Source organism: Hermetia illucens, chromosome 2 (genome assembly GCF_905115235.1).
Source record: "Hermetia illucens chromosome 2, iHerIll2.2.curated.20191125, whole genome shotgun sequence".
Classification (NCBI taxonomy): Eukaryota; Metazoa; Arthropoda; class Insecta; order Diptera; family Stratiomyidae; genus Hermetia; species Hermetia illucens.
This window is the reverse complement of record NC_051850.1, coordinates 187,086,564-187,208,667: the sequence shown is the minus strand read 5'-3', so window position 1 is coordinate 187,208,667 and position 122,104 is coordinate 187,086,564. Positions and strand designations below refer to the sequence as shown.

General features: G+C 43.5%; 3 protein-coding genes across 5 annotated transcripts; 1 reads left to right on the top strand and 2 right to left on the bottom strand.

Annotated features, from left to right (window-relative positions):
• Positions 1-22,144: 22,144 nt before the first annotated feature.
• Positions 22,145-106,402, top strand: LOC119648626. The gene is made up of 10 exons (XM_038050396.1): positions 22,145-22,377; positions 22,449-22,676; positions 22,748-22,921; positions 22,980-23,134; positions 23,193-23,322; positions 81,394-81,563; positions 105,188-105,491; positions 105,550-105,777; positions 105,830-106,003; positions 106,067-106,402. The coding sequence occupies exons 1-10, from the start codon at positions 22,285-22,287 to the stop codon at positions 106,385-106,387; spliced, it is 1,977 nt and encodes a 658-aa protein (XP_037906324.1). The 5' UTR covers positions 22,145-22,284; the 3' UTR covers positions 106,388-106,402.
• On the bottom strand, positions 29,224-66,690 carry LOC119647810 (tubulin polymerization-promoting protein homolog). Of its 3 annotated transcripts, none has more exons than XM_038049027.1 (3): positions 66,337-66,690; positions 34,903-35,278; positions 29,224-30,152 (listed from the first exon to the last, which is right to left on the bottom strand). In XM_038049027.1, exons 2-3 carry the CDS (start codon positions 35,266-35,268, stop codon positions 29,970-29,972), a joined length of 549 nt encoding a protein of 182 aa, XP_037904955.1. In that variant the 5' UTR covers positions 35,269-35,278; positions 66,337-66,690; the 3' UTR covers positions 29,224-29,969. The 3 variants fall into 3 exon arrangements, with proteins under 3 accessions (XP_037904955.1, XP_037904956.1, XP_037904954.1); XM_038049028.1 differs by lacking the exon at positions 66,337-66,690 and adding an exon at positions 47,618-47,750; XM_038049026.1 differs by lacking the exon at positions 66,337-66,690 and adding an exon at positions 35,398-35,579.
• On the bottom strand, positions 90,020-90,971 carry LOC119647809 (cuticle protein 21-like). The gene has a single exon (XM_038049024.1). The coding sequence runs from the start codon at positions 90,861-90,863 to the stop codon at positions 90,096-90,098; it is 768 nt and encodes a 255-aa protein (XP_037904952.1). The 5' UTR covers positions 90,864-90,971; the 3' UTR covers positions 90,020-90,095.
• Positions 106,403-122,104: the final 15,702 nt, after the last annotated feature.

The window sequence follows — 122,104 nt, the reverse complement described above, 5'->3', positions numbered from 1 at the left end:
AATAAAAGGCGTGGCCCCACGCAATGTAGAAGATGTCAAATGTATGGGCATGGTTCCTCTCATTGTCATCTCTCTATGAAATGTATGATTTGTAGTGGCGATCATCACTTTTCCTAATGCGAAGTTAAGGATCGAGAACCTGATCGCATCAAATGCGCCAACTGCGGGGAACGTCACTTAGTCAGCGACACAAATGGTAAACGTCGAATCGAATATATTGACTTAAAACAAAAGCTGTCGCGGAAGAGTGGAAAGCAGGTGAATGCCGCTTCAAAGAAACAATTCAAAGTTTCCGAAGCTTTTTAGTGGGTACAAACTCCATTGCTAAAATTAGTGGAATATCCAAACCTATTTACAGCCAGCTTACACATAATATTCCTCAACGTACGGAAAATTCTCAATTCAATGTTCAGTCAGCGAGTTTAAGTGATAATCTTTTCTCTGCACAGGAGCTTCTGCTTCTATTACGGGAACTACTGCAACAACAAGAACTGCGAGTTGTAAAAATATGATAAAAATGAACAATTCGATGTTTTAGTTAAATTGACTATCAAATTCCTATACAATTAACAAATTTTTGAAATGTTTGATATGGAACGCTAGAAGTCTAGCAAATAAGATAACAGAATTTTTTGAGTTTTTATCGTCGAGCAATATTGATATTGCATTAGTTTCGGAAACTTGGTTAAAGAGTGACAGTGCTTTTACGGGTTCGACATTTTTTCGTATATAGAAAAGATAGAAAGCAATCCAAGGATGGTGGTGTTGCAATTTTTATACGAAGAGATATTAAACATGAATTATTGCCTAACCTAGGAATAATAGCTATTGAATCTATTGGAGTAAAGGTTAAACTTCAGTGGGGCACAGATTTGAATATAATTGCAGCTTATTTTCCAGGTGGGAATTCTAACGACATTAGCGAAAAATTATTTATCAGCGATATACGGAAATTATGTAACCTAAATGAAATGTTTCTAATTGGCGATGATCTTAATTGCAGAAATACTATTTGGGGTTGCAAGAGACAACAAATGGGGGAATATTCTATATAAATACATTCAAACTCACCCCGTCACAATGCTTTTCGCGGATGAACCATCGTACGTCCCATTTAACAAAAAAGTTTCGGCATCAAATCTAGATGTGTTAATAATATGTTGAGCAAACTTAAAAAAGAAGACAAACCATTTTGGAACATTGTTCGAATTTTAAAAAACAAAAATAAGCATATTCCGATTTTAGAAGATTGTGGCCAAATTTATATAACTAAGAAAGAGAAGGCGAATCATTTAGCAAGTACATTTGCTAAAAACTGGCGAAAATAAAGAACTGCATGAAGCAACAACAGAAATCGAGGTTGAACAGACAAAGAGTGGAACACACTTTCCACGTCCGAAAGCTTCCCAACGATTAAACCGAAGATTATATGGGATGTAATCAAATCATCTAAGCCGAAGTTATCCACGGGCTTTGATAATATCCCCAACATTTGCCTCGTATTTCTTATGCGCATCTTCAATGCATGCATCAAATGTGGCTATTATCCAACTGTTTGAAAATCCGCAAAAATCATCCCGATTTTGAAGCCACAAAAACCTGCTTATGTAGCTAGTAGTTATAGGCCTATAAGTCTTCTGAGCAATCTTGCAAAAGTGTTTGAAAAGATCATCAAACAACATCTTTCTATCCACGTGGAATGTCAAAAAATGATACTGGACGAACAATTTGGATTTAGGAAAAGGCATTCAATAAACCATCAGTTAATGCGTGTAAAAAATGCTGTTGAATTAGCTTTCAGTTCAAAACAATCTATGGCCTTAGTGTCCCTAGATATAGAAACAGCTTTTGATAGAGTTTGGCAAAATGGTTTACTCTAGAAGCTCATAAAGGCGAACTTTTCGGCTTACCTTATTAATCTGGTAGTTTCCTTAGTGGCAGATCATTTCAGGTGCACATTTATAATAATATTTCGGAGCCCCAGAATATTAGGGCAGGAGTTCCACAAGGCTCGGTGCTGGCCCCACTATTGTACCTTATATACACATGATTTTCCTCAGGCCGACGGTGTACAAATTGCAAAATTTGCGGACGATACTGCAATTTATACAGCAGACACTCTCTATTCTAAAATCCAAACAACAGTGGAACATGCAATAGGTGTTATATTAGAATATTTTCAAAAATGGAAAATTAAAATTAACGAACAAAAAACTCAAGCCATATTTTTTACTAAATGTAGATCTATTCCTTACATACCTACTTCAGATTTATCCATAAATGAATGTAAAGTAAAGTGGACTAAGCAGCTTAAGTATTTGGGGTTTACGTTTGACAAATGTTTAATTTATAAAGATCACATTACTCAGACGATAAATAGGGTTAATAGTCTGATTAAAGTTCTGTACCCACAAATTAATAGAAAGTCTCAAATAAGCATAGAAAGCTGTTAATTTTTAAAATGATTTTCCAGCCTGTAATGTCCTATGCAGTTCCAATTTTCGCTACTTGTGCTAAATCGCATACCACAAAACTTCAAATTGCACAAAATAAAGTGCTAAAAATAATCTTAAATCGTTCGAAATTCTTCAGCACGAAAGCACTCTTTAACTAAAGTTGACTTAATTGATTCAGTAATTAGTGTATTGAAAAAGAAATTTTATGATGGGAGTTCTCTTGTAGATAATCCGTTAATAAATTCTTTAATTTATAAAAATTAGCTTATAAAGTTTAATTAGGTTATGTTAGAATAAGTTTTAGTTTTAGTTCAAGAGGTTTTTAATTGCCATTTTCCTCTAAATTAGAGGAGAAGGTCTAAATTTGGCCCCTGCTGGTATTTTGGCCCCCTACGATTCTACGCGACACAAAACAGCCACAGATAAAAACGCCACTGTGCAACAACCACAATCTTAACAGCTGTTTTTTCATGTATCCATATGTCATTTAAATGACAAATGGTAGAGACAAATTCTAGTTTCTGTTCTTTGTGTTCTTCTAACTTTCTTCCAAGAAGATATTTGTTGTCGGTATTCCTGTAAATGTGGCATGTTTAAATGGTGTTTTGTGCTAAAAAGTTTTTACAGGTTCAGCAGTATTACATATCAAGGTAATGCTGAAGCACGGCTTACTTTTCGTTTTATTTTTTGCTTTTTTTTTTCTGTGATTGCATAAGTCTAATATGGCCCCCCGTTCGGTTTCGATTATGGCCTCCGGGGGCCATAATCGATGTTTGAAACACAAAAGTATTCAAGATTGCTGTATTGTTTTCTATAGATGCCCCGGAACAGCATTATGTTAACCGTAGCCAAAAAGAGGAAAACATGGGACCCGGAACAAATGAAAAAAGCTATAGATGCAGTCAGGAGTAAGACGATGGGTTACAAAAAAGCCGTAAAAATGTTTGGCGTACCGAGGACTACATTAAGAAGGTTGGTGCACGATCTAGGAGAATCTGAAAAAAATTGTTGAAAAACCGCTAGGCAGGAAAACTGTACTTCCACCTAATATAGAAAAGAAACTCGTGGAGTATATTCTTCTAATGGAAGCGAAATACTATGGTCTAACACGAATAGATGTTCGGCGAATGGCCTATCAGTTAGCTTTGAAAAATAACATACCCAACAATTTTACAAAGGAAATAGCAGGGCGTTCGTGGTTAGACCTTTTTCTACGAAGACACAAACACGAACTTTCTTTAAGGAAACCATCTTTTGCCCGTGTTCAAGGCTTTAACCGTGAGGCAGTAAAGGAATTTTTTGAGATTTTGAAGGCGGAAATGGAAAAAATTCGATACCCTCCTGATCGCATTTTCAACGTTGACGAGACCGAGCTGACAATCGTTCAATCTAAAGTTCCTCAAATAATTGGGAAGAAAGGCAAAAAACAAATAGGTGCTTTAACTGCTGCGGAACGAGGATCATTGATGACCGTGGTTTGCTGTATGAATGTTTCCGGGTTTTTTATACCACCCATGATGATTTTCCCCAGAAAAAATTATTCCGATATACTTATGAAAGGAGCTCCGCATGGTGCTATCGGCAAAGTCCACCCATCCGGCTGGATTCAAACGAATTTATTCACCGATTGGTTTCGTCATTTTCTTTCTAAAACAAATCCAGCTAAGGAGTCGCCTGTACTGTTAATACTCGACGGGCATTACAGCCACACTCGTAACATTGAACTTCTGGAGTTAGCTCATGAGAACTATGTAACAATAGTTACTCTTCCACCTCACACCACGCATAAATTGCAGCCCCTGGATAAAACCTTTATGGGGGCACTAAAAACCTATTATAGTGAAGAAATCCGAAATTTCTTGTTGCATTCCGATCGGTTGCTTAAACCCTACGATATCGCCGAATTGTTTGGTCGAGCCTATCTACGAAGCTCAACAGGAGAAATCGCTGCAAATGGATTTCGCGTCACCGGAATCTACCCCTTTAATCCGCAGATTTTTTCTGACGCAGATTTTTTAGCAGAAGCTCAAGTTTATAACGATGAAAACACTTCCGAAAACCGCCCAGGGAGCAACACACAGGAAAATTTGACTGCATCGCAAAGAGATGAGTTGTTGCATCATCAGTTAAACATCATAGTTTCACCAGAAATTATTCAACCAATACCAAAACCTAAAAATAAAACTTCGAATCGAGGGCGAAAACGTACACACCAAAAGTACTCACTTCTTCTGCATATAGAACACACCTGGCAGGTACATCAAGTGCTTCATGGGAAATCAGAATCCTGACAATATCCAAAGTCGTAGCCGTGGAGGGAAAACCACTGTCTCAGATGAAAATCATTTAGACACACAATCCGACAGCTTCGACGAAGGACTTTCAAATGATAAAATACCAACGAGCTTAGATGCAGAATGCTTATTTTGTGATGCAAGGTATTCAAATGACCAACAAGGGGAGGAGTGGATTCAATGCCAGGGATGCAATTTATGGGCTCATTGCGTTTGTGCGGGAAACGAAGGAGATTATTATATTTGCGATTTTTGCCGATAACTTTATTTTATATGTATTTTATCTTGATTTCGTTTTTATTATGTTCATTATTATTTTTTTATTAATGGATTTACTTAATTTTAAGAAAAGAAGGTAATTTATTGTTTATTTTTTACTTAAACTTAACAAAGTTTTGGAGAATATTTTTTAAAGAATTTTTCATACTTCCAATATGGCCCCCTGGGTGCCATATTACCCACACTTTACATCAAAACCAAAATTTTGAATACGTCGAAATATACGATTTTGTTAAAAATATATGGAATTTTATCATGTTTTTTCCTTACGAATCAATGACCAGGAGAATATTGAAATGCATAGCACATGAAACTTGACATGCCGATCTTCATTTTTCTTTTCATGCTCGAAAAACAAAAGGGGGGGCCACATTTAGACCTTCTCCTCTACGCATAATGATATAAAGTTTAAATTGCGCGCATGCAACACTTGCAATCGTAAGATGTAAAGTTAGTTTAACTGGACTCTGAATTTCAAATTTTGTTATAAAAAAAACAACATTGTAACACATTATTGGCAATAAATTATATATATATATATATAAAAGAGTGAAACGGACCTGAATAATATAGAACTGCAAGGACGTATGGAGCCCAGAAAGCCAAGTTCGAGTTAGTCCTGAAGCAGAACCAGTTTTACGCTAGAAACTCAAATAATAGTCAAATCGCTGGCCATCTCGTTGTTTGTGTGCCCTTATCTATTTTGTGGTAGAAGTTATCATTCCAAGGGGATGGTCCTGACTACGGAAAAGTAAAAAGCTGTTCCGCTGATAGCTGCGAACGGGTGTAAGCGTCTGAGCTTCGTTAGCTTCATAAAGTACAAAAAATGCATTGTGACGTAAACCGTGACAAACGTCTTATAATTCGGCGATTGTGCAGGTGAAGAAATCAGAATATGATGAAATCATCTTTATCATTAATAATAATAATTTTTGGCGCAACACTTCATATTGGATCAGGGCCTTGAAGTGTGTTAGAGCACTTCTTTCGAGACCACAATGGTACACTACAGTACAATGTAGGAGGCAATGTGGTCAGCATTACATTCGTCCGAGATTGTTACCCTGATTTGACTCAGGTACTCATTTACAGCTGAGTCGATTGACATCCGACATTCGATTATGATAACACATCCCTCTGCCATCAATGAGATTTGAATGAGATTTGAACCGCGACCTTCTGCCACGATAGCTCAAAAGGAACAAACTCACCGGCCATCACGGTCTCTCTGTGGAATTTTTTTGCGTAGCCTCTGCAGCCTCTCCAGAATGATTACTTTTACTCAATTTGTAAATCGGACTGAAAACAGCCATCGCCAGGTTCCTATTCGCATTAATGGACAGAAAAGCGAAGCGGTCCAACAATTTGCGTATTTAGGCAGCGTTGTTTCTGCTGACAGCTTAACAAACTTCATGTCACTTGACGTGTTGAAATTCACTTTCGCTTGTTTTACCGAAAATTTAGGAATGCAACTATCTCAATACGAATATCAAGTTGAAATTTTTCCGCGCCCATGTTTTCTTTGTGCTATTACATGAGAGGACATAGAAAGTGACCACTACTGTTACTGTTACTTAGAAGTTTCAAACTTCCAACAATCCATGTCTGAGTCGCACTGTATTATGGCTTGATGCAATGATAAATTAAGAACCTCCCCCGGGCAGGGACTAGATTCCCATTGGCATGTTACTAAGAAGGCGAAAGTGAGCTCACACATAGAAACCTGGAGGAAGAGTGCAAGCTCCACGGAAAATCGTGACATGAGTTTGAGTACGTTGTCAGGAACCGACAGTGATGGTGTGTCTGTGTGGTTGACGTACTATGTCTCATATAGGGGTTATTGGTAACTAAATATGTATGTATCCCGGAGAAACAGGAAAACCTGAAATCTCTCCGTGGCAATTGTGCTGAGGGATTGAGGGACAAACTATGTCATTTGATACCCCTTCCTGCAGATTGGTGTATGGCTGATAACCCTACCCAGAAAACCTACTTGTTACGAAACCACGGAAAGATCCTCGGACGGGACTGAACGCATAAAGATGGACCCGAAAAGAAAAAAAGAACAAAGGAGGACATCCTGTTGAGGCTAAAGAAATCATTGGCTAGAAATAAGGAGAACATTAAATTTTTTCAGAGATGTAGAATTCACCAAATAATACCAAAATGCCATCAAATCCATATAAAATCTAATCGTAGTATAACCGGGGAGGTCAAGAAACGCATGGAATTACAGGCCCTGTATATCACGATTTCCGGTCTCTACGCGCAATAAGCAAAACAAAACTTAAAGGCATATAGCACCCATTTAAAATTGGCCAAAGAAGCAACATCAATTGGAGCCCCGCTAGATCAAATGTTGGTAAAAATCCAGAGAGCATTCGAATGTGAGTTAGCTAAGAAGCGGAAAACGCATAAAATTAAATGGACTCGGCTGACACAAAACAGAATACATAAGGAAAATCCCTTGCCTATACTAGCAAATTAGGTGATTAATAAATCATCGATAGAATCTACCCCCAGAGAATTGATAGTTTTGAACAATGGACTAGGGTACGCGTTATCAGCCACAACTAGATTAGATGAAACCATCGTAAACATCGAAGCAGGAATAAAATGGCTTAGCAGCGAGGCTAAAGAAGAGATTCGAAGTGGGATATCAAAAATTAGTTTAAAGACAGAAAAGAAAAAACTAAATGAGCATTAGGACGATCTCAAAATGGTCCGCCAACTAAGATATAAGCCTATTACCTGAAAGCGGACAAAGGTAACAATGTCGTTATAATGGAGAAAACCGACTACGACGACGCGGTATCATTGAAACTCAGAAATGGAAATTTTTTTGAACTGCGTAAGGACCCGATGCCCGAGTCCATCAAACGCGTAGATCGAGCCCTCAAAGAAACCAGTACAATATTTAAAGATATAACTAAATTAAGAATGCCAAATCCATCATTACCGCGCATCAGATGCCAGCCCAAGATACATAAGGGAGGACACGAAATGCGACTCCAATTCACCAACTTTCAAAATTGCGAAATGGTTAGTCCACGAATTTTCAGCCCTGGGAAACACATTGAGCAAATACGCAATAAGGAACACGAGTGAACTCACTAGCAAGCTACAAGAAGCAGGGCACATAAACACAAACGAAATAATGGTATTTTGGCGCGGCAAATGGATGGCGCGGAACTATCCACTTTGTAGAGCTCGCCACGGGAGTGGAGGACTAGCGAGAAAAGTGTGCCATGGGTTAGGGGCAGAAAAGAAACACATGAAGCGAGTTAATTCTCTTCTGCCTCTAACGTGTAAATAGTCGTTTGCTCTTACTAATTCATTAAAATTAATAAATTCTAATTATTACATCTATCGAGTATTGATTGTAAAAACCTAGTCTATGTTCCGGTGTACCTAAAAATTGTGGTTTGCAAAGAAATGGACTATTTTAGTTAAAGTATCATTCGAAGTTAAATCCTTGTTCCTAAACACTCCGATCAAACCAGCTATTCACCAACTAGAAGTTTGGCTGAATAAATTAAACAACACAATTGATTGGAGGGCCAAAGTGAGACAATACACTAAATTGGCATCACTATGCATGGGTGAAAATTATTTCACATTTCGTGAAAAATTTTATAAAACCACAGCGGGAGTCTCCATGGGCAACCCAATGTCACCACTGGTGACGGAAATGTTTATGGCATACGTGGAAACAATCATCGAAGAAAAGGGGATAATGCCGAGGATTTGGTTCAGATATTTCGATGATATATTTGCCATAGTTGAAAAGGACAGGGTCGACAACACATTAACAGAAATCAATAGGATACACCCGAAGATTCAATTCACCATAGAAAAAAAAGAACATGGATCGTTACCATTTTTGGACCTACGAGTAACAAACAATAGCGGAAAACTCGAATTCGAGATATACAGGAAGCCAATGGCAACCCAAAGAACGATACCAGCAACTTCGACTCATACCGCAACACAAAAAATGGCTGCCTACAATTCAATGGTACACCGTCTCTGCACATACCCCCTAAACAAAGATGGCTTCCACAAAGAAAGAATATTCATACTTGATACAGCAATCAAGAATGGTTACACTGTCGAAATAATCGAAAAATTGATTAAGAGAAAGCAAGACCAGATATGGAAGAACCAACATTTAACATTGTTCGAGCAAGAAAGCACTCTAGCTGATACAAAATGGGTGAGCATACCATTATCCAAAGACTTTTATAGAATAAAATCCTTCCTAGGGAAATACAATATAAAAGTGGTCGGATCAAGCCGAGACGCAACCCTTAAAAGGCAATTAGGGAGCGAAAAGGACCCATTAACGGAAGAGGAAAAAAGTAGGATTTACAAGATCAGCTGCAATGATTGCGAGATGGTCTACATTGGCCAGACAAAACGCCTCATCACGACTAGGTTCCAAGAACACCTAAAGGAAGTAGAGAAGGGAGAAAGACGAGGAGCCAACACGGTGCTTTCTTCGGTTGCGATGCACGTCATCGAGGAGAGTCATTCTGTGACGAGGCCAAATCTCGAGCTGGTACGACAAGTGAATAAGTCACACACCTTGGACGCATGGGAGAGCTTGGAAATATTGCAATAGGATGCGGCAAAATTGATAAACATAGATGGAGGGAATTGTGCATCGAGGCTAATTAAAAAACTCGCTGACAAACATAGGTACCGCACCACCCACTAACTATTGACAATTGATGGCCATCAACCCAAAAGTTATAATATTATCCCTACCTGCATGTGGACCTTTTTACGTTTTCCTCTTTATTATTATTTACTAACTATTAAAATATATTGTAGTAGGAGCAAGCTACCTAGTTTTATTTTTATATAAAGGATTTGTCCATTTTTTCAGAAAACGTGCGCTGTCTGTACAGACCCTGTTCAAATATAAGGCTGATTTCACTGCGTTACAAGAAATGTGGTAGATGTGCTGCTGCCTTACAAAAAAGACCGAAACAGAAAAGGACATCAAGCATAAATGTTCAGAGGTAACCAATGCCCGGGTAAATATCCCCTATGCGAATTTTCGAGGCCAAAAACTCAATGTGGTGGAAGTGAGGGAACTTCTTAACAGCAGTAATATGTATAGTACGAATTTAGGTATCCCAAAGCAACTGTTATAGATGCTTAAACTATGGGCACACGTCTATAATCCTCCGGGAATCTGACCAGGGGGGCAGTATGTTACGTACGCAACAACTGTGGCCCCACTGCGGCAGATAATATATGAAACCGGACGGCATGTACTGGAGCTAACCCAAATACTAGCAATTCGTCGAGATATGGGCCGGGGTTCTTGGTTCTCACATATTACATCCCTGTCAGGACACAGAGATTTAATCACGTGCCTTGACTCAGGAGTCAGCAAAACTAAACCCACCCGGGATAAACTACTCTATTACAGACGTGAAGTTTTGAGGCGGAGTGATACCACCGAAGAAGAAGAAATGACATAAGAAGAGAAGTTGACTCTGGCATTTACGCGACCAGTGGCCTCCGTCTTCCTTTCCCTTCCCTTTTTCCAAAATTATTTGTTTCGTAACAATAACCGCGTCCGGACGAGACTGCTAGAGAAATACTGAGAAGATTGAACTCAACTAGTGGAGGGACCGGATGGCAGAGGGTTCCTTGAAGTAACACTTTGATCCTTCCTCTACTCCGATTTGTGAAAGGAATTCCCTGATTGTGTATATGTGTGTTGGAGTTGGGGGAAAGGTAAGGGGTCTGAGCACTCAGACCCTAGTGGTACATTGTAATCGATTCCTTTCAACCTTCCAACTTTACTGTATGTTTGTTCAATTTGTTTAGTTTAGCAGCATTGATGTGTGTTTAGCAGCATTAGGGCTCAGCCATCTGTCATAATGCGGGGCCTGTTCCCAGTTTTTCATAGCAGCATTAGCCAATGCTGCTGACATCCCAACCGCTGGTTGCGGTCCAGGCATGGGGAAATTGAACCCTCTTATGCTAAAGCAAGACCAGATACCCAGAATAATTCCACCGTATTGAATCTAGCAACAGAGTTCAGTCGATTCCTACATTCCTGAACTGTTGAAGGGATCAAAGTACTACTCAACGCCCTCAATGCAGCTTGACTATCGCTACAGTTTGCGAAGTGCCTGCCCTTCAACCGCTCGTCAATCATCCAGGTTGTCGCCCTTAGAATCGCATACACTTCAGCCTGAAAGACCGTTGTATTTTGCCTCAAGGGAAAAATCCACACCTGTTACGCCGATATAATTTTCCTGGGTGCTTTTGAGGTCTAATATTCCAATTTGAAATTAAAATTCAAAATTTCAAATTTACATCTTGTTCCCGGATTATTGGTGATAAGTTGTGCGTTACGAACAGTGAAGTCCTCGGTGTTTAACGTAGGTACCTGTCTTGAGACTTAATCCTACGGCCCTCTTCAGGCACGGATTGATTTTGTGACCACAATCAGAGCCCCGCTGCGACAAGCAACAACGGTACCAGTCTATACCAAGTGCATGGCTTAACATTCATACTGGTGGATGCAAGCATCACCTAAATCTCTACCGAACTATGGAGTACGGCACCCGTGTTGATACGCAACACCACGTCGAGGCCCGAAGGTCTCTTCTCGCTTGAGCATCAACCACAACCCCGATGAAACTCCAACTAGGGGGCCAACCGCAACAACCGAGCTGTACTCAGATACGACAGGAATTTTCCTGAAGTATAGGAGTCCAGGGGCTACCCCGGTTCCCATCGTACCAGTATACCCCTGGTAAGGTTTCGTGACCGAAGCCACTTCAGATGAGTCCCCGTGCAGACTCGGGTCTGATCGCCCTTGCTAGGCCTTGGAGCATTCGCCTACTGCATCACGGCCGGCAAGCCAGTGTGATACAGCGTTTCCCGGTGCCACCACGAGGAGGTTCTCCCTGGCCACTTGGTTTTGGTTCAGCCGACAGGGTTGCCGCCCTATCTTCCTCCCCGCCACCTCTGAGCACCTGCGTTACGAACAAATAAATGCGTCTGGTGCGGGAGGGCGCTCTAACCACCAAACTCAAAAAAAAAATCGGGAAATTCAACCCCCACCCTTTTAGTGGCTGTGTCTAGCGCAGGCGTCGATGTGTCCCTTGATCGCTTGTTGTGAACAGTAAGGAGGCGGTACCTATGCAAGATGAGGATGCCGTCATTTCCGCAGTGACAACATCATCCATCCAAACCACCGCGACTCTGAGCGCTGTCAAGAGTGAAGACACCATATCGACGCTAAGGTCAACCATATGAAGGATCACGACTAGATTATTGTGTGTAATTTTGCACTTAATGTAAGGTACTACTTACAGAATAAATGCGCCATGGTGTGTAGACTTAGAGACTACTTTAATCCAAAAGAGATCCCTATGTTCAGCTTTCAATGGAGTGATCTGTGATGCGTTAGTTGCAAGGACACATTTGGTCCACCCTGATGGGCATGCGGAATTTAGGTATAAGTTTACTACTAATTAATTTTGTTGTGTAGATTATTAGTACTATTAGTCTTGTATATCTTAGAACTTAAGATTAATTTCCGTGAGAAAATGGGACTACGTTCCTTGTCCCTTTGCTTTTCCTTTGCCGCGAAAGAGCTGCTCGCGTTGATCTCTATTGATTAGATCAGTTGAATTGGAAGAAAGATATTGGAATTTTAAGTATAGCAGATTTCTTTTTTCTATTGATAATAATTCGTATTTATGAAGAATACAAGATTCGTAAATAAGTAATATATATCACAAAAATAATAGGAAAAAATACGCCTTCAGAGGAGAGATATTTAAACAAAAATGAAGAGAGGATTAAAAAAAATAACAAAAAAATTATATAAGTAAGAAATGAGGAATATTATAATTTAACGAAGCTATATCTGAGATAGTCAAAGGGTAGTATAAGTCCCAGGGAGAAACGTGTATTGGTACTCACGATAGAGCATAAAACCCGGAGAACGCCTTCTGAACCAACACCGAAAGCTCTACTACCAAACCCTACCTCCACCTCCACGTGGGAGCTCTTTCTCACCGAAAGCTGCAGACTGAGAAAGATGAAGGCGAGTCTCCCACGCCTAAAAAGGGGACAAATTGTACCAACTGGTCCTCCAGGTTGGGTGTTGGGTAGGGCTGACAACCCTACACGGAAATCCAAAGTTACGAAGCCACAACAGGAACCTCGGACTGGATGGATTTTATGATACAACGACGAACCCAGCAATGAAAACGGAATAACGATTTGCGCATTTTCTTATGGAAGATGCGCTCCCTATACAGAGATGGAGCTGCCAAGTAGCCAGCCGATACCCTGTCACAATATAGGGCTGATGTAACAGCGTTTCCCGGAGAAGAGTCGCAACACCATATATTATGGCGGTCATTTAGTAAACCATGTGCTCGGAATAGGTTTCTTAGCCAGGCAAAAAATGAAACCTGATGTTATTGGCTTTGAAAACATAAGCGAACGGCTATGCACTCTGCGGTTGCGATGCAAATTTCGATACATAAGCCTCATTAAAGTTCACACGCCTACAAAGGAGACTGCAGAGTGGGAGAAGGATACCTTCTACGCAGCAATAGAACGAACCTTCGAAGCCTGTCCCAGATATGATATTAAAATCATACTTGGGGATTTTAACAGCCAAGTAGGGACGGAGCCCGTATTCAGGCGATACGTTGGCTCCCTTAGCTTACACGAAAAAACAAATGATAACGGACCGCGGACTATTCAATTAGCAGGGTCACACGAAATGGTTATTGGAAGTACCTGGTTTGCGCGGAAAGCGGTCCACAAACATACATGGGCCTCTCCAGACGGGACCACTTTCAACCAAATTGACCACGTGTTGATCGAACGCCGCCACCTCTCATCTTTGATGAATATCAGAACATATAGAAGGGCCATTATAGATTCGGATCACTATCTCGTTGGCATGGTGTTCCGAGCTCGAATAACAACACCACCCAGAATCCCCTCTGACAATCAGGTGAGAGTTAACATTGAAGCCATCCACAACACAGCTTTTCGCAACACCTATAAGAGGGAAATGGATGCCGCAATAGCCGCAGTCAATAGAGATCCTGGAGATGAAGCATCAACAAATGATCGTTACAATCACCTAAAGAATGTTATCTTAATTACAGCCACAAACATACTTGCCTCCAGCCACAAAAAGAGTCGGAACAGCTGGTTTGACGATGAATGTAAACTAGTAATGGAACGGAAGAATGTTGCATACCGCGGAGACTTATCAAGAACTGCGGCGAGCGGAGAAGCCATTTCACAGACGGAAAAAGGAAGCCTGGGAGAATCAACTGGTCTGTGAACTCGAAACTTACAGAGAGCAACCGCACCAGGCGCGGAAGTTTTATCAACAAATCAGCAGGATGAAGGCTTATACACCTCGATGCTCATCCTGCCGAAACAAAGAGGGAAATCTGATTTCCGACAAAATGGGCATATTGGAGCGATGGGTTGAGTGCTTTGATGATATTGATATTGATACTGAACAACCAGAATATCGGCGAGTTGGTAGTCCCGCCAACTGAAGAAAACGGACAAATACTGCCACCACCAAGTATAGAAGAAACAGTCCGTGCAATTCATAGGCTTAAAAATCATAAGCCGCCAGGAGCCGATAGAATTACGGCCGAATTGGTTAATTATGGAGGCGACCAATTACACCAAGTGGTTCATCAACTTGTGCTCAAGGTGTGGGGCAGCGAATCAATGCCTGACGACTGGCAAAGAGGCATTATCTATCCCATACATAAAAAGGGAGATATCACACAGTGCAGCAATATAGAGGTATCACGTTGCTAAGTACCGTCTGTAAGATATTCTGCGCTATCTTGCTAGGCCGGATAGCCCCATACGCGCAGAACATCACTGGCCCATACCAGAGAGGCTTCACTCCAGGCAAATCAGCAACAGATCAGATTTTCTCTCTGCAGCAAGCGGTGGAAAAACTGGTCGGATATGGACATCAGTTGCACCATCCCTTCATCGACTTTAAAGCCGCCTATGATAGCATAGCCAGGGTAAAACTATACACGGCCATGAGAGAATTCGGTATCACGACGAAATTAATAAGACTGACTAGGCTGACCCTGACCAGTGTGCGAGGCCAGATAAAAGCAGCAGAATCACTCTCAAGACCATTCGACATCAACAAAGGTCTACGACAAGGGGATGCCCTACCATGCGTCCTCTTTAACCTGGCCCTCGAGAAAGTGATCCGTGATGCTGAGGTAAATGCGGGGGGTACGATCCTCTTTAAGTCTACCCAACTACTGGTTTATGCTGACGATTTCGACATCATGGGAAGAACCACCCGAGCCATACAAACTGCCTTCATCCAGATCGAGCAGAAGCCACGAGATCTTGGGCTGCACGTCAATGAAGGCAAGACAAAATATATGGTGGCAACGTCAGCACCGAAAACCAACCAATCAACAATATCAAACCGCACTGATCAAACGAAAAGAATAAAAATAGGAGACTACAACTTGGAGACCCTTGATAATTTGTCGGAATAACAACTACGACGATGAAATCCGTACATGGTTGTTGGCAGCCAACAGAGCCTATTTCAGCTTCCAAAAACTTTTCCGTTCGAAACGTCTCACCATATGGTCAAAGCTCTTACTGTGTATTCCTCGGAGATTTGGGTTCTTAGCAAGAAAAATTGCGAACTATTGGCCGCGTTCGAGAGAAGAATTCTCCGAAGAATTTTTGGCCCCCTACATGAGGATGGACGATTCTGTAGCCCACATAACGACGAAATCTATGAGCGATACCATGACCGTCAGGTTGTGGATAAAATCCGGCTTAATAGGTTACGGTGGGAGGATCACTTAATCCGTATGGATGAGGATGATCCCACCCGGAAAGTCTATAAGGGCAATATGTATGGTAGAAAAAGAAGACGAGGCAGACCCTGCGTGAGATGGAACGAGGGTGTAGGTCAGGATGCCAGACAGCTTTTGGGGATATTGAATTGTTGGACCTCAGCGCAAAACCAGGATATCTGGAGTTCCTTATTAAGGAAGGCCTAGACCGGATACCGGATGTTGGGCCGTTGATGATGATGATGATGACTGAGAAATTCTGGCAGATGGAGTCGCATGGCGCATTATGTTTGGGTTCTTTTTGTTGCGAAGAAGATATAACTCGATCTGTGGAAGAACCGGATGGCGGAGGGCTCTTTGAAGTAGCAATTTCTCTCTTCCTCTCTCCCCCTATTGGTGAAAGGAATTCCCTGATTTGAATGACCCCTAAGGCGTGTGTCAAACGATTCCTGGCTAGTTCCCTGACAATAGGGAGGTGTTTAGTTGGTAGTTGACACAAAAAAAATCAATCCGAGGGGGGCGGGGGAAGTTTACTATATTTTGTTTAGTTCTCTTCCATTGGGGTTCAATTTCCAACGATATTGTTATGCAAACGCTGATCACGATTGACAGCATCAAGACGGGAATGCTAGAGTACAATGAAGAGAAAAGTGAAATGTTTCATTTCTATAGATTCGGTGTCAAGTTGTACATCATCTTCATATGTAGGTCGTCAGATGCCCACTGGACCCTATGGATTTACGAAAAGATGGTTGCTCTCTAAAGTCCCTCCTATTGGGGAATTACATAATGATCAATACCACTTGTTTCATTATCCAAAAATTACCACCACCAATTCCTTCAGGACAATCATATTCTGGGAAAGACCTAAAAATTAAATTAATTAACCCAACACACCCAATTGAACTTTTATCGTTATTCAACCATAAGAAAGACCTTGAGAGTGATTAAATGATAGTATTAATAGCAAACGTGTACATCTCACCAAGCTGTGTACGTTGTAACATCAGAAGATGGAGATTTTCTCATTTAAGACAAAGTACTGGCATCACAGCGCAGCCGCCAGTAACGATATTCGATTCTTGTTAGTGTTGTGCAACATTATCGTGGCATAATGGTATTCAAAACCACTTTGTATAATATTTTTTGAGGGCATGTACTTGTAAACCATATGTGGTTGATCCATCGCTTCATTACAATTACCCCTAAAGCTTGAACAGATTCTCTGCAACACCATCCCCATCATTAGATTTGAAAACGATATCTGAAAATTACTCAATCCCGCAGATGAACTCACAGGAAATGTGATATTTACAATGGTGTATCTGGTGCTTGTCTCTAATTAACACCTGAAATATATTGGGTTGGGGAAAAAGAAATGTCGTATTTGTAATCGAAATTAGACGCTTTATTTAACATACTTAGAATTATCCGATTTAAGTCGTTTTGTTCGCAAACTTGTTGCCATTTAGAGGGCAACTTCATTATCCCTCTTTATAAAACCCCCTCTCCTTATCCACAAAAAGCTCAGACAGCCAGATTTTCCAGCCCTCTTTTGAGGCCAAGTTAGTAGCACAAAGACCGTTTTGCATGGACCGGAAGAGATGGTAATCACTTAGTGCCAGGTCTAGACTATACGTTGGGTGCGATAGGACATCCCATCTCAACTCCCGTAGCTTCTAGCGGGTCATCAAAGATGTGTGAGGCCGAGCGTTGTCCTGGTGGAACACAACGCCATTCCCATTGACCAATTCTGGCCGCTTCTGGTCAATCGCTTGCTTTAAACGGTCGAGTTGCTCACAGTAGAGGAGCGAATTGAGGGTCTGGCCATAGTTGAGCAGCTCATAGTGGATGATTCCCTTCCAATCCCACCAAACACACAGCAAAACCTTCCTGGTTGTCAATCCGCATTTAGCGATGGTTTGGGTCGGCTCGCCGCGCTTCGACCACGATCTTTTTCGATTATCCTACGTAATTCACTTTTTATCACCAGTCACAATCCGCTTCAAAAAAGGGTCGAATTCGTTCCGTTTCAATAGTGCATTGCAGGCATTGATTCCGTCCAAGAGATTTTTTTCCGTCAACTCGTGTGGCACCCAAATATCCACCTTTTTTTGGAATTCAATCTTCTGCAAATGGTTCCAAACGGTTTTGTGGTCTATACCCAGTTCCTGGGTCAATCGAGCGAATGCTCACATGCCGCTCTACTTGGATGATTTCGACGATTTTATCGGTTTCTAGGACGATTGGCGTACCAGTACGGGGTGTATTTTCGACATCCACTACGCCAGAACGAAATCAATCAAATCAACGCTGTGCTATGCGAATCGTTACCGTATCGGACCCATAAACTTCACAAAATTTTTTGGCCGCCTTAGTTGCATTTTTACCTCTCAGGTAGTAAAAATGTAAAATATGACGAATTTCTTGCTTGGTGGTCTCCATCTTTGACGCGCTATAACTTGAGCTGAAACGTACGATCACAACACAGTCAAAGAGACACTTCTTCTTCTTTTTCTTTAGCCTTTGTCCCGTTCACAGGCGGGGTCGGCTCGTCATGATTGGCTTCGCCATTTGGCTCTATCGAATGCCTGATCTGGGTGCAATCTCGAGGCTTTCAAATCCCCATCTAGCGTATCAAGCTACCGTTATTTAGGTCTGCCTTTTGGTCGTTTACCATCGACTTCGATGTACAGACCAATCTTGGCAAGTGAATTCTCGTTTGCACGAATTGCGTGACCATACCATCGAAGACGCCTCTCTCGCAACTTTTCCACGATCGGTGCAACCCCATAACGATCGCGGATATCCTCATTTCGAATGTGATCTAAACGTGTGACGCCACTAGTCCAACGCAACATCTTCGTCTCCATTACCGCAAGACGCCGTTCATTGTCTTTTATAGTCGGCTAACACTCAGAACCATAGAGAACGACTGGACGGACAACATTGTGGTAAATTTTAGATTTAAGACGTTCGTTGATACGTCGGTCACAAAGAACACCACTTGTGGAACGCCACTTCAGCCAGGTTGCGTTAATGCGTGAAACAATTTCATAACGCAGTTCTCCGTTGGCTGATAACGTTGACCCGAGGTATTTAAATCGCTCAGTTCTGGGCAGATCACTGCCGCTGACAGTGATTGTGCCTGTTGCATGGGGATCGGTCGTCAAAAATTCAGTTTTGTTTAGATTCAATCTGAGACCGTGTTGCATCAGGCGATTATTCCATTTTTGAACAAGTTGCTCGAGATCATTTGCTAGGAAAACATCATCTGCATAAAGCAGTGTGTAGGGTGCAGGGCGTTGGATATCCCGTGTGACGGTGTCCATAACAAGAACAAAAAGGAGTGGTGAGAGGGCGCTTCCTTGATGAACACCAACAGAGACACGAAGCGGTTTTGATACACCCGCCATACTTCGAATTTTACTTTTCGAATCATGGTAGAGCAATTGGACCCAGTGCACGAGTTCTTCTGGCACGAAGTGTTGTCGTAAAGCATACCAGATGAGTTCGTATGGTACACGGTCAAACGCTTTCTCTAGATCTAGAAAGGCAATGTAAAGAGTGCGATGCTTCTCACGGTGTTTCTCCATGAGTAACCAGCGCAGCGTGTCTTGCGTCAGTAGTTCCGCAATTCTTGATAAATCCGGCTTGATTCACGGTTATTTCAACGATTTCGCGAATACGGTTGTCAAGAATGCATTGAAAAATCTTCATGGTATAGGAAAGTAACCGGATCGGACGGTAATTTGAACATTCTGCTGGGCTACCTTTCTTTTTCCATATTGGAACAGTGGTACTTTCTTGCCAGTCAGATGGTGTTCTTCCTTCCTGAATAACCCGGTTAAAGAATTCACTGAGCCACAGTGTTGGGTCCCAGCTCTTCGCTTTCCAGAGCTCAGATGCGATGTCGTCAGGTCCTGTTGCTTTCCCCGATTTCATTTGTTTTATTGCCTCCTCGACTTCAGTTGCGCTGACTGGTGGAACTGCTCCAAATGTCGGCAATCATTGTGGAAGTGGAGGATGAGCAAATTCTTCAGTTGAAATCTGCTCGAAGTATTCTCGCCATCTATCCGTTGCGGCTCGACGGTTGGTAAGCAAAGTACCGTTCTTGTCATTAACACAACAGAAGTGTTCGATATCCTGTGTGCGTTCATCACGGCTTTTAGCAAGTCGATACAGGTCTCTCTCGCCATCCCGAGTGTCCAGTTTATCGTAAAGATTTTTGAAATGGTTCGCTCGGGTGACAGCGACCGCTTTCTTTGCTTCCCGGTTGGCATTCTTATAAATTTGCCAATTAGCAAGCGTTTTATCGTCGAGAAATTTGTGGTAGAGGCGTTTCTTTTCACGGACCTTCATTTCAACATCATCATTCCAAAGCCAAATATCTCGGTTGATGTACCGCTTACCCGGCTTGGTGACCCCGAGGGTTGCAGAGGCCGCTTTGTGGATCGTGTCTTTCATGTGGTTCCATGATTCCTCCACATTCGTAATGGTTGGCAATCGTATGAGTGAGACCGTTTCTTCTTTCTTCTCACCAAATCGCCACTATTTAATGCGCGGTGGGCCAGTGCGTTCCTCACGCTGTTTTATCGGTGGCTTAATTCGCAGGAAGGCAATCAACGGCCGATGTTTAGGTGCGATGGTCTCATAGGGAACGACTTTGCAATCAGTGACAGTGGTAAAATGTTGGCGTCTTATGAGAATATAGTCGATTTGCGTTTTACTGTTCCCACTATAAAATGTAGGAAGATGACGTATTCATAAGTACAAGGTCATGGGTGTCCGCAAAATTGATTATACACTCGCCAGCCTCATTGCGCGCTCCGAACCCCTTTCCCCCATGGCACCTGTTACCGTCTGCCTTTTCACCCACATGACCATTAAGGTCGCCGGCAATGATTATATAATCGTCAGCAGGCACGTGACAAGTCTTTTCATCGAGAAGTTGCCAGAAGGCATCTTTCTCGACATCAGGTCGACCTGTCTGTGGTGCGTACGCGGTGAAGAAGTGAATAGTGCGATCAGCTGATATAATGGCGAGCTTCATCAGCCGATCATCAAATCGTTCGACTTATTTAATGGCATCACGGAAACTCTCTGAGATGGCAATACCAACACCATATTGAGTGTGTGGGTTACCAAAATAGAGAAGTTTGTAGCCATTTTTACCGCGCTCGCGTTCAATGTCGCAGCTTTTGGCACCAGACCATCGAGTTTATTGCAGAGCGCAGGTATCAATGCGCCTTTTCCGAAGGGCTCTTGCGAGTTCCTCGGTCTTTCCAGTTAGGGTACCAACAGTTAGCGTGCAGACACGTATTTGTTTTGTTCGTTGTGTACGGACTAACTTGCTTACGTCCTGACGCCGTCCATGCGTCAAGAACCCTTGCCCATTTCTCGACAGGACCGGGGCCCGTCCTGCCGCGTCGACTGCGCTGGACGCCTTAGCATTTCTCCGGGGCTTGTAACTCATCCATCCTTTACCTGGGCTTGGGACCAGCATACTATGTTAATAGCATCGCGGAGTTCTGTCAAAGAGACACTTGTTGTACAGATTGTCGTTATCACCGTATAGTATGACTCGATGCAATAAGTACAACACAAGATATGTTTAAGTGTCGCCATCTATTGACAAAATACGACATTTCTTTTCCCCCAACCCAATATATAATATTGGTGGACTCAAAAGGGAGTTAACAAACACGAAAAAATCAATATTTTTTAGGTGTGGGAATTTTAAAAATTTTTGATTATTCGTGTATGTTAACTTTCCCAAGTAATGAGTAAAAGACCAACATTTAGGGTAGGTTTGATATGAACTCATCCTAGTAGTATATTGCTTAAGGAACCATATCTGAGCGTTATTTTAAATCTTTAGCTGGCTTCTTTTGGCAAGGTTTTCTAAGGTGTCCTACTAGGAAGCCATTGAGCTATTCTGAAAAACATACTTGACAAAAACACCGCAAATCAAGTAACCCTCGTTGCCTCTACCCTACCCATAGTTTAATATAAGTTGTACCTACCATTCATGGAGAGAGATCTTTATTTGTAAAACAATCCCCAAACCCAATTGGTTTGCACTATATTGCATTCTGAGGTACCACAGACCACCTAACAATCTATCAGCTTTTCGTTGCATTGATTGCAACTGCAAGTAAGAGGTGTCTATCCAGATGGGAAAATGAACAGCTCACATGTATAGTCGCAGTGATCCATCTGAGTATAAAAGAAACAATCGCGGTAGGAAGAAGACAGTCCGTGCAGTCTTGTGTTCCTATTTGTAGTACATCCAGCAGCTTAGCAAAAGTGTGTCCCATCAACCTTCGTCATATTTTCAGTGGTGTTTATCGCAAAGTGTTTCGCAAATTCACCGAAATGAGCCTAAATGATAAGAGCGTGGTCGTCACAGGAGGTGCTAGTGGTATTGGTCTTGAAGTTTGCAAACGGTTGCTCGAAAGTGACGCTAAGGTATGTTCGCATCAGTATCCTTACGCTCCCTGAAGTCCCTTGAGACTAATTGATCCCCACCCCAACTGCAGGGAGTAGCTATCATCGATATCCTGGAAAACGTCGACGGGATTGGTCAATTGAGAAGTACGTATCCAGAAAAAAATATCCTGTTCATAAAAGCCGATGTTGCTGATAAGACAGCTATTGATGAAGCCTATGAGGAGATCACGAAATCGTTCGAGTATTTAGACATTGTGGTAAATGTCGCGGGTATCTTCAACGATTTGGATGTTAGTCGAACGATCGGGGTTAACATTGTAAGTAACCTGAATCAGCACGGTCTACATTTCGGATACAAATCGGTCTCACTTACCTTCTTCACTTTAAGGGCGGTATCATCAATTCTACATTTGCAGCCATGAATTATATGAGCAAGGAGAAAGGAGGTCGGGGCGGTATAATTGCCAACATGTCATCTGTCGTAGGCCTGGATCCACTATTCCTCATGCCTGTATACACTTCCACTAAACAAGCCATAGTTGGTTTCACTCGAAGTCTTGCAGTAAGTCAAGGATTACGAAAATGTCCTCCTAATCCTTTATGACCCTTATTCTATCTAGAATGAAATCTACTTCGAAAAGGCTGGAATCAAATTCATAATCCTGTGCCCTGGTGCAACTATAACTCAACTCTTCACTAACTTTACGGAAAAAATAATCTTCCCAGACATGGGAGACGTAGCATATCGAGTTTTGGATCGACTGCACAAGCAAAGGTAAAACTTCAACAAAAAATTTAAAAAAAAAACCTTAATATTCGCCTTTGATTCACAGCCCAGCAGACGTATCAAAATGCATCCTGTCAGCAATAGAACAGTGTGAAAACGGTTCGATTTGGATTATTGAAAATAAGCAATTACACCCAATAAAAATGACTCGTTATTGGACCAGTATCGAAGAAAAGGTTTAGGAGTAATTCTTTCGAAAGTGGACCACCGCCTTTCAGTGCCTAGAATTCACGGAGTTGTAAAATTCTAAAGTTAAAAGTTAGGAATGTGATCTTTGCTTTTACAAAATCGATCGATTGTTATTCCTAGTCCTTAATAAAATCATGAATACTCATATGAGTGATATTTTTATGAGTTATGACCAACGCCTTTCCGTATAAAACATTTACAGATAATCCATTTCACTAGTCCTTGGTTAAAGCCTAAATCTTCCTAGGAAAGCCCCACCCCCACCCAAAATTCATAACCACGCCTTACTCACCATTTCCACTTTATGCAGTTTGCTCTGGATTGATGCAATCATTGATTTTATCGCATCCCAATCCTCCTGCGATGTTACCATTCTCCTCATCACATTTTCCGGTATAAAAGCTTCACCTAAAGTTTCCTCTAGGTATCTCCTCTCGTCCTGAATCTCGTACAGTGGAAGAATATGTGTTCTGAGTCCTACTTGGACTCCCTTGCAGTTTGAACAATTGGGCGAATTATCCAATTATATTTAAAAGGTACTCTCGATACCCTCACGTCCCGTCAAAAACTGGGTGAAATTATAAATAATCTCCCATGTTGTCGCCACAGCCACTCTTGATGGTAGAAATCAGCCTGTGTGCCACCGCCCTTTTCCGAGTGGTCTCAACGTTCCTGTAATCTATTCACAGATCTCTCCCTTTCAGTGTTCTTCATTTGCGACAAAGGGGAAATTAACATCAAATTCTATAGGCTCGTAATCTCATTTGCTAAGATGTCAATTGGCATCATTCGAAAGATGACGAATACAGCCTCATCTGAGACGGTTCTGAAGGCAGAACACACCCTTAGGGCCAACCTACTATAGACGGTACTCAGTTTATGAGCATTATAATGATATGCGAAATGCCTCTCCTCAAATAGGGGTGGCATAAAGCAAGATCGAGCTCACCATCTTGGCAACAAGTACCCTACAAGTATTATATATCGTGGCCTTCCCATGTTTTACATTATCCCTGCCAGGGAGCCCTACATCCCTTGTCACAAGTATACTGCTCGTTTTGTTTTAAATTTAACTTCGTATCTATCATCACTCCCAAGTATTTGATGATCTTCTTGAAAGTGCTCCGTTTTTTCCTCCACAAGTGCCAGTCCAGTGTTCCTTAATCAGGCCTTAACAACACTGATTGCTTCGCAAGAGTATAACTCAGCAAATGCTCTAAATGCTATGCGATTTCAACTAAGGAACCGGAAGGTTAAGTACATCATTGTGCATGATGCTCCACAGCAGTGGTCCCAGTACAGAGCCCTGTGAGACATGCGCGAAGCAAACGTACTTCTTGGGTCCATTATCGATGTCATACCAGAGCGTCCGTTCTTGCGGGTAGCTATCCTCAATAGCTGTGTGATAGGCGAGAACATCAATCTTCACCAGGCACTTTCGTATAAGGTTCCAATTGGCCGAATTAAATGCATTGCTTGGCCAGGGTCACCGCCACGCAATTTTTTTTTTGGTATAACTCCTTCCGTGAATTGCATTTTCGGACAAGCCAATAACCATTTTGATAGCATCGATGGTTGATTGACGTTACGGAACTAAAACTTCCGATCTAAAAGACCTCCTTGGCTTTCGACGATTGGGAGTAATCTGTTGTAAAGTACCCCCTCCAACATTTTGCCATGACGTCTAGAAAACATATAGGTCTATAGGAGGATGGTTCACCTGGAGGTTTACCAGCGTTAGGCAGCCGTACCAGCTTCTGCTGCTTCCATACTGTAGGAAATATCCCCTCGAAAAATTCAGCGAACATGTCCGGTCTGGATTTTACGCCAACCTTAAGGACTCTGTTTGGTATGCCGTCCAGGCCCGGAGCTTTGTTGTCACCTATTCAGCTGAAGATCTCCAACAGCTCGTCCGTGGCTAGTGCAGGAATTGCTATCACATGCAGAGATCTCTGAAATGTGTCAGTGCCCGTCTCTTGCTGAGGGATTTTCAAAAAGATCGCCGCTCGACCAGTCAGTTTCTATAGGATTCACTTATGATGGCAATTTCTATCTGAGATTTATAAGTGGTCTGCTCAAATAAGTCCTGAACGATGCTCCAATGATTCAGGTTTATTTGTATAAACCTCATTTTTCCATTGCCTCAGCACCTTTCCTGAATTTTGGCTATTTACCACTTCCGGCAATATGCCGGTTATTCCTTCGTACAATAGGCATTTGGGGACCCTATTGCACTCCTTGGCAAGATGTCCTTTCTCCCCACACCTTCTGCATCAATCAATGCCGCTGGTGCATGTCTTCGTGAAGTGCCCGTCTGTCTATCTGTCACTTCCGATTTACTCGGAAACGGCTGAACCTATCGTCAAGCAATTTGGTGAGAACATGTAGTCTGTGTGCGGCTTTACATGCAGCTAATAGTGCTAGTTTGTGTGTGGTGTAAATTTTTTTTTCACAGAATGTAGCCATATGGTGTAGCAAATGAGAAGTGTAGAAGTGTGTAAGATTGTTACCCACTAAAACCACCCCATTTTTTCCTTTTTGCTTTACCGCCGACTCCCAGCAAAGCATGTCTTGATAGGAATTGGTTCAGGCGGTAATTAACCTAGCCGTGTTACTGAATCCACTCCTCAATACGGGGAATCAGTGTGCGGGTCATTTCACCGTCGCTGCCAGTTTTTTAGCAGCTTCGGCCTTGCCGCCTATCGGTATTCTGCATCCTATTCAAATAGAGTCTTTCTCCCCTTCTCGTACAGACTTTCTATGATAGAACGTCCATTAGGACCATTTCCGTAATAACACATGCTGTCTTCCCTGTAGTGTGACTTCGAGGCCTCATCCATGCTAACGATAGGCTGATATTTCTCATTTTCTCATAGACATAGTCCAGGGGTATTTAATAGCCGGGTTTGAAGGGCTGATATGGCCACTAATACGAACATCAATCGTATTTCTTTTCATACGGCTGGTAATTAAGACCGCGTCTGTGCTTTGTTCCCCAAGATCAAAGTCAACCATTTTCAGCCATGCTTATATGGCGCGTTGGTGTATACTTCAACATCGTCAGGTTATTTCGCGACGACAAGCATGGCCAGCTGATGCCCGAAATCGATTATCGTGGCCTCCTTTGGCACTGGAAGGGCAAGGACCTCATTGTACACCACCCCACAGGAGGGAACCCAGTACTGCGCCCTGTATTGTTCCCATTGGGACGATGCAATATTTAGGTCTCTCGTTCATAACATACAAGAGTGTCCTTTCCGTGGGGACCTCTAGAATAGCTAAGTCAAGTAATTAGGGACACTCGTGTTACCCAATGTGTTTTTTGTCCTTTCCCAATTGGCTAAAGTAAACGCATTTTTCACGGTCAATACTACCACGGCACAGCATTTATTGGAGGACATCTCGTCTCGAGCCAGCTTTAAAATCACGTCTATGGCGTCAATCCCAAAATAAGCTTGATGAAAGCTAAATTGCCACTCCGATTCTATGCTAGGGAGAAACATATTTTAGACGACCCTTTCTTTCATCGTTGCTAACTTGTCTATAATGCAAATCGAATGGGATGGTGATGGGTATGCTGGTTTCTTATTGACCTTCGGTAGCATGTCAGACGTATATGGGTCCCGAATCAAATAAATAAATGGACCGTCAATTATCTACCGATGGCCGACACTCAATAAGGAGTTTATAATATTTTTGGATTTATCAGAACTTCCTAAACCGCGTGAGCTGCGTTGAGGGCGACCTGTCTAGCTCCAATATACCACTTTTCCCAGCTTGTTGAGGTTCTTGAGCCAATTAGGGAGCTTAAGGTGCTAGTCTTCATTATAATTTTATACTTGATTTTGCTATACAAATGACCCAAAAACTTAAAATAAAATGTTTCTTCGTGACCCCCCATTCATGTGAGCTCACTTTGTTATGGTTTTGACGAATTGATATGGGATAATGGCGTCATACACGTTGTAAAAAGCACGAAATTCACAACAAATGGCAAAGTTTCACCCTCTATAACTTTGTTAATAATGGTTCGATTTTCTTCAAACTTGACCAAATTGTGTCTTATGCAGTCCTTTATACAAATGCAATTTTGTAGTTCTAACGTGAACTTAAGGGGGGTTTCCAGCTAAATTTCTAAAATATGCTAATATACTATTTGTGCAAATATCGGAACCGTTTAGATACACTGATTTTTTTCAGATTTTTCGGTTGGATTGGTTCTGAGAACGAGACCTATTACATCTTTTGGTGCTCACATTGTGAGCCCTCACTCCCCTACGTTGCACCCGATATAAAATGTGGGGCCAGTTTCGAAAAGCACTAATTAAGCCCTTTCATTTGATACCCCACATGACTACATTCTGTAAAATAAATTGCACCCTCCATTTACATGTATGGGGAGTCTATCCTTAAACTTAACACAAAATGGTGCCACTTGCTCTATGTAAAGGGACCATCAGACCACACACTCTCACAAATTTTCGTGACAATCGGTCTGGCCGTTCCCGAACAAATCGGGTGTGACAGATAGACAGACAGACATCGAATCGATTCTAATAAGCCAAAAATGTACTTCGGCCTAGTTTATGTCTGAACTTACGACGGATTACACTTCAATATAAGTCGCACTCATGGCATGTTTGCGATTATATATAAATGGAGTGATTACCACCTGTCGCCACTTTCGGTCACGCTGCTCCCAGGGCAAAGGTGAGGCAACGTTTAATGAGTTGCCTCTGCCCTGGACGAAACCGTCAGTCAACTTTTTTTTCAAAAATCAGCTTTTAAAATATTTTGGGAAAATTCGAAAGTCGAAAATATTGTAAAACAATTTAAATAATGAGCGTGTTTTCGACTCTTCGTAGCTACTCTCGCAGTCTCAATTGTGTATCCTCTTTTTCTAAAATACGGATTTCTCCTTTTCATGTAAACCAACCATTCTTGACAACCGTATTCGCGAAATCGTTGAAATAACGTGAATCAAGCCGGATTTGTCAAAAACTGCGGAACTACTGACGCAATACACGCTGCGCGGTTACTCATGGAGAAACACCGTGAGAAGCATCGCCCTCTTTACATTGCATTTCTGGATCTAGAGAAAGCGTTTTTTGACGACCGATCCCCATGATACAGGCACAATCACTATCAGCGGCAGTGATCTGCCCAGAACTGAGCGATTTAAATACCTCGGGTCAACGCTATCAGCCAATGGAGAACTGCGTTATGAAATTGCTTCAAGCATTAACGCAACCTGGATGAAGTGGCGTGCCACAACTGGTGTTCTTTGTGATCGACGTATCAACGAACATCTCAAATCGAAAATTTACCACAATGTTGTCCGTCCTGTCGCTCTCTATGGTTCTGAGTGTTGGCCAACTATAAAAGATAATGAACGGCGTCTTGCGGTAATGAAGACGAAGATGTTACGTTGGACTAGTGGCGTGACACATTTTGATCACATCCTTTCGGATGAGGATGAGGATATTCGCGATCGTTATGGGGTTGCACCGATCGTGGAAAAGTTGCGAGAGAGGTGTCTTCAATGGTATGGTCACGCAATTCGTGCAAACGAGAATTCACTTGCCAAGATTGGTCTGAACATCGAAATCGATGGTAATGGCAGGCCTAAACAACGATGGCTTTATACGCTGGATGGGGATTTAAAAGCCTCGAAATTGAACCCAGATCAGGAATTCGATAGAGCCAAATGGCGAAGCCGATCACGACGAGCCCACCCCGCTTGTGAACGGGACAAAGGCTGAAGAAGAAGAAGAAATCGTTCGAAAAATTAAACTGACAAAATAGGTAATCCTTAGAAACATTTTTTATTCAAAAGATACATAAATGTTCTTTCTACTTACATAGAATCGGAAAAATATTACTGAAGATACTTATTAGAAAAAGTTTATTGTGTATAACATGAAAAGTCTGTTACCAAGGAGGGAATAATGGCTAAACTTACTACAATATATGTTTTTTTTTTCCACCAAAAGTACGTATTTCATAATGACAAAACGATCACTTATATCTTTAATAATTTACATGTACAAATGATTAATCAAACATAATATCTCAATTGAAGTACTATAGGTAACAAAATATTCATCCAAAATACTCGTATATGCACATATACTTTTCTCATTTGATATTAATAATAATAATCATGAAACTCTTAAGTGGTACATATTGAACGGATTGGACTCTATAAAATTCAAGTAAAAATATAATATCAGAAAACAGTTTCGTTTCATTTTGAAAATCTATATTTATGAATGCCCCGTTATAATTATTGTACTTTTAATAAGATGGAGGTAATATTATGGTCGTTAAATTATGCTCGCACTATTCTATTTTTTGCTATTAGATAGCGTTTTTCCTTGTCCAATTTGTAATGCGAGTCGGTAAGGCCGAAACATGGTTTTTTTTTTAAATATGAACTGTTTGTATGTATATTCCGGTGTGTAAATATCTTTTTAGCAAACAAGAAAGTTTAACTTAAATTGAATGCATACGCTTTTATAGTACATAGAATCCTTTACTTTGTGTTCATTTTGATTTATGGGTTATTATAATATTATTATCACAAAAATAATAATCATTTATGACATTCTTATAGAAGTGTCGAATCTATCGATTAGTGAGTCTTATCGTAGGTGTCCTTGTGGTTGTAGCCCGAGACATAGCCAGAATCATCAACCAGATTCTTGCGTCCAGCGATACCTTTGCCTTTGCCAGTCTCATCGAAACGCTCCTTATGCGAGCCGGTGTATTTGGAAGTGTCAGTTAAACGACCTACAGTTGCAGCTGCTTTGCCAGGCTGAAAAGAGGGTTAAAAAACATGCAATTTAGTTAGATCTATCTTTGATGGTTAGACTTGTGTGTGTGTGTGTGTATGGTGGGGGAGAAGCTACAGCTTCTGAGCAGTCAGGCCGTGTTGGCCCATTCTACTCACCTCCCCCGCCTAACGGAATATTCCGGATTCATTAACGTATCGCAGGATTTCCCTTAGTGGATGTGATGATACACCAAAGATCTGATGCCTGATGCGTCCATGGGCGGGGCATTCACATAGGAAATGTTCCGTGGATTCCGCTTCCTCATTACAGGAGGGACACGTATCATCTTCAGTAATTCCTATTCTGAACATATACCCAGCTAGTGAATTATGGCCTGTCAGAATGCCCACAATACACTTGCAAGTCCTCCTGTTTTTCGACAGGATAAACTTTGCGGTACGTATGTTGGGTTCTGGCAAGAAAAGTTTGGTGTGTCCAACGGCATTTCGGCTCTGCCACCTGTCATTATGGGAAACTTGTTCCCAGTTTTTGAAAACAGATTTAGCCAATGCTACTGATACCCCAATTGCTGGCTCCGGTCCCGGCATAGGGGAGATTGCCCCTCTTTCGCTAAAGCGTTCGAGATTTCATTTCCCTCTATGCCACAGTGACCAGGTACCCAGAGTAGTTCCACCGTATTGAATCTAGACATAGAGTTCAAACGGTTTCTGCATTCCTGAACGATTTTCGAGGTGATCAAAGGACTGCTCAATGCCCTCAATGTAGCTTGACTGTCACTGCAGATTGCGATGCGCCTCCCCTTCAACCACTCGTCAATCACCAAGGTTGCTACCCTTAGGATGACATAAACTTCGGCTTGAAAAACCGTTGCATATTGTCCCAAAAGAAAAGCCCACTTCTCGTTTTTATTCAAGAGGTAGACTCCGGCTCCAGAACCCTCTTCTGTTTTTGAGCCATCCGTGTAGAAGACTTCCGTATATCCCGCCACGCATTCCTCTGGGTTTTCCCAGTCCTCTTTACGCTTCAGTGTAACTTCATATCTTTTACTAAACAGATGTATGGGGACACGAGAATCGGAAGGCATTGTAAGAACTGGATTCAGTCCTCCCAGTAACTCTTCCAATGCTCTGTGCCCCCCACATCGGTTGTTTTCCCATAGATCTAATCGAAGTAGCCTATGAGCTGCTCTCATTGCAGTGCTTTGAATAAATATATCCAGGGACTGCAAATTGAGTAGTGCATTCAGAGCTGCCCTGGATGTCGTGCTCATGGCACCAGTGATACCCAGACACACAGTTCTTTGCAGTGCGTCTAGTTTACGGTGAAAACCTTTTTGTCTCACCTTAACCCACCACACTACGGATGCATATACGAACATCGGCCTAATTATGGCCTGAGTCCCCATGTCGAGGCAAAAGTCCGTCTGCACAGCCCATAAGCTGAGAGCTCGTTTCATCTTTACCTCTACATATTTGTTCCAAAGAAGTTTTTTTATCTAGAGTAACCCCCAGATAGTTCACTTCTTCGGAGAGTTGAAGGGTAGTACCCCTCATCTCAGGAAGACAAAGTCCATCCAGTTTTCTCCTTTTTGTGAATAAAACCATTGTGGTTTTATTTGGATTAACTGACAAACCATGTCTAAGGCACCAGCTGTCTATCAAATCAACGGCACGCTGTATATTCCTACACACCGTTCCAAGATCCCGCTCAACAGCAAGTACAGCCACGTCATCAGCATAAGCTTGAGCGTGTATTGGCAAATTTTGCAGTTCGCATAGCAGTGAGTCGATCAGCATACTCCACAGAAGCGACGAAAGCACACCTCCTTGGGGGCAGCCCTTCGTTGCCTCCGTAGTCAGGTAGCGATTGACCCCTACCTCAGCGCACAGCAATCTTTGCGTTAGCATAGCATGGATCCACTTAATTAAAGCATCATCAACACCATACTCTCTGGGGGCATCACAAAGTTTTTGAAAAGGCGCACAATCAAAAGCCCCTTCAATGTCCACGAACACCCCCATCGCGTACTCACCATTCAAAGTTGCATCCTCTATCTTTGTGACCAAAGAATGAAGAGCAGACTCACAGGACTTTCTACGTTGTTAAGCATGTTGGTTTTCACTAAGTGGGTGTGACCTAAGTGCCTTTCCACGAATGTGACGCTCCACCAGTCTCTCCAAACCTTTCAGCAAGAATGAAGTCAAGCTGATCTGTCTGAAGTTCTTTGGATTAGAATAGTCATCTTTCCTAGGTTTCGGTATGAAAACTACCTTAACCTGTTGCCAAGAAGAAGGCACGTAGCCCAGAGCAAGACATTCTCGAAAAATATTTCTTAGAGGTCGCTCTAAATGCTCCATACCCTCCTTTAGCATTGCCGGATAGATGCCATCCATGCCAGGTGCTTTGAAATGTTCAAAGGACAGTATGGCAGCTCTCACCTTTTCATGGGTAACAACCGCTTTCGCAGTGTTCCAGTTCCCCTTGCAACACTTGGGTGGTGTACTTCCAGGACGATCTGTACTGAATCCAGTCTGGAGTTAGTGAAAGTACCGTCGGGTTTTCTAAGAGAATCCAACTTGGCCGACTCATCCCTTTTGAGGACTCTGCACAGCCTTGAAGTCTCTCTTTCGTCTTCCAGTTCCTCACAGTACGCTCTAAATGAGTCTCGTTTCGAACACCTAACGAGCCTCTTATATTCACATTGTGAGTTCCTGAAATTTAACCAGTCTTCGTTCTTGTTACTTTTACAAGCACGGTTTAGAAGTCGCCTGGTTGATTTCCTGAGTTTTTGCAGTTCTCGGTTCCACCAAGGAACCGTTTTACCGCTTTGGCTTCGGGAAATAGCACAAGCCTCTTCATAGCACTCTAAAAGTGTGCAGTTCAGAGTTTTCAATTGATCTTCCAGCACCAAAGGAGTTCTTAGTCGCCTAGGGAACTGTAGTTTATTGCCAAGAAGTTCATGGAACTTTGCCCAATCCGTTTTCCTAGGGTTCGGTCTTTGTACTGCAGACTTTTCGCCCGCAATAGTCAGATTGAATTCTAGATATCGGTGATCTGACAGTGAGACCTCGTCTAGCACTCGCCAGTGTGTAATCAACTCTAACAATTTTGGGGTACAGATTGTTAGGTCAATTACTTCGCTTCTTCTCGGTCCCACGAACGTAGGGGCGCACCCTACGTTTGCAGTCATAAGACCAGCTGAAGTGATGAAATCAAATAGCTTCTTCCCTCTTGGATTGCATTTGCTACTGCCCCAACAAATATGTTGAGCATTCGCATCGCAACCTATTAAGAGTTCGAGACCAATTGATTCTGCATACGCCACCAGATCCCTAAGCTCTTGCGTCGGTGGAGGATACAAAGAATCATAGGGTAAATAAGCGGAGGCAACTATGATGTTGTTCCTCTCGCCATTTATCTGGTATTGTATGATGACCGTAGCTAAGTCCTGGGAACAATATTGTCTCAGCATAGTTGCCTCTAACCGTCTTGACATCAGGACTCAAGCTCCCGGTCTTATTGATCTTTCGTCGTAGAAGATCCTAGCCCCCTTTACTGATCCAATGCCACAGATTCTGTTAAATCGAACTCACGGTTCTTACACCAGAAAGATATAGGAGAAATCCTGTAGAGGTAGGAGGTAGCTAGGAGGGAGCTTTGGCATGCTGCAGGTTGATTTGACCAATCTTTATGTTTTTCGACATAAACTTAGTCTTATGGAAAACAGCTAGAAGCGTATGCGGCAGTCCGCATATGACGGGGTTTCCCCCACACCGTACGGCCAGAGACTCGATCCCCTCGTGATTAATTTCTCTGAGAAAAGCCGTACTTTGAAGTACCGCAGTTCCCATATTCTCATCCACGAAAGATCTCATCTCATCCCGCAGAGCATTCGTCTGTTTTCCACTTAGCACCTTAATTGGTTTGCGGTGTTCGGGTTCCATAGATTTGATTACTCGAACTGGCATCAAGTCAGTTCCGTTCACGTCTCTGTCTTCCCTTCCTTCCGCCTGTTCCTTGGAAGGTGTAGGAGAAGTTACTAACAGGTAGGATTCACTCTGTAGTCCCTTCCCCAGTGCGAGCCCCCATAGGGGGGTTCCGCGCCTGTATGCACTAGCCTCCACCCGCGGCTCCATTGTGGAAGAGTGCACCGAAGGTGCTGCAATTTGCTCTATGTTGTGTGAGTCGAAGACCATCATTGTTTTTCGCTCTCAAAATGAAGATGATGCCCTGCAGTTTCCTGATATGACTGAATTTCAGTCTATATAGGAAAAAGTGGAGCACCATATGGTGACTTCCCTTGAGCACATTCTGACTCTGTTGGTCCAGTTCGAATACCAAGTTGAAACCTTCCAGGTTTGTAGATTTGTTCTTTCTGGCAATCATGAACTTTACCCTCCAGTGTCCAAACTCCATGCCCGGGTTCTATTCACCCAGCAAGCGGATGATGTCCTCTGCCTTCCTTCGAGGGCCCGGTAGCCAACATCCGACATGTTCTGTCCTGCGTAGCTCAGTGTTTACAATAGTGAATTTGAGCCGACCGCCGGAACTCAAAGTTGGGATTACCTGCTGGAGCCACTTTAAGGCAGCCTCGTCAGTGCACTCCAAATGGAGAAGCCCATCACGAAAACCTTGATTGTTAAATCGTGGCTTCGTTCCAGTCTCCAGCATGGTTAGACTTATGTAATACAGATAAGGAAAAATAGAAAAGTCTTTGTACTCAAAAATATATCTTTAGTTACTCGTAGTTAACTGAAAGTGATATCTTACTGTAATTTGCTGCACCCCTGGAGCTCCACAATTGGCCAATTTATTTTTGATTTCTGACAACTCCACTTTTTTCGCTTTTGCCAAATCTTCCAAAAATTTCAAATAATCTTCATAGGAAACCTTAACAGATTTCAGTTTCTTGAAATATATTCCGGTGTCGGTGGTGGTTATTTTCTTGTCGATTACTTTTGCTTGCTTCATCCATTTATCACTCTGTGACAAGGTGATGTGTTTTCCATCTGACTTGATGTCTCCAAATTTAGCAAAGGCTTTGAAACTTTCCTTCAGATTTCCAGATTGATCGTCTGCTAGGGCCATTTGTGCCATCTCGGCAACTGGCGCTGAACCGTTTTGCTGTTCAGACATGATTACTGATCTGAAAAAAAAAGATGAAATTGGTTTGAGAAAGTTTGACAAAACAAGTGAATTGATCGAGATCTTTTTTAGAGTAGGGAAAGGCTTTAGGTAAACATTATAATTAAAAGTTGTGTATACCTATGAACTGCAACATGTGAATACATAGTTGGTTTCAACACTAGATAATCTTTAAAAAAAAAGTCCGTTAAAGTTCTTGTGCTGCCGATTGTTCAAATTTCCTCAAAGCATATTCAAAGCGTAAAAAGCCGGAACCGAGGAATATTCCACTCTTGCCAGTGTTTTATTTTAAACCACCTGTTTTAGTAAACTTTATAAAATTGGAAATTTATGTGAGGGTTATAAGAGTTTCTGTGAGTCTTAGAGGAAACTGAAATGCCAGAGTTACTGAGACTTTTCATTTTCGTTGCCGATAGCGTCCTTCGTGCTGTCTTGACTAAAGGTCAATGGATTAAGTCATCCTGTTCTGTCCTTAGGCAGCTCGACTACACTGATGATGTGCATGTTCTCCCGCCAATAGCCTACTGCCTGCGACGTTCGCAGACTTACCAATCTGAGCACATCTTCCAAAGGCAAAGACTGCGCAAATTCTTTGTTAAAGAGGTACCTTGCCTGAGGTATGAGGACGCCGCTGTATATAAAGTGCATGGCGGTCTCTTCCAATTCCTCACATTGACTAACACCAAAATTATTCCCATGCAATAGTTTAGGGAGCAAGCTCTCGCTAAAAGTCCTATCAGGGTCCTACTTCTTAATGGACAATAAAAATGCCACTCCAGAAACCCCGGGTTCTTTTACAAAGATGTTCGCCTGCCGGCAGAAATACAAATTTTTCTATTCGGTTGCGTGAGTCCTTACGATTTCATCTTTCAAACTTGATTTGTTAATGGATGACCCCACGACTGTGGATTCAGATCCTTGGTGACCCAATCAGTCAGCCCCTACATTACCAGCGATATTTGAGTGCCCTGATAGCCATTTCAATAGTGTTTCGTCCAATTAGCCTAAGATAAACGAAAAACTTCGTCAAGGTATGGGCCAGCCACTTATAAACGTGTGTGGCTTGCCTGTCATTTCCCGACAGTGGGTAAGGTCCTTTCTTGTGTCTTAAGCTAGTCTTGTCCGAAGTTGTAACGGGAAAAATAACAACCGAAATCATAAGATATGCTATAGTTCGACCTAAAAACGAACATCCGAACAAAAATAACAAAAAGGATTTGAATTGGAATGGGACGGCTCGGATTTTGAAATCCTCGTTGTTTCTCAAAATATCACGCAACAAATTTTGTTTGAGATACTTCTATACCAAGTCCTTCAAGGGGAAAAAGAAGGAGGGAAAATTAAAGAAGGTGTTTCACGATGTAAAGGAATTCAATACGGAGAAAAAGAAACACAACTAGCAGATAAAGAACAAAACAAGTCGGGAAACCGGAAGCTGGACGCTTCAGGTACGAAAGGTTTTGTGTATTTCTTAGTACGTAGCACGTAATATATGCATATGTCCACTTTCGGGTGATATTGACATTGATAGTCTTCAATTTTCAAAGAAGCAACAACTTCTACGTATTATAAATTTGTTAGTAATCCATCAAACTTGGTATGATCATGCTCTACATTATAGCCTACATCACTACAGAATTTCGTGCCGCTAGGATGAATTTAAGGGGGGTTTCCAGCCAATTACAAAAAAATTATAGTAATATACTATTATTAACTTTCTTTGAAGAGATATCGATATGAAAGGTATTTCGGAGTCAAGGCACCATATAGTGGCAGCCTCCTGATTTTTTTCAGAGTTTTCGGTTTGGTAGTTTCTGAGAATGGCCCCCTTAAAGAAATGATCAGTTTCAACCCCCCGCACTCCCCACGTTTCCAAGAAATATCAAAACTAAGACCGGCTTCGAAAAGTACTAATCGAGACCTTTAATTTGATACTCCACATGACTATATTTGATGAAAAAAAATTGTACACCCCCCTTTTGCATGTATGGGAACCCCCCCTTAAATTCAACGTAAAAGGATGTAACTCACTGTATGTGTGATCGTTTACAGTTCCCACCTTTCTACCAAATTTCGTGTCAATCGCTATAACCGTCTCCGAGAAAAATGCGTGTGACGGACAGACAGACAGACAGTCACCAGAGACGAGCTGCTGGATATCTGTGGTAGAATAGGAGACAATAAAGCGCCGGGCCTGGACGGAGTACCGAATAAGGCCCTTAAGCTTGCCGTGAAATCCAGACCGGACATGTTCGCTGAGTTATTCGAAGAGTGCATGTCCGAAGGGGTATTTCCAGTGGCATGGAAGCGGCAGAAATTGGTACTTCTGCCTAAACCAGGTAAACCTCCAGGTGAACCATCCTCATATCGACCCATATGTCCCCTGGACACGGTGGGGAAAATGCTAGAGCGGGTAATCTATAATAGATTACTCCCGGTTGTTGAGAGCCAAGGCGGCCTTTCGGATCGGCAGTATGGGTTCCGTAAAGCCAGATCAACCATTGATGCCATCAAAATGGTTACTGGCTTGGCCGAAGATGCAATTCACGGAAAGGGTAGTACCAGCAAATGTTGCGTGGTAGTAACCCTGGATGTGAAAAATGCATTCAATTCGGCCAATTGGAATCTAATACGGAAATCTTTAGCGAAGGTTGGTATTCCCGCCTATCTCGCTGCTATTGTCGATAGTTATTTAGCTGAAAGGAGGCTCTGGTATGATACCGGTGACGGACCCCAGGAGTACGTTGTTTCCGCGGGTGTCCCGCAGGGCTCCGTATTGTGCCCACTACTGTGGAACATCATGTACAACGATGTATTTAATCTTCCCCTTCCGGGGGACGCCACAGTGGTGGGTTACGCTGACGACATAGCGCTGGTTGTTGTCACAAAGCATCTCGAAGATGCTGAGTTATACTCAAGTGAGGCAATCGGTGCTGTTAAAAGTTGGTTAAAGAGCTCTGGTCTGACACTTGCGGAGGAAAAAACGGAAGCAGTCCTCATCACTAAGCGCCGTAAGAGAAATTACGCCTGTATTAGAATCGGGAATCATATCATCACTTCCAAGCCGACGATCAATTACTTGGGAGTGGTGATAGACAGGAAGCTTAGCTATAAGCAACATGTGCGGTATGTTTGCGACAAATCATCCACTGCAAGTATGGCGTTGGCAAGGATGATGCCGAACATTGGACAGACGGTAAACCCTACAATTCGAATCAGACTTTAAGGTCTCAATAAGAATTCTAAGTAACGAACCGTTACTTGAGCTTTAAATATTTGTATCAAATGTATGAAAACAGAAAAAGAAAGTGTGAAGACCTGTCAAGACTTCGTGGCAATATATGTATACGAAATAAGAAACAAATCTGGAAACTGGAAGCTGAACGCTTTAAATATGAAAGGTTTTGTTGATTTTTTATGTAAGAATAGTGGGCTATACGATAAGTTCCACTTATCTAGGAGTACAGGATAAGTCGACCTAGATCCGTTAAGGACGTGTAGTATCCATAATTTCGGACTGATTTCACTTTGAAACACCCTACCCCAAGATGGTCGAGTAAAGGAATGTGTGGGTGAGCATCATTTCTTATCATTTGATTGGGCCTTACTTTATCCCTGATAATTTAAATGGCGAAGACTAGGAAAATTTCCTGAGAGGTGACCTAGGCGACATACTGGATGATCTCCCACTCAATCAGCTTCGCGACATGTGGTTTCAGCATAATAGCTGAATGCCCATTTCAGAAGAAGTGTTAGAGAATGGCTGGATACAAATTATCCCAACAAGTGGATTGGACGAAGAAAGAATACTTAATGCGGCGAATGAAATAAGAAGGACTTTGACAACTGGTGTAGTAAAAAGTGGACTTTGCAAAAGAGTCCGAAAATGTGTGTAAAACAGAGGTGGACATGTTGAACATGAAATTTTGAGGTATTTTATTCGAACCTTAAAGTTAAATAAATGTTATTTTGGACTCATCTATTGTTTTATTTAATTATCTAAGTTCAAAGAATAAATTAGATTAAATAAGCGGCATTATTTTTAAATCCCATGTAGCATAAAAGGCTAAGTTGTTTCTGTGAGTTTAAATAAAACCCTAGATTGTTATACCTCGTTAGATAGCTGATAAAACGTAAATATTTTGGGGCACAACAAAGCAGTTGTCATTTTTTTTTGAGATATAATGTAAAGAAAATTAAACTTTTTAAATTTGTACTACTTTTTTAACTTTCAATCTTCTACAACGACCTATATAGTTAAATTACGTACAATTATGGTTATTGAGGTCATAAAACATCTTACTTTACATGTTTAAATTAAATAATTAAATAAAAATAATTATAAGAGTCACATATTTCAAAAAATCTAACTCAATAGCCGAAAAATCGGCCATTTTTATAAAAAAAATAATAAAACTCGAGTATCTCGAAAACCCTTAACGGATCTAGGTCGACTTATCTTGTACCCCTGTATATAGCTCGCAATTAATATACTCGACATTCAATTCAGTGGGGCACCGATATTTTATCTCGTGAAGGGTAGTTATTTGACGTGAAAGGGGCAACTTTGACCTACTATAACTTTATTAATAATAGTAGGATTCCCACCAAACTTTTCATTATGATCCTTCCTATTAAAGTTAGATTGAAGATGATTTTTTTTTCAATTTTTTTTAGTTAATCTTTCTTGGCTCTTGGTTTGGTCTTTCGGACCCCCGCACTCCTCCTCTTGGCAACCGATCTCAAAACTAATATCTGCGAAAAGTGCTAATGGAGATCTTTCATTTGATACCCCACATGACTATATTCGCTGGTGAATCCGTTTCTGAGGAGATGGGTGTGTACGAATAGGGCAAAGTGACCTTTTCTGAGTGGGCAGAGCATCTTTTAAAAACTATCAACGTAGGGGAAGAGAATCATTGTGTGGAGATCAATTTGCATGTAGTTGAACACACAGCAGTAACGTCATCAGTGCATTAGTAAAGTATCGTGTCGATTGATTTGATTTTGTGGAAAACAAAACCTCATTACAATCGGTTTACTATAGTCCGTTTGCCTCTCTGTCTGTCTTAAAATTCAGCAGGGAGGCTGGAACTGAGAATCTCTGCGCATACAGGCAATGGTATCGCTCTACGGATTTTTATTAGTACATTTCGAAGCAGATTTTAGCTGCGGCATCAGTCTCAAATTGGGCAGGAGGGTTACACTTTCACCAATTAAGGGGCTAATCTGAGAAACTACCCTCTCTCGGAGGACTCGAAATACACCTTATACATATATTTCCCTATAAATTTAACAAAAGTGTATTGGGACCGGCAAGTTCTAACTGTTTGCCATATTTCACACAATAAGTCTGACGTGCTGTTAGTTGACAAGACAGGTCGCTCCGCGTATATTATTGATGGTCTATCCCCCATAACAGCAAAATTGAATGGAAATACGGGGAGATGAAGGTGAACTATGAGCCACTGGCTCGGCAAATAAAAAAAAAATGCCATCTCGAGCGGGTGGTTGTAGTTCCCATAATATTGTCAGCTACAGGTATTGTACCTAAATCCCTCACGGCTTGCTTTGATATCCTGGGACTCTCACACAGTCTGGTTCAAACCATACAGAAATATACCATTCTGCATTGCGGGGAATTCTCGACGGATTCTCCCATTGACCTAGTATCGGTCACCACCATCAGCGCCCCTCTATAATGTAAGTAGGTAGGATTGTCCGATCCTAAATGCTTGGCACTTAGTGCTAGTATTTGGTAAAATCTGGAATCTGCCGAGGTTGTGACAACTCGGAAATAAAAATTGATGTCACAGGCTACGTTCTGACAAATTTTTAGCAGGAAAGTTTTAAAATGGTGACACTCTTACATGCATTTAGGACTGGAAATTTGTATGAACCTAGAAAATTAGGTAATGGTTAAGGTTTTTTAGTCCGCTGCACTTCATTATATAGAATGTGCGTGTTACAAGCGCGGCACAAACGCGCGGCTTTAAAACGCAAATAGCTACAAAATATATGTAGGTACATGTCTGTCTTCATAGAAATAATAAGTCGGGAAACTGGAAGCTTATGCTCCAGGTATTTAAGGATTTGCATTTGCTACAATTTTAAAATATTGTTTACTATGTGCGTACATATATACATATATTTTCTCCGAAATTTTCAGTCTTATGCCCAACATTCCCTTTTATACTAACGCCAATTTTTAACTTTTAGGCTGGACTTTCTAATAAATCTCTCAAATATAGTAATATATCAATATAAACTTCAATTTAGTAGATGTTGGAATGGGATATACAGTGAGGCCTAGATTTCGTACAGGTTTGTTAGGTTCTAAGAGCAAAATGTATTATAATTTATGGTGCCCACATTTCAGATCAACTCATTTATCCCCGATATTGAAAGTTGGGCCCGCCAATTACTAATTGCGCTCCCCAACTTCTTGGAAATGCCGGAGAATATTAGATACGACAGACAGATAGACGTTGAATTGATTTTAATGTTTTATTTTACACCTTAAAATATGCCTTTAGCGGGCGGGGCGTAGAAAGTATAATTTCGGAAGAGAGAAAAGGAGATGATGGGGAAAACAGCGTATACGAAATATTGTTGAACTAAAGAGGAAAGCATACTACAAAGTATAGGCCACGTAGTTGTGAATGAAATGAAATGAAGTCAACATTACAGTTTCGTTTGGAAGTTAACAATGGCGTCCCCTTAATATTAATTTCAACAATACTATTTTTCGTACGCCTAGGGCATCATGCAGAAAATGAAATAAGGATTTTTAAAAAAGTCACGGTGCTTCAAAGGCATTGAAGGAAATTTAATCAGTCTCGAATATCAAAGTGAAAGTAGAAGATCATCATTATCATGAACGGCGCAACAACCAGTATCCGGTCTAAGTCTGCCTTAATAAGGAACTGCAGACATCCCGGTTTTGCGGCGAGGTCCAACAATTCGATATCCCTAAAAGCTGTCTGGCGTCCTGACCTACGCCATCGCTCCATCTTAGGCAGGGTCTGCCTCGTCTTCTTTTTCTACCATAGATATTGCCCTTATAGATTTTCCGGGCTGGATCATCCTCATCCAGTAAAAGATACATACATATATTACATCAGAAGAGTGAATGGACTGACATATTAGGGGGTTTTGCGCTTAAGGATCACATAAACAAGTCGGGAAACCGGAAGCTTGACGCTTCAGGTATAAAAGGTTTTGTGTATCCCTATGTGAGGAGCATAACGTAGTTCCCCATTGGCTTATAGCATTGACCCGAAACATTGAAATCGTTCAGTTCTGGGCAGGTTACTGCCATTGCCAGAACTGAGCGATTTAAGTATCTCGAAGGGCAGGTTACTGCCATTGCCAGAACTCAGCGATTTAAATATCTCGAGTCAACGCTATCAGCCAATAGAGAACTGCGTAATGAAATTGTTTCGCACATTAATGCAACCTGGATGAAGTGGCATTCCCCAGCTGGCGTTCTTTGTGATCGACGTATCAGCGCACGTCCCAAATCTAAAATTTACTGCAATGTCGTCCGTTTGCCACTCTCTATGGTTCTGAGTGTTGGCCGACTATAAAGGACAATGAACAGCGTCTTGCGGTAATAGGGACGAAGATGTTGCATTGCACTGGTGGCGTGACACGTTTTGATTACGTCTGAAATGAGAATATCCGCGATCGATATGGGTTTGCATCGATCGTCAAAAAACTGCAAGAGAGGCGTTTTCGATGGTGTGGTCACGTAATTCACGCTAACGAGAATTCAACAACCAGTATTGATCAGAACATCGACACATCGAATATGGTAAGCAACCAAAAAGCCGGCCAAAACAATGGTGGCTTGATACGCTGGATGGGGATTTAAAGGTCTCGCGATTACATACTGATGAGGCATTTGATAAAATAAAATGACGAAACCGATCATCACCAGCCAACCCCGCTTGTGAACTGAAGGCTGAAGAAAAAGAAAAAGATGTGAGGAGCGACGAGTGCACGACAGCTCCGTGTAATATAGCTAAAAATTCCATTGCCCTCTATTTTCTAGAAAGCGATTTAAATAAATCATTTGATGGAAAGCCCTGTGTTGATAATGGTCAACCTCATACGCTTCACGCTCTCAGTTTAATATTATTAGCGAATGAAAACAATTTAATCAACATCAAATATAAATAAATGCGACTTTAATATTTCACGCGAATGTCAATTATTCCGGGCAATTATGACGTCAGCATCTGATTTGTATGGCTTTGGAAGCGGTAAATTCGCGCGAAATTGCTAAGTTTGAACTGCTATAACTTTGGCGTTAATTGCCAGATTTCTACGAAATTTTGCGTGTATATACAAAATATTGTTCTCTATGCTGGTATAAATTTCGGAAGTCCAAGGATGAATTTAAGGGGGGTTTTCCAGTAAATTTCTATAAAGTAGTTATATACTATTAGTAAGTTTATTTGAGTAGATATCGGAATGGGACATATTTTGAGGCCTAGATTTCATCTAGGCGCATTACTCCGATTTTTTCCGGATTTTTAGTTTGAGTAGTTTCCGAAAATGAGCCCTGTCTCACTTCAAGTGCGTACTTTGCAATTTATGCCAAAACTAATATCAGTTTCGGAAAGTACAAATCGAGACCTTTCATTTGATGCCCTACACAACTACATCCGGTGAAAAAAATTTTTGAATCCCCCTTTTGCATGTATGGGGAGCCCCCCTTTAAACTCCACCTAAATTTATGCCACTCACTGTATGCCTGGGGTTTCATAGTTCCCATCTGTCCACCAAATTCCGTTCGGATCGGTTTAGCCGTTTTGGAGGAAAATGCGTGTGACAGACAGACAGACAGACATTGAATCGATTTTAATAAGGTTTTTGTTTTACACAAAACCTTAAAAATGACTAGTTACTACTCCGTATGGAAACTTTTAGTATCATATACATACTTCACTGGGCAGTGGCATGGATTTAACGAGACATTGGATACTATATATTCGGCTGGAATTTTTTTTGCATTATTCGAGAAGACATTTCATCAAGTATTAGTTTTTTTTGGATATGGGACCTTCGCGAAACCTGCCGTTGACTTAATCCCACAGGTTCTCAATAATATTGAACTGCGAGAAGTCGCTTCGAACAATAGAACACTACAACATTATGTTTATGTTTCGGGTCACTGTTTTGGCATACCTACAATATTTGATTTTTAAGGTTTTGTGTAAACACAAAACATTTTTCTCGTAAACGGTTACAGCGATTGACACCAAATTTGGTAGAAAGGTGGGAACTGTGAACGCTCACGCATACAGTGAGTTACATCCTCTTACGTCAAATTTAAGGGGGGGTCCCCATACATGCAAAAGGGGGGTGTAATTTTTCTTTTCATCAAATATAGTCATGTGGGGTATCAAATTAAAGGTCTCGGTTAGTACTTTCCGAAGCCGGTCTTAGTTTTGACATTTGTTGGAAAGGAGGGGAGTGCGGGGGGTTGAAAGTGACCATTCCTTTACGGGGGCCATTCTCAGAAACTACTCAACCGAAAAATCTGAAAAAAATCAAGAGGCTGCCACTATATGGTGCCTGGGCTCCGAAATACCTTCCACACTGATATCTGCACAAATAAAGTTAATAATAGTGTATTACTATAATTTTTAGTAATTCGCTGCAAAACCCCCCTTAAGTTCATGCTAGGACGACGAAATTTCGCAACAATATAGAGTGTAACATAGAGCATGACGTTACCAAGTTTGGTGGAAATCGCACTATTGCTAACAAAGTTATAATACGTCAAAGTTGTCGCTTCTTTGCAAATTCAAGGCTATAAATGTCAATATCATCCGAAAGTGGATATTCTCACATAATATTGTATATGCATATATTACGTGCTACGTACTAAGAAATGCACAAAACCTTTCGTAACTGAAGCGTCCAGCTTCCGGTTTCCCGACTTGTTTTAAAATATCAATGAACATATTCACATCCAAATTCCCCTCCACATATGCCACATTTCCCATGCCGTCCGTGCCGTAACAGCGACCCTACCATAGCAATTCCCTAGCTATACATTTCACGTATCGAACGGAATAAAACTTATGTTAATGAAGTCAATCAAGTAAAGCGATTTGAGTTTGCTCAGAACTATCTTTTCGACAAGCTTGGGGTGATATACTCTTTGTTAATGAGTCTAGATTTAATGAATGCTCTTGCAATGGAAAGTAAAAGCGTAGAGAAAGCCTAACACAAAACTGTTCAATTGTCCGAAACTACTTAAAACCTCTCCATAATCCTCACAGTACAATGTCATTGAGAACCTGTGTAATTACATATGTCAACGGTGGGCTTCGAGAAGGTCCCATTTCGAACAGGAAATACTTGATGGATGGTCTTCTCGAATAATGGAGAGAAATTCCAGCCGAATATATCCAACGTTTGGTCGAATCGAATAATAAAAAATGTTTTGTTGGTAAAGGAACACATTAAGGGGGTCATCCCGTGTAAAGGCCGTTTTTTGGCTTTTTTTTAGAAATTTTTTGTGAAGAACTAGATAAAGATACAAATACGAATTCACCATAGATTAATTAACATCTTGAGCGTGCATAGTCATTTTTCTACCCCGATCGCATAGTTCATTATTGAAATACAGAGCAATTTATACACCCATCTCCAAAAAAGGTGTTTTTCTACTGCCACGCTAGAGGGCGCTGTTATCATCTTAAAGAAAAATAGTAAACGGCATTTTAACGTACAGACCTAACTACAGTCCGCAAACTAGGATTATTAAAAAATATTAAAAGCAAAATTTCTGGTGCCGTGTTAAACTTTTTTTGTGAATTTTGGTGTATTTTCACGGCTTCTTCAATGAATAAAAAAAAAATTACTGAACGAATCGCAATTATCCTAGTTTGTGGACCGTAGAAATATGTTCTGAATAAGTCGTGAAAATTTCAAAGAATTTCGTTGCATAGATTTTGGGCTATGGTGACAGCTGATTTTCAACACGCAGTTGCCAGAAAAACGCATTTAAAAAGTAGAATGTCAGTTTTAGCCGTAAAACCTTAACTGACCATTAATCTGCTATACCTGGTCCATAAACTTTAGGTTTTTTGAAGAAACACATGTACGGCCTTGGCTTCAATTCTTGTCCTTTTAGCGAAGTCATTCGAACGTCGTTCGGACCGATAAATACGAGCTTTATTACGGCGATCAACATAAATCTGGCATGCAACTTATCACGTGTTTAACACTATAATTTCAGAACGACTCCGAATATCAAAAAATCACTTTGCTCCTATATTCTACACTATATCTAGATACAATTGATGCTAAAAAAAAATCGATTCCCCGCATCCGACACACGGGATGACCCCCTTAATGAAAAACAAGCCAGTTTAGTGTTTACTACTTAATTTTTTATGGACTTGTGCATTTTCATTCTCTTCCTCCCTCAAAGAGGTTTTGAGAAACCACATTTTGTACATTTTGTAGAACACCTAAAACGGCTCGGTGATGTAGCCAAGTCATTAACGGACATCTCTCTAACAAGTCTATGTGAAGCTTTTCTAAACCAAAAAGATTAGTTATTCAGTGTTTCCTATATGTTTACTATTTATGCGGTGCGTGCGAAAACCTTGAATAAATGTTTTCATATTCTGTTTACATATTATCTTCTTTTGAATTTAGTTACGAAGATGATTGTTGTTTTGTAACTTTTCTTTTCATCGTGAAGGTTACGTAAGCGGGCAAACATCGAAGAAATTTTAATGAAATTGTCGTTATAAAAATTGACTATCATTGACCTCTCTCCAAAAACAATGGGATGATATATGAATGTAGATTATATTCTTCTAACTCAAAATAGTCCATAGCTCATTTGCATGCAAATTTACTCAATAAACAATAAATCTGATCAGTTTACTGCAAAGTGGTATTCTTGAAATCACAGCCTAAAATAGAATGACTTTCAATCTAAAATTCATTTCGTTATTCATACAAGATACGTCATCGCGAATTTCTATTATTATTCACACAGATTAAGAAAAGGCATAATTTATAGAGTCCATGAAAAATAATGTCAGCTTCCACTTAATAGTTTTCACAGATGACTGTATTGGTTCAATGGCGTCACTTTTGGAACCCGGAGACCACTGGAACAACTAAACCGGGAAAGCCTAAGATAGATTTGGTGATAATCTTTGCAGTCAATCTCAGAGAAAAGCAATTTCGAAGTTATATTATCACTATATGTGTACATTGTATATTTATTAAAAAATACACACAATCACTATCAGCATACACAATATACAAAACAAACCACAGAAAAAAAAAGATTGATTACTATTTTCGATTGAAATTTAAAAATTCACTGAAGGCAGAGGTAGAGGCTTTGTTATTTAGCGTTAATGTTAATACAAAACCTTGTTGGGAACTAGAGAATAAACAAACTGTCGATTTCTCAGCAAAGCTTCCAAAGCAAATTTTTATCAGGGTAAAATATCTATGTATATATATTTCTCTATGCATGTGTAAATATGTACACAGAGCCAATTTATAGTGTAGTGTGAATTTAGGGGCAAGGTCTTTCTATGGATAGGTGGGACTGTTACCTCTAATACTCTTATTTTATTGATTGCCGGTTTGGATGCTCGTTCGGTAAACATTATACTATATACACTTGCACTGAATATTTATTTAATGGAACAATATACATCGACACTTCATGTCTATGTATCAATATATATATATTCAACAATATCATAAATTTTATATCATTTTCGTTATCTCAGGTACACATTGTTTATTATTATTTACAATATTTGTTTATTATGATGCAATTCAGTTATCTTTGAGGTCCAACAATTTCAAATAAATAAAAGCAGGTCAAAAATGTTTTAAGAGTTTGCACAAAAAATGTATATCTAAAGCCGTGTTTACACCAAAACAAGTTGAAAACCGGAAGCTTGGCACTTCAGGTATAAAAGGTACATGAAAGAACATTGGAATGCACAAATGTTCGATTTTTACGTAGCTAGTGTATATGTTACTCAGTACGCCATACTATTCAGTGTAGAACAACAGACATCTTCTGTCCGTCATCAAGTCGCTTGAAGCGACCATCGCCCGGACGTTCGGGTCGTCAGCCGCTGCGCAACCACCAACCACACCAATGACACCAACAACAACAGCTGAGGTGATGGACACCACTGTCCACACCGAGTAAACATCGCCGGCGCCACTCGCCCTACCATCCGGGACGCAACCGGAGGCCTTCCCTTCCCTGAACGAAGCGAGGAAACACCAGCCAGCCGGTGCAGCTAACAGCCGACAAGACAACAGCAGCCGAGACCATCTGCTGCAGTGCCGTCCAAAAAGGAGGTAAGTCGAAAGATTCCTCCACTAGTTGTAGTTGAGCCGTTAACAACATTTAAAACCATTAAAGATTCAATTGTGCGTGCCCTACCTAACAGTTACCTGATTAAAAAATCAGGTAACTCCCTTCAGATTATTACCCAAACACCTGAAGACTACTCTGTAGCAAAAAAGATCCTGGTGGAGAACAAGAACAAGTTCATTACTTACACCCTTCCCTCAGAAAAAACCACGAGCCTCATCCTCAGGGGCCTGAACGCTTCTTTCTCGCCTGCCGCGATTTTAGAAGAACTGAAGGCGCAAGGAGCCTCCAGCGCGATGAGTGTGAAGCCTTTCGTCACAACTGTGGCGAAAACCATGAATGTGCAGCTAGATCTGTGGCTGGTCACATTCGACTCCTCGTTCTCGGAGCAACAGATCTCTAGCATCAGGGCGATCCAACATACCCTGGTGCGCTTCGAGCAGATCAACAACAAGCAGGTCTTGCAATACAAGAACTGCCAACGAGTGGGTCACGCAGCAACAAACTGCCACCTCGCGTACCGCTGCGTGAAGTGTGACGTAGTTCATGGTCCGGGCGAGTGCTCAAAAAAACACCTGAGCAGGCACCAAAGTGTGTGAACTGCGGGGGCAATGACCACCCCGCAAATTATAGAAACTGCCCAATGTTCGTCCGAGTTGTGGCGAGGAGGAATGCTCAAAAACGAGTACCACCTACTCGTCCTATTCCGATTCCTAGGATAATTGAAAACCCTGCTTTCACACGGCCATCTGTGTCCTTCGCAGACACCGTGCGGAGCAGACACCCGTCCACCCCAGCATCCCAACACCCAAAGCCCGCGAACATTTCCAACCCCGATTTCGTAGAGTTCGCCAAGAAATCGCAGGAATTCTTGTAAATGTTCAACGCGATGATCGGTATCTTAACGTCCAACAATGGATGTTAAGATCATCGAGTTGAATATTAACTCGATCATCGACCGTGCCCGCAGGCTCGAACTCGAGCTATTTCTTGGCGAGCATAAGCCCCACATAGTGCTCCTGTGTGAAACCAGGCTGCACTATAGACATATACCCATTTTCCCAAATTTCAACCTGTACAGAACCGACCGTCCACAGTCCAATCCACTAGGCCGAGACACCTGTGGTGGAACGGCCATCCTTATTTCCGATAAATTCCTTTCCAAACAACTGTTCCCTCCGCCCAATAGCTTCAAATCGATTGAGGTTACTCTTATTTCCTTTGAAACTCAATCATCCCTGGTCTTCGTAGCTGCTGTCTACTGTCCCGACCAATCCTTTAATACCCATGACATCCGTTCGATCCTATCCTACTGTGCCGCTCAACCGAGAGCAAACAAGTCCTGGTACATAATTATAGGGGGAGACCTCAACGCCAGCCACCCGTCATGGTTCGATGTACGGTCGAGCCGGAACGGGGAAACTCTCCACCGTTTCTTAACCACCTCCAATCCCAATATTAACCTCTCCCACTTCAGCCCTGCCCTCCCTTCATTTAATAAAGGGTACTACCATTCCTACCTTGACCACTTCCTAATCAGCAGCAACCTCACCATCAAACCCAATCCAAATACCTATCCCTTCCTAGAAACAGCCCCCGGTATGAGTGACCATGATGCCGTGGTCTTAGAGGTTTCACTCCCCGACAGAGCCACCAGACCCTCACCCACTTTAGTCCCTGACTTCCAGAAGGCGAACTGGAAACTCATCAACTGCACCCTTAAATCCAGACTTGAACCTCTCCTCCTCCCTACCAACGAAACAGTTTCCAATGACACTATAGATTGGACAGCCCGTCAGTACACTGAAGCAATTCAGCAAGTATGTGACGAACTGATACCTTCTCGGTCCCTTAACTACCGCAACTTTATTTCTCTCCCTGACGATATCCTCGTGGATATCAAGTACAAGCGTACCCTAAGGCGGAGGCTATTTAGAAATAGATACTCTCCGCAATCCTCTCCTCTCCGTAACGAAATGCTTTCCCTTGACAGGTCAATCCGCAACAGAATTTTAACCCTCTACACCAACCACCTCCACAAACGCCTCTCCAACATCGAGCTGCACCCTGATACCTTCAGGGAAATCAGAAAAACTTGCCCCCGTCTAGGCAAGCCCTCCCAGCAAACCACCATCCTCCCACAGAACATTTCAACTCCCGAAAAGATGAACATCCTAGCCGATCACTTCCTTCAAGCGCACCATTGCACCCTCCACATTCGCGATCAACACTTCGAAAGTGTTGTGAGCGAATCCATAGAAAAACTACAATCCACTCCAACTTTTTACCAACCCAGTTCCAACCTATCCCTATTCACTCAACCCCTTATCCATCCCGATGAACATGATAATGTTTCTCCCATCCACTTTGTCAGCCCAAGTTCAGTGGAAGCTGCAATTGCAGCCTCCAAGAACAAAACATCAGTGGGTCTCGACAAAATCCCCTCCATAGTTTTCAAAAAGTGCGCCCCCAACATTTCCACCACACTCTCCTCGATCATCAACCACTGTATCCTCAACGCTCACTTCCCCACCGAATGGAAAAATGCTCGCATAGTTCCCGTCCCAAAAAAGAACCTTAATCCACTCAATCCCGATAGCTACAGGCCTATCTCTATCCTTTCTTCCTCCACCAAAATCTTCGAGAGGATTATCAAATCCCTCATAGACGAGCATTGCACTTCCAACAACACATTACCAGAATTCCAATTCGCCAACCGAACTAAACACTCGGTTGAGCACGCGCCACTTGTCCTCAAGACTGATATCCTCCTGGGTATCAATCGGAGGACACCCACCATAGCCTGTCTCCTTGACCTAACGAAAGCTTTCGACTCCGTATGGCAATACGGACTCACGTACAAGCTTTCCGAAATCCTCAATTTCCATCCGCACCTCTGTAAGCTAATACTTAGCTTTCTATAATAGATGGGCGGAAAGCCTTAGTGAGCATCCAGCAGCACCTTTCCTTGTCCTATACTTGCCCAGCCGGCATTCCCCAGGGTTCAGTCCTGTCTGCAACCCTTTTCTCGCTGTTCACCGCAGACATCCCCAAACCACCTCCACACCCGTGTCCCATCCAGATCCTCCAATACGCGGATGGCCTAATCATCTACACAGCCACCAAAGACATCTCCCGTGGTGAAGCGCGTCTGAATGCTTATTTAGACGAACTTTACCACTATTTGACCCGTGAACCAATTTTAACCAATGTTAACTTTTGTCACACTCAAAAAAATCAATTGTTGTAAACATCTTTAGTCCAAGTCGTTGCAAAATTAGTTTACTGAAGTTATTCAACATACTTTAAGAAATAGAAACAGTTTCATTCTTCAAAACAAATGGAAAAGTTCGAAACCCACAAATTTCGTCGCGCAGTGTATAATAAACACAAGATGAACACGTTGCACACAGAATATAAATGAATTCATATAGGAAATATCATCAGAGATATAATAACAACAACCAACATCACTTCCCGCCGAAATAGATTTATCTGACTTCGAAGATATGCTTGCGAAAATCTTGGATCATCTTCCGGTTTATTTTTAGTTGATGCGTTAATATTATAAAGAAGAAATGTTCTGGATGGATTTAAGGGGGTCGCTGTGAATCTCCCCCATGATATTTCTCACTATAATGGTTGCACTTTTGTTGAATTTAATTTAAATATACAAATTGATCAACACCTTTGATGTTCTGCTCATTAATGCAAAAAAAGATTGCATCGACCAGTTAGAATAAGGACGTTGGTTTTATTGATGTTTATCTTTAGTCCAACTTTGCTTATTTCATTCTCCAAATCCAGAGTCATTTGACTAATGTCAACGAGTATTACCTGATGGGAAAGCAAGCAAATGTCATCAACATAAGTGAAATGTTTGAGGAAAAATGATATCGCCTTGATGTACTCCAATCGGAAAAAAATATCCATGATGAAATACTACCATAGCGGACTATGCATCCGGCTTCAAAATTTCTACGAGGTTTTTATTTTATTTTCTTTCTTTCGATCAAGCGTTTTAGGTGTTCTTTGATCGGTTGCAGGATTAGCAATTAGCGTATTTTGTCACGACAACGGAGTCCACTGAATCGCGCTTATCCTGCAATTTATCGATCCAACGCCCGTTTCCGCAGTCATTCAGTTCTTTTGAACTCCTTTCGGGACGCCTGGCGGCATAAATTATGGCATATGTTCCACAGGCGAGATGAGGCAAGCAAGGAAGATTTTAATAAGGATGGAATTACAGACCATAAATCTACCAACCCGGGTGTTGATGGGAGCAGCATAGAAACCTAGATTTCTCTTTATTTGAATTCTATGTACCACTGAGGAGATGACATCCTACTACTAACAGCGCCGGCTTTCAGGAACGCCAATTGGTGGCTCATAAATCAATCCTTTAAATCCAAACTGTCCTAGCACCAACTCACATAAAACTACCAAACGATCAAACAATGGATGGCAAGGGTCGTCAATATATCGGGACCGACGCAATTGAAGGGAATGGATGCTGAACCAATACCAAGCGGCCCAGGAGAACCTCCAGGTGGTGGCACCGGAAAACGCTGTATCGCATTGGCTTGCCGGCCGTGATGCAGTAGGCGAATGCTCCGAGGCCTAGCAAGGGCGATCAGACCCGAGTCTACACGGGGACTCATCTGAAGTGGCTTCGGTCACAAAACCTTACCAGGGGTATACTGGTACCATGGGAACCGAGGTAGCCCCTGGACTCTTATACTTCAGGAGAGTTCCTGTCGTATCTGAGTACAGCTCAATTGGTTGCGGTTGGCCCCCTTGTGGGAGTTTCATGGTGGCTGTGGTTGTGGTCAAGCGAGAAGAGACCTTCGGGCCTCGACGTGGTGTTGCGTATCAACACGGGTGCCGTACTCCTTAGTTCGGTAGAGATTTAGGTAATTCTTGCATCCACCAGTATGAATGCTAAGCCATGCACTTGGTATAGACTGGTACCATTGCGCTTGTCTCAGCGGGGCTCTGATTGTGGTCACAAAATCAATCCGTGCCTGAAGAGGGCCGTAGGATTAAGTTTCAAGACAGGTACCTACGTTAAACACCGAGGAACCTTCGAAGCTCCTTGAATGTAACTAGTCGCGGAAAATTACGTACTCGTGATGTCGATGTGCAATCCGGTGCTTGTAAATAGTGTGCCCGAGAATCTCCATTTCCTGAACACCTAAAATATAATTCGCGGTATCAATCACGACCACGGCTGTTAATGAAACATACGGAAGTGCTGCTCATGCTGCTCCAGATTTTCTGATGTAACCAAAAATCAAGTCCCCTTAAAGTCCAGTCTATAAATCGCTGGAAGGACTGGATGGCCTTTCGTAGGCCGAACGTGATCACTAAAAACTTGACAAACCGAACGGGGTGATGACAGCTGTTTTAGGGGATGTTACTCTCGGCAATCGGAATTTGATGTAAATCTCTTAATTATTTTGATAAAGATTCATTTGCCAGTTAGCCTCGCGAGAACATCCCCAATTTGTTTCATTGGGTACCGATCGGGATGAGTAATCGTATTAAGGCGGCGGTAATCCACGCAGGGCCGTCAGGAGCTATCCTTTTTTGGAACAAGATGAAACGGACTCCAGCAAAGGATGATTGACTAATAACAGTGACCCATTTTAAGCAGGTACTCAAACTCTAATTTTGCGCAGCTAATTTCTAAATAGTAAGTCGGCGATCTCTTTCGGCAACTGGTAGACCAGTTCTTATAACATGACGGCGCACCGAAGGAAATGAGGTTGTACCCTGGGAATCAATTAGGTTGAGGCCGCAATCCTTTGTATGATTCACCGGTTGCCGAATTGATGACGCATTGATTACGAATGTCTATCACTAACCCAAAATTGCAGATGAAATCGGCACCGATGATAAGCCGGGACACGTTAGGCACATAAAATTTCCATTCCGCTAGAAACCTACATTTACTGACAGCAACTGTTGTCCGAAAGTCTCCAACTAAAAGGGCGATTTGGGTCACCCAATAGCTGTTATGCTCTGTAATTTTTCACACGGGACACGCTGAAGATTTTTCGAAAATCTTTGGGTAGACGTCGTAAATAAAGCGATTTCAGGAGTGGCTCTAAAACCATCAGATCGTTCTTTACGCGCAAAAGTTGAGAAGGCCTGTCCCGACCGAGTTCGAGGCCCGTCAAAAACTCCCGCAGCTCCATTTCCTCCGACATGACAAACGCGCAGATCAGATGATCCTTTGATGCCTGAAATCTTCCCACAATGGGCGGAGTTTCGATCAAATCCTCAATCTGCACGGGGAGTCATGGCCTGAATTTGGCTTGTGGTGAATGCTGGTAACTCTACATCTACTAGGAAAGTCTTCTGCAATGCAGTCCGTTTTGCTCAATGGCCCGGAAGTATAGGCTAATCCCCTTAGAAAGGAGGTGTACTATAAACGCCATGCCTACCTGTATTCATATTTAGACGAGATTTACCGATAGTTTACTTAGTGGAAATTGTTCATAAAGGCCAAATGAGTATGAATATCGGAAAAAGCTTCCTACATTACTAATCTGCCCTTGCAAATTCTAACTTCTCCCATCCCATCTGCTTTGGTGACAGGTATAAAAATCCCTTACATCGAAAATATTAGATCGGTGCACCAAGGTCAAGATTTTCTGCTATAAGGAGTTAATTCGTCCATTGGTCCCTATCAACTACATCTTCTGGATTAACATCTGTCCTGGTCAGATAGAGAGGTTGCGTCTTGACCAAAAGCAAATCTTTCACAACTGTATTCATTAAATTTATTAAAAAACGATACGACAAAGTACATATCCAACTAAACCTTCTCCATAACGCCATCCATTAATTAGAAGCTTTTTGGGTCTATGTAGGTGGGTTTCCCTGGTTTGGGAATAAATATTATCTTCACATTACACTAGCTGATTGGAATATAAGCATGTGCTAGGCAAGCATGGTATATATTCCGAATGTGCAAGCCCTGGGCATCCATTCCGGCTATTACTAGAGCAGGAATAATGTCATCCGGACCTGCAGAGTTGTATCTGTCATCATCAGACGCAACAACCGGTCTAGGCTTACCTTAACGAGCAACTCCAGACATACCGGTTTTGCGCCGAGGTCCACCAATTCGATATCCCTAAAACCCGTCTGGCCTCCTGATCTACGCCATCATTCCATCTCAGGCAGGGTCTGACTCGTTTTCTTTTTCTACCATAAATATTGCCCTTATAGACTTTCCGGGCTGGATCATTCTCATCCATACGGATTAAGTGACTAGCCCACCGCAACCTATTGAGCCGGATTGACCACAACTGGTCATGGTATCGCTCATATATTTCGTCGTTATGTAGGCTACGGAATCATCCATCCTCATGTAGAAAGTCAAAAATTTTTCGGAGGATTTTTCTCTCGAACGCGGCCAAGAGTTCGCAATCTTTTTTTGCTAACAACTCAGATCTCCGAGAAATACATAAGAACTGGCAAGATCATAGTCTTGTACAATAAGAACGTTGACCCTATGGTGAGACGTTTCGAGCGAAACAGTTTTTGTAAGCTGGAATAGGCTCTGTTGACAGCCAACAGCCGAGCACGGATTTCATCTTCATAACTGTTATCGGTTGTGATTTTCAACCCTAGATAGGAGAAATTTTTAACTGTCTCAAAGTTGTAGTCTCCTATTTTCATTATTTTTGTTTAGCCGGTGCGATTCCATGTAGTTGATGCTTTAGATTACTCTGGCTAAGCTGTCAAAGGCGGCTTTAAAGTCGATGAAAAAATGGTGCAACTGAGGTCCGTATTCCAACAGTTTTTCCATCGATTGCCGCAGAGAGAAAATCTTATCTGCTGCTGATTTGCGTGGAGTGAATCCTCTTTGGTATGGGAAAATGATGTTCTGGGCGTATGGGGCTATCCGGCCTAGCAAGATAGAGGAGAATAAATTATAGATGGTACTCAGCAACGTGATACCTCTATAATTGCTGCACTGCGTGATATCCCCCATTTTTCTGTGTGGGACAGATAATGCCTCTTTGCCAGTCGTCAGGCATTGATTCACTATCCCACACCTTGAGTCTCAGTTGATGAACCGCTTGGTGTAGTTAGTGGACTCCATATTTAGCCAATTCGACTGTAATTTCATCGGCTCCTGGCAACTTATATGATAGTTTTTAAACCGGTTGATTGCACGGACCTCCAACTCGCCGATACTTTGGTTGTTGGGTAGTTCATCAAAAAACTCAACCCATCATTCCAATATGCCCATTGTGTCGGAAATCAGATTTCCCTATTTGTGTCGGCAGGATGACCATCGAGGTGTGTAAGGCTTCATTCGGTTGACTTGTTGGTAAAAGTTCCGCGCCTGGTGCGGTGTTCCCTGTATTTTTCGAGTTCACAGACCTGTTGGTTCTCCCAGGCTTCCTTTTTCCGTCTGTGAAGTCGCTTCTCCGTTCGACGGAGTTCAAGATAAGTCTCTGTGCGTGCCCGCGATCCTTGAGAATGCAACATTACTCGGTATGCAGCATTCTTCTATTTCATTACTAGCTTACATTCATCATCAAATGTTTTTGGCCGTATTAATTATAACCTTCTTCAGGTGGTTGTGAAAATCATTTGTTGATGCTTCATCTCCAGGACATCTGTTAGGAGCAGTGATTGCGGCATCCATTACCCCCTTATAGGGCTGTGTTGTGAATGGCTTCAGTATTCACTCTCAACTGAGTGTCAGAGGGGATTGTAGGTGGTGCTGCAATTCTAGCCCGGAGCACTATGCCAACGAGATAGTGATCCGCGTCTGATACTTTTTCTGATCAAAATGGATTATTTTTTCAATTAATTTTTGAATGCAGTAAAATTTTAACCTTACCAAAGAAAGAAAGAGAGAGAGAGTATTTTTTCACCCGAATCAACCTGCTAGTGTTCGTATACCCATTTCGATAAATGGGGTCCCGTTTCCAATCTCAATGTTGAATTTACGCGCAAGTACCCAGTTCCATGGTGTAAATAATCTGAAGCATTGCATCTAATAACAGCCTATTTCTCTCATAGCAAAGATGCTATACGCAGCAACACAAATTCATATAAATAGGCAACTAGTATTGATTAAGCAATCTCCCTGAATCTTCTTTCATATTTTAGTTTTTTCCACGAAGCGGTAAACCAAAGTCAATGTGGTTTAATGTCGGTAAACTTCACAAAGCGTACGGACCGAAATAAAGGGCACGTTGAAGACTGCTGAGACATCTTGAATGACACTTTGCTAGGCGTAACACGCACTACACCAGCCACCCTTTTGAATTTTCTTTTTCCCTGTTCAAAATTCATCTCGTGCCCGCCTAATTGGCAGTTTCACTTTATTTAGCTTAAATTCATTGCGGTTTAGATATTAACTTCTGGATATATTACAAAATCGTCACTAAAATCTCCAATTCTTCCCCAAACTACTAAAATTTGAACTATGCAAGCCCCAATCCCGCACGATCGAGACGTTCACTATCTGTTCGAGCCGCAAAAAAAAAACTCCCTTCTCTTCTTCCCTCAACCAACTCCCCCGCCATATTGCGCGGCAAGGCAGGCACCATGATAAATTTCCCTTTCGTGGCCGAAACTTGACGACTCAAATTCGAAATTTCAAATTCGAATTTCAAATTTGTAAATTAAAATCTCGAAAACGGCCAGGAAAATTATATCGACGAAAAACTAGAACGATCATTAAACCCAGAATCTATGTTTTCAGACTAATTGAATATCAGCATGAAAATATGATATCTATCCCCAATCCATTACTCAGTCAAACCTAAAAGCTTCTTGCTTTTTTTGGGTAACATATATTCTACATTCCTTAGAACTCTACCGTAACGGAAGCCACTTTCTAATCAATGTAAATCTGTCGATTTGTAGTTATTTTCATAAATTTCTGATTTATTCCTTATTCCGAAATTGGACGAGCTCATGTCAAACCAAAATTTGTTCACGCCTTTTCCGGTTTATTAGCTCAGATATACTTCCCTAGAAAAAGCATTTATGTTCGAGTTAAAAGAAACTGTTCTAGTTCTCCACCCCCTGAAATATATCGCGTTTGCGAAAATAATTTATAACTGCACATCACGCACGAATTTATCGCGACAACATTTCACTATATATTTTTGGATACAGGACATGTGTGACTGGGCTGGAAATCGAGGAAGTGTGTAGTATGTAGCTTTGACGATATTTGGAGGTATTTAATTGATATGGAGTTGTCTCGCACGTTTCAGTACTAAGCTCACCAAAAAAATGATTCAAGGTCGTCAAATCTTTCTTCATAATAACGCTATCGACTGATAAAGTCGCCCACAACACTTCACTGTATTAAATTCAAAAGACGACATTATCACGATTAGAGGCAGCGAGTACAGTCATTAAGTCATGTTCTAAATTTGGTTACGATTAGGTCATGTATTCACAAGTAGCTGCTCGGTTGCTTTACAGGTAAATGTTGGGGGGTGGAAACGAGTGGCTGTGAAACTTTGCGAATATGGTAGCAGTGAAAGTTTGTAGGTACTCGTATTTGCTAAACCCTTGTGGAGGGTGGGGAAAGGGGGAACGTTATGTGATACAATTGGTAATGAGTTCTAGGGTAATATGCAAAGCGTGACCTAAAGCTGTGGAGAATAAAATGGTTATAGTCAGGAGTGGTTACAATGAATTGCTGAGACCTGATAAGAGAAATGTATGGATAAAGTATACTATGATGTTACTGCCCATATGTATATCATGGACGCGAGGTTGTATGAGCTTGTGCATAGGGATGTCAAAGCAGAAAGAGGAATAGACCTTTACAGGGGGTACTCGATGTGATACAGGACGATTCATCGCAATGGAAGCTTGCGCAACATATTCCTATGCTTCAGAGTCATCCGGACCATGGCAGCAAACGATTCTACTTAATCAACTCAATGGTGAGATGAGTGTGAAGAATGCATCGCAAACAATAGGTCCATAAAAAGTTATAGTAAAACTAAAGTCCGTAAATGGAGGACACATGCCCCAATCAATGAAGCAATGTTACAACTACACTTATATCTTTGCCGACTTATAATACAGTTGAAGCAAAGAAAAAACTCAGTCTTTTAGCTTCAATTCAATTCCAAATATAAGGTCAAAAGAAACTCATTTCATGGTCACTTCAACAATATGAACAAGTCGGAAAACCGAAAACTGGGTGCTTCAGGTATGAAAGGTTTTGTTTGCTTCTTGTGTGAGTATACTTGAGTGCAGAACTACCCCATTAGTACGTAGCCCGTTAAGAATATGCATTTAGCATGTCAGATTTATCATAGTACTTCGGGTTGTCAATTTACACTGTAAAGACAACTTTGAGCTACTGTCACTTTGGTACTAATAGTATGATTGATCAGATATCGATATGGAGAGTATTTTCAGGCACCATATAGAGGCATCTTCATGATTTTTTTCAGATTTTTCGGTTGGGTAGTTTCTGAGAATGGGTCCGTTAAAGAAATCATCGCTTTCCACTCCTCCCACTCCCCGCCTTTTTAACAAATCTCAAAACTAATACCGGCTTCGAAAATTACTAATCGAGACCTTTCATATGATACCCTACATGACTATATTTGGTGAAAAAAAATTGTTACACCCCTCTTTTACATGTATAGGGACCCCCGGTGCTCAACCCTATCGGCCAAACCAGAACCAAGTGGCTGAGGAGAACCTCCATAGTGGTGGCACCGGGAGACGTTGTAATCACTTTGGTTTGCCGCCCGTGATTCAGTAGGCGAATGCTCCAAAGGCCTAATCAGAGCGATCAGACCCGAGTCTGCACGGGGACTCATTTGAAGTGGCAAATTGGTCACGAAACCTTACCAGGGGTATACTGCTACCATGGGAACCGGGAAAGCCCCTGGACTCACATACTTCGGGTGAACTTCTGTTGTATGTGAGGACAGCTCGATTATTTGCGGTTGGCCCCCCTAGTGGGAGTTTCATGGTGGTTGTGGTTATGCTCAAGCGAGAAGAGACTTTCGGGCCTCGGTGTGGTGTTGCGTATCAACACGGGTGCCGTACTCCATAGTTCGGTAGAGATTTAGGTAATTCTTGCATCCACCAGTATGAATATTAAGCCATGCACTTGGTATAGACTGGTACCGTTGTTGCTTGTCTCAGCGTGGCTCTGATTGTGGTCACAAAATCAATCCGTGTCTTAAGAGGACCGTAGGATTAAGTCTCACGACAGGTACTTACGTTAAACACCGAGGACTTCACTGTATAGAGACCCCCCCTAAATCTCAACGTAGAAGGATATCAATCACTGCATGTCTGGGAGTCCACAGTTCCCACCTTCTCACCAAATTTCGTGTCAATCGGTATAGCCGTTTCTGAGAAAAGTGCCTGTGACAGACAGACAAACAGACAGCAGAATGGGGTACCAGAGAAACCAACGCAAGAGGACGAATATTGCTGGAGACATTTTCACGCTTGAACGTGGTACTTGCCAACTCTGGGGGAGCCAACGCATTCCGGAGAGGAGAATTTCAGTCGGTGGTAGACCTCACCTTCGTCAGTGATACTCTAATCAGAGACTTGCAGTAGCGTGTCAGCGAGGAGAACACATACAGCGATCATCAGGCTATCATCTTTCAAACCTCGCAAAGGAATAATATGAAGCTGGGTAACTAAGAAATTCGACGCAGAAACGTTCAAGGAGTTATAATACTTCTGGAAGATACATTCCTATCGGGAAGCGCACAAAACAAAGTTTCACAGGTCGTGGAAAAATTGCAGCAGACATGCGATGCCGCTATGCCTCGACGTAGCACTTTCCGAAGACAAAATCCTAATTTTTGGTGGAATTCCAAAATTGAGGAATGCCGGAAAAAGTGCCTCGAAGCTAGGAGACGCTCCCAGTGCAGAAGAAACCGACCTGAATTCGTTGAGCTACACATGCAATATCAGAACGCGAGGAAAAAATTGCAAGTAGCTATCACGAAGACCAAATCCGAACATTTCAAGCGGATGAGTACCGAAGCTGATTCTGATCCATGGGGTGGCGCCTACAGGTCTGTAATGTCATCACTGAAAGGCAAGCGCTCCCCACCGATTACCTGTTCAAAATTACTACAAAACATAGTGGACACTCTCTTCCCAGAGGATATGAACTACACAAATCTGCCTAAAGTTCATGTAAACCCCGACGAAATTCCTGAAGTGGTAGAAGAGGAAATTTTTGATGCAGCAAGGAAATTCGCTGAAAATAAGACCCCAGGGCCAGATGGAATCCCGAATATCGCCCTGAAAGTGGCAGCCAGGTCAGCACCAGGTATGTTTGCCAAAGTTTTTACGCCATAACTTAGAGAAGGAGAATTCCCCGAGCAATGGAAGCTGCAAAAGTTGATACTTATTCCGAAGCCAGGTAAACCATTGGGAGACCCCTCCTCATATCGACCGATATGTTTGGTCAATACCATTGGTAAACTATTTGAACGAGTATTATACAACAGACTGCTCGCTGTTGCGGAAAAGGAAGGAGGCCTATCCGACAAACAATTCGGATTTCATAAGGCGAAATCAACTGTCCACGCAATCAGCATGCTGACTGGTTTGGCTCAGGCTGCAACAGAAGAAGGAAAATGCTGTGCAGTAATAACCCTCGACGTAAAAAATGCGTTCAATAGTGCAAAATCGAAAAAAATAATCGAGGCACTCGACAAGATACAGGCCCCGAAGTACATTGTACGCATTGTGGTTGAGTTTCTCCTTGGGAGAAGGGGCTAAAAGGGAGAGGGGGAGGACTAAAAATATTCCCGACAATTTGCGGAGTGCCACAGGGTTCTGTCATGGGTCCCTTGCTGTGGTTAGTTATGTATGATGGAGTGTTGACGCTACGCCTACCGGACAACGTGATAACTATTGGCTTCGCCGATGATATCGGAATAACAGTGGTTGCAAAGTACCACCACCAAGACGAAATCGAGATCTACGCAAATGAAGCGATATGGGAGATCAATTCCTGGTTGAGAAATTCTGACCTTTCACTTGCTGAACATAAAACAGAAGTAGTTCTCATTAGCAACCATCGCTCAAATACTTCGGAGTAATTATTGACAGAAGACTCAACTTCAAAAGACACATTTAGTACGCCGCAACTAAAGCGTCTTCCATCGCTGCAACGATCTCGAGGATACTACCGAATGTTAGTGGGCCAAGACAAAGTCGACGTCTTCTGCTCTCTAGGGTAGTCAGCTCCGTGTTACTCTACGCAGCTCCAGTTTGGGCAACTGCTCTGAATAACAAAGTGAATTGCCGAAAATTGGGAATGGCGTATCGGCTAAGTGCACTCCGGATATGCAGTGCGTATCGGACAACATCAGGAGAAGCAGCATATGTACTAGCAGGGATGCTCCCCATATACATCTTGGCGAAGGAAGGCCGGCGACTCTACGACAAAACGTATGCAACTGGAGAGTCTAGCGCATTTCGATGGCAGCTGGCACGGTGGGAATCTACCGGACGGTGGCAAAAGCGATGGGACGCGTCCCAAACTGGTCGTTGAACATACTGCCTCATTCCGAACAAACGAAACCATAGGGAATTAAGCTACGAGTTAACACAATTCTTAAGCGGACATGGAGGTTATCGTCCTTATTTACATCGATTTGGTCACGACGAGACACCATGCTTCCCAAGATGTGGTAACGTGGCTGAGAATGCGGAGCATGTCATATTTGATTGCCCCAGGTTCACCGCGCACCGAACAAGAATGGAAGCGGTCGCAGACAGGCGTTTAACATCCGAAAACATTGTGAAGTTTATGCTGGAGTCAACGGATGTCTGGAACCAGGTTGTAAGGGAACTACAAGCTATCCACCAACAGCTTAGGCAGGAAGAACTACGACGAAAACAAGGAAGGAAGAGAACCATAATGACCCGCAGTTAAAAGCTGATCCAGCCCCGCGACGCAATACTTTATAGGAGTTCCGTGGGGAAAGTGGATTGAGAAGGAGGTGGTTTTAGTGAGTAGAAGTCTCACATAACTGCGTGGTAGGAGCCAGTGGTAGGTTTTGAATCTTTCCACCTTCCAACGCCGAAAAAAAGGCAGACAGACAGACGGACGGACAGACAGAACCTTTGGGTGATCCTTCGTCTTATAGCCTGCTAAACGGCATCGGCAAACTTTTCGAACGTGTCATCTTCAATGGGCTTGTACCAATTACAGAAAGGGAGGGTGGTCTCTCAGACAGGCAGTTCGGGTTCCGAAAGGCAAGATCTACTGTCAATGCCATCAGCACGGTGACGGAAATTGCGGAAAAAGCAATGGAGGCCAATAAATCTTGCGCGGTAGTTACTCTCGACGTGAAGAATGCTTTTAATACGGCAAAGTGGAGCAAAATAATTGCGACTTTAGCCGAATTGGGCGCTCCTAAATATCTAGTGCACATAGTCATGGAATTTCTCCGGGAGAGGATATTGTGCTACGATTCGGACGATGGACCTAAGACGTATACAACAACCTGCGGGGTTCCACAAGGATCAGTTCTCGGTCGTACGATGGAATTTTAAAGTTGCAACTACCTAAAGGAGTGACAACCATTGGCTTCGCAGACGATATCGGAGTAACTATCGTGGCCCAAGACATTGATGAGATCGAGGTACTCACAAACGAGGCAATTTTTGAAATCAGGTCTTGGCTAGAGGAACCTGGTCTGACACTTGCGGAGCATAAAACCGAGGCAGTTTTGATTAAAAAGCGAAGGAAGCAGACGTCGATAAAGATTAGGATTGGTGAACACATAATACAGTCGCAGCCAACACTTAAGTACCTAGGAGTCATGGTTGACCAAAGACTGAAATTCAAGTCTCATCTTCAAAATTTAGCAACCAAGGCTTCCGGAGTGGCTACATTGTTGCCAAGAATGTTGCCAAATATAGGTGGTCCTAGGCAAAGCCGTCGGCTCCTGATCTCGAGTGTTGTTAGCTCCATCTTGCTTTATGCAGCTCCAGTCTGGGCATCGTCTTTGAAGGTGGAAGCAAACAGAAGAAAAATCGCAGTCGCATACCGATTGAGCGCATTACGTACGTCATGCGCTTACCGTACAACTTCAGATGAAGCAGCTTGTGTGATAGCTGGCATGATCCCCATCGACATCTTGGCGAACGAGGGCCGACGCCTCTATGACCCATCATATGCAATCGGTGAGTCCTATTCCAATCGTCGGCAATTGGCACGAAGTGATTCTATTTTGGAATGGTAAAAAAGGTGGGATGATTCACCTAAAGGACGCTGGACACACAGGATTATTCCAGATGTCTCTAAATGGATCAAGCGAAGGCACGGTGAGGTTAGTTACCACCTAACTCAATTCCTAAGCGGACACGGAGCGTACCGTGCATACCTTTATCGCTTCGGGCGTGACGACTCCCCGTATTGCCCGACATGCGTGATGATTCCGAAAGATGCGGAGCATGTTGTTTTTAACTGCCCGCGGTTCGCTGCACGCGGAAGCGGAAATTGACGACGAGGCACGGTTGACACCCGAGAATATCGTGGACCACATGCTAGCCTCTCAAACATCTTGGAGGGCGGTGGAAAAATTAATGAAGCCGATCCACAATCTGTTGAAGAGGGAGGAGGGAGGAGGAAAGTTACAAATAACGAGAAAAGCCGCAGTTCATAACTGATCCTGCCCTGCGATGTAATACCGAAATGGCAATCCCGCGGGGTAAGCGAAGGAGAAGGAGGTGGTTTTAGTGAATAAAAGTCTCACATAACCGTATGGCAGGAACCAGCGGTAGGTTTTGAACCTTTTCACCTTCCAAGGTATAAAAAAAAAAAGACGGACAGACAGAGAGACAGACGGACCGATAGACAGACAGACAGACATTGAACCGATTTTAATAATTTAATTTTAAATTTTAAATTTAAATTTTAAAAATCTCGCTCCAGGGTTCTGTATAAGCAGAAATCTTTAACTTCTCAGACAAAGGTAGACTCATTAAAACGGCGCCAATTATCGGGAGGACCTTGTTTAACGAACAAGTGCAGGCAACTGGGAACTACGAGTTTGTGAGTTAGTTTACGTATTGTTGCTATAATCAAAAAGACTAATCACAGCCACCTATCATCAATCACTCCAAATGATGACCTCAACTACCAAACAAAGATATGCCGTTGGCACGTGCCCTCGAAGCAGCACCTTGTACTTCTCTTATAACATGTTCATATAACGAATCCACTACAAGTTTTGCATGTCGTCTCGGACAGACAAATCTTCTAACACGATGTCCTCGTTTTTTGCATTTTCCAATAGTGAGAAAGGATGCAGGTGCACGGCCTACAATCCAAGTCCTGTCTCGATAATATTGTCCCACTTTGCACATATCCAGGAAATCTTCCCCTTATCCAAGCGCATGCTCTTATTGATCCCGGGAATGTGATATTCCTGCTACAGACAAAGAAGAAAAAGTCCACAAATTACACCAACCTGTATGGCGTCTTATCTGAAAACGTAAATAAACACGAAACTGCGGAAGCGGAAGGACACTAGCAATGAGACTAGAGCAGTATATCGTCATGATAGCGTAGCACTTGGGGGGATGATGTCATCTCATTGAGATGCGTCCGTGTGACTCACACTCCAAACACAATTCATCTTGAGTGTCCTTACCTTGATAGTCCTTGTTCCCACGAGCTCGACGAGTTTGTACGTTGATTCAGAGTCAGCAGCACTAAACTAATGGTCTCCACTTGAAAACTTCCGCACTGGTTCACCAACACTACACTTTTCACTGCCGTTCCAATCACTTCCCAATAATAGTCCACAGTCCAACTGACCACTCTGGTATTAAAGCAATATTACAAAATCTCCGAAAAATTCAAATTATTTTTAACTGAGCACGACACCCAATGCCCAGCCACAAACTTCTCAAGCAGCCCAACTTTGTGATTAGATAAAAGCTCTTGAGTGCCTTCCAGAGCAAGCGAACGTTTATTTTGATAATAAATCGGACCAACTATATTCGTAGCCTTGTTAGCTGGAAGGAAGCTTTATTAAATCTCAGATACTGGATGGGGAAGTTTCGCATATCTGATAGCAAACAGTCTCAGCCAATAAAAGATATTCCAGTTTGCAGAGCTTGTGCACGAAAGTTCAGTGCTAGATTCGGTCAAATTCCAAAGCGAACTATTTAGATACTTTGCCTTGAGTAAAGCTCTAGTCGTTTATCGGGGGCTCATGATTTTCGAGCTTATTTAGATTGCAGGTGAGAATGGCCACGGAGGGCAAGAACCCAAAAATTTATTAAAAATGTATCTGAATTTATTGATGACAGCCAGCCCTCCTTGATTCTCCCTGGGTCCAGAGTTTTCTAGCAGGCCGGAAGAGAGACCTAACAATGGAAGGAACTCAGATAGAACCAAAGATATTTAAACTGGATAGAGCATTCGATTGGGAAGAAGGCGAAAACGGGATTTGCTCAACAAAAAATTATACAGAATGAAGATAAAGTCACCACCCATGAGACAAGCCTCCCCCCTAGAGGTTCAACAAATACCAAACTTTGTCATCAACAAATCGTCGCAAACATTTATAACACGCGAGCTGGAACTACTCAATAACGGACTCAATTTCGCAATCAATACTAAACCCCAAATTGAAGACGTGGTCATCGACGTAGAAGGAGCCATTCGGCACCTAGACTCCGAATCAAAGGAAATCGTTCGTAAAGAAGTGGGGGACATTCTAGACAAGAGAACAACAAGTGGAAAAACAACGATATGACCCGATAGTTAAGAAATGGAGAGAAAAGGATGTTTTCTACACGAAAGCCGACAAAGGAAACGCGGTTGTAATAATAGATAAGAACGAATACAACAGTACCCTAGAAGAAAAACTGAAAAATGGAAATTTTTTCAAGTTGAGAAACAATCCCCTCCCTGAATCCATAAAAAGGGTAGAAAAGGCACTTAACGAAAGTAGGAAAATACTGGGAAACATTGCAGCCTTGAGGATGCCAAACCCGTCTTTAAGCGTAGTACTAAGTTTTTCGCACGAAAAAATATTTTCGAACGAAATTTTTTCGCTGTGGAAAATTGACAGTGGAGATTTGTGACAGTGATAGTGGAGATTTTCAATTTTAAAGAAAATAGCAGTGTTCCACAAAATACAAAAAATGTTTATCTATTTAGACTCTGATTCTGATTTGGAAGATGCTATTTTGTTATATAGTGCAGCGCTTGCCGAATCTATCAAAAAACAAAAAAAGAAAAGGCAAAATAAAAGCATTTATTTGAAGAAGCGACAAAAAAGTGGCAGGTTTGCAAGAGATGTGAGTTGTATTCTGCAAATTCGTTCAATTAGTATTTTTTAATTTGTCTAATATAGTTTCAGGATTTAATTAAAGATCCAATAAGATTCTGTGAAAATTTTCACATGGACGTGATAACTTTTCAGCGGATCCTATCGATGGTGACAGCTTATTTGAAGCCCAAGAAAATGACTCGGCCAACAGATGGAATATCTCCGAATCAAAAGTTGGCGGCAGTGTTAGAGTAAAAAATCCAAACAAACTGAAAATTCTGCACATTCTTCTTCATTGCCAATCGAAGTTTCGGGAGATTCACTTTCATCTAGAATGAGCTCACTGCCGGATTTTTGGCACTGTTTTTTCCTTCCCCTATAACGTGCTAAATCTTTAAAAGATCTATAGATGGTCTTGCATTCCGCAACTGTAATAAAAGCACAAATATAATGCCTACACCAACATTTTCATAAAACTATATTACCTGGTCTTTTCATTTCTTTGGAAATCTTCTCCCAACCGGCAGCCAATGCCGTACTTTTTCGATGCCCTGCTTCGGACAAATCCCACACAGCACTATTTTCTTTTAAAATTTTAATAAATTTTTTCTTTTCATCTACACTCAACTTTTTCATTTTAAATTCTATAAATTAGGTCCGTCCACTTACAATAGCCAAACACAATAGAATTTTATAGACTGTTGGTCAGTCAGTTTATCATCTGCCTATCTGTCATATTTTCGCGCGAAAATAATGTGTAGGTGCATTGTTTTCGCACGGAAATTTGACAACTGTGTGTAGATTTCTGTGGATAATTGTGTCTTAGCTAATTTGGTCGAAATTTTTTCGTGCGAAAAACTTAGTACCACGGTGTGAAATTATTTCACAAATGCGAAATTTTTGACAGTTTTTATATGAGATTTCACGCGAAAAAGCGAACTTAGTACTATGCTTTACCGAGAATGAGGATCCAGCCAAAAATCCACAAGCAAGGTAATGAGACACGAGAGATCATAGCGGACACCAACTCTCCAACCTATAAAATCGCAAAGTGGCTTATGAAAGAAATAAGCACCATTGGAAATTATCACAGCAAGTATGCAGTAAAAAACAGCAAGGAGCTAGTGGAGAAACTTGTTGCACACAAAAACCTAGAGAAAAGCGATTGTCTGGTATCATTCGATATAAAAGCCTTATATCCGAGCATACCAACCAAAGAAGCCATTTGGAAACTCGAGGATTGGCTAACAGAACAATGAGTGGAAATGAACAAGAGGAAAAAGGCGAAAGTCTACACAAAACTAGCAGCTCTCTGCATGAATGAGAACTACTTTGTCTGCAGAGACTAATTCTACAATACCACCCCAGGAACTGCAATGGAGAACCCGTTATTCCCTTTGATAAGCTAAATCTTCATGAAAAGCATAGGAGAAGAAATTGAAAAACCGGGTATCATGCCAAAATTTTGGGCACGTTACGTAGACGACATTTTGGTTATAATCCCAAATGAAGACATCGAGAAGCAATAAATAACATACACCGCAACATAACTTTCACAATGGAAAAGGATGATGACCAACGGATAGCGTTTTCGGACCAACAACGTCCAACAATAAACTCGAGTTTGACATATACAGAAAGAAAACTCACACACAACGAACCATACCAAGGACATCGAAACACACATACGGCAGAAAATGGCGGCTTACTACAATATGATACATCGGCTGCTAGTGACACCATTGACAGAAGAGCGATTCAAAAAAGAAATAACTTATATAAAAGACACAGCGGTGAAAAACGGATACAGTAGGGGGGAAATAGACAGAATATTACGTAAAAAGCAAAATAGAATAAATAGGGACCAACTAACAACACTCTACAAACAACAAACAAATCGGGAAACCGGAAGCTGGACGCTTCAGGTACGAAAGGTTTTGTGTATTTCTTAGTACGTAGCACGTAATATATTCATATATTATGTGAGAGTATCCACTTTCGGGTGATATTGACATTCATAGTCTTCAATTTTCGAAGAAGCAGCAAATTTGAGGTATTATAACTTTGTTAGTAATAGTGCGATTTCCACCAAACTTGGTGAGATAATGCTCTATATTATAGCCTATACGGCTGTAGAATTTCATGATACTAGAATGAACTTAAGGGGGGTTTCTAACCAATTACAAAAAATTGTAGTAATATACTATTATTAACTTTATTTAAACAGATATCGGCATGGAAGGTATTTCGGAGCCCAGGCACTATATAGTGGCAGCCTTCTGATTTTTTTCAGATTTTTCGGAAGTGATCACTTTCAACCCCCCGCGCTCCCCACTCTTCCAACGAATGTCAAAACTAAGATCGGCTTTGAAAAGTACTAATCGAGACCTTTAATTTGATACCCCACATGACTATATTTGATGAAAAACAATTTTACACCCCCCTTTTGCATGTATGGGGACCCACCCTTAAATTCGACGTAAAAGGATGTAATTCACTGTATGCGTGAGCGTTCACAGTTCCCACCTTTCTACCAAATTTGGTGTCAATTGCTATAACCATCTCCGAGAAAAATGCGTGTGACGGACAGACAGACCGACAGACAGACAGACAGACGGACAGACAGACAGACAGACAGATGGTACTTCTGCCTAAACCAGGTAAACCTCCAGGTGAACCATCCTCATATCGACCCATATGTCTCCTGGACACGGTGGGGAAAATGCTAGAGCGGGTAATCTATAATAGATTACTCCCGGTTGTTGAGAGCCAAGGCGGCCTTTCGGATCGGCAGCATGGGTTCCGTGAAGCCAGATCAACCATTGATGCCATTAAATTGGTTACTGGCTTGGCCGAAGATGCAATTCACGGAAAGGTTAGTACCAGCAAATATTGCGTGGTAGTAACCCTGGATGTGAAAATTGCATTCAATTCGGCCAATTGGAATCTAATACGGAAATCTTTAGCGAAGGTTGGTATTCCCGCCTATCTCGCTGCTATCGTCGATAGTTATTTAACTGAAAGGAGGCTCTGGTATGACACCGATGACGGACCGCAGGAGTACGTTGTTTCCGCGGGTGTCCCGCAGGGCTCCGTATTGGGCCCACTACTGTGGAACATCATGTACAACGATGTATTTAATCTTCCCCTTCCGGGGGAAGCCACAGTGGTGGGTTATGCTGACGACATAGCGCTGGTTGTTGTCGCAAAGCATCTCGAAGATGCTGAGTTATACTCAAGTGAGGCAATCGGTGCTGTTAAAAGTTGGCTAAAGAGCTCTGGTCTGACACTTGCGGAGGAAAAAACGGAAGCGGTCCTCATCACTAAGCGCCGGAAGAGAAATTACGCCTGTATTAGAATCGGGAATCATATCGTCACTTCCAAGCCGACCATCAAATACTTGGGAGTGGTGATAGACAGGAAGCTTAGCTATAATATAAGCAACATGTGCGGTATGTTTGCGATAAATCATCCACTGCAAGTATGGCCCTGGCAAGGATGATGCCGAACATTGGAGGGCCACGGCATACCTCTAGGTTACTTATAGCCAGGGTGGTGACCTCGATCATGCTCTATGCAACCCCAGTTTGGAGGGAGGCGTTGTGGATGTCAGGGAACGCTACCAAACTGAGTTCAGTCTACAGGAGGACAGCCCTGAGGGTATGCTCTGCCTTCAGGACTGTCTCAGATGATGCAGCATTCGTCATCTCCGGAATGATGCCGATTGACATCTTGGCAGATGAGATGGCGAACATATACAATGCAAAGCCAACCTCTTCCTCATCGCGGACGAGGAAGACGGAAAGGGAGAGATCCATAAATAGATGGCAAGAGCGGTGGGAACGCTCGGGAAAGGGCCGGTGGACGCACAGCCTCATTCCTGCCATCAAGGAGTGGTTGGAGAGACGACACGGTGAGGTTAATTATAATCTCACCCAGTTTCTCACGGGACATGGAGGATATCTCCAATACCTTCACAGGTTTAAATTGGAGACCTCACCCGATTGTCCAAATTGCGATGGAGTCCCAGAGGACCCAGAGCATGTATTCTTCCACTGTCCGAGATTTGTGGAAGAAAGGAGGAACCTAGAGGAGACTCTAGGAGAGGTGCTGGTACCAGAAAATCTGGTGCCGAAAATGCTAGCACATCAAGAGAATTGGGATGCGGTCAACTCCATGATCGCATCAATTCAAGATAAATTGCGAAAGGCAGAGGAAAGGAGAAAAACGCGGTCACGTGCGCCGCGTATAGAAGAAAGGGGATTAAGCTAGAGTGAGCTGACTCCGCCCCGTGATGTAATACTTTATGGTGGTTCCGCGGGGCAGGGAGGGAGTCGGGGGTGGTTTTAGTGGGTAAAAATCCCACACGCTGGTGTGTCCAGACCAGTGTCTTTTGAAGATTTCCACCTCCTCAAAAAAAAAAAAAGACAGATGGTACTTCTGCCTAAACCAGGTAAACCTCCAGGTGAACCATCCTCATACCGACCCATATGTCTTTTGGACACGGTGGGGAAAATGCTAGAGCGGGTAATCTATAATAGATTACTCCCAGTAGTTGAGAGCCAAGGCGGCCTTTCGGATCGGCAGTATGGATTCCGTAAAGCCAGATCAACCATTGATGCCATCAAATTGGTTACTGGCTTGGCCGAAGATGCAATTCACGGAAAGGTTAGTACCAGCAAATATTGCGTGGTAGTAACCTTGGATGTGAAAAATGCATTTAATTCGGCCAATTGGAATCTAATACGGAAATCTTTAGCGAAGGTTGGTATTCCCGCCTATCTCGCTGCTATCGTCGATAGTTATTTAACTGAAAGGAGGCTCTGGTATGACACCGATGACGGACCGCAGGAGTACGTTGTTTCCGCGGGTGTCCCGCAGGGCTCCGTATTGGGCCCACTACTGTGGAACATCATGTACAACGATGTATTTAATCTTCCCCTTCCGGGGGAAGCCACAGTGGTGGGTTACGCTGACGACATTGCGCTGGTTGTTGTCGCAAAGCATCTCGAAGATGCTGAGTTATACTCAAGTGAGGCAATCGGTGCTGTTAAAAGTTGGCTAAAGAGCTCTGGTCTGACACTTGCGGAGGAAAAAACGGAAGCGGTCCTCATCACTAAGCGCCGGAAGAGAAATTACGCCTGTATTAGAATCGGGAATCATATCGTCACTTCCAAGCCGGCCATCAAATACTTGGGAGTGGTGATAGACAGGAAGCTTAGCTATAAGCAACATGTGCGGTATGTTTGCGATAAATCATCCACTGCAAGTATGGCCCTGGCAAGGATGATACCGAACATTGGAGGGCCACGGCATACCTCTAGGTTACTTATAGCCAGGGTGGTGACCTCGATCATGCTCTATGCAACCCTAGTTTGGAGGGAGGCGTTGTGGATGTCAGGGAACGCTACCAAACTGAGTTCAGTCTACAGGAGGACAGCCCTGAGGGTATGCTCTGCCTTCAGGACTGTCTCAGATGATGCAGCATTCGTCATCTCCGGAATGATGCCGATTGACATCTTGGCAGATGAGATGGCGAACATATACAATGCAAAGCCAACCTCTTCCTCATCGCGGACGAGGAAGACGGAAAGGGAGAGATCCATAAATAGATGGCAAGAGCGGTGGGAACGCTCGGGAAAGGGCCGGTGGACGCACAGCCTCATTCCTGCCATCAAGGAGTGGTTGGAGAGACGACACAGTGAGATTAATTATAATCTCACCCAGTTTCTCACGGGGCACGGAGGATATCTCCAATACCTTCACAGGTTTAAATTGGAGACCTCACCCGATTGTCCAAATTGCAATGGAGTCCCAGAGGACCCAGAGCATGTATTCTTCCACTGTCCGAGATTTGTGGAAGAAAGGAGGAATCTAGAGGAGACTCTAGGGGAGGTGCTGGTACCAGAAAATCTGGTGCCGAAAATGCTAGCACATCAAGAGAATTGGGATGCGGTAAACTCCATGATCGCATCTATCTAAAATAAACTGCGAAAAGCAGAGGAGAGGAGAAAAACGCGGTCACGTGCGCCGCGTATAGAAGAAAGGTGACAAAGCTAGAGTGAGCTGACTCCGCCCCGTGATGTAATACCTTATGGTGGTTCCGCGAGGCAGGGAGGGAGTCGGGGGTGGTTTTAGTGGGTAAAAATCCCACACGCTGGTGTGTCCAGACCAGTGTCTTTTTGAAGATTTCCACCTCCTCAAAAAAAAAAAAAGGGAATTTTAATATTTCACTCGAATTTCAATTATTCTCGTTAATTATGACGTCAGCATCTTATTTGTATGGCTTAGAATGCTGTTAATTAGCACGAAATTGATAAGTTTGAACTGCTATAACTTTGGCGTTAATTGCCTGATTTCAATGAAATTTAGCACACATATACGAAATATTGTCCCCTATACTGGTACAAAATTCGGAAGTGCTAGGATGAATTTAAGGGGGGTTTTTCAGTAAATTTCTACAAAGTAGTAATATACTATTAGTAAGTTTATTTGAGCAGATATCGGAATGGGACACATTTTGAGGCCTAGATTTCATCTAGGCGCACCACCCTGATTTTTTTCGGATTTTCAGGTTAGGTAGTTTCCGAAAATGAGTCCTGTCTCACTTCAAGTGCGTACATTTTGACTCCTTACTCACGCACTTTACAATTTATGCCAAAACTAATGTCAGTTTCGGAAAGTACCGATCGAGACCTTTCATTTGACACCCTACACAAATATATTGGGTGAAAAAAATTGTTGAACCCCCCTTTGCATGTATGGGGAGCCCCCCTTTAAACTCCACCTAAATTTATGCCACTCACTGTATGCGTGGGATTTCATAGCTCCCATCTGTCCACCAAATTTCGTTCGGATCGGTTTAGGCGTTTTGGAGAAAAATGCGTGTGACAGACAGACAGACATTGAATCGATTTTAATAAGGTTTTGTTTTACACAAAATAATAAGGTTTTGTTTTACACAAAACCTTAAAAAGAAGAGATGAGTGGAATCTATAAGGTTAACTGCCCAGAATATGAAAAAGTATACATTGGGCAGACTAAAAGACTAGTGACTACTCGATTCGAGGAGCACCTAAGAGAGTACAACAAACGTAAAAGCGACGATCCTCGAAACACCAAGTCTATGGTTGCAAGGCATATGGTGGAAGAGCGACATGGCCTAACGATAGACAATGTGGATGTTATAAAGTGGGTGCGGAAACCCCATCTCTTAGATGCAGCAGAAAGCATATACATCATCAACGAAGGGAGCCAGGTAACCCTAAACCACCATGGGTATATGGTACAACCCTATATCGATCGCAAATATCCTCATTTCGAAATTCATTGTCTTTTATAGTCGACCAACACTCAGAACCATAGAGGGCGAGTGGGCAAACGGCACTGCAGTAATTTTACTCAAGAATGTGTTGTAATTATTTGTTTACTTCAGTTGGCTTACATTATGTCCTAATAAAAGTCAACGTCCACAGTTGTTGATTTACACAAGTTGCCACCGAAGGCGGCGAGCATTGCTCAAACGACTCGTTTTATGATAATTTAACCAGTGTCTGCGGAGCTCTGCATCTTTTCCCAGAGACTGGAAGACGTTGGGACTGTAGTCATAACGGTGGTCCAACCAACTAGACTGTGGAATTGCTGCACAGTCGCCAGCATCCCTGCTCATTGCTCAAGAACGGCCATCAAAAGACAATGGCTGCAAACACCCTCATTTTTCAGCTTCGATTATGGTGCGGGCCGAAGTTTACGACACTAAGAAGATATCGCTGGTTTTCATCGAAGGAAACATAAATGCTGCAGTTAGCTGTCAGCAGGCGAGTTTTTGGGACACCATGGAGCCTTAGACCACTCAGCAATCTGAGACCAACGAATTTACGAATTTCCGGGGTTTTGGGGCAAGAAAGTTTGACTTCCAAACTCGCTCTACATTAACTCGATAGACTACTCCGTCTAGTCCACCCCGGAAGAAAGTCTCGGCTACACTGTATGCCAACGTTGACGTGCTGAAAGTGGCGCTGACTCGGCATTGATAATTTCCGTGACTTCCTAAATGTGTTGAGGACCTAGGAGGAAATATTAAGCATTTATTGTAAATGTTTTTGTTTCATGTTATAGTTGCTGTTAACCTTTATGTGGTAATTTTATACTGGTTAGATATCTGAAAATATGTCAGAATTTTTTGTCCACCCTGTATATGTAATACATACAGATTAGAAGTATTCCGTGAACAAAAAGAGAGTTTGCTGAGGACGCAGTGTTGAAAGAGCTTCTTTCTACGACTGCTCAAGCACAACACAGAAGATAGAGGGTTTGTTGAGGGTACACTGTTGAAGAAGCTTCCTTTTCCGACCACTCAAGCACAACTCAGAGGACAGAGGGTTTATTGAGGGTGCACTGTTGAAGGTTTAGCCACTTTGGCCCGTTACACCTCCTTACGAGATCAGCGAGGTCCGCACATGGTTCGCAACTATTGCAGGAATTGGATTATCTTCCGATGTTCTACCTGCATAGATCCAGGTCCAGATAGCAGGGAACCAGTTTTTTATATTCAGCAGCAAGGAAAACTCCGTATCCTTCTTTATCCTGTAGAGAGGGATAGAGCCGAGAAGAGAAATGAATTGCTTTTTTCACTTCAAAGGAATCGCGTCTCCACGCGTCGGCTGCCCGTACGAGAAGGCCGGAAACTTGTGCGCCGGCATCGTACCAAGCCGCCAGCCACGGCGGCAACAGAACAGTGTTTCGGCGAAGGCAATGCAGTTCGCGACTTCAATGTTCCACCACATTACTCCACCTCAACCAACCAGCTGAAACCACGCGGATTCAGCGGAAGAACTGGTGACGAAATCCCGCCAATGGAATTACCAGGCAAAAGTATCCATCGGTTCAGCGCAGGCCTTCAGCCTTGACAAGGAAAGCCACTTGGGCCCGCCCCGAACGTCGAGCTTGAAGGAGTGCTCCCGTCGTTCCAGGACTTTAAAGAGGCGTGGTGAGTGCAACGGCCTCCAGGGAGCGTCAAATCTAATGATGACCTGTGAACATGTCTCCAGGCCCCTGGGAGTGTCGATCTCCGGCTTTGTGTTTTGGAAAGGTAGCGCTCGATCGCAGCTTCGAAACCGCGTCTCTGAGCAGACGCAGCATGCCAGAGTCGCTTAACCCTGATCTTATATCCAGCACAGGGTCGACCGGGTGTCGCAGATTCTCCCCGTACACCATCTCCGCGGGGAAAGGCAAGGACTGCGACCACGACGGATCATCGTGAGCTATTAGGACGGTCCTTAGTGTTCGGTACCAACGTCCCAACATCCTATTGGACTGCGAATGGTGAGCAGTAGTCCTGTGACATTTGAAACCAAGGAGCTTGACCAATTTTGAGAAAAGAGTAGAGTCAAACTGCATTTCCTGATCCGTGATGATTATGGCTGGTACACCTTAGCACGGGATCCACTCTCGACAGAGGGCCTCGGCACATGATCATGCCGTAATGTTGGTCAGAGATATTACTTCAGGCCACCGCGTAAACCTGTCGATGATTGTGAGGCAATACTTGTATCCGTCTCGTGTGTAACATTGTTAGCTTTTGAGCAATTGCAGAGGAGAATCATTCCCACAACAACCACTAGAGGGAGAAGGAGCCCTATGGTTTGGGGCTTTAGATACTTTACTGCCACGGGAAAATCAACAAGGCCTCGAATATTAACTCATCTCACTGCGAAGACCTTTGATTATCGAAAGCGAAATATGATTGGTTTCTGGAATGTATGCACACAACTTGACTATGACATCGAGACTTCGCAGAATGCTCGCCTGCTCCTGCTCGATATAAGATGGATATTTGAAGCTTAAGCGAACTAAGACGATGGAACCCTGGAGAGTGCTATACTTTTCTACTCTGGAAAGCCACTACCACTTGGCTTATGTAAACGTCAATCCAATATCGGTTGTTTCTGACGGCTACCACAAGGAGCGCTCAGCTGACCTAGGAGCCAGTTTCTGACAGGATTTTGACCAAGTTAAAGAATTTCGCAATAGCACTGATCTGTTTGCTCTCTTATCGAGGACCTTGGACAAATGATTCTGGATTTGGAAAGAGAGGCTAATAGGGTTGGACAGAGGATAAACACCAAGGTTCTCAGTCTGACGGGTTATCGACAGTCCTTATCTGCAGGTGCTCAAAGGTGGCCAAAAAGTAGAGGAGGCAGCAGTCCTGTCTGCTGACACAACACCAAACTGGCCGTAGTGAAACCTCTTTGGTTTACTGGCTGTAATGGTGGAGCCTCGCACATCGAATAACAGCAGCTCGGCATAAGCTTGTTGGATTTTTCGGATGTTTAAATAAAAAGACTGGACTAGGCTATATGTATTGGGTTCATTTAGTAATATGAATACAAATCAAGCTTTGGTAGAAACATGCTGGACGAATAGTGCGATTAAAATCTCAGGGAGTTCGAGCTGGTGAGATGTTCTTATGCACGCAAAGCACAGGGTGTACATGCTGCTCCTTGGAGAACTTATTACTTCCATTGAACGTAGGAAGGTGAGTTTTGACAAGTCTAGGATATTGCAAGTGTGTAACCACCAATACACACGCGGTATTCAAGAATGCCACAACGACCTCCAGTCTTCTAACTGGAAGACGGCATAAGCTGTTGGAGTTTGGAGTGCGCTCCAAATCTAACAAACCCCTAAAGTAATTGAACGGATAATTGCACCGGCTGAAGAGGAGTATATAGCGAACGCGTATCTCGGGGTTGAGCAATGACCCAGGTATGCTTCGTATGTGCCCAACGGTGGAGTTGGGCTCGAGGTGGTTGTGGTATTAAATAAGTTAACTTGCTAGAGTTGCATAAATTTTTTATAAAAGCGGGCGGGCGGGGAAGGAACTAGGATGTGGGATGGGATGGGGTTCATGTGGGAGGGGTTTGGGAAAGGAAGCTAGGAGTGGCGCTAAGGATGGGTAGGTTTTGAAAACTGGGATGAGGAGTAGATACCGTTGTAGAAGATTACTCTACCGCCGGGGTCGAAAAGGAGGTTACGGGACTGGAGAGATAAGAGGATTTGTGGGAACAGATGAGTTCGTAGAAGATTCTCTTCGACGATCTCGATCTGCATGGCCTGGGAGATAAGTGGATTTGGGTGGGATATGACTTTTTTTTTCAAGGAATTTGAGGGCATGACGGGCTAGGACGGCGTCAATGCAGGACGTTTGAGAGGAGTCGTAGAGGATCTGGTTGGAGATGTATTTGGAACGGTCTTCGTCCTTGTATATGTTGGTGCAGTGGCGGAGGATTCTACGTTCTTTGCAGCGGATTCGTTCGATTTGGTGAGGGGAAGCGTCGGACCAAAAGATGAAGCCGAAAACGAGGAGGAGACGGATAAGCTGTTTGTAGCAAAACAGATTGACTTTCTGAGGTGTTGGGCTAATGTATTTTAGGATTGTGTAGAGGGATTTGAAGGCTCCTGTTGCACGGTTCAGTGCCTTCGTGATATGTGGGACGTGGGATAGGCGGGAATTGATTGTCACCCCAAGGTAGGTGACTTCTTTGACGGTTGGGATGGTGTCGTTGTGGATCTTCAGGGGTAGGGTTGAAATGTCGTTCCTCATTTTCGGTGTCATCTTAGCGGTACCACGGAATACGACGGTTTCGCATTTTTATGGATTTAGGGACAGTTTCCAGCGGGTGAAATACCGGTAGAGCTCGTCCAAATAGGAATTCAGACGGGCTTCACCGGCAGGGATGTTTCTGGTGGAGGTGTAGAGGATGAGATCATCCGCGTATTGAAGGATTCGGATTGGATTTGGGTGTGGAGTTGGTTTGGGGAGGTCTGCGGTAAACAGGGAAAAGAGAGTAGCATAGAGGACTGACCCCTGAGGGATGCCAGCCAGGCTAGAATATGGGGAGGAGAGGTGTTCACGGAGTTGGACTTGGGATTTCCGCCCATCACGAAAGCTAAGAATTAGCTTGCAGAGGTGCGGATGGAACTGGAGGACTTCAGAAGGCTTGTATGCGAGTCCATATTACCATACGGAGTCGAAAGCCTTCTTTATGTCGAGGAGACAGGCTATGGTCGGAGCGTTCCGGTTGAGGTCGAGGAGGACGTCCGATTTGAGCACGAGTAGTGCATGCTCGACTGAGTGTTTAGGGCGGTTGGAGAATTGGAATTGTGGGACTGAATGATTGGAGTCACATTGCTCGTCGATAGTGACTTTGATGATCCGTTCGAAAATCTTGGCGGAGGATGAGAGGATTGAGATAGGACTGTAGCTATCGGGATTTAGTGGATTTTGGTTTTTCTTGGGGATAGGAACAATTCGAACACTCTTCCAATCTGTTGGGAAGTGGGCGTTGATAAGGCAGTGGTTGATTATGGAGGACATAATGGGGGCAATGCTTGGGGCGCATTTCTTAAGGAAGATGGAGAGAATTTTGTCAAGCCCAACCGATTTCTTGTTTTTGGAGGCGGCAATGGCCGCCCTGACGGAGTCTGGACTGACAAAGTGGATGGGGAGGATATTCTCTCGCTGACTTGGGTCGGCGAGGGCATGGGTGAAAGGATTTTGTGTGGATTGGGGAATGAGGTAGGAAGGGTGGGTTAGGAGTTGGGAGATTTTTCCGTTTACCTCGTTATTGAAACTTGGTTCACGGAAGTCGAGGGTGCAGTGTTGGGCTTGCAGGAAGTGGTCAGCGAGGACTTTCACTTTATCTGTGGGTGGGATGTTTTGGGGAAGGATCGCGTTTTGTTGGACTGATTTGCCCAAACGCGGGCAGGTCTTTCTGAGTTCCCTGTATGTACCAGGGTTCAGCTCAGTGTTGGAGAGGCGGTTGTGGAGATATTGGGTATATAGGGTGAGGATTCGTTCGCGAATGGACTTGTCCAGTTCGCGGATTTCGGTGAGGAGGTGAGAGGACTGCGGAGAGTATCTATTCCTAAATAGTCTCCGCCTGAGGGTCTTTTTATATTGAATGTCGGATAGGATATCGTCGGGAAGGGTGATTAGGGTGCGGTAATTTAAGGGACGGGAAGGGATCAATTCGTCGCATACTTGCCGAGCTGCTTCGGTGTATTGACGAACTGTCAGTTCGATGGATTCGTTAGGAACTGTACGGTTGGATGGGAGTAGGAGAGGTTGAAGTTTGATTTTGAGGGCAAGGTTGATATGTTTCCAGTTTGCACGCTGGAAGTCAGGAACTGAGGGTGGAAAAGTTAAACAATATAGAGACAATACGTTTTAAATAGTTTTGAAAAGGAAATTATTGAGAACATATACAACTGAAAAAAGCTACCGTAGAAATTGCAAATTGGCAGTGGATCAGTAGACAACATACGAATCACTTAGTAAGCAAAAAAGTTGAAATCTGCCTCAATGACAATAAAAGTTTTCAGTTGATAAATTCAATAGTGTTTTAGTGTTTTTAAAAATTTTTTGCATTTTTTAAAATGAATTTTCTATTCAGATCTTTACTACAACCGTCGGCTTTGCAGGCTGTAAATCGTTTTGTACGTAGTGGTAATGATCTGATGTCAAGCATGAGAAATCTATCGTATTATGTTAAATTTGGTTGTCCTTGCTCGCAGATGAAAAAAATGCTTAAGTATGTTAAAAACTTTATGGATATCCTTATGTCAAGGTTTACTTTTGTTTTTGAATCATGCAATATATTTAACCCCAGGAGGGGATTTCAGTTCCCAAAATTGTATTCAGTTTGCTTGGATTCCGCCCGAATTATTTGTCAGTGGGAGTGAAAATGGGCATTCGTGCAAGGACCCTCACCGACACATAATAAAGCAACGCCGAGAATCGATGAGATCAGAACCGTATAAGTCTCCTTGGCGTACTATACTCACCACCGATTGGTACCGCGATAAGACCTCCAGTTTGAAGCTTCTTCTATCATTGGAAAGCCAATCTCTTGATGAATCTCTGTCTCAGAAGAGAGCCAGCCTTCCATTTTCAAAGTCCAAGGTTGTGTGAGAGATCGGATGTGGCTCAATTTCCCAATATGCCACAGACAAACTGTAGTCAAAAGCTGGAACATTTCCAGTAAGGCGCGGCAAAATGACACTACCACTGTGTCTACTAGAAAAATGCTGGGAATTCAACATCGACGTCCATCAAATAATCTTTGACTTCAAGCAGGATTAGGACAGTATTATATACATATATGGTTGCCAATTACCCTTTGCCTCCATCATACACCTACGCATCATCGTTTACAGTTCTCTGAAATACGCTTCAATTCCCCTCGCGACTTCCCGAAATGTCCGCACTCGTTCTCTACTGTTCTGCGCCAAGTGCCCTTGGGGCGTCGGCCATCTTGACGGAGTGGGTCCCATTGAATGGCGTAGCTAGCGATGCAATTGTCGCTCCCCTTAATGTGTGACTCACCCACTGTTACTTTCGCATTCCGATCACATTGCGTACGGGTGCCAAGTCTGTGCGCCAACCAATTTCATCGTTTGAAATGGTATGAAGCCAACCTGCTAATGATAGCACGTCGTAGTCAGGTGTTGACAAAGGCTTTTGAGTGACAGGGCAGTATGAAGAGCGTCACCGATCCTGCGGACTTCGCTTTTGACCTCAAATTCCTCTGAGATTTTACCTTGGTCCAGCTCTCCCTGTTTAGCTTGGGCTGGATACGCTCTCTGCTCACTCTGTCGAAAGCCTTGTCGAAATCGAGGAAGAGTAGGTGAAGTGAAGATCTGAAGTCCGCACACTGTCCTGGAATGATCCTATAGGTGTTGACATAGAAAATGCAGGAGAGATTGAAACGGAAATCACCCTGCTCTATATCAATCAAACTTTCAAGATGTTCTTTGATATATTCCAGAATTATTTCAGCTACTATCCTTGCGAAGGCAGAGAGCACGCAGATACCCCTTGAGTTGTCACGCTCAAGACAGGTGCCATTCTCTGGAATCTCAAGGGTCATTCGTTTCTTCGAATCTACTACAGTATTAACCGAAATGTGTTGTATACTGACTTCATAGTTCCCCCTTGATTTGGGAATTCAAATAAATCTGGTAAATCTTATCAAAATGAGTGGAACCAAAAGAGGAGTAATAGCTTGACGGATTAGTTTGGGGCAAACGATGGGTTAAATAAATGATGCGAATTGACATCTCTAGCATATACGAAAGTTGCCTGTGAACGCTGCTCTATAAGTCCTAACAAATCGTAGCATATGCAGACGATATAAACCGTATGGTATGATCTTTCACATCAGCAAAGGAGAATTTGATAAACCTCGATAAAACAGTAAACGAAGCTAGGTCTAAGAATCAACGAAAACAAGATGAAAATTATGACACAAACGAGAAAACCCCAAAAACGTTGGGCGGATTCTATTGACGAAAACAGCGCGTCACTGTTCAGAGTTAAAAATTGGATGACTCGATTGATGGATTGATATGGTTGGAAGAACGACATCTTAAAGGCCAACGCCCGTAATGGACTATAGAGTCTTGATGCCTCCATGCAACATAGTCTAGAATGCCGCAAAAGATATTGTTGATACTCTCCACATTAGCTCGTTTATTCACGGTTTTGATGGTTAGGAAGGTACAGAGGGCTTCTAAGGTCATCTTTTTTTTTTAAGTGGCGTTCCTTAATAATAAGGACAGGGTTGCTTCAACAGGCTCAACACTCTTGATCCAGCGGTCTCTATGCAACGAGTTACAGTCTACCGAGCCTTCAATCCTGTCTCGCTCTATCGCGCCTTCAACGGGACAATATCCACAGCCTGCTCAGCAGGTCCCGAATCGGAACACAGCCGCTCCACATTTTAACATTGTTCCCGTCACCAACGAAGCTCCTCTTCCCGCCGCTGCCATATATCTTGGCACTTCACCCACCCATACTAGCGGCACCAGGCTAAAGGTGGCGTCCCCACCTAAACAACTCTTTATCTTCAGGCTTGCATTCGAAACTTCTACGGACGATGTACTGGAGTACATAAAGAACAAAGTTGATTTACTTTCTCCTCTGGCCTGCGTCAAACTGGCAAAAAACTACAACACAGGCCGGGTGATTGCGTCTTTCAAGGTGGCTTATCGTCACGAGGGTAATCCATTTTCTGTTGTGACAGGGACCATGATGCATTTCGTAAGTCTATAGGCGGTGTGGTCCTAATTGCAATAAAAGATACACTCCCCGCCGAACTCGTCTTCTCCTTCTCTGGCTCTCCTTATGACTGTGTCTCCCCGCCCAACTTTCTCCCGCTCATTGTATCTTGTGTATACCTCCCCTGTGGTTGCCCTTCTCACCTGTATGAAGAATTGTTTGACAGTTTGTCTAAACTCCTTACTGTCAGATTCCTTTCCCTCCCATTCCTCCTTTTTTCAACATGAACTTGTTAGAAGCGTATGCCGCGGTCGGCGTGTGACGGGGTTTCCCAAACACCATACCGCCTAAGACTCGATCCCCCCGTGTTTGATTTCTCTAAAAATAGCCACATTGGTACAGCAGTTCCCATGTCCTCATCCATGAAACGTCTCACCTCATCACGTGGAGCATTCGTCTGTTTTCCACTTAACACCTTCACTGATTCGCGGTGTCCAGTTTGCATAGATCCGATCACTCGAACTGGCATCAAAACAGTTTCGTTCACGTCTCTGGGTCTCCTTTCTTCCACTAGTTCTGTAAATGGTGTAGGAGAAGTTATTACCAGGTTGAATTCACTCTGCTGTCCCTTCACCAGTGCGAATCCCATTGTATGCACTAAAATCCTCGCACAGCCCCATTCTGGGAAAGCGCACCCAAGATGCTGCAATTCGCTCTATCTTGTGTGGGTCGAAGACCGTCATTGTTCTTCGCTCTAAAAATGGAGATGATGCTCTACAGTTTCCTGATATGATTGAATTTCACTCTGTCTAGGAAAAATGGAGTACAATATGGTGACATTCGCTGAGCATATTCAGACTTTTTTGGTTCAGTTCGAATTACAAGCTTAACCCCTCCACATTTGTAGATTTGTCCGTGCCGGCATTCATGAACTTTACTCTCCAGTGTCCGAAGTCCATAGGCGGGTTCTGTTCACCCAACATGCGGGTGATGCACCCTGCCTAATTTCAAGAGCCCGGTAAGCAACAGCTACCCAGCTTGGTGTTTACAATAGTAAACTTGGGCCGACCGACACAACTCGAAGCCGGGTTTACCTGCTGGAACCAATTTAAGGCAGCTTCATCAGTGCACTCCAAATGGAGAAGTCCATCGCAAGAACATTGATTGTTAAATCTTAGCTTCGTTCCAGGCTCCAGCATTTTTTTACAGGCATTCCCGGAGGATGATTTTGCCATCTTTGGAGAAAACTCCCACGGCAGCAGACCAAAATGGGGTTGCAGCTTGCGCATATGCCCTCTTTCTTCCTGCCTTTGTATCCGTATTCCTATGGTAGAGATCAGCTTCGTTGAGATCTTTCTCGCTGATTTGATCACCTCCTCCTAATCCCCGCGGAACGCGCGGATGTAGGCCCTGATGCGGAGCACAATTAAGCGTTACCCACAACAGATGTGTTGGGCTGCGCGCCTTGCCGATGACAGGAGAGTCTGGTGTGTCCAGTATGGGTCTCACCGGGATTATCAGTTTATCTCCACTTTCCGCCGAAGATTCCGTTCCCTTGCGTCTGATTTATCTGGACATTAACGAACCTAGTAGCGTAGTCACGTTCATGCCCTCATTTCCAAAGCGATTGATCTTCCTTCGCAGTGCCTTCTCCTGCCGCCGGCTTGAAGTCACTGTGTCCGGACTTGGGGCCATTTCCACATACCGGCGTTTAACCAAAAGCGTCCACGTCATCAGCTTCGCTTTTTTTCGCTCTTCCCCGTAAAAGTGAAGAAGAAGGTTCTAACAGACAGGATTCAGGCTATAGTCACCCCTCCTTAGTGGCTGAAGTTCGTTTCTACCGAGCCCTTCTCTTCCGTTTGCGGGTAGGTTTGGGCTGTAATACCGCAGACGGGACAGCCGTAGCCGGATATCCAGGTTCTCCCAAGTTGCGAGTTACCGTACTTTCCTTTTTGGCCAAGGCAACCAAGGCAATATGGTTTACAAGATACCGGGTTAAGGAAAACCAACAAAAAGTGTAAAACTCTTTATATGGGAACAATTGAACAATTTCTAAAAACAAACAAGTCGGAATACCGGAAGCTCGCGCTTCGGGTATAAAGGTTTTGTGTTCATCTTACGTAAGAAATTTCAATGCACATTTTTCTATTCGTGTATAACTACAAATTCAACATAATCTTTCATATTTTTCCAAACTACGAGACATACGTACATATTACAGCCATAGATATTCCGCTCACCCTAAACAAACAAACTGTCTATTTCCGAATACTGTACACATATATGCACGCATATAAATGGATCGTACCCATATTTCCGATTTACTTCTTATATCTATCTGAATTAGGCACTACCCGCAAAGTTCATTAGCACGCATATATTATATACCTACATACACACATGTCTGGTTGACAGATAACTTCTTCTTCTTCTTCTTTTTCTTCAGCCTTTGTCCCGTTCACAAGCGGGGTCGGCTCGTCGTGATCGGCTTCGCCATTTGGCTCTATCGAATGCCTGATCTGTGGTTGACAGATAACTAAAAAACTAAAACAAAATAATTCTCTGCGACCCAATTCATAAGAACTCATTTCGTTGTGGTATTGACGAATTGATATGTGATGATGACGTCATGCAGGTTGTAGAGTGCACGAAATACACAAAAAATTGTAAAGTTTCACCCCCTATAACTTTGTTAATAATAGTTGGATTTTCTTCAAACTTGACTAAACTGTGCATTATGTTCTTCATTATATGCACGCCTCTACCTCTGGGATGAACATAAGAGGGGTTGCCGGGTAAATTTCTAAAATGTGGAAATATACTATTATTAACTTTATTTGTGCAGATATCGGAATCGGATATATTTTGAGGCCTAGATTTCGTAGAGATGCATCACGGTGATTTTTTTCAGATTTTTCGGTTGGATAGGTTCTGAGAACGAGACCTGTTACACTTTTTTGGGGTCATATTTCGAGCCCTCACTCCCCTATGTTTCACCCAATATCAAATATTGAATCAGTTTCAAAAAGTACTAATCGGGACCTTTCATTTGATACCCCACATGGCTACATTCTGTGAAAAAAAATTTGTACCCTCCATTTACATGTATGGGGAGCCCCTCCTTAAACTTAACACAAGATGGCGCCACTTACTGCATGTAAAGGGAACACCAGATTACATACTCTTATCAATTTTCATGACAATCGGTCCAGCCGTTTCTGAATAAATCGGTTGTGACAGACAGACAGACAGACAGACAGAGTTCTCGCAAAAAGGCGCTCAAACTATTGGTGGAATGAAGAGATCGCGGTGTTACGGGATGCATGTTTTCGTGCTAGAAGAATCTGCCAACGATCTAGAGCAAGACCAGACTTCGACGAGAAGCGGCTAGCATATGTGAACCTTCGAGGTGAGCTTAAGCAGGCTATACGGACCAGCAAGCGAGAATGCTTCAAGGAGCTTTGCACAGAGGCAGACCAAAGCCCCTGGGGAACAGCGTACAGGATAGTTATGATCTTCGAGGGCGAACACCACAATTGACCTGCCCGCATCTTCTGCTCGATATCGTGACGGCGCTCTTCCCCCCGGATAAAGGGGAGCGCAAACAACACAAGCGAGCACTGGACGTCTACACCATACCTGCGGTAACTGAGGAGGAACTTACGAAAATTTGCCGGAGAATTGGTGATAACAAAGCACCCGGTCTGGATGCTGTTCCCAATAGAGCCCTTAAACTCTCTGTTAAAACCAGACCCGACTGGTTTATCAGCGTGTTTGAAACATGCATGATAGAAGGAGTTTTCCCCGACCGGTGGAAGAGGCAAAAACTAGTTTTGCTCCCGAAGCCGAATAAACACCCAGGACACCCATCATCATACCGACTGATTTGCCTTATCGACACGGCAGGAAAGATGCTCGAAAGGGTCATCTACAACGGGCTGCTCCCTATCATCGAATATAAGGATGGACTATCGGAGCGATAATTTGGATTTCGTCAAGCCCACTCAACGATCGACGCCGTAGACGTTGTTTTGAAGCTGGCTCGAGACGCGATGTCGTCTAAAAAATGCTGTGCCGTAGTGACATTGGACATCAAAAATGCGATCAATTCCGCAAGCTGGCTAAAACGGGTATCCCTAGTTACTTGACTAAGCTCCTCAACAGTTACCTTTCGGAGAGGACTCTGTGGTACGACACGGATGAGGGATCCAAGTAGTACACCGTCACCGCAGGAGTACCACAGGGCTCAGTGTTTGGTCCTCTCCTGTGGAACGCCATGTAAAATGAGGTCCTTGTCCTTCCCGTACCAAAGGAGGCCGCGATAATCGGTTTCGCATATGATCTAGCTGTGGTTGTCGTCGCGAAAGAACCTGAAGACGTTGAAATGTACACTAACGAAACCATTAGCGCCATAAAAGCGTGGCTGGAGATGGTTCAGCTTGACTTTGCGGAACAAAAGACGGAGGCGGTCTTGATTACCAATCGTAGGAAGAGGAATGCGATTAATATTCACGTTGGTGGTCACGTCATCACTTCGAAGCCAGTTATCAAATACCTAGGGGTGATGATTGACGCTAAAATCAATTTCAAGGGACATCTGGACTATGCCTGTGAGAAAGCGGCAAATACCAGCGTATCATTAGCGCGGATGATGCCTAACATTGGAGGTCCAAGGTACAGTCGAAGATTACTTGTAGCCGGAGTGGTTCGCTCCACACTATTATACGCGACACCAGTTTGGGAGGAAGCATTAGCGTGTGAGAGTAATCATAGGGGAGTGAATATGACTTGCCGCTTAGTGGCGCTAAGGGTGTGCAGCGCCTTCAGAACAATATCAGGCGAGGCAGCATGTGTTATTGCGGGAATGATCTGGCAAGTGAGACACGCTGCTTGTACGAGACAAGGAAAATGAATCCTCTTGAAAAGGATGCAGAATGCTGAAAGGCGGCAAGGCGAGAGTCGCTGGAGAAGTGGCAGAAACCGTGGGATGACTCACAGAGGGGTCGCTGGACCCACACTTTGATTCCCCGTATTGAGGAGGGGATCCAGCGAAGACACGGTGAGATTAACTACCATCTGACGCAATTCCTGTCAGGACATGGCGGTTACCGGAAGTACCTGCACGAATTCAGGCTGGATGATTCTCCCTTGTGTCCTGAATGTGATTGCACACCTGAGGACCCGGAGCATGTTATGTTCCACTGTCCACGATTTCTCTCAGAAAGGAGGAGTCTGGAAGACTCCCTGAAAACCACTCTAAGTCCGCAGAACATCGTCGGGGAAATGTTGAAATCGGAGGGAAACTGGTGTGCGGTGAACACCGCAATCAAATGAATACAAGAGGAACTGGGAAGAGCGGAGCGCGCAAGGAGGACGCGAAGAACGAAAGGCGTGGTCGCGTAAAGCGCAGTCAACCCCGCGAAGTAATGCTTTGCGGCGGTCCCGCGGGGAAGGAAAAACGAGAAAGTGGGGATGGTTTTAGTGGGTGAGAATCCCACACGCTGCTGCAACCTGGCGCGGCAGTGTCTTTCTAAGATTTCCACCTCCATCCATAAAAAAAAAGACAGACAGACAGACAGATGGACAGACAGACACCGTCTCGATTCTAATAAGGTTTTATTTCACACAAAACCTTAAAAATCGCTGGGCACAAAAAATCAGATTTGAGAATCAAGAACGAGCATAAAACGACGCTAGCTCATGACTGTATAAACAAGAACCGTACCTCACTTTTTGATGAAATTAAAATATAAACCGAGAAAAGCCACTTAAAAAAAGATGGACTTCCAAAAAAATTCCCAATATTGCAACTTACTCATAAGATGTCAATCCTCATGATATCTTCCTATTTTCAATGGTTCCCCACACATATTAACAAAAGAGGAGCAGGAGTGGAGGAGGAGTGATAACCTTTCAAGCTTAAAGTAATATTCCAGGACAATCCAGCTACCAAGAAATCCTGAAAATTAATCGTTTAAAGACAAAACCTTTTTTTTTGAACGATATATATTTCTGGTCAACATTTTGGCATACTAAATTTTACTTTTGTTTTTACTGTAATTACTTAATGGACAATCGGGTAGGACAAGAAGTTAGTTGAATAGGTCAAGGGTGCTGGAATTCCATGAATTCCATAGGCATATCGTACACTTGGAACAACGACACTAGTAGCCAATGGGGCAGCAACAACTGGAGCTGAAATAGCTGAGGTAGCAACAACTGGTGCAGTCTGGATGACCGGACGTGAGTCAATCTCTTCAGCAATTGAGTTACGAAGTTCAGCTTCCTTCTTGGCGGCCAAATGAGCTTCACGAGCGGCAATTACTTCTGGAGTATCTTCAACTGGTCGTGGGAGTTCAACATTTGGCACTGGAACCGGGGTAGCGATTTCTACCTTTCCGGATTGAGCATCTTCGATAGCAGCCAAGTGAGCAGCACGAGCAGCAGCAACTTCTGGTGTCTCAGCAACTGGTTCTGGTAAAGCTACTTCTGGAGCTGGAATGGCCTTTGGCAAGTTGGTTCCAGCTACACGGAATCCGTTTACGGCATCGGCGGTGTAGTCGACGGTTTGTACTTCACCCTTGGCGTCAACGTAGCTGTAGGAACCGCGAGTAATGCCATCGAAGGTTTTTACTTCCTGTTTCGCCGATAATCCATCATTGTATCCATAAGCGTATTGTCCTAGAGCATCCTGCGAATGATATTTTGTGGTAAGAGCAGCGGCTGGAGCTGCTACGTAGGGATAGGCGACAGGAGCAAGTGGCAGGACTAGACCCGCTGGTTTAGCGGCAGCGATTGCCAAAAGCGCTGAAAGTACGATGAATGCCTTCATTTTTTAATCGAAAAAGTCCTTTAGTCCTGAACTCGGAATCTCAAAAGTGCTACTAGCTGTTGCTACTAGAACTCACTCGTAAGAGAACTGTACTGTTACCAAGAATGCCAGACGCTTTTATACAACGAGAACAGTTAAGATCGAGTACGCGACCCTCAAACGCATAACTGAGGGGAAGGTCGTTTAATGTAGAGCATACTTAAGCGCATGAAAAGCCCAAGAAGGTCTACTTCTTTTCGCATGTAATTGTTATTCCCGTTCTGACTCCTCAATCATATTACCATAACCACTTTTGATACTTCTCCAACGAATCATTGGAATTGGATGAGTACGCGACAATCCGCTGGTTGCACGTTCCTCATTTATCTCTGATTTCTGTACAAAATAACAAATTACAAAAATAAATTCGATTAATAAAGTTGACGAGCATGTCGGGTAGACGGAACTACAAGCTTTTTAAACCGGTGACCAGGGTGGGTGCTGAGCAGTCAGTTTGAGGAGGGACCGGTTTTTTGAACTATATGTGCACCCGAGGGCCGATCTACCGCTGATACAAATATGCATATCATCATTAAATGTACTTGAAGAGTGGACAAATAGTGTAAAGGCACACAGTCTCGCGAGAAAATAAGCCCAACATTTACATGGGGTAGTTCACTTCTATTTAGATGTTTATTCCTTCCATAATTATAGTTGAATACGGATTTTAGTTCCTCAAAATTCAAATTACCAATTTGTAAAAGATTATCATATCATGTTCGTGCTTTGGGTATGCTCAGAAACTAGGCTAAGATGGGCAATAGGAACTTTTAAACCAATGAAATCTCCCGGAGTAGATGACATTTTCCCAGCACTTATCCAGAGAGGCCTAGGAATTATCTTAGTCTCTTCTGAGGGTCGTAAGAGGGAGCATAGCCCTGGGATACATACCAAGGACATGGAGACGGACAAAGTGGTCTTTATTCCGAAAGCGGGTAAAAAGGATCCTTTTCACCCTAAATCTTTCAGACCAATTTGCCTAACATTGTTCGTACTCAAAACAGTGGAAAAGGTCATAGACAACACTATTAGAACTAACGTTCTAAAGCGTAATCCCCTACATCACTGTCAGCACGCTTACCGGGCAGGACGGTCAACTGAAACTGCTCTGTATCAGCTGACAGAAGTACTACGGGATGCCATAGAAACAAAAGAAATTGCACTGTGCGCGTTTTTGGATATCGAAGGAGCATTCGACAACACATTGCACATAGAGATACAGGATGTCCTGAGCCGCAAAGGAGTGGGAAACACCCTGGCACTCTGGATGAGCAAAATGTTAGAAAGCAGACAAATAGAGGTACCGACAGGTACAAATTCTATTATCATGCTGTCCACAGGGTGGAGTACTATCGCCGCTGATGTGGAGTATGGTAGTGAATGAACTCCTGGACGTGTTAACAAATACTGGCATACAAGTCCAGAGTTACGCAGGCGACATTGTTTTAATCTTTAGGGGCAAATATGAAGATACCCTATGTGATAGAATCCAAACTGGATTAAGGGTTACTAGTGCCTGGTGCAGGAAGGTGGGACTGCGGATCAACCCAGCCAAAACCACCATACCTCTTTCCTGTGTGAAGCTGACGAAGGATGGCTCTCCTGACCGAGTGATAGCTTCCTTCAAAGTGTGACATATCCCCATGACTTCGATGCTATCGTCCAATCCTCCTTTTGGCCACAGGGGGTCTTCGTTAAGCCTTATCAGAGGTCTAAGATTCGTGAAAATTTCCGGCCCGTCCGCGTGCCTCGCCGAACTTGAATGATTCCAATAACTATACGCTATTTTATCAAAATGTAAGGGGTCTAAGGACCAAGCTATCGGATTTCAAACTGTCTGCCTTAGCATTCCAACATCATGTCATCTGCATTTCTGAAACCTGGCTGGATGACAGGATTTTAGATTCTGAGCTCCTGGAAGGTTACTCTGTCTTTCGTTGTGACAGAGACTGCGTTGCGCTTGGCAAGACAACTGGCAGAGGTGCCCTAATAGCTGTTAAGTCCCCTCTCCGTGCCGAAATCATCTTTTCCTCCTCCTCCTCCTCCTACGATTCTGTTACCATACCTGTTCTTCCGCCAAACGTATGTCCCTTTATCATATCGTGTTTATATTTTCCCTGCCTAAGCCCGCCTTCTCTGTACGAGGATTTCTTCGACAGATTATCAGAGGCCCTAATCGTTTTGTTTCCCTCACTTCCTTTCATCCTCTGTGGTGACTTTAATCTTCCTATGCTCTCCTGGCCCGTTACACCTGGCCTTCCCTCCCTCCCTAATAACTCGACCTAACCTTCCCTTCCTCTATCCACTTTCATGTACACCTGTGGGGCCCTCCAATTTAACCTTTCTAGAAACCACTTAGATCGCACTCTTGACCTTGTCCTCTCTAACCTTCCTGTACGTTATCTTTCCCAATCCCTTCATGCTCCGTCTTACGTTGCTCCTGATGCCCATCATCCTGCTCTCGAGTTCGATGTTCAGATATCCCGACTCCACTCTCCTGTCGCTCCCAAGCCTACCAAGTTCAACTTTCGTAAGGCGAACTTCGAAGGTCTGAACTCAGCCCTGGCGTCAATCAACTGGGTCCCCCTGCTCTCTCCATTTACATGTGACCAAGCACTCAACACTTTCTATACCATTTTATCTGATCTTCTTCCTTGTTACGTTCCCTCCTCTCCTAAGTGCTTGCGCTCTTACCCCGTCTGGTTCACCACTGAAATTCACAAAAAACTACGTCAAAAACAGACTGCGAGAAAGAAGTTCCTGTCTTGTAGAAACGTTACTGACTTAGTTTTTTTCAAATCCCTTCGTTCCTCGGTCAAATCTTTAATACGTAAGTCCAGACACGAATATTTGTCCAGCGTGCAAGACTCACTAAAGCGCGGAAATCTGAAACCTTTCTGGTCCCACATTCGCAACTCCCGCTGCCCCGCCCAGTTATCCCCTCCGTCCACTAAATTCTCTGGTTTCTCAGCTAACTCCCCCCAACGATCTTGTGATTTACTCTGCCGCTACTTTTCGTCAGTCTATGTTCCTCCTCCTTCCTCCGAATCCCTCCCCATAGTAGATGTAGCCTGCCCCGCATCGCCTACCATTCCCCTTCTTACTCCTATCCTTGTCGAATACCTCATTGGAAAACTTGATGCCAAGGTCTGACCTGGCTACGATGGTCTTCCAAACCTCTTTTTGATCAAAACTGGTAAGTCCATCTCCCTTCCCCTATCTCTTATTTTCAACAAAAGCCTTGAAGAGAATCATTTTCCCAGCTTTTGGAAAGAGGCTCTCATTATCCCCACAAAAGTGGCGATCGTTCGCTTGCCGAGAATTACCGTCCCATTTCCCTCCTCTCCTCCTGTTCCAAAATCCTGGAAAGATATGTCAGCGACTGGTTGTCCGCCCACTTTGGCCAACACATAGTGAAAGAACAACACGGCTTCGTTAAACGTAGGTCCACTGCCTCCAACCTGCTTGACTTTACCAACTTTGTCGCCAAATGTCTAAATTCACGGCAAGAAGTGCATACTATTTACACTGACTTCCCGAAAGCTTTCGACACTGTAAATCACAAGATATTTCTATCGAAACTCTCGTCCCTAAACGCTCCCATACCACTTGTTTTATGACTTGCCTCTTACCTTTCCAACCGATCCTGCCGCGTCTCTTTTGACGGCTGTACTTCCCGCTCCTTCTCCCCCTCTTCTGGCGTCCCACAGGGGTCTATTCTGGGTCCTTTGCTATTTTTATTTTTTATTAACGACCTTCCTCCCTTACTTGTCCCTGTTTGCTCTATGCAGACGACCTTAAGCTGTTTTCCGCTATATCGTCGCCTATGGACTGTGTTTCCCTTCAGAATAACCTGGACACTCTGGTTCGTTGGTGCTCGACTAACGGTTTAGCGCTAAATGTCAGAAAGTGTCACTCTATGTGCTACTCCCTAAAATCCTCACCCACTTCTTTCTCCTACTCGCTTAACGGACATTCCTTATCCTGCTTAAATTCCACTCAAGACCTCGGAGTCACTTTCGACAATAAGCTTCGCTTTGACACCCATTGCCTCGATGTCATCAATCGAGCAGCAAAATTGTCAGGCTTTATTCTTCGCTCCTCCTCTGATTTTGACTCCATCCAACCCTCCTTAGCTCTCTTCAATTCCCTTGTGAGGAATACCCTCGAGTATTGCTCCGTGATCTGGTCACCCACTCGTAACTGTGATTGTCTTGCCCTTGAAAATGTGCAACGTAAATTCACCCGTTCTCTCTTCTTTAAGAAAAGCTTCCCTGGTGTGGATTACCCCTCCCGCCTCCGCTTTCTAAACCTTCCCTTCCTACAACATCGTAGATCCTATCTGGATCTATGCACATTCTTTAAACTTTCCTCGGGCCTGATGGACTGCTCCGCCGCTGACGAGATCACCTGCCGTCCTGCGTCTTATAACACACGTAACGCAGATATTTTCAACGTGCCCTTCGCGGAGCTCGAAGTCTATTTTCATTCCCCGATTCCCAGGCTTTGCCGAAATTATAATGCAAAACAGCTTGGTCCTTTTAACTTCCCTACTTTAAGTAGTTTTAAACGTAGGATAAGTTTTTTGCTTTCTCCTCCTCCTGAGGACAATAATTAATTGGAATTCTCTCTGTTTGTTGTCCGTTAATTAAATAAATAAATAAATAAATAATACCATTCACTAGGAGGCATAAGCTTGATCACCTGAGAGCCATAACATTACATGATATGGAGGTGAAACGAGAAACAGAGGTCAAATATTTGGGAATTACGCTAGACCAAAAATTACTCAGGAGGACACATGTCGGAAAGCCACGAAGGCTCTGATGACTTGCAGATCCATAGCAGGAAAAAAATGGGATTGCAGCCCGAAAATACTACTTTAGATATATACTGCAATAGTATGGCCAATGACTACCTATGGAGCGGTAATTTGGGCAGAAAGAACCGAACTCAGCACACAAGCCAGGGAATTACATAAGCTCCAAAGACTGGCTTCCGTGTGTATCACCTCTCTTTATTTCCTGGCACATCTCCGTATGTAAAAACCGACGCTCACCATCCCGCGGTTGAATTTGAAGCGGAGCTCCCTCGTTCAAAACCCAAAACCAAACGTAAACCCACTAAGTTCAACTTCCGCAAAGCCAATTTTGACGATCTGAACTCAGCTTTAGCGTCTTTCAACTGGGTACATATATTAAGAAATTCATCGTGTGATCAAGCTCTTAACACCTTCTTACAATATCCTCTCTGATCTCCTCTCCTGTTATGTCCGTTCTTCCCCTCCCTGCCTACGTTCTTACCCAACTTGGTTCATATTAACATTCGCTTGAAACATACACTGCGGAAGAAGTTTCAGGCTTCTAAAAATGACGCCGACCTTGCTCACTTTAAAGCTATACGATCTACTGTGAAGTCAATGGTCAGAAAAGCGCGTAAAAGGTACCTATTGAGCGTCGAAGCCGCCCTTGCCCGCGGTAACTTAAAACCCTTTTGGTCTCACGCTCGCAACTTTCATAATCCAACTCATTCAGTCCCTTCTTCTATCAGCTTCGCTGACTCCACTGCCAACTCCCCACAACAATTCTGCGACCTTCTCTGCACCTACTTCTCATCAGTGTTTTCTCCCTCGAGCCCTTCACCCTCTACACCTTTCATAACCACAGACTCCTCCGAATCACTAGCCATTCCTCTCCTTACGCCTTCCTTGGCTGAGTTCTTCATTGGTAACCTTGACCCCAATGTCGGACCTGGCCCCGGTGGGCTTCCTAATCTCTTCCTCCTTAACTGTAGAAAACACATTTCCCTCCCCCTGTGTATAATCTACAACAAAAGTCTAGACGAATGCTACTTTCCCCGTCTCTGGAAAGAGGCCCTTATCATTCCTATCCTTAAGAGTGGAGACCCTTCCCTTGCTGTGAACTACCGCCCTATTTCTCTTCTCTCCTCTTGCTCCAAGAAGAAAGATACGTCAACGACTGGTTGACCGCGCACTTCGGTCACCTCATTGTCAAAGAGCAGCATGGTTTCGTGAAATATAGATCAAAGGCTTCAAATCTTCCGGTCTTTACCAACTTTGTTGCTAAACGCTTGAATTCACGACAGGAGGTTCATGCTGTTTATACTGATTTCTCCAAAGCCTTTGACTCCGTTGACCATAACATTCTCCTCTCTAAACTTTCTTCGCTAGACTTCCCTCCCTCAGTCAACACCTGGCTTTCCTCTTATCTCTCATACCGTTCCTGCAAAGTTTCTTTTCATGGTCACTCATCTGGTTCCTTCTCTCCTTCCTCTGGTGTTCCCCAAGGCTCTACACTTGGCCCCCTACTCTTCCTGTTTTTTACCAATGACCTCGCCTCCATCCTCACCTGTCCGTATTTGCTTTACGCAGATGACCTTAAATTGTTTGCCTCTGTTTCGTCTCCATTGGACTGTGCTCTCTTAATCAATCCAACCTTGATAATTTAGCCAGTTGGTGTTCGGTCAACAAGTTAACACTGAATGTCAACAAATGCCACTGGATGCGTTATTCCCTTAAACCCTCCCCATCATCCTTTTCCTATTCTCTCAGTGGTCAACCCCTTTCATTACTGACCTCCTTCAAAGATCTGGGTGTAATATTCGACGATAGACTTCGTTTCAATTCCCACTTCGTTGACATCATCAATAGAGCTTCCAAAATGTCTGGTTTTATCCTACGTTCCTCCTCCGACTTTACCTCAATCCAGCCCTCCTTAACACTCTTCAATTCCCTTGTCAAAAACATCCTTGAATATTGCTGTGTAGTCTGGTCCCCCTACCGCATTCGTGACGGCTGCGCTCTTGAAGCTGTACAACGCAAATTCACCCGGACCCTCTTTTACAAAAAGAACCTTCCACGGGTTGATTATCCGTCACGACTCCGCACCCTCAATCTCCCCTCCCTACAGCAACGCCGTATCTTCCTTGATATGTGTACTCTTTTCAAACTCTGCAATGGTCTGATGGACTGCTCCGCCAACTCGGATATTACTCTCCGTATCGCCTCGTCTCATGACACACGTAATGCGGACATTTTTGATGTGCCCTTCGCCGAGCTCGAGATTTACTTTCACTCTCCGATCCCGAGGTTTTGCCGGTCCTACGATGCCCTACAGCTTGGTTCATTTGACTCTATGTCCCTCTCTAGCTTTAAGCGCAAAATATGCAATTTACTTGCTCCTCCCTCTGAGGACAATATGTAATAAGAAATTTGCTTTCTGTATATTGTCCTCATTAAATAAATAAATAAAAAAATTGTCTCCGAGCGAGGAGACTTTCCCACAGGACAAGGGGAAGGCCGGAGCACCAGGAGCGTGAGGAGGAATACAGGGATCTGCGAAGCAACCTTAAGAAGACCATTCGGAGAAGCAAGCGGGAATGCTACCAGAAGCTCTGCATGGAGGCTAATACGAATCCGTGGGGTACAGCCTACCAAGTTGTAATGAAGAAGATCCGCGGGCGAAAATCACCTCAAGGGACATGCCCACGGCTCTTGTTCCAAATAATTACAACTCTTTTCGCGCAGCAGGAGCAGGACGAAAGAGAACCCCAACTGGCAGCTCAGCAGGACCTCTTCTCGATCCCTGATGTTACCGAAGAGGAACTTTGGGAAATCTGCAGACGTATTGGGGACAGCAAGGCTCCGGGATTGGACGGAATTCCGAACAGGGCTCTGAAGGTGGCGGTCAAGGCCAGACCAAGGTGGTTCGCAAGCACATTCGAATTGTGCATGGCGGAAGAGGCAGAAGCTGGTGTTGCTACCGAAGCCCCAAAAACCACCCGGCGTGCCCTCTTCATATCGCCCAATTTGTCTCTTAGCCACCTTGGGAAAGATGTTGGAGAGGGTGATATACAACAGGCTGCTCCCGTTCATCGAGCTTGCGGGTGGTCTTTCAGAGCGGCAATATGGGTTTCGGCGAGCCCGTTCTACGGTCGATGCAGTAGCAAAGGTCGTGGAATTGGCTCGAAATGCAATGGCCATGGGCAAATGCTGTGCTCTGGTGACGCTGGACGTCAAAAATGCTTTTAACTCAGCCAACTGGGGCTGGATTAAGGGCGCTTTGGCCAAACTGGGTGTTCCTAGCTACTTGGCTCGGCTCATCGAGAGTTACTTTTCGGACAGACTTCTCTGGTACGAGACGCACGACGGGCCGAAGGAGTACATTGTGACAGCAGGTGTGCCTCAAGGTTCTGTATTGGGACCGCTGCTGTGGAACATAATGTACGACGGAGTGCTTGGCCTTCGCGTGCCGGAGGAGACAACGCTGATTGGTTTTGCGGACGACCTGGCGGTAGTTGCAATTGCAAAGCATCCCGAGGACGTGGAGCTTTATGCAAATGAAGCCATTCATACCATCAAGTCATAATTACGAATGGCCAAGCTGGACCTGGCGGACGAAAAGACGGAGGCGGTCCTCATTACCAACCGTAGGAAGAACAACACGGTTACCATCCAGGTTGGTAATCGTGAGGTCGTCTCAAAATCGGTTGTGAAATACCTGGGGGTGATGGTCGATGCCAAGCTGAGTTTCAAGAGACACTTGGATTATGCGCGAAAGAAGGCAGCAAATGCCAACTCATCCCTTGCAAGGATGATGCCTAACGTGGGAGGGCCGAAGTATAGTCGCAGGCTACTCATCGCGGGAGTGGTGAGGTCGATCCTGCTATACGCGGCCCCTATCTGGGCGGGAGCGTTGAACCACGCTGTCAACCGGAGGAAGATATGTTCGGCATACCGGCCAATTGCGCTAAGGGTGTGCAGCGCATTTAGGACGGCGTCGACGGAGGCAGTGTGTGTTATCGCAGGTATGATCCCTATAGATCTTCTAGCGGGCGAGGCACACTGGCTCTACGAAAAACAGAAGGCAAATTCAGACGAGATGAATGCGGATTTCCGAAAAGCCATCAGGAGAGAGTTGTGTGGCAAGTGGCATCAACGATGGGATAACTCCGACAAGGGCAGGTGGACCCATACATTGATCCCGTGTATCGAGAAATGAGTCAACCGAAAGCACGGAGAATTGAATTACCACCTGACACAGGTCCTTACGGGACACGGTAGCTATAGGAAGTACTTGCATCGCTTCGAGTTGGACGAGTCTCCCAACTGTCCTGAATGCGGGGCTACACCCGAGGACCCGGAGCACGTTATGTTCCATTGTCCCAGATTTCTGCAGCAGAAAAGGAGGTTGAATAGCATCTTAGGGGCGGACATCGAGCCCTCTAACCTGGTGGAAGAGATGCTGAAGTCGGAGGAAAACTGGATCGTGGTAAATGAGGCAGTAGCCGTGCTGCAGACAAAACTCCTGGAGTTGGATCGAGCTCGGAGGGCGGCGCGACGGAGACGTGACATGGACGAGCTGGTATAGCGAACCAGAGCCTCCCCCGCGAAGTAATACTTCACGGTGGTCCCGCGGGGAGGGGCGGTGGTTTTAGTGTGGGTGCGAATCCCACACACTGCTGCAACCTGGCGCAGCAGCGTCTTTCTAAGATCTCCACCTCCATCCATAAAAAAAAAGCAGGAAAAAAATGGGGTTGCAGCCCGAAGATACTACTTTGGATATATACTGCAATAGTAACACCAATGATTACCTATGGAGCGGTAATCTGGGCAGAAAGAACCCAACTCAGCACACAAGCCAGGGAATTACATAAGCTTCAAAGGGTGGCTTGCGTGTGTAGCAGTGGGGCAATGAGGACATGTCCAACGGCATCCCTGGAGGTCCTTCTGGGATTAACCCCTCTCCATCTGCACATACAGATGCAGGCAAGGAGATCAAGATTCAGGATGGTCGGTAGTATGAGTGAGGCGGGGAGCTGCCTAAATCGAAGGAAGATTGATATCCTTTCTAGGCGGTATCCCGAATTACTGATACTGAGGGACAACATGACAACGAGGTTTCACTTCGATAAGAAATTTGAAACACGTTAGAGTAACAAGGCAAATTGGGAGAGCATGGCTGCGATATACGGCTTAAACCAGCAATTGATTACTTGGTACACTGACGGATCCCTCACAGCAGAGGGAGCGGGTGCCGGTGTCATTGGTCCAAGGAAAATGAACTTTGAACCACTAGCATATTCCAGGCGAAAATTTACGCCATAGACAAATGTGCCTCCTTTAATCTGCAAAGGAACTACAGGGGGCAGAACATAGCTATTCTCACCGATAGCCAAGCAGCGATCAAGGCACTTAGGTCCAACCAGGTGAACGCTAAACTGGTATGAGAATGCTTTGAGAGACTGAATACACTCGGCTCGTCCAACAAGGTCTGGATACTTTGGGTTCCAGGCCATGCTGGGTTGGAAGGTAACGAGGCAGCGGACGAACGCCTTTACACGAGCCAGAACCCTTCTCTGGAATCGGAAACGGTTTCATGGCTATGAATCTAAGAAATGAAGAGGTTGAGGGAACTATACTGGGTGGGTCTACCAGGGATGGAGCAGTCCAGACTGCTTATTGGTGGATACGAACCCATACACACAAAGGATTGCTTAAACCTCACCAAGAATACCTCCGAATCATAGTGGAAATTCTCACTGGTCATTGTCGGCTGAACTATCACCTAGGGAAGCTAGGGATATCTGACACAGGTTTTGTGAGGAGGAGGACGAAACCTCTATACACCTCCTGGGACAGTGTCCGGCACTTGTGCAAAGTAGGTCGAGGCATCTGGGAGAGCACTTACTACCAGATGCAAGGCTGAAAGATCTGGAAGTAGGGAACATACTAAAGTTCCTAACGGTTATAATACACTATAACCAGTAAACGGGGCACAATAGTTCTTCACGGACGCGGTGCGACTTTCCCTTAACAGAATAATAATAATCGTGATTTGGGGGGATATCATCTGCCTGGAAAACCAGAATAGCATTCATGCCCGGGGTATCATTTTACCGCAGGGTGTCACAACTAACTACCATTACTTGGTAGCAAAAGAACCTCAGAATGTGTGCTGAAATGATGGTGCACATTAGATTGAGTGCTTGAGGGCAACAAACATCTCAAGTGTCTCCGCAAAACTATCATAAGAAGTCTGAACTCAATTAACGTTAGCGTGACGGCAATTCCCATGCTTGATAGCTCGCCAAATATGCTCCCATTCCTTCAAAGGTGGAGGAGCCTAACCAGCCTAACCACAATGGACTATATTAGATGTTGGATGAAAAAATCAATTTACCTCTCGATGACAAATTATTTGGTGGTCTTGATGGATTCTTATCTTTTTTTCGGAATGATCCATTGATCCGTGGCTGAGTAAATGGTCGGCTGGTGTCCAAAGGAAGTTATAAATCCGGCAGTTAATGAATGAACTGGATTAGGCGCCTGCAAGCAATGAGCGCCAAATACCGGTTTTGTTTGTATTCGCGATTAGATATGATTCAAATTTTAAGTTGCAAATTTTGTTCTCGATATCGTTCAGTGGCCATGAACTTCAAACATGTCTGAATGGCGAATTCGATAATGCGTGGATAACCAGAACGCATGACATTTTTTCACTTGGAACATAAATCATTAGACATTTAGATGAACATTAAGACGAACTCAATATGCTGACCTGACAGATATATACGTGTTATATTAGCTTATTTATGAAAATTAATCCTGATCAAGAGAGAATACATTGTAACCTCGCCCTATTATAATAATAAAAATGGAAAATTCGTCTGGAACATCGGCTGGACTTACTAACGCAGGACATTGCTATACTGATTCAAACCAGGATTGACAATGCCAGCAGACGGGTGTGAAAAAAGTCCAGAGGGTTTACAGGAATTATGGCATGAAACTCCCGTAGTTGAAATTCTGGCCACACTAAAGCAGAAACTTTCTGTCATATACAGCTGGTTATGACGGTATGGCGAAAGTCACTCCAGACGTGTCCAGAATGTAACTTACTCGAGGAACCAGTGGAGTTTTTTCAGATCAATTAATGAATCCCAACAGAGCGTCCTGATGTTACCGAAGAGGAAGTTCGACGAGCCATAAACAGCTCCAAGAACTAGAGGCGCCCAGGTCTGGATCGGGTGCAGAACTTCAGGTACTAAAGTTCACCAGTATACATGGTCGATTGGCACACAGCATAAATCAGGTCAAGAGTCAGCCGGAACAATTTCCATCCTTCCTCACTGCAGGGATTACTTACCTTATCCCTAAGAAAGACACGGTGCAGGACCCCGCGGACACAAGACCGATTACTTAGATTACTCGAGACCAACAACATTCTGTCCGAGGAGCAAAAGGGTTGCCGAGTTGGTTCAAGTGGTGATTGCAAAGAGCAACCCATTATCGACTCGGTATTTGTAGGACAAGCAACTAGAGGCCAAAGAAACCTCTTTAGTTGGTATATCGATTATGCCAAGGCTTTTGACAACGTCCCGCAAGTTAGTTTTTGGCCACAGTCACGGAAGAGTGGCATACCACCTTATCAGTGCGTACATCTGAAGGTGCTAATACCTCAGAACCCATCTATATACGGAGGGGCATCTTCCAGGGAGATTCTTTGAGTCCCGTCCCGAAAGCGGGCAGGCCATGAGTCTGCGAAGGACTTTCGACCAATCAGCCTCACCTCTTTCGTGTTGAAGAGAGAGCGCGTCCTGGACATCCACTTAAGGAGGAGGACGCCATTTTCTAAGTCCGAGCATGCCTACCTCAAAGGCAAATCCACTGAAACCGCTCTCCACGAGGTAATTGGGACGGTTGAGTGGTCACGGCAGTACAAGCAGTATACTCTAGCTTGGATATAGAGGAACTATTCAACAACGTTAGTATCAACGCCATCAAGGAAGCTGTAAGAAGGAATATCTTACGCATTGGATTATATCCATGCTAAGTACCAGGATAATCCAGTCAGATCTGTGAGGCAAGCACTTGACCAGAGCTGCGAATAGAGGCACGCTCCAGGGTGGCGCCATCTCTCCGGTGCTCTGGTTAATAGTGGTGGACGATATTTTGGCAATATTGAACAGGAGCGAGGTGAAGGTGGTAATGCTATTCACCACCAAGCCAAAAGTATCTGGAATTCACCGCTGCTGAATGAAGGATGATAGATTCTTTCCTCCAATGTAAAGTATTTGGGTGTAATCCTGGATTCAAAGCTAAATTGGAGATTGAACATGGAACTGAGGGTCAAGGAAGCCTGTATAGCTTTCTATACCTGCAAGAGAACCTTTCCAAAGAAATGAATGTACAATGCTGTGGTGCGTCGTTCTAATGAACAGCTCTATTGTATGGTGGTAGGCTTTGAGCAAAAAGTACAACAAAACGAAGCTTAATAGTATTCAAAAGATTCAAAGGACTATGCCACACGCAAGCTGAACTTCACAAAAAACTTTGCTGTGGACTTTCCAACCATGGAAGATCGTGGCGTGTTGCAAGGCTATGACACCGCATTCTCTATCGACGGATCAAAGATGGTCTGTGGAGTCGGTGGGAAGGGGGGAGGGGGTTTGCTCGAATAAAGACAGGTTTAGTCAGTGTATTCCAAGTGAAAGTACTGGCGATACTGGAAGTCTGTCGAGGGCTAGGACATGATCCCAGCTCTAAGCGTAACATAGCTTTCTGACCGACATTCAAGCGGTCATTAAGGCCTGGCCTCAGCGAACGTGTTGAATAGTCTGGGCGGCACACTTAAGGTCACTCTCCTCAGGGTTCCTGGTCTTGGCAATCCTTCGGCGGGTACAGTCTGTGTCCCGCTGGTGACTGTATCTATTCGCACTGCGTAGCAGCCGCGGACCTCAGATGGTGAAGGCTCACTACCTGTGCCAAGTCAAGGAAGTTTGGGCCGCTTATAACAAAACCCAATCACGAGAGCTCCTGTGCTAGACGCGTGCAAATGCATACAAGATTACGATAGTCTGCACGGGGCACTGACCCACAAGGGACCATGCCACCAGGCTCGGGATACCCTACAATTCTCATTGCCGAAGCTGCGGGAAAAAGAAGGGAACCCTCAGGCACTTATTTTGCGATTGCCCAGCTCTAACTAGAATCAGACTTTGGACACTGGATAAACCATTCCTTGGGGACCTCAGAGAGATTTCTAGCTGCAGGATGTGAGAGCTACTTTCATTCGTAAATGTACGGACTGGCTGGGCTGAAGATCTGAATCGGCTGGGCTCTGCTTCCCTGCTCTTATAACAGCAGTTATGGTGTTAGGAGTTTGTTGCTAATTGGGCTCTTCGGAGCGGCCACTGATACCTACCTACCTACATACTATGCTTGTCATATTATAAATATGTACTCCCATTCTTTAATCTTCTAGACAATCTGCTGACAGGATCCCAAAAGGTCCGAAAGACTGCAAACGGGACCTTATAAAAATTAGTGCTCCCAAGAAGGTTATAAAGCCATCAGATGTAGACGTCTACAAAAAGGCAGTACCGCGATATGGACTATCTTCTTCTGCAGACATCAAACTTATTCAAAAATGGCAGAAAAGAATGAATAAAAGAATAAATCGCCCGAAAAAGGCATTAAAGTTGAGAGGTAGCAATGCAGCAATTACAGGCGGATTCGGTAGCATTGGCAAAGCGGCTTGCATCTCAATGTTAGAAAGAGGTATCGCGGTAAGGTCACCATTTATATTGCAATTTTTTTAGCTCCACAATTTATTCGACTTTATAGAGCCTGGGAATTCTGGATATTCGAGAGAATAAAAGTTTGCTAGAAGCACTGCGGAGGCGATATCCAGAAAAACAAATATACTACCAACCAATAGATGTGACAAATAGATATTCGGTCGCGGAAGCATTCAATGTGGTGGGGGATAAAGTAAAAAATTTGGACGTATTCATAAATTCTAGTGGTGTTCTGTGCGACGGGTGTCCCGAAAAGACTATAGGCGTTAATTTGGTAGGTGCTTATTATTCTGGAAGGACAACCTATAACCTCATATCATCTCTAGCTAGGGACCGTCTACACTACACTTGCTGCAATGGAACGAATGGGAAGACACAATGGTGGAAAGGGTGGCACCATAGTAAATATTGCTTCGGTTTTGGGACTTGTACCGTGTAATGCATTCGCTATATACTCCAGCAGCAAACACGGTCAGGTCGGATTCACTAGGTCCCTTGCTGTAAGCCAACCAAAATTCTATGTAATTCCTTCTCGGGAGGTTCATATCCCTTTCTATTTCCAGGACGATTTTTATTTTAAGAGAACAGGTGTTAAGCTTATGTTAGTATGTCCAGGAATGACCAACACGGACTTGACGCAAGATCCTGAAGGATCAACAACTTTCCCGTACGCAGCTATTCTAGGCAGGCATTTAGTCACTGCCGAATCTCAAAGTGCTGAAATATGCGCGGAAAATATGGTTCGTGCTATGGAGAAGAATAAAAACGGTTCAGTGTGGATTTTGGATGTAGGCAAGTACTACGAGGTTAGGCCTGTACAATATTGGATTCCCGTTTACAATGAAAGTAATAATTCTCCTGATGGAGTAAAAAATGTGAATTAATTTAATGTTTTTTTATTTCAACCAATAATGTAAATATATTTATAAATTTAATACTAAAAATAATTATTTAAAGAATTCAGTTCTAGCTTCTTTTGAATAAAAATTTTAAACCGATTTTAAGTATTTTTTGTCAAAAATACCATTCAACAAACCTAACCACAGAAGAAGGATAACTAAGAACAAGACTGGTATGTGTGAATTTTTTGACGACAGTTATTTTTTATAACCAATGATTTTTCAAAATTACAATTTTTCACTTCATGGGAGCACTTTGAAGTGAAAACCGCCGGAAAAATCGGCTAATTTTGAAAAAAAACCGCCAGCGTTACCTAGTAAATTATGTACAGAAATCGTGTCTAAAAATTAACAAGTTGGGAAACCGGAAGCTAGACGCTTCAGGTATGAAAGGTTTCGTGTATTTCTCTTATAAAGAGATTCGAGTGTGCATTTGTCCCATTAGCATGTAGCACGTAAAATGTGCATATATTATGTGAAAATTTCCATTTTCAAGTGATATTGACATTCATAGTCTTGAATTTGCAGAGAGGCGACAGTTTTGACCTAGTATAACTTTGTTAGTAATAGTGCGATTTTCATCAAATTTGGCAGAATCATGCTCTTTGCTGTAGCCTATATTGCTGCAAAATTTTGTGATTCTATGGTAAACTTAAGGGGGGTTTTCCTGTCAATTACTAAAAATTATAGTTATGTACTATTATTTACTTTATTTGAACAGGTATCGGTATGGAAGGTATTTCGGAGCCTAGGCACCATATAGTGGCAGCCCCCTGATTTTTTTCAGATTTCTCAGTTGGGTGGTTTCTGAGAATGGGTTCGTTAAAAAAATGATCGCTTTCTACTCTCCGCACTCCTCACCTTTTCAACAAATGTCAAAACCAAGACCAGCTTCGAAAAGTACTAATCGAGACCTTTAATTTGATACCTCACATGACTATATTCGATGAAAAGAAAATTTACACCCCCCTTTCGCATGTATGGGGACCCCCCCCCCCTTAAATTCTACGTAAAAGAATGTAACTCACTATATGCGTGAGCGTTCACAGTTCCCACCTTTCTACCAAATTTGGTGCCAATCGCTATAACCGACTCCGAGAAAAATGCGTGTGACGGACAGACAGACAGACAGCTGCTCCTGTGAGGAGTTGCCAGATCTCCCATCAGGCGCGACCCCAGGTGGCGGATAGGGGCATACCTATTGATGTGTAAATATGTGTTCATGCACTTTTCTTTTCTGACTGTGTATGGGCTAGTGTTTGCTCATCGCTGGTGCGTGGACCAAAATGGCTATGGGAAGGATACCCAGAACATAAAACCACCATGGAAGACGAGAGAAGGAGTAAACTTACGGTGCAGGGGCTCGGAACCCCAGTACCGGCGGCTTTTTGGAGTGAGCAAGCGGGCTCCCGGTTGTCGATATCCCTCGACCGCAGTGCCTCGGTGGTGGACAACTTGGCCACCTTGGCATATAATGTTACAAGTGATTAGGATCTGGAGAAGGAAGTGTTCAAGCGAAGTACGACCTTACCGAGAAAACCAGTAGCAAGAACAACCAAGGATGAACTGAAGATGGATCGTTGGACGACAAAAACTGTAACAACACCCACAGCATATGTTCAAGATGCGCGACAGCAAGAGGTGCTCCAGGAACAAGATAAGGATCCATTCAAAAGAAGCTCATCAACTTTGAGATCTCCACCAATGCTAAAGGCGATGAAGGAAAAAGTACAGGCAAGATCAATAACTGGCAAAAGTGAAACAACGTATAAAAGGAGTAACCCTGTCGGAGCTTATAAGGAGCGGAGTCCCGATCCGGAGGAATTACCATTTATCCAGCTTGGGGCAAAAATAGTTGAGCTGTCCGAGTTCATCAAGGACAAGCACAACGTGCACCAAGCCATAAAGAATATGGTGAGGGCCATTAGAGTCCTCTATAATAGATCGCAGATGGAGGAAAAGAATACTAAAGATACACCGAACCCCGCTGCACCAACAGTGTCACAAGCGACCCAAGTGACACCTAACCGTACTACCATCGAAACACGGCGAAATAAACGAGTACGGGAAAAAGAGGGGGATCCTTCAAATAATCAGCAGGCACCTAAGAGAAAAAAAGACGGACAGGAAACTCTGAAAACCAGCACTAATAGCTCTGAAGGAGGAAAGCGTACAGCAAATGTAGAAAAGTCGACCAGCGTTGCGAAGCCCAAGACGAACGGAAACGATGGATGGACTAAGGTTACGAGCAAAAAAGCGAAAGGAAAAGCAAAATTGCGAACCCGTCCAGATGCGATTGTTATCTCCAGAAAGGCAAATCTGTCCTATGCGGAGATACTCAGAAAGGTCAAAGCGGATCCCGACCTAAAAGATCTGAGCGGAAATGTGAATCGAATCCGAAGAACCCAGAAATGGGATCTTATGTTCGAGCTGAAAAGATCCAGCGTGGGCAACACTGATGACTTTTGCACTCGGGTGAAGGACTCACTTGGGGAGAATGCTGCAGTGCCTGCCTAAAAACATGAGATCTACATACAATATAAGGATCTCGATGAAATAACATCAAAAGCAGAAATTTGTACAGCTCTGAAGGAGCAATTCAAGTTGGAAGAACTTACAGAGGAGTCTGTTGTAAGTTTACGAAAAGCCTATGGCGGTACTCAAACGGCCACAATACGAGTACCAGTGGAGGCAGCGCAGATGTTGTTGGCTGCCGGAAAAGTTCGGATTGGATGGGTTGTCTGCCGTTTAAGAGAACAGACTTCACTAAAGAGGTGCTTTAAATGCCTCATGTTTAGGCACTTCGCCAAGGTATGCACCAGCAGCATTGATCGATCCGATCGATGCAGAAGGTGTGGGGAGAAGGGCCATATTGCCAGGGAGTGCAATAGGGACCCCAAATGCCTATTGTGCGAGGTGAAAGAGGGGCAAGATAACCGGCATATTGCCGGAAGTAGTAAATGTCCTGAATTTAAGAAGGCGCTCACTGCAATAAGAAAATGAGGTTTATTCAAATAAACCTCAATCATTGCAGGGTCGCTCAGGATTTACTTGAGCAGACCACGTTTGAATCAGAGATGGAAATCGCCATCATAAGTGAGCCGTACAGAAGCCGTCACGGTGGCGTATGGGTCACAGATTCGACTGGTGGAGCGGCGATATGGGCTTGTGGTCGACAGGTCATACAATGTACTGCAAGTCAGGCAGCCAGTGGCTTTGTGTGGGCGAAAATAAGTGGTGTATATGTATACAGCTGCTACGCCCCACCAAGTTTGACACTGTCTGAATTCGAGCAAATGCTTGATAATCTTGTTCTCGACGCAAGGTGACGAAGCCCGAAGGTTATTGCTGGTGATTTCAATGCTTGGGCCCTAGAGTGGGGTAGCAGAGAATCAAATGCTAGGGGGCGCAGTTTAATAGAAGCTTTCACGCAGATGGACATGGTTTTGGCCAACGAAGGTGCTGTAAACACCTTTCAGAAAGGGGGGTCAGGCTCGGTTGTAGACCTGACCTTTATCAGCCCTTCCCTGGCGCGTGGTATGTCCTGGTGCGTCAGCGAACGCTACACCCACAGCGATCACCAGGCAATCTCCTTTGAGACATGTGCCGAGCCACAGGGCAAAGAGCTATCATGCCCGAAACCGAAAAAGGTTTCAGGCTGGTCTGCAAAATCTTTGGATGAGCAGACCTTTATACAGGTGTGGTTAGATCAACCTGATAAAGCAGGCGCCTCTACGGAAAGAGCCGTCTATCTGACTCAATGCATCGCCAAAGCATGTGACGCGTCTATGCCTAGGAGGTGCTCATTCCCCAGTAGAAGACCAAACTACTGGTGGAATGATGAACTGGCCGGTCTTCGATCAGCCTGCCACCGAGCCAGAAGAGCGGCTCAGAGGGCGGTAGGTAGAGTCGATCAGGGGCAGAAAGAGTGCGCCTATAAGGCAGCCCGCAAAACCCTCAAGCTCGCCATCCAGCGAAGCAAGGCGAAATGCTTTAAGGAGCTCTGCTCAGAAGCGGACATAAACCCGTGGGGGAGTGCTTATAGAATAGTGATGGGACGATTCAGAGGCCGCTCCTCTCCGCAGATCACGTGTCCCACCCTCTTGCTGAAAATCATCCAGGGGTTATTCCCCCAGCAAGAGGAGAGCACCAACATATTCCAACCACCTCTGAATGTGACGGCAATTCCTCCAGTCACCAGAGACGAACTGCTGGACATCTGCGGCAGAATAGGAGACAATAAAGCGCCAGGCCTGGACGGAGTACCGAATAAGGCCCTTAAGCTTGCCGTGAAATCCAGGTCGGACATGTTCTCTGAGTTGTTCGAAGCGTGCATGTCCGAAGGAATATTTCTGGCGACTTGGAAGCGACAGAAGTTGGTACTTCTCCCTAAGCCTGGTAAACCTCCATCCATCGTCCATCCATTGTCATACCGACCCATATGTCTTTTGAACACGGTGAAGAAAATGTTGGAGCGGGTAATCTATAATAGATTACTCCCGGTTGTTGAGAGCCAAGGCGGCCTTTCAGATCGGCAGTATGGATTCCGAAAAGCCAGATCAACCATTGATGCCATCAAATTCGTTACTGGCTTGGCCGAAGATGCAATTCACGGAAAGGGTAGTACCAGCAAATATTGCATGGTAATAACCTTGGACGTGAAAAATGCATTCAATTCGACCAATTGGAATCCCGCCTATCTCGCTGCTATCGTCGATAGTTACTTAACTGAAAGGAGGTTCTGGTATGACACTGATGACGGACCCCAGGAGTACGTTGTTTCCGCGGGTGTCCCACAGGGCTCCGTATTGGGCGCACTACTGTGGAACATCATATACAACGATGTACTTAATCTTCCCCTTCCGGAGGAAGCCACAGTGGTGGGTTACGCTGACGACATAGCACTGGTTGTTGTCGCAAAGCATCTTGAAGATGCTGAGTTACACTCAAGTGAGGCAATCAGTGCTGTCAAATGCTGGTTGGAGAGCTCTGGTTTGACGCTTGCGGAGGAAAAAACAGAAGCGGTCCTCATCACGAAGCGCCGGAAGAGAAATTACGCCTGTGTTAGAATCGGGAATCATATCGTCACTTCCAAGCCGACCATCAAGGAGTCGTTGGAGAGACGACACGGTGAGATTAATTATAATCTCACCCAGTTTCTCACGGGGCACGGAGGATATCTCCAATACCTTCACAGGTTTAAATTGGAGACTTCACCCGATTGTCCAAATTGCGATGGAGTCCCAGAGGACCCAGAGCATGTATTCTTCCACTGTCCGAGATTTGTGGAAGAAAGGAGGAATCTAGAGGAGACTCTAGGAGAGGTGCTAGTACCGGAAAATCTGGTGCCGAAAATGCTAGCACATCAAGAGAATTGGAATGCGGTTAACTCCATGGTCGTTTCTATTCAAGATAAATTGCGAAAGGCAGAGGAAAAGAGAAAAGCGCGGTCACGTGCGCCGCGCATAGAAGAAATGGGATTAAGCTAGAATGAGCTGACTCCGCCCCGTGATGTAATACCTTATGGTGGTTCCGCGGGGCAGGGAGGGAGTCGCGGGTGGTTTTAGTGGGTAAAAATCCCACACGCTGGTGTGTCCAGACCAGTGTCTTTTTCCACCTCCTCAAAAAAAAAAAGACAGACAGACAGACAGTAAACCGATTTTAATAAGGTTTTGTGTTTACACAAAACCTTAAAAAGGATGGGTGCAGTAATTTTGGTGGCATGATCAACTTTAAAAATGTAATTTTTAGGGAAAACGGTTTGAAGTTTTGAACACTAAAAAAATTGGAACAAAACGTTCGTTGGCAAGTTTTAGCGACTTAACTCACACTGAATCATCTATACTAGGACTATAAAGGATGTTGCTATTATCCATGATGTTTAAAGCACTTTTCTGTTCCTGTCTACGGCGAATCCTGCCTTCTTTAGTTTCTTTTTCAGCTCCTAGGTCCGCTCGGCCTATCGCGCTCGTTCATGGGCGCTTGATCCACTACTGATTCTCATGCCTTACATAGAGGTTAGTAAAGAGCCTTAATTGAAGAAATAGGCTGCTACATAAATTGGACCTCAATGATGGTGACAGAGGTTCCAGTGAAGTGCTTTGATGAGATTTTCCAAAAAAGTTGGCTCAAACTGTCATTGTTGTTGTGCGTAAAGCCTGGACACATCGCTCTAAGAAGGCATCTTTGCTCGGATCTTCATAGATAGGCTTGATGGCATCCAAAACATCCTTAGGAAGAGCACTATACGTGTTTTTGAACGAATCCAATGTAGTAGCAGCTGAATCTCTTTGCCATTCCAACCACGAATCCCCGCTGAATCATATATGATATCATATCATTAAACCGTTGTATCTTCCTTAGTTTTGCTCTGATTCATCTCAAATTTTCTCAATATTCTCGAAAGGTTCTCTATTAAAAAAAATCAACTAAAATAATGTTAAAAAAAAAATGTTTACAAAATTCCCCCGCCCCAGCCTTAATTTGAATGAAAAAGATGGGTAGGTGATGCATGTAGTATCACCTCAAAGTCTAATAAACATTAACAAGTAAAGTTCCTGGAAAAGGCCAGTGATGACCCTTGTTCTTGTCTTATTAAGTCGACTCACACCTCCCAGTGTTAGACAACCGTCGTGTGGTGAACAAACGTGAATGAAGCCCTAGCAGTCTAATACAGAGACCACAAAACCTGGCAAAAAGTATAAATTGCACCCACCCATATGCGATGGAGCAAAACCATGTAGTATATACGCCTGGCGGCAGACCAGCTCTACTGGAAAATCCACCCTCTAAGAGGTCATTCCTGTTGTTTCTGAGGAGGTGTTTGCGTTTGATCGACCCTTTTAGTTTAGAGGATTACAAGATCATCACCATCGATCAAAATCGTAACTCAACTAACAAAAATCACTAAGACCAAAGGAGGAAAACCTAAAACTATAAAATCAACTAATAATGTAACTAAAATACCTCAGGAAACGGGAAAATGAGGGAAGCTCACCAAGCTAGAGAAACTTACATTACAACTTAGTTCGCAAATTAAAAAACTACAGCAGGAAAACGAAATCTTCAAGAAAACTACTCAGGCTAGTTCACTCCCAGCGAAGTGTCGTGGCCCTAATGAACCAAAAGGATACCACACAGATGAGAAAGAATTGGCTAAAGAAACTGACTGAATCTTGCAAACAAGAAGAGCCTCTAAGAAAAGATTAGCGCCGATTAATATCGGAATAGCGGAATCGATAAGCACCAGAAAATTAAAAGCCTCCTATTGGCAGCCATGATAAAGTAGTACTCAATAATTGCTCTAAACAACAATGTTTGGAAAGTACATACTCTAAACGCAGATGACTACAGAGCCCTCTGGTCCACGTAGGAAGACAAAAACAACCGGCCTATCAAAATTATGGCTAGGGGATTCCAACCAACGTGCCAAAAAGACAACATTGTAGAAGACCTAAAGGAAAAGGGTTTTAAGATTCTAGACGCTGTGAATATATTGAAAAAAGAAAAAAATCAATGAAAAGTTAGAATCAATAATTGGTAAACGAGGACCCCCCCCCCCCATAAATGTTACAACATCACCACATTACCAAACATCACCGCATTACCTAATATCATCACATTACCAAATATTTCTGCATTACCATACTACGGTGTCCGCAAACTTGACAAATAAATAAGCAATGTGTGCTCGCGGTATTTCTAGCATACAGCCGAAACTAAAGAACGAAACAAGTTATCCCTGAAATATCGATATATGCCGAGTAAAAATTATTTTTAGCGACGTAGACGATGTTAAGTTTTCATTTCTTGACAAATGCAGTTCTTTCCTTTTAAACACCCTAACAAGAGAGAGAGAGCGGAAAAAAGAACACGTGAAAACAGCTAAGACATGCTCAGAAGCTAGAGTAGGATGATGGAAACTTCTAAACCTGGAGTGGTCGTTATTTTTCCAGCACTGCTCTAAAATAACCTGAAGGTGGTAAGGAACAGTGGAACCTTGGGACATATCTCTGGCGATTTTCATTACAAAAACGAGCAATAAAGACCCTTTTCACCGTAATTTTTAGGACCAAATTTCAAAAATTCGTGCTAAACATAGAAAGTCCTAGAAAATATTATATTAGGACAAACTTTATGGCAGTTTTTCACTTACATTCCTAACAACATGGTTAACGAGCAGAACAATCAATCGAAACCGCCCTGTATCAGTTGACATCAACAACATATCGTATGCAGAGATAAAGAATGCCCGTAAACCACGTTGTAGGTACTAATTCTATTGGGGTGTGCAAGGTTGTACAAGGAGGTCCAAAGGCGCTGAATACTGATACGGCTATTGATAGACGCATTGAAATGCCACTGATGATATAGTCTTAATTTTCACGGATAAAGTTGAAAGGACCCTATATGACAGATTTCAACTGGGATTGAGAATTACTAGTGATCGCTGCTGGAAGCCGGGGCTGGCCATCAATCCAGTCAAAATCGCCATAGTGCTATTCACTAGGAAGCGTATTATACTTGCCAAATCTCTGGAGAATCATCAAAATACATGACCCAAAAATTGAACAAGAAACAAAGGTCAAATATTTTGAAACCGCGCTAGACAAAAAGATACTCTGGAAGACTTACTATACATTTATGTAAAAAAGATAGAGTAAAGGTCAAGGAGTTACATACACTCCAAAGACTAGCCCAATGGAATCCCTGGTGGTCTTTCTTGGATTCATTCCTCTTCATCTTCATATATAGATGCAGGCGAAGAGAAAAGGTTGAGAGGAAGGGCGGCCAGTTTAAATCAGAAGAATTGGCACTAAAGCCAAAGAGTTGCATAAACTCAAAAGACTGGTCCAATGGCATTCTTTCTATATGACATCCCAAGTTACTAATACCGAGATAAAGTATTGTATTAAAGTTTTATTTTGATAACAAATTTGGATGACGATGGTGTGACAACGTGAATTGGGAGAGCGTAACAGTGACCAGTATGATTAAACCAACATATATACTGATGGATCCCTCATAGCTGAGAGAAAACAGATGTCCTCCATTCAAGGAAAAAGACACTCAGATTCAACACGAGGGCTAGAGGAATGCCTTGTTAAATATCAGTACCCTTGGCTCATACAATAGGTTCCAGAGGCACTGCGTTCCAGGCCATATTGGGCTAAAAAGCGATGAAGCAACAAATGAACTACCCAGAAAAAGAGCAAAAATGCAGTTCTATGGATCAGAATCCTTCAGTGGAATCGGAAAATAGTTCGTGAGAATGATACTCAGGAGAAGAAGAGGAACATTAATGGTACTATACTGAGTTAACTTATGGGGAATAGAACAAGCTAGGGTACTTATGAGAAAATATGGAAATACCTACATATAATACTAATACCTACCTAAAAAAGCCTTAAGAGGTTAATGGGAATACTCTCAGGTCACTTTAAACTAAACTTTACGACAACACTTCGTGCCAGAAAAACTCGTGCGATGGGTTCAATTGCTCTACCACGATCCGAAAAGTAAAGTTCGAAGTATGGCGGGTGTGTCAAAACCGCTTCGTGTCTCTGTTGGTATTCATCAAGGAAGCGCCCTCTCACCACTCCTCTTTTGTTCTTGTTATGGACACAGTCACACGGGATGTCCAACGTCTTGGGCGCTTGGTCCACTACTGATTTTCATGGCTTGCATAGAGATTAGGAAAGTAAAGAGCCTCATTGAAGACACAGGCTGCGACATAAGTTGCATCTTAACGACGACAGAGGTTCCACTCAACTGCTTAGTGAGATTTTTCAAATAAGTTGGCTCGAACTGTCTTTTTTGGCCTGGACACATCACTCTAGGAGGGCATCTTTGCTCTTAGGCTTGATGGCATCCAAAAGATCCTCAGGAAGAGCACTATACGTGTGTTTGAACAATTCCAACGCATTAGCAGCTGAAACTCTTTCCCATTCGAACTGCCAGTCCCTATTCAAACCTAAGCACTGAAGAAGGCGACAAGTAATATTATATCAACAACTTTATCCAAATGCTCTGAACGGAAGTTTTTGTTTAATACACCAGTCCCCACTGAATCATGTATGAGTCCTTAGTTTTGCTCTGATTCATATCAAATGTTCTCACAATATTTTTGAAAGATTCTCCATTCCAGAAAATCAAAAGTTTGAAAATGTCACTCCCCTCCCTAAATTTAATCATAGAGATGGGCAGGCGATATATGTAATAGCACGAGAGTAATATCACCGCAAAATCTAATATGTCATTAACATCACGAACCACGTTACAAAATCACCGCATTACCTAATAACACCGTATTACAAAAGTCTTCCGTGATAGGTAATGTTTTGTAATGTGTTATCGCATTATCAAGTGCATGGCTCAACATTTATACTGGTGGATGCAAGACCTACCAAAATTTCTACCGAACTAAGGAGTACGGCTCCCGTGTTGAAACGCAACACAACATCGAGTCCTGAAAGTCTCTGTTCGCTTGAACGTAACAAACAAACCCCATGAAGCTCCCACTAGGGTGTCAACTGCAACAACCGAGATGAAGGCACATACAACAGGAATTCTCCTGAAGTATGTGAATTCAGGGGCTATGCCGGTTTCCATGGTACCAGTATACCCCTGGTAAGTTTTCGTGACCTATTGCCACTTCAGATGAATCCCCGTGCAGACTCGGGTCTGATCGCCCTCCTGGAGTATGTGCAGACGGCACTCCCCAGCGAGTTGACTGGTGTTGGGCTGACACGTGGAACTGCTCCCAATGATTGTGGAAGTGGAGGATAAACAAATTCTTCAGTTGAAAGTTGCTCGAAATATTCTCGTCATCTATCCGTGGGGACTCGACGATCGGTAAGCAAAGTACCGTTCTTGTCATTAACGCAACAGAAGTGCTCGATATCTTGTGTGCGTTCGTTTGGACTTTTGGTAAGTCGATACAGATCTCTCTCGCCATCCCGAGTGTCCAGCTTATCATAAAGATTTTTATAATGGGACGCTCGGGTGCCAGCGATCGCTTTCTTTGCTTCCCGGATAGCATTCTTATAAATTTGTCAATTGACCAGTGTTTTATCATCGAGAAACTTGTGGTAGAGGCGCTCACCTGGCTTGGTGACCCTGAGGGTGGCAGAGGCCGCTTTGTAGATCGTGTCTTAAATTTGGTTCCACGATTCTTCCAGATTCGTAATGATTGGTGATCGTGTGAGTAAGATCATTCTTCTTTCTTCACACGAAATCGCCACCATTTAATGCACGGCGGGCCAGTGCGTTCCTCACGCTATTTTATAGGTGGCTTAATTCCAGGATGGCAATCAACGGCCGATGCTGAGGTGCGATGGTCTCATAGGGAACACGTGTGCAATCAATGACGGTGGTAAAATGTCGGCGTCATTTATGTTTTACTATTCCCAGTTTAAAATGTTGAAAGATGAAACAATCGTTTGATGGTATTCATAAGTACAAGGTCATGGGTGGCCGCAAATCGATTATACGCTCGTCACCCTCATTGCGCGCTTCAAATCCCTTTCCCTCATGGCACCTATTACCCTCTGCCTTTTCACCCATATTAGCATTAAGGTCGCCGGCAATGATGATATAGTCGTCATGACGTTGCAATTCTTTGCATCGAGGAGTTGCCAGAAGGCATCTTTCTCGGATACAAGTCGACCCGAATGCCCATATTCGCGAAAGAATCAGGAACACCATATGGATCGACAATATACTAAAAAGCAAACAAGGAAGTACAAGCTGGTACTAATTCCATTGGGGTGTACAAGGTTGTAAAAGATGGTCCAATGGATGGGATGCTGACACGACTATTGATAGACACATTGAAATGCCACTGATAATATAGTCTTGATTTTCACGGATAAATATGAGGAAGTCCTATATGACAGAATTGAGCTGACATTGAGAATTGCTAGTGACCGCTCCCGCAGAAGCCAGGGCTGACCATCAATCCAGCCAAAATCGGCATAGTGCTATTCACTAAGAAGCGTATTATAGCTGCCACATTTTTTGAAAATCAAAATACATGACCCAAAAATATTTTCGAACCAGGCTAGACAAAAAGATACTCTGGGAGACGCACATCATAAATATAAGTATGTAAGAAAGATACAAGAGTATTATTGATTTGCAAAATCATAACAGGAAAGCAATGGAAGGGACCATGAACATACTAAGTTGGATATACACTGCAAAAGTACGTTCAATGATTACTTATGGGACAATAAACTGCCACAAAGGTCAAGGCGCTACATATGCTCCAAAGTCTGGCCCAACGGCATCCTTGGAGTACCTGGAGAGAGGGGGTCCAGAGGAAGAGTGGAGAGCCAGAGGAACTGGCACAAAGGTCAAGGAGTTACATAAATTCCAAAGAATGACCCAATGGCATCGCTGGAGTTCCTTCTGGAATTGATTCCTCTTCGTCTTCATATACAGATGCAGACGAAGAGAGAAGATCCAGAAATCAGAGAAATTGGCACAAAGGTCAAGAAGTTGCATAAACTCAAAACACTGGCCCAATAGCATTCATTCCATACGGCATCCCAAATTACTAATACCGAAGTATAGCGTTGCAAACTCCGCCATGCTATTAACATAGTATGCTGGTCCCAAGCCCAGGTAAAGGAGGAGGGTTTGAGGCAACGTACTCTGTACTATCCTCAGTAAAACAAAAATAAAATGCTGAGATCAGGGAAAGAGATAAATAGAGTATAGTTGGAGTTATTCTACTATGCTAAATCCTACCTGATCTCTCTTGGTGACAGGCTCCGCGACAGGTCGACCAAGAAAATGCATAGAATGTCGTTACAAACATGATGATCGGATTAAGTCACAGGCCTCGGATAAATGCTAGGGCGTCCACCTCAGTCGACGCGGCAGGACGGGCCCCGGTCCTGTCGAGAAATGGGCAAGGGTTCTTGATGCATGGACGGCGTCAGGACGTAAGCAAGTTAGTTAAAACGAGCAAAACAAATACGTGTCTGCACGCTAAATGTTGGTACCCTAACTGGAAAGACCGAGGAACTCGCAAGAGCCCTTCGGAAAAGGTGCATTGACATCTGCGCTCTGCAAGAAACCGGATGGTCTGGTTCCAAAAGCTGCGACATTGAACGCGAACGCGGTAAAAATGGCTACAAACTTCTCTATTTTGGTAACCCACACACTCAATATGGTGTTGGCATTGCCATCTCAGAGGGTTTCCGTGATGCCATTAAAGAAGTCGAACGATTTGATGATCGGCTGATGAAGCTCACCATTATATCAGCTGATCGCACTATTCACTTCTTCACCGCGTATGCACCACAGACAGGCCGACCTGATGCCGAGAAAGATGCCTTCTGGCAACTTCTCGATGAAAAGACTTGTCAGGTGCCTGCTGACGATTACATAATCATTGCCGGCGACCTTAATGGTCATGTGGGTGAAAAGGCAGACGGTAACAGGTGCCATGGGAAGTTTTATTTTGATAAGAAATTTTGAAGACGATAGAGTGACAAAGCGAACTGGGAGAGCATGACAGTGACCTACTGATTAAACCGACAACTAAATACGATGGATTCCTCATAGCAGAGAGAAAACATATCCGTCTTCTGTGTTGATTCAAAGAAAAAGTACATTTCAGACGAAAATATATGGCATAGATAGGTGTGCTTACTTCAACCTCCAAAGGGGGTTAAAGAAGCCACAGCTTTACGATCTTAACTGATAGCTGCTCAGTTATTAAAACATTTAGATTCAACCAGATAAAGTCTCGACTGTTAATGGAATGCCTTGAAAAATTAAGTACGCTTGGCTAGTACAATAGGGTCCGGATGCAATCTGACAATATTAGCATATCTACAGATTCTCCGAGGAGAAGACTTTAGGACAGGAAGCCGACATAAGAGCTAGCAGGCCGGAGATCACTATAATCTGCAAAGATATAGATGAAATCACGACGAAGGAGGAGGTTCACGAAGCGTTTGAGAAACAGTTCGATCTTGCCGGACTACAAGAGTCAGTGGTGAAAACGCTAAGGAAAGCCTATGGGGGAACACAAACCGCCATCATCAGCCTACCAGTGGAGAACGCACTCAAACTGTTAGCAGCAGGGAGAATGAGAATAGGCTGGGTTATGTGTCGCCTTAGGGAACAGGTGGCGTTAAAACGGTGCTTTAGATGCCTTGGCTTTGGTCACATTGCCAAGGCATGCACTAACCCAAATGACAGGTCAAAGCAATGCAGGAGATGCGGAGTGGAAGGCCATATCAGCAAGGCCTGCGGAGCTGACCCAAATTGTCTACTGTGCAAAGGAAAGGAGGGTGTGGACCATCGCCACATTTCGGGCAGCAGCAGGTGCCCGGAATACAGGAGAGCCCTTAGCACAAATCGCAGAGGAGGTTGATACAAATCAACCTCAACTACTGCGAGGCGGCGCAGGATCTACTCGCGCAAACCATCCGCGAGAAAAACATCGATGTGGCCATACTAAGTGAACCATACCGAAAGCGCGGTGGTAGCGTTTGGGTCAAAGACCAAACGGGCCAAACAGCGCTGTGGACTTGTGGAGAACAAGCCTTCCAGGAAATAATGGAGCACCCGGAGGAGGGCTTCAACAGAGCGAAGGTGAAGGGCATCCACATCTACAGCTGCTATGCTCCACCCAGCGCTACACTCGTCGAGTATGAACGGATGCTTGCTGCTCTTGTTTTGGATGCAAGAGGACGTTGGCCGACCACAATAGGAGGCGATTTCAATGCGTGGGCTCTTGAATGGAGTAGCCGAATAACTAATGTCAGGGGACGTGCTCTCCTCGAAGCATTAGCAGAGCTGGACGTGGTACTGGCGAATGTTGGGTCTTCGTATACTTTCCGGGGAAGGGGCCTGGGGTCTATAGTGGACCTGACATACGTGAGTGCCACTTTAGCCAGTAGAATCGCTTGGCATGTCAGTGAGGACTATACTCACAGCGACCACCAGGCAATCTGCATAGAGATCAAGGGCGGATCGAGCTCGAAAAAGAGTTTTCGCAGAATGCCGGGTGGTATGCGTGGCTGGACAGTGAAAGCTTTCGAGGGGGACACGTTTTCCGCTGTGCTCAAATCCGACATATCCCTGAATGGTACGGCTGGAGAGAAAGCCACGCAGATCACTCGATGGGTGACGGAAGCATGAGATGCTACTATGCCCAGAAGGCGATTGCTCCCCAGTAGGCAACCCAACTACTGGTGGAACAACGAAATCGCAAGTTTGCGAGCCGCATGGTTTCGGGCAAGGAGGCTTTGCCAGAGGCTCAGGGGAAAACCCGGTGGCGACGGTCGAGAGGAGGCACACAAGCAATTGCGTGGCAGCCTAAAGGAAGCCATTCGGAGGAGCAAAAGGAACTGCTTCAAACAGCTGTGCGACCATGCCGACATAAACCCTTAGGGCGAATCTTACAGAGTGGTGATGAAAAGGCTGCGGAAATCACCCTGGGTGACCTGTCTGCGCCTCCTGAAACAGATTGTTACCACTCTGTTCCCTCACCACGAAAATAGGGGAAGGCAAATGTTTGTCCAGTTAAATGACGACATAATACCGCCTGTAACTGTGGAGGAGCTGCGGGAAATATGTGGTAGGTTCGGTGACAACAAGGCCCCAGGTTTGGATGGCATCCCCAACCGAGCTTTGAAACTGGCAGCGAAGACTAGGCCCGACCTTTTCGCCAACACCTTC

What these genes read in the sequence shown, in the direction of transcription:
- LOC119647809 (XM_038049024.1), bottom strand. Translation starts at nt 90,863, where the DNA reads ATGAAGGCATTCATCGTACTTTCAGCGCTTTTGGCAATCGCTGCCGCT.
- LOC119648626 (XM_038050396.1), top strand. Translation starts at nt 22,285, where the DNA reads ATGAGCCTAAATGATAAGAGCGTGGTCGTCACAGGAGGTGCTAGTGGT. An exon ending in TGCTCGAAAGTGACGCTAAG is followed by an intron (nt 22,378 to 22,448) that starts GTATGTTCGCAT and finishes CCCCAACTGCAG; the next exon opens with GGAGTAGCTATCATCGATAT. An exon ending in CAGATGAAAAAAATGCTTAA is followed by an intron (nt 81,564 to 105,187) that starts GTATGTTAAAAA and finishes TTAATCTTCTAG; the next exon opens with ACAATCTGCTGACAGGATCC.
- LOC119647810 (XM_038049026.1), bottom strand. Translation starts at nt 35,423, where the DNA reads ATGTATTCACATGTTGCAGTTCATAG. An exon ending in TCACATGTTGCAGTTCATAG is followed by an intron (nt 35,279 to 35,397) that starts GTATACACAACT and finishes TTTTTTTTTCAG; the next exon opens with ATCAGTAATCATGTCTGAAC. An exon ending in CAGGGGTGCAGCAAATTACA is followed by an intron (nt 30,153 to 34,902) that starts GTAAGATATCAC and finishes CCCTCTTTTCAG; the next exon opens with CCTGGCAAAGCAGCTGCAAC.